The 144,179-nt window shown below is 29.3% G+C and overlaps 4 protein-coding genes across 7 annotated transcripts; 2 read left to right on the top strand and 2 right to left on the bottom strand.

The window, feature by feature from the left end:
* Window positions 1–8,287: 8,287 nt before the first annotated feature.
* On the bottom strand, window positions 8,288–39,009 carry LOC129960526 (rab-like protein 2A). The gene is made up of 9 exons (XM_056074016.1): window positions 38,919–39,009; window positions 38,668–38,814; window positions 36,580–36,609; window positions 34,247–34,326; window positions 31,434–31,513; window positions 29,953–30,064; window positions 17,909–18,006; window positions 16,908–16,991; window positions 8,288–14,353 (listed from the first exon to the last, which is right to left on the bottom strand). Exons 2-9 carry the CDS (start codon window positions 38,799–38,801, stop codon window positions 14,246–14,248), a joined length of 726 nt encoding a protein of 241 aa, XP_055929991.1. The 5' UTR covers window positions 38,802–38,814; window positions 38,919–39,009; the 3' UTR covers window positions 8,288–14,245.
* A 13,484-nt stretch (window positions 39,010–52,493) lies between these two features.
* LOC129960802 (uncharacterized) lies at window positions 52,494–70,043 on the top strand. The gene is made up of 6 exons (XM_056074454.1): window positions 52,494–52,811; window positions 57,606–57,752; window positions 59,349–59,621; window positions 62,114–62,236; window positions 66,737–67,024; window positions 69,708–70,043. Exons 1-6 carry the CDS (start codon window positions 52,667–52,669, stop codon window positions 69,827–69,829), a joined length of 1,098 nt encoding a protein of 365 aa, XP_055930429.1. The 5' UTR covers window positions 52,494–52,666; the 3' UTR covers window positions 69,830–70,043.
* Window positions 70,044–74,985: 4,942 nt separating this feature from the next.
* On the bottom strand, window positions 74,986–121,732 carry LOC129960784 (uncharacterized). 4 transcript variants are annotated; one of them, XM_056074426.1, is made up of 8 exons: window positions 108,074–108,178; window positions 99,334–99,415; window positions 93,502–93,624; window positions 87,126–87,281; window positions 84,979–85,254; window positions 82,031–82,150; window positions 75,978–76,334; window positions 74,986–75,274 (listed from the first exon to the last, which is right to left on the bottom strand). In XM_056074426.1, the coding sequence occupies exons 3-8, from the start codon at window positions 93,620–93,622 to the stop codon at window positions 75,177–75,179; spliced, it is 1,128 nt and encodes a 375-aa protein (XP_055930401.1). In that variant the 5' UTR covers window positions 93,623–93,624; window positions 99,334–99,415; window positions 108,074–108,178; the 3' UTR covers window positions 74,986–75,176. The 4 variants fall into 4 exon arrangements, with proteins under 4 accessions (XP_055930401.1, XP_055930399.1, XP_055930402.1 ...); XM_056074424.1 differs by lacking the exon at window positions 108,074–108,178 and adding an exon at window positions 101,067–101,128; XM_056074427.1 differs by lacking the exons at window positions 99,334–99,415; window positions 108,074–108,178 and adding an exon at window positions 121,527–121,732.
* A 2,074-nt stretch (window positions 121,733–123,806) lies between these two features.
* Window positions 123,807–133,592, top strand: LOC129960786 (uncharacterized). Its single transcript, XM_056074428.1, has 8 exons — window positions 123,807–123,912; window positions 124,881–124,966; window positions 127,498–127,647; window positions 129,016–129,279; window positions 130,637–130,762; window positions 130,839–131,168; window positions 132,242–132,374; window positions 133,393–133,592. Exons 2-7 carry the CDS (start codon window positions 124,888–124,890, stop codon window positions 132,355–132,357), a joined length of 1,065 nt encoding a protein of 354 aa, XP_055930403.1. The 5' UTR covers window positions 123,807–123,912; window positions 124,881–124,887; the 3' UTR covers window positions 132,358–132,374; window positions 133,393–133,592.
* The last annotated feature ends 10,587 nt before the right edge of the window (window positions 133,593–144,179 follow it).

The raw sequence follows: 144,179 nt of genomic DNA, 5'->3' as shown, positions 1-144,179 counted from the left end.
GAGAAAAAATGTCTAAATATTTTAAATCATGAGTTTCCACTCGCTTCTAATAGAGGCATCTATGAAAGTTGCGAGTTAATATAACTGACTATAAAACATTTAATATTAGCGAAGGAATTAGGGGATCTCAATTACTCATAAAGAGGAAAAAAGAATAGAACAAAAATATTTGTTTTTAAATGCAAATAATAAAAACATCTAATCGATCACAAAATGCTGATTTTGTTTGCCCATAGAACAGCTGTTAACGGACAAACTCAAATTCCTCTTATCTTTTTTAATTTTATTCTTTCAAAGAAATGGCCCAATTTCTAACGATTGATAAGATTTCTTTGCCCAATCCACGGCGAAGGCTGCTCAGCGTACAGAATAGGAAGGCAAAAGACAAGAAACAGAGAGCGTGAATTTATATTGTGTTTGAAAAGAATTTGCTGAAGCAGCATTTTGATTCCGCGTGGAGAACATAGCCCACGCAACTCAGAAATTTCAGTGAAGTTATTAGGAAATTATTTTTATAGAAAGTAGATTAATTAGAAATTTATATTGTACGCAAGAGTAACGGTTCGTGTATTTCCCTGCATAATGATGATTTCTGGATAAATTAAATTGTCTGTACTGTTTATTAACGTCGAATGGTTAAAGAATTTACAAAAAATGAAGAAAGTTTTAAATAAAAATATTTTATTAACAGATTTTTAATTAAGTTCAATTACGAGTTTTATTTAGAAATAAATATTCTCAATTATTTTTACTGAGTTCTTTACTCCCGCTCATGAGATTTACTGCAACAATAACAGTTGAACATTAAAAAATATTTATGATGTGTAAAGGTAAATACAAACGAATTAATAAAGAAGATTTTATTTACTAACTGTAATAACTACTTGAACTGAAATCTATGCTTCTGGTTTTATTTCCATTAAAAACAACGTCACGAAGATGCACACGGATGAGCTGACAATTATTTTTGACGGATTGTCCTAAATTTTATAAATATCCCCAATTTTGGTTATAAAGACCTCATACCGAATTTTATCCCCCTAGTTCTTAAATTTCAGTGGGAGCAGTACAAAAAATACTAGAGCTTCCTATAGGGGCGTAATGGCTTTAAATTCTATTAATAGCGAGGGAGAGAGAGGGAACGATGGATTTTTTTTCCCCTTGTACAGAAAGCAGTGATCCAGAGAAGGTTGGGAACCTCGGTTCTAATGGTTCGCTTTATGCATTATATTCATATAGAGACACGTAACGACAGACAGACACGATTTCAGATGTTTTTTGATAGAGAAAAAAAATATACGAGTTCTAAAGGATTTTGGGAATTACAATAATTTATCTTCGTATTTTGAAAGAAATAAAATGATTCATTTTTTGCCATTATATCTATCTATAGCTGATCTGTGGTGCTACTAAATCTCAATCTACTTGCAAAAGCTCTTTAAGAAATATTATTCAAAATTTCCTATATATTTTTTCGAGCGAATATCGCAAAATGCGACGCTAGAACCGTCATATTAGATAAGTTGAAAAAAATTTTGCCCCTATAGGCTGTTCGAATTTTAAGCCGATGCTTCTTCCTCGCGACTTGAAATAGGAACATTCAAAATAATAGGTTTGAAAAAATATTGAATGACTTTCAACTTGTAAAGTTACAACTTGTTATGAAGAATTTTCAATATTTTCAATTCAATAATCTAAACTCTAAAAAAAGTAATTTTAAATTAAAAAAAATTACTCAAATTCATCTACAATATTTTTAAATTTTTTTTTTGTTTGTCATTAATTAATGTTTATCATCTCTTCATTTTTTTTTCAAATTTCTTTATCAAGGCAAATTTTATCACATGAAAAAATTGTCTTAGAGGAAAAACTGTTGAAATCCATGTTGACAAACGACAACACTACTTTTCATAGTTGAAAAAAAAGCCGCATTAGGAAAAAAAAAAAAAGCAGTGTAAGTGCTCATGCGCCAACAGAAGAAAACTGGGGCAAAGAGAAACCTTAGTATTCAAGTGGGGAAAATTCCCAAATTAGCCCACTCCCCCCCCCAGCTCTACTCTTAAATATACTTGTTTTTTCTCCCTCCCCCCATGCACTTAATTCGAAACGTCGAAAAGAAACTGTGTTAAATTGTTAATGGGTTTCAATATTACGATTAAATGTAATAAATGAGAGAATAAAATTCATTCACTAAAAAAAAAGGGGGGGATAGTGCAATTTGCAGTTCCTATGACACGAAATATTCACTTATACAAGGCGCACCTGTTATCTTTATCCGGCTTTTATTTCCAATGCTGTCGGTTCGTCGTAGGCATGTACTTCCAGTTAAAGATATTTCAAATGAGGTATACATTCATGCTACGGTATTTTTGACAACAATCAATTTACAAAAAAAAATCAGTTTGTAAAAATAATTGGAAAATTTTGGAAAAAATTAATTTTAGTTAAAAAAAATCAATTTTCAAAAATTACGAAATCTAATTTTATGCGCTTCCCCTGTTCCTTATACTTGTATTTAGTAGAAGTTGACTTGTAGCCTAACGAATATAACACAAAATATTTGACTACTGTAGGGCAAAAATTGACATATTTCATATGAAAATTTAAGCTGACTCAAGATTATGAGAATTTCGATGTTTGTTTGAATTATGTAGATTGAATATGTCACCCTGTAAATGAAAAATACTTTGAAAGAACTGCATGAAGGGTTACGGAATAAAAACAACCAGCGGGGATATAAAGGGCATACAAAATAGCACTACAACCATGTATTCACAACTGTATGCATCGCAGCCACACAAACTGAATCGACTCAAATTTCTAGATGGAATATCTGTCAAATTTTGTCCCACTGAAGTCAAACTTTTCATGTTACATACATCAGAATAAATGTAAGCTTTACTAAATATAAGAAAGATAAATATAAACTTTTAATAAATATAAGAAAGTAAGGATATTTTCTTACGTAGAAAAAGTAAAATGTTCGTAATTTTCAAAAAATGATTTTTTTTTTACTGCCAAAAGTGTTATAATAATATGGATTTATACCTCATTTGAAAGGTTTTTGTTGCTAGAATTATACATGTCTACAACTAAAGGTTATGAAGATGAAAGGCAGGTAAAAATAATACGCTGCGCCATCCTTAAAAACCAGATTTAATGCTATTTCTATCCCGTGTTCCAGTTGACGAAATCATCCAATGCAGTCAACAAATGTATTGTCATAACGTATTGTTGGATTCTAAAATTCTATTAATTTACGACAATCATTACGCGACTCTCCAAAATGCCATCAACATTCTAATGAAATAAAAGCATTCATTTGTTTGATAAGAGATTCCGTAGAATATTGTCATCTGTCTGTAGTCGAATTCCTGCTTGCTGACGCTATATGTGCATATTTGATATAACCTTGACTGTAAAATGGTAATGAAAGCTAATTTCGTTCATTTATTCAGAAAGTATCTATGAATTCTAATGCTACTTCCTCAAAAACATTATTCTGAAGATGAAAACACCCGACTAAAGTATTTTTATTTTTTAATATTATTAATACTCCAATCCAGTGTTTACATCCTATGATCGGAGAGATTTATTCTGCCTGAAACTTACAAAGTGCAAAAGCACTAATGTCACTAACTGTAATGCGAGCTTGGGTATTATTTCTGCTGACTGAAAAGCAGATTTGAATTGGTAAAGCACTTACAATTTGTATTGGTTAACCCTATATATCTCACTCTTTTATACATGTGCATTATTTACCATTATTAAAACGATGATTAGTTAACGAAATCGATCTTGTAGCAACTTAAGTCTGAATCACAAAAAGGTGAAGATCAGACAAAGTAACTAAATTGTACAAGTACACTGCAAGTGCAAAAGATAAAACTAACCGACAGAGTCGAAATCACAGAAAGGTCAGGAGATTGGATCTAAACGAGAACATCTTCAAATTTTCCTGTCTTAAGAAAAATATATTCTCGAAGGAGCCTCTCCTGTGCAATGATTTGTTCTAATCCTGTCAACAAGGATTCAAAAGTCAAGTATGTAGGGAGAGATCTCTTGTACTCGTTTTTGCAAAATACCTGGTTTTTGAGACACAGCTGTCAATGAAAACACGAAGAAATTTTTATTAATAATATACTGAGTTTAACATCCTAATTGTTTAAATCAACTATTATCTTCCTGAATAAACTGAAAATTTAAAATACAATAACTTAATAAAAAATGCATTTTAATAAGATTTCTACAGGGAAGTAATCTTTTCTCTTAAAATTTAAATATGGAAAATACAGGTCATAAATAATATTCTTTTCCCGTTAAGCTTAGAGCAAAATTATGAAATATGCGATTCAATCAATCAGCAGTTCTCATCACCATATCTTCCACTGAAATTTACACCCTGCCTTTTCTCGAATAATAATGACTAGAATCCACTTAAAATATAATCTGAAGAATTACTCTTTTACAATTTAAGAAAATGTGCTTCTAGACAATAAAATTGATTTCTAAACGATTATGATTGCATTCCTTTCAAAATGTAAATAGACTATAATTACAGAAAAAATAAAAAGCTTTTATCTCCACAAAACTACAATAACCCTAAATCAAAATAAAAAGGGTTTGTTCAAATGAGTAAAGCTTAAAAATAATTATGGTGCCCAAGTAATATTAAAAAGTTTCGTTAGTAAAAATCGTGAACATACCTGAAAGCTTGTTCTTCCCTCAGCAAACTCATTTTCAGACTCCCCCGCCACCAAATAATAAAGGCAGAGATTCAAGAAACGTGCAATCCAACTTTCAGAAAATGCAAGGCTAATTACGCATTTGCTCACAAAATGTCGCTGTAATACTTGATGAATGCAAAATTTACTGTGGAAATGCTACAACTTGCATGAATATGGTGGACTGCAGTCACATGTGCTATTTCGATTACGATTTAGATTATTATTCGATATCTCTGTGCAGTAATAGAACAAGTGACTGGGCCATTTGCATCAGTTTCTTCAACGGAATACAGACCAAGAGTGAAAAAGGCTGTGAATCCGCAACAAACAGTAATCTTTGGTGAATGCAGAAATAAATGCATCTTCTGAAAAGCATGTAGATTTTCAGAAGATGCATTTTTATTTTTATGGTTTTGTCATCACCTCATAGAATATTGTACGGTCAAACATCCTCAAGTTCCATGCATGCTATAGTTAGAAAATTTTGGCAACTAAGTAATGAAATAATTTACATTCATTTCGAAACTCATACTGCTATTTCGTACATTACTATATAATACGAATTATTAAGTTATCAGATATGGAACATGTAAACAATTTATCGGCTTCTGTATTGCGTCACTGTTTGGAGTTAATTATTTCACTTGACTTCTAAATATACAGCTGTATAAGCGGAATCTTATTTGACTTTGCCAATCCGATAATCTCAACTATTATGTAAATGCACTATTTCGAGTAATTTATATACACACTTGGTCTTCCTACGAGGAATCAATGGTATGTTTAAGATGTCGTGGGTTTTAGTCCATAGGTGGGACCGGACCGGACCAGATCAGGTCAGGCTGTATCGGAACGGAAATGACAATATAATCTCATTCTAAATAGATAAATCACTATTATCACTGATTAATCACATAATAAGATGCTTGAGTAATTAGTGATAATAGTGAATGTTAGCTATTGAAGTGTAGTAAGTAAATGTATTAAGTGTAGTAAATGTATATACATATTTTTAAACTGTGTTCGTCTTCGATCCCCACATTTTCTATTCAAATCTAATCTTTAAACAGTCGTTTCTACTCAATAACCCACAATAAGGTAATGGATCTAGATTCAACCCATAATTTCACAACAGATTTAAATAGAAAAGGAAAGACCAGGCGGATTTTCTCACTGCCGCCATATCGGTGTAACTGATGTTAAAAGAAGAAATGTTTACAAACGAAGGATTTTTCTCCCGCCAGCCTATGGTATTTGCAGGTACCTAGATATTATCCAAGCATTACTGCTTTTCACTGGAAGATCATCTACTGCAGTTATAACTATTTAAGCTTCGTGTTTAAAAGGTTTCCATCTTCGTCCTGGCAAAATATGTAAAGTTCCGTAAATTTCGACACATTCATAATGCTCACAAGGCTTCTCCATACATCCTGTATCGTTCGAAATTTTCTGTTGCAGTAGTATTATTGTCGTTCTGATAGTAAAGCTTTACTGTTAAGTGCTGTATAGAAACACATCATAAACGCAGATGCGAGTGTACTTACTGATGGTTACTGTTCGGTTTATAAAACGGAACTGTGACATCAGTATGTAAAAATTTGCATAATGACGTCAACTTTTATATTTTGAATAATCTCAGGTTCAGGCAAATTTCATTATTCTGAGTGTAAGTAGATTAAACACTTTCAATTACATGATTCAATGATGCCAAAATAAAATTGTAAATTGTAATAGAAGTTTGTGAGAGGTGAAACTGTAACAAATAAATCAAATAATTTGGTTAATTTTTTTAAGAAACTGTTCTGTGTAATAATCAATGTTTCAATTTGTAAGTAGCCAGAACATAATTTTTTAATATTTGCAACTTTTCCTACAGACGATCGATCAAGTTATGCACTAGAAATGGGAAAATGATGTTAAATGAATTGGATGTGCTCATAATGAAAAACATTATTAGGAACATATTGGAGATTTAGAGAAACCATGTGACATAATGTGTAATTTGAGTTGAATGGTATCAACCACAAGAGAATCTAACAAAGAGAGGCACTTATCGACTAACGGCATTCCCAGTCGGGCGCTTATGATATTACTAATCGAAACCTTTATTATCTTACCTATACTATACCACCCACCTCCCAAAGACAGTACACATTCCTTGCAAAGTGCAAGAAAATGTCCTTCTCTGGATCCCAAGCAGTTGAACTGATGCACCGAAGACCACAGTCCACCATCAATCTAGTGGTTGACCAGACATAAGCAGCAGCAACTACCTGTGCTGCTAATATATACAGCCACTTCCTGTGCTGATAAGGGTCTGAAGAAAGCAAAACCACAGAAAATTTAGGGAAGGGCAAGTTGGATCAGGAAAATCAGCTTTATATTTTAATCTTATACCCAAGAAGCTATTTAAAGCTTTGAGAACTCAATGTTTGGGTTTATTTTTTTTTTCTCGCTATTACAACAGCTAACTACAGAATTTATTTTTTAAAGTCAAGCGATAATATCGAATGCACTACAAATAATTGCATAGTAAATTTTGCAAAAAAAAATCATAATAAAGTGAATATGATTTCAATTTTATTAAATAAAAAATTAAACATCAATCGTGCCAAACAGAAGATTTGGATTGACATGTATACACGTCGAACTCACTTAACTGAATAATTTTTTTGGAGGATGGAATATAACTTTTAGATTTCTATTACAATTAATTACTTTAATTTTTGAATAGTGCAATATTGAGAAATTGTATTTCTATCTCATATTTTCTTGGGTCATGCAACATTAACTTTTTATGTTTTCATGCAAAAAATTGGCAACTTGACAATATAGAATATTTTAACATCAATATTTCATTAATTACATGATATGCTTATGAACAAGTTCTTTTGTATAATTTAAAAATCGTTTTTTATACGATAAACATGATTATATGTTATAAATTTAATATCATTTTAGGTTATCTCTTTACATTTTAGGGAGTTTCTATTTTTAACTCCTTGAAGTTAGATTTGCATATATTTTACTTGAGATTTAACTTAAATAACTGAAAAGTTATATATAAACAAAGATTATTTAATTTGAATCATGCAAAAAGTTCATTCTTAGCATTTCATGTATTAATGTATATGAAACACTACAAACATATTACAGTTTTAAAATATCCGTTGTCATTAAACTGTAAAAGATTTTTGTATTAAAATGTAAAAGTTCTTATTAATTTGTAATTCCTTTAATGCAATAAAGCAAGATATAAAAATACATACTACTCTTCATTTTATAGTGTAAGAAATGAATACTAAAGCAGTCATATTCTGACTATATCATGTGTTTTCAATACAATTAAAGTTACAATACAAAAAAAAAAAAAAAAAAAAAAAAACCCATATAATATTATTAATTTTATCTCTAAAGTAGAAAAAGACATGAAAAAATAATCACACACAAATGTCTGCAAATATTTATTGCAATAAAAATTTTTAATATGTTCAATGCAAATTCTTACAATTACACAGAGATAAAAAAGTAGAATCACTATAAAATTGACTAGGAAATATGTTAAGCAGTAAAATGACACAGTAACTTCTTAGATTCATAAAAATAATTTTAAGCTTCAGAACATACATATATATATATATATTAATAAAATAACATGTTTAACATTTTGCCTGTTTTTAAGTAAAAAATAGCAAAGATAAAAAAAAAAAACAGTTGCCAATGAAGTTTTAATGATTTTAGGGTATTCTGAAGCTGATTATTTTAAACCTGGCATTGCTTTTAACAAATTGAAAGTAGTTTTAAAAATAATGGATATTCTCAAGATTTACAAATGGTGTCTGGAGCTAATAATGTATTTTATTTCACTGATTTGTTTAAATATTTAATAATGCAGTAGAAAATGTCTAAGTTACATATTTCAGAGAAAATTAATCCAAACTCTAATCATGATACAGAGCCTCTAAAATGTACTAATATTCCTAAGGGTTTTTTTTTTTTTTTTTTCATATGGAAATAGAATATGAACTAGAAGATGAGGTGTTTTTTTTACAGAGTTCGATGAAAAACTCGAAATCTATCATTACATCATGGCAATCTCTGTCCTTACCTGCCAGTAACTCATTATGTAAAACTTCAAGAAGGATATAAAAAATGTTAAAATGGTTCCTCTGAAGCTCTGTTATTAGAAACATCAGAAGTTTATTTGTGTTGATCAAGTTCCTAATGGGACAACAAAGCGGTTTCATGAAGAACTCCTAGTCTTCATTTGCTCGTGGGATAGTAGGCATATAGAGATCTCCAGGAAAAAGCAAAATGATCTTTAACTGTTTGAGAGCTAAATATGTTTTTTTAAATATATATATATATATATTATCAAAAATGTGGAATTGAGTGTGCTGTATAAAAAGAATCAATACTATTAATTCAATTACTATTTACTACTACCACATTGAACTTAATGTAACATCATATACTTTTTTGCATACAATTACTATTTTAGTGGGCCACTACTATTGATCTAATTAGATTTAATGTAATTTATTTACTTCTCTTATTAATAGTGTTTTGAATTTTATTCTTTAATTTACATTTGACACAAATTTCATGCGATTTTTGTATTGTCATATTTTCCGATTTATATATTGAAAACTCTTTAGGATTAAGCTGATTTTTTGCATTGATTTAATTTGCAATTGGCTTACATTTTAGACAATTTCAAAACGATTTTAGTTTTAATTTAAAATAGAATCAATCTTACAAAAATGCCAGATTCAGAATCAACATCGAAAAATTACTCTAAAATCATTGGAATATCATTAACAACAAAATCGGAGTTGAGCAGTGTAATATATCTGGATATAAATCAAAATCTAAAATAATAATAATAAAAATTAAGATTTCAAAATATAAAATATTAGATTTCAACTATATGGACGGATTTACCTAAAAAAATATCACTTTTAACTACAAAACTAACAACATTGAAGAAATTGAAACCTAATTAATTTAATAACCCTGAAGATAAGAAATTAGCCCATACTCAAGTTACTAGCTAAAAATATAAATTAATAACACATTTGTAAATAATTCATAGGATACTTGATCGCTATACATTCAGGTAATAAGGAGTGAAAAATGTAAAACCGCACTAAAAATTTATTTCACACTTTTTCATAGTGCAGAAAAACAAAAAGCATTGAATATAATAATTCAGAAGACTCACATTGAAGGAATAACATTTTCAACACAGTTAAGTCAATTAGTATCAACAGAATTATACATAGAAACATGAATATAACACGCAAATAAGTAGCGAAATTTGATAAAACAGATTTTTATCACACAAGAAATATTAAGTACACAAATAATGAGTTACACTCAAAGCACACTAAAATACAATTTGCCCAACTGGAAAGTAAAAAAATATTTTTGTAAAATAAAATTATAAATTTGAATATATATCTTGTTTTTTTAATAGAAAAATAACAGTATTTCTGTTGCTAATTATAAATATGACTTAAAATTTAAAAAATAATAGGGTTCCCAATTTCATGAAAAAGAAAAGTAAAGGGCTTTTCAGGGACCGATCTAAATTTTTTATAAGAATTTTAGAAAATTTATGGACAGTAAATTATCTACTTTACACATGAAAATTTAAATGAAATATTGTCACTAATAATATAAAAATAAGCATTTTTTCCCATATTATTTCTATATGTTGAATTAAAAAGCTCTTGCAGTTAATAAGCCAAAATTTTTAGTTCAGAGTGGGTTTCAAGATTGCAATCCAAGCGCCTTTATCGTTAGTCCCTGCACGATTACTATTAGGTGTTAATTTCTCTCAAATTACCATAGGATCTCAATGCACAAACACATTCAGAACTTAAGCTGAAACCAAATTCTTTAAAAAAATAATAATTCCACAAGGAACTCTAATCTTACCCTTAACTAGCACTGGGTCGACTCAAAAAGAAAATGCGATATGGATACAAATCAGCAAACCTTTATTTACATGTAAATAAATGAACTGGAAACAATGTGCAATTTAAATATTTTAAATTTACATATGATGTTGCTCAGTTAAAGCCTTAATTCCTAAAACTATTTAATTTTGCTCTACATTGAAATTTTCTATTTTTCTCTGCTGTTTCAACTAGTTTATACACCCGTTCACATGATTTGATATATTTAGAGTCGGCATGTTTCTGCATATAATTCAACTTCTTTTGTGCTACGCAAATGCTTTGTCACATATCATATTCTCACTTCCTTTGAAATCAAATGTTTTGCAGCAAATTTTTCTTTATTTAACTTCCTAACCTCAATATTTTTATTTAAAGAAAATCCACTTTCACCTACCGTTTAAATTTGGTGTAGTATCAAAGAATCTTCATTACTTTCAACAATTTCTGTTAACATTTTGGCTATCTTATCAATTCAATTATTGGATACTTCAGATTCCTCATATCTATTCAACTGCACGCCACATAAAAAAAAAAAAAAAATGTTAAATTTTATTAAAATAGAATCACAATCCTCTTATATTCACCTGCAATTAACAAGAACAGAAAGTATGGTTTTCATTTTGTTAAAATAGGAAAGAACTTGTTTGGCAATTTTCCTTGAATTTAGACTAACATTCCGGAAAGTACGTTATCGAAAGGAATTTATAACTCTATGAATAAAGGTATATATAAACAAAATCCCGATATCCTCTGTTTCAAATATCTTAGTTGTTTTATCGAATATTTTTTCTTCTGATTAATAAGACTATTCAGCATTCTTCCCTCACTGCACTAATTTTGCTCGTATCGAACACGAATCAGTGTGAATGGTATTCGATGATATTAAGCCATCGAAAACATTTTTCATGGGACAGAAAATTTTGAACTAGTTAATTACCATCTTTTTCAAATCAAGTACCAAAAACGGCAAAAGTGGATAGTCTCTCAATGCTAAAATGAATACTAAAAACAGTTGAATAATTTTGGTTAGTGGTAAGATAAATATCAGTTTGACAGGTAGGATAAGATCTTTACTGAATCTGTGCAAAAAACTTAGATGAATTAGTGTTGGTGATCGTAATTTTCTACAATCTTAAAATATAATTTCAATTCGCTCAATTCCGTTATTTCGTTTAGCAGCAACTGCATTCTTTAGACACCTAGTTCTGTAAAAAATTTTCGAAAGTACTTCCATTCTCTGAAAAATTTAGGCAATCCTCTCTTTCTACGGCGAATCTTTAAGTAAATTTAAATAAAGCATCCTTAACATTCGGAACAATACAAAGCGAAATTAAGCAAAAGCTTTTACTGGTCCAGAGAAGTTTTTGGCAACCTTGCTGTCAGGGAATAAATATTTAATGGAACAAATTTTCTAACAAGAGCTATACGAAAAATATATTTTCAAATAATCGAAAACTATTTCTAATAAGCATTCAGAGATACAATGACTAGTGAAATGGCAATAAATTTCTGCTGAGCCTATTGAAGATTCTTTCTCATTTGTGGTTATGATCCTACTCGTCTTCCCCTTCTATTAACCTTTTTTAAGGCTGTGGGAAGTATGCTTCCCACCAAATTTATCAATCGTTGTATGAAATTATGTAGGTTGGCATAAGTTCTGACAAATTTTTTTAGAAAGACAGAAACTTAGATGCTTTGGTTCTTTATCTCACACAAAATGATGTGTCTTGGTTTATCACTTAATTATTAACTAACCAAATTAATTAATTAAATTAAACTTATCTAATAAGCTAAACGAATCCTTTTTCTTATTCTAATTTCAAGCCTAAAAATATTTTAACATAATATGACTAGAAAAAAATGGCCCTTTAAAGGGTTAAAGTATGAAAGAAAAAAAAAAGACTGATGATTGACAATCAAAAGATGTATCATATCCACACCCCTTCCCTGTCGGTGAAATTCTCAAGGCAGGTCATGTCACAAACTGTTTTTTGTTGTTGTTGTTGTTCTCCCTCAAGAAATAAGAGAAACATTTCAACGAGACTTAAAAAAAAAGAAAGATTTTTTTCTGAAAATAGACTTCAAAGAGTTTTTAAAGACCATGGGGACTCTGAATAACTGCTTCATATAAGTATAAACAAAATGTCAATATATTAGAATATAGACAGATAACAACAGAAAACTTAAAAACAATCCTATATACATATAGACGATATATATGATTTTGTGCATGAAAAAAATTACTTGAATAACATGATATGACTAGCTTATACATTTATATATGAAATAAATAGAAATAATTTATGATTAATTGTACACTTTTACTATAAAGTTATTTCAGGAATAATAAATAGAAAATTATTTCTAACTCAACAAACATCCAAGATATTTGATATTCTTCACAAAGAAATTCCCCACCTCCCACTCCTTTACAAAATGACCTTTATAGGAAAACAAGACAAGTAAAAAAAATTGCAACTTTCTTGTACCGAATAGCATCTCTACATTTTTTTAAAAACATCTCTCAATGATATTCATGCTGAAATTTCTTTTTGTTAAAGATAATATATATTCAAACGTAACATGCAGAAAAATTGAATATCTAAACGAATATAAAATTTAAAAATCTATCAAAGGAAAGAAAAATGATTTTCCGCGATTCCTAACATATCCTGTATATATAATATATATTTTGTTAAAATGGCGAATAAATTAAAAAAGTAATAGGAAATTTTCCATATGCTAAATATAATTTCAGTTCAAAAGATGCACATATATCAATAAATATTATAAACAGCATTCCAATATACAGTTTCCATAAATTCAAAAAAAAAAAAAAAATCTTCCCATTTCAGCTTAATTCATTCGATCCTTAAAATATTAATGGCATACTACAATTAGCTACATGTTTCAGATAATTGCAAACAGTATGATAAACATCGAACACATGTTTAAATATCGGCAAAACTAAAAATTGTAAATAACAATAAACTACCGTGCTGTAGAAGAGCACAAACCATTAAAAAAATAGATGATAAAAATTGAAACTGTACACTGAAACGAACTGGTAAATTTTCTTTTAAATATATTTGAAATGGTGCATATGCCAAAATATATACAGCTTTAGGAATTATGTTATGCATGTTCAAAAACATCAGCACAATATAATACAAATATTAAATGCTAAAACAATACAGTAGATGTAATTTAGAAGCAGAAAGATTGCTGCAAAAGCATTTTTTTCATGAAAAATAAGTTATAAAATTTTAAAAAATGATCTCAGTTATTAATTACTAATCAGCAAAAATTACATGAACAGGTGATGAGAATACAAAGCAAATATTCTAAATATTTCATTAACACTCAGAAATCACACAATTGTAACTTAATATCCTGGGATGATTATCAAACTAGATAGTACTTTTAATTATATATGTTACCACACAATAGTCAATAAGTTAACAGAAAACGATTCTACGACAAAAATCACAGTTTATCTATCACAATTTGTGATGGAAAGGCACAAGTTTTTAAAAGACTGAACCACAAAATTTAATTGCTGTTGTCAGAAACTGTCACACTAGAAAATTCTACGGAATCGGAACAAGAATCGAAATAGTTACTTGTTGAATCAAAACATTCATCTCCAGTATCAAGAGCCTAAAATAAAAAGTAAACATTAAATTCATATACACACAGAACACATAAAATCAGCCCCTACACTAAAAAAATGATCGAAATGTATTGATTTCTTGCCCTGAACATTTCATAAATAAATAAAAACATATAAAACATGCACATTCATTATATATATATATATGTGTGTGTGTGTGTGTAATGATATTTTAAACTCTTAATTTCAATTTAATTAATTTCCAAGCTTTTAACTTAATTTAGCCCATAGTAAGTTCTTTCTCTTATTTCGTGATCCAATTCCACTGTCTCTACTTAATTCGAGAGAAGCTTTGTTAAATTGCTGAATCAGCTAAAAGTCTACTTTCCCACACTCCGCGTGAAGAGGCAAAATAACGCTGATGAGGCAAATTCTCTTTTAAAATCTCCCTGTGTTTCCCCAACCTTCTCCGCGCGTGTAACGAAAATCCCTATCGAAATCTCGTAATATATTAGCACTGTAAAGAAATATTTTCCCTATCATAATCATAGGTTGTATAGGAAACAAAAGCAGAAGAGGCCAAAAAATCTCCCTTCAGTCATTTTACTATGAGATTTTAATAGAGATTTTTTCAAAACATGTAGATTTAGAATATGGAATCCTAGGTATCTTTGAAAGAATGTTGTAAGCATTAAAGATTTTTATTCCTTTGCTCGGAGAGTGAGAAAATGCTGAGATTAGCCACTTGGTAGAAGGCGTGTAGAATTAATTAAATAAAAAAATGGGAATATCTGGAAATTAGAGAACATTTTAGAATGTAGTTAATACAGGCTACTAAATTAAGATAAAAATTTGAAAATTAATAAGAATTAAAATTAGTATAAGAAATATCATTACATATTACAATATATATAATGATACTCAAAATCGTAATCTGCAGAAATGGTATAGAATTACGAAATAAATCAGTAGTCACCAATTCAATTAAATAATTCTAAATGCTAACTACTTTTATTGAGAATAATTGTTCAATAGCAATTGTTCAAACAGCCTTATCACAGACAACTGTTGCCAACACTGTAAAATTATAACTGAAATAACATAACCAGAATAAAAAAGAGAATTCTGATTAAAAATAGAATATCAAAATTATTAGTCTTAACTACAAGTAGCAGCTTTAAAGTATTTACTACTAACATTACATATTAACAAGAATTAAAGCAACGAGATATATACAATCTAGTTTAGAAATGAAAATTGTACTTTTTCATGAAATTTTAACACATACTTTTATAATGCACTTTATTCAGCATTTTTTATGTAATTACCCTCATGATCTTATACTACCTAGTGAGAAAATTTTCACTTCAGATTCCATAGAATAAAGATAGTTTTTAATTTAAAAAAAATGGAAATGCCATTTTTCCCCCTTTTACCTTTTCCGTTTTGAAATTTCTTTGCTGAAGAAATGTTTTAATGATCTGAATATAGTGTTTCAACAAATGGGTATGATATTGGGGAGCAAAATGGGCGAGATAATAACTTCCTTCTCAATTATTTTATTTTAAAAGAAACTGGCAATTTTCAATCAAGTTTCTTTCACCCTATCTAACAATTGATTAATAAGTTATTACATGATCATATTAAAGCAATTCAAATTGGATTATGCATTGTATATTCTGTCAAACAGAAGTATAATTTTTAGGGTGTTGACCTGGCTTAGAATTTGTAATGAAAATTCAATGTCGAGAGAGCTATTATCCTTCACATCCGAGACTGTCATACAGTAGCCATTTTTCATCTCCAGTCAATGCAATACTTCTTGATTACATCATCGCTGTAACAAATTGCAGGTGATAGAGCAATTTGCTTTGTTTGATTCAAACAAAGAGTGTGGAACCTAAATATTATCTCTGTTAACTTTACTTGTCTGCACAGTTTTTAAACAAAAAAGCTAAAAGATCTCTCTTGTCAACTTAGCATGACATTCCAGTTTAGAAACTAATGATAGAACATAGGCTTTAAAATTCATTTGTTCCCGCTGTATTAGAAACTTATAAATTTCCAAAGTGACTGGCAAAGTTATTAGGTTGAGACAACACCTCCTAAATAAAGGCCAAGGCACTGATTTGTCATATCATAAATCTGTAGTTTTCAGAGGTCCCCCCCCCAAAAAAAAACATTTGGTCTCTCTCTCTCTCTCTCTCTCTCTCTCACACACACACACACATAAAGGGCAGGATCTCTATCACCTAAAACAATGTTCACTAAGAAACAGATTTCTATTATTGAGAATATCGAAAATTCATATTTTAAATGAAATTCTATTAAAATATATAAGTTATTTTCAAAAGTAACTCCATTTTTATTTTAATTATTTCTCAGAAAACAATACTGCTTAAAAATTGAAAATTTTCGTTATTCATTTCATGTTATCAATATATTAAAATTCATTTAATCATTATGATCCTGGAAAAACCTACAAAAGAGAATTACACTGAAATGTATTTTAAATTTCCACAACAAAATTTGCAAATCAAAAAGATTTAGTACATTAAAATTTTCAGTCGTAAATGTTAAGTTCGAAAGAAATCAACCTACTTCAAGTTCTTGCATAACTTTATCAAAGAAATCTGTAGGATTCTTTTTGTATAAAACTGCATTCCTTATGGCGTCATTGAAGAGCTAAAAAATCACAATTACATTTATTATGCCTTTTGTGAATTCATAGTAAAGGTAAAGTCACATTTTTTTCAATTTCCATATTTTAAAAGGGCACATTTTTTATACACATTTTAAAATCTTCAAATCGTTTTTTAAAAATGTTTCATTAAACAGGTATTACAGAAATAATCAAATCCTTATAACTACAAGATGCAGCAAATATCTTGTGGTCTAACACAGCATGAAGTAAATAAACATTACACAAAAAATAAGCAATATAAATTGGAACTTTTCTTCATCTTAAAAAATCATAGCAGAATAATTCCATAAAAATTTATTAATAAAAATTACTAAATTTGATGCTTTAAATCTATAGAAAACTATATTTCTTGTAAAATCCGTATGAAGCATTAAACATACATGTGATTGTTGTTTCATACATATGCTTAAAGAACATCTCTTCCTCTTTTACTGATCCATTTTATTATAATGAGCTCAATTTTAATCAAAATCTGCTATCTAATAATGTTTTATATAAAGATGTGAAGACAAAATCTAAGATAAAAAAAAATATTATACTGAGAAAGAAATATGAGATGCTTGCTTTCAAATCGTGCACAATCAAATTTAAGTGAACTATTACTCATGCTGATCCAGTCCTAATAAAAATGTATAACTGATTAATTACATTAGTTTTCCTACTCAACAATTTCCTTCATTTTCTGTCACTTTAATGTCGAAAAAAATTACAAGTAATAAAAGATAAGACGCAAAATATTTTTGATTGAAAAAGAACGAAAAGTATTCGACAGTTTAAATTTATAAATTTCTAAACTATCATGAATGCATGATATAATATTGTTGATTACAAATGAGAAAATATTGAAAATCATAAATACCACAAAAGGAAGAAATTTTCTATAATGAAAGTAACTTACTTTGACAACGTTAGTCCCATCTGATGCAGAGACAAAATATAAAGGCATTTTTAATTTTTGGGGCAGATGAAATGACTTTTTCGTTACAGTTGGATTAGCTGCAATAAACACAGAATACTGAGTTATACGGAGGTGACAATGAAACAGATCAAAATGACATAACACTAAGCACTTATTTTAAAGCAAAAGCTGGTCATCATCACCGCCAACACAGTGTATTAGGCAAGTGAGGCGTGTCCACGCCTATTATAATCGAATATAGTGTGTTGGCACAGATGTTACCGACGGTCCGCCCAATGACATTTTTCAGTTCCATCAAAGTGACAGGGCAGTCTCGGCACACACGTAACCCAGCATCCCCACAACCAAAAATCTGCCGATGAGGAAGAATACTTAAAATTGCGCCCTCGATTATTCATTCGGTATTCAGTGAAAATATCCAATGGGAATTTGATGACTTCACAAGCAAAGTGGGGTGTGGCACAATCCTACATGAAGGTAATGAAATGTAATGCATGCCTTTCCAGCAATGCGCACACAAAAGAATAGCAAAACGTTCTGCAATGAATGTAAATATTTTTCTACCGGAAAAAGGACAAGTTCTTCAAAGGGCTCAGATTGAAAGACGATTTGAAACCACATCAAACAGACACATGAGGCGAATGTAGCGGTTTAATCAGATACTCACGAGATTTTGGCAGTGTTCAAATACGACTGCTTTGCTCACTGACGTTACCTTGCAGTGAAAAGTGGGCTCCGTCTGTTCACATGACGTTCAGCAACCATTGTTGGTCAAGTTCCATTTATGCCAGAGCTCATGTAGCAAAGCTTAGTAATTTTTCTGTATTTATCGGTAATAACTGGTGAAGTGCCTGCAATCAGTAAAGATGCAGATCTAAATTCCCGTGAAGGAAACTTCGAATCTACAATTCCCGAATCCGTAATTCTCGAAGCTGCACAAGCACTTCCACTCACCATTAATGTTTCAGTTGCTAGTTTTTCCACGACAATTTTTACAACATGGGAGCGGTCGATGCTCAAGGATGATCCTCAAAACTCCACGTTTCCTCAAAATGTCATACAAAATTCAGTATCCCATTCAACGGTAAAGATACGGGAAAACCGTTGATTTCGTATTACTGATATAAATTCTTATAAAAGTTTGATTATTTTCTTACACCCAGAATGCAATAAAAACCGATTATATACGATGGAAGACTCCATTTTCGGTTTGTGTTCAAACTTCGGTAAAAATTGCTCCTCCTCAAAGCGCCTTGTTTTCCCAAGAGGCAAAAGAACACGCAGATAAAATAAATACCAGATTTGTATGCGCAGACTAGTATTCAGAGACTAGGAATTGAAACTCTTTCATTAGCGACTGAAAAATCAATAAAAGTGATGCTGCTGAAATAAGACATGCAGATGATTTTTAAACTGCTATTGAACGTGGTGTATCAATCGGTAGCGATAACGATGGACATATTTGTTTCTGAATGGTAGAGTGAGTGCCATTTCAAACGCTCCTTAGATTCTAGTAGACTTAATTAATCTGAATTCTGAAGTTCTAATTCTGAAGTGATTCTAAAAGTTAAAATCAGGTTAAAGACATTTATGGCACACACTCTGTGCCGAAATGCGAGTGTATTGGGCACATTCAAAAATGTGGCGACTCATTTGCGAAATCTAAAATACTTGGCGTGAAGGGAAAGCTTACGGACAACTTCATAAATAAGTTGCACAGAACTATTATAACATAGTAATATGAGCAAATGTTGGCAATTTACTACAGTTGCAAAGTGTAGTAATTCCTGCATTTGCTCATAATGTTCAAAATTTCAACATAAGGAAAGTGCCTAAAAGGAAAGAACAGCTGGTGCCAATACCAGTGAACACTTTCTGAGGGTAAGCACTTCAAGGACTCTGGAGATGGCCTTCCAAAAAACATTGTATACTTTATTAAGCCAACATATGAAATTACGCGATAAGAAATTGCTCAAAAAATTCCTTCATTGGAAAAAACAAAAGGCTAATAAAAATTTCAATAATGTATTGAGGACAATGTTATCCATAGAACTTTTGTTAAATTATACAGTTTACATTTAGGGAGATCAACAACTGTGGTATTATTTAATGATAGTTTGTCTGGCATAATAAAAATATTTAATAAGATAGGTCTCCATATATTGAAATATTTAGTTTCGATAAACAGTGTATTGCTACTGTAAAGAGGCATTGACCGGGGGTGAAAAAATCAAGCAGCAAGATAAAAACGAGAGAACAGGAAAGTCTATGTTTCAAAAGTACATGGAACTCAACATTATTTTCTTAAAATAAAAATCAATACTTTAAATGCCTTTTCGAAGAACACACTTTTTTCTAAGTCTTCACAGGCAAAATACAATTTCTCAAACATTTAGGAAGACATTTCTTATGAAATTTGTACATATATTATCTCAAGTACAATAAAGGCAATAAATTAAAGATATAAATCTAACACGTACAATTTCTGATTCTTGGTAGTTTATTGTTATTGATATCTATGCATTTTTGCACATTTTTCTTAATGAAAACTTTTCATGAACCATATTTCTTTATTTTATTATTTTTTGCAAATGTAACTTTTTTATAGATTATAATTCACTTCTTTTAACACTTTTCGCAGCATACTATGCAAAATAAATAAATATATGAATTAGAATTTCATACAGAGGGGTTCGCTCCAATTTTCATCAAATTTTAATTAATTTACTCATTTTAAGAATTCAAATTGCCATATAATTTCCCGATTATTATTACTCATTATTTTGATTCATATTCATTAAGAAAATATACTGCAAATTTTAATTGTAAAGCTTTTTAAAAAATGCGTTTCGACATCTATGTACATACCTTAACCACCAACAACAAATTTGGTAATTATAGCATGCAGCTAGGACCGAATGACGAATCTATTTCCAGACAGGTGTTTTACAGCTAGCTTGAATTGCATAGTGTATCAGTATGGCGTATGAGCATCTTCTTTCAGTTACTTTAGGAATCATAATATTATATATGCAAGGGAGAGGGGTGAAGGGAAAGAAGGAATCTTAAGTTTCTCCGATTACATTAGCGCAAAACGAAATTTTTCTGAGCTATTACTAGGAATTTTCGAAGTTTGCCCGAATTTAGGACACACTCTGTAGTATGCCAAAAGCAGCAATATAGAAATGTGCAGCGCAAATGAAAATTTTCAAAATGCATTGAAATTTGAAAAAATTGTATACTAATGAATGTGATCTTACACTAGCTGGAGAAAAACACAAAAGCTTTCAAAGCATTTCAAATATCCGGACAATAACCAACAGCAATATTTTCTGTTCAAAAGAAACTTCAATAATTAATTGAACATGCTTTAAGGACTACTGAACATGGTGCTATGGATGCAAAAACTAATTCTTCGACAACAAGCGAATTCGACATACATTTGTTAAGAATGCTTCTGTGTAAATAGGTTATAGCGATAATGGAGCATGTTTTTTTTTTGTTGTTGTTGTTTTATTTTATTTGCACAATAGCCTTTAAAGAGAAATAACGTCCGATTCTACTGGAAAAAGAAAATAATGGCATATGATGAGTGGATCAAATTTTCATGATCATTAAGAATTAATTCTCGAGTTATCTTCCGAGTCACATCACAATGAAATCTTTAGTATTTTGATGAAATAGGCGAAATTGATGGGAATATATGTTGGAGGAATTTTGGATGTTCGTTACTTGGATTTATTTCAGATGATGCGAGTTACACTTGTCTTACACTCCCCCACAGTAATTTCTTTATTATTATTCATACAATTTTTTTTTAAATTTCAATACACACACAATCTTTAAATTGTTTTAAAAATACGACTCATAAATTCATTAATATATTTTTTATTAAATAATTACTAGTCTGCTTTTACGATAATATTTTTACTTATAGTTTTTTTTTTATTTATAAATGTTTTTATATAAAAAACTTTAATATTTTAATTTTAAATTCGAACTCCACAATATGCCCAACTGCTAAGAGAGCAGCGAGAAACGGTATTAGATATTTAAAAGCATAAATGTTTTATTTGGATGGTGATGAATATTTCCACGAGTAATGAGAATGAAAATGGCTCTACTTTTATTTGACCAGTTGTTTTCTAATTGATATAAAAATGTTTGCTAAAAAATGGAAGATCCCTTCTAAAATTTTCAATATATTGTAGTATTTTTAATAAATGCGTTTATACTCCATTATACTAGCTAATTTTATTTCACATACTTCAGAGTTGCAATAATTTAGTCTCTTTGATTTCTGAAATTGTATATTATACTCTAGCCTTTAAAGATGCAATAATCTAGTTTTATATTTAAATTAAATCTGCTCCTAATATTTTTAAATAAAACAAATATCTCATCTATATTTTGAATTAGTTCATCATCATAGAGTTTTGAACGTGAATTTATGAGAAACTATTTAATTTTGAGTGTGAAAAGGTATTAACATGTGTGTGAAAGATGGAAGGAACTGGCATTTTCTGAATCAGGAATAAAGAAGCTAAAATTTTAAAAATAATTCCATTATTTGAAGCAATGCAACATGACAACTAACTGAAAGGCAGAAAGTCCTTATTTAAAATGCTATTGCAATATTCTGCCGGAAAAATCATTATTTTTAACTTTAGAAAATTAAAATTTTTTACTATAAAAAATAAAAATTAAATAAGGTAAACTGAAAATTACTTTTTGATGAATTACAATATATCAGTATGTTAAGACAGATGACTCATTATCTCAATAAATAAATAATAAAATAATATATCAATAAATATCGTTTTATCTTAGACGATATATAAAAATGCTGATGTTCGATTATCACCTGAAAGGATAGTAGCCACTTGATAGGGATATGCAAAAGTAAAATTTTAATGATTTTTTTTTTTCCTTTTTTATTTCAGTTTAAAATGAAAAAAAAAAGCTGTATAATTTTGTATCCCCCTGTTTGTGTTAAAAGAGCTCTTAAGCCAACTGAACAACCTTAAAAGAGAAATACTAAGAATTCAACATTAAAGTGATGAAAAATTTGATATCTTTTCTAAACCTCATATTGTGGAAAAGGTATACTCATATTAACAAATGTCATAGTAATTTTGGTGCAACTGCAAATTATACCCTGTCGAAATCTCACATGTAATGTCAGTTTTGGGATGCACTTTCCGATTACTTTTTTTTATTGTTTTTATTTAATATCTAACTAATTAGTTTTCTAGAAGCAAATATAAAAGCAAACTAAACTGATAAAACATTCAGTTGGGCATCACTTTCAAGAGCAGTACTGTCAGTATCTCATACGTAAAAAAAAAAAATAATAATAATAATAATAAACTAAAAATAACAAAAAATTGTTAACACGATCTAAATGCATTAATACAAAGTTTGTTACAGCTTTTGAATCAATCACAAAACTGTAAAAGAAAGAGAGAGAGAGAGAAAAGGTATCTACTGATCTGCCCACAAATCTGGAAGCACAAAAAACTACAAACAATGTTAAAAAAATGTAATCAAGTTGAGTAAGTTCAAGTAAACGGCTAAGTAAAATAAAAGTAGAGAATTAAATTACTTCGGAAAATGGTCTACATCATAAATTAATGTAGCATTATTTTAATTTATTTATTAAAAATGGAATAAAATAATAAATAAATCCTACAAATGTTATAAATTAATCCAGAGTCGTTTGAATTTTAAACTAATATAAGCGCTTATAAGCGCAGATATTCATCTTAACATCATGCCATGCCAATGAAGTAGTGCCATTTGGCAATACTAATGAAATTAATTTTCAATGAGGCACTTTCAATTTGGAAATGAAATTAACTTTTAATGAGAACAGGTCAGAAATAGCACGACAGTTTATATATATCCATATCAAATTTCCGTTGCTCCATCGCTAATCGGAATGGGTACTCAATGTGCATAAAAAGGGAAAGAGTACATAGTGGGAGCTTTCAGTGTACTTCAAAAAGACAATCACTGAGGAGGTTGGAACGAAACTGGCGTGGAATGCTATGAATGCCTAGGCTAAAAATGGAATGGCTTGAAGTGATTGTGAATAATCAGCTTTTTCACAGCTAAAAAAATTGTGAAATCATGGAAAGGAGTTGACAATATGATGTAAACAAAATTAAAGACTAATCAAGAAGTAAAAGAAGAAATAAAAATCGGGGATCACTTTTATATTATTGCATGATATACACAGTCTGAGAATACAATATACCAGTTTTAAACCATTAGACCAATATTATAAATAAAATTTCCCAGATTAACTTCATAAGAATGAATGATTGCTCGATGGGGTGAATGCCATGGGAAAGGTTGAGTGATTTGATTTAGTTATATTAACATCCTGTTTTATAGCAATACCATGAATATTTTACGATAGACCTTGTCATTTTGAACTACGCTCAAATGATGAGGATGATCGGCGAGCTGGAATCCCCATTCCAAAAATCAGCGCCACACCAGTGGGAGGACACATGGCCCCAATGGATTTAACGTTCTGATACGTTTATATGGTAGTTTCTCGGTGAAATCGGGCTTGAACTTGGAACCTCAAAGCCCTGAAGTCAAGAACTTATCATCAGACTATTTAGCGGCCCAAAAGGTCAAATATGCGAGACATCTAAAGTACACATTTCTTAAATTATTAATAAAAATTTTCCTACAAATCAAATAACGATTTTAAAGAATTGCATTTATTTCGAGGCAAATCAATAAAAAGTTTAAATTGAAAATTAAATTACACAGGGGAAATTTGAGCTCTCGAGTACTCCATAAAAACCATAACTGATGTGTACTACGTTTTAGTGAAAATATTTAACTACACAATTGGAAATGCACTTCATAGGTATTTCAGAGTTTTACAAAATTGTTTAGTGCATAAAACAATTTTAAATGCGAGAAGTCAAATACAGGAGACATTTGAAAATGGAACAAAGCCCAAACAGTTCATGTGAATGCATATTAATGAGAGGCATGTGAATTTTTCTTCTTCTAGGAACGCAAATAATCCTTGCTATCCTTTTCGAAATTATGAATTGATTGATCTAAGTAAAATTTAATAACCAATGATAATTTTTTACTTAATTTTGGTATATTCTGTTAGTAATGAACTTCTCCATTATAAATTTTGAAATTTCAAAAATTTACATTTCAAAACGTAACTTAATTTTTTTAGATAACTTTCAACCATTTGAATAATTCAATTTACTTTCCCACTCTTTCAACCACTGCACAGTTATGCGAAAAAAAGAATAAAAATCTGATAATGGAAAATTATTTTTGTATAGGCCCAAATAGAAGTATTCTCTAAGTTTATTCCATTTACAATCTTATTTTGGTTTTCAAACACATTTTGCAAACCTGTAAATGATTAATGGTAAATATGCAGAAATCTAGTTTATTGTATATTTCAGGAAAAATTCAAGTTATTTAGATGTACATGATTTCGAAAACTATGCTCGCTACGTAATTCGGAAGCATATGATAAATGTATTCGCAGTGAAGTTCCCGTAATCCTCAAAATTTATACGTCTTCATAGTATATGAAGTTCTCAGGTAGAATACATCTGCCAAACGTAATAGCATGTTTTTTTTTTTAATTCTGATTAACAGTCCATCAAATCCATTAGAATATAAAACAATTATTAAAGCCCAAATTACATTTATGGCAAGTTTTGACAATCATTCATTGCAATTTTAAAAATAAAGAAAGGAAAAGAGAAGCAGAAGAATAACACTATCCTGTTCCTCGATTTTCCTTTGTAATGAAATGAGACAACAAAAATGCCACTGAACAGTATTATGAAAATCAATAATCGCTAGTTAAAATTAAAACTTCAATATTACCTTTATCTTTCGGTTTCTAGATTCTGGGTCTACATTAACAATTAATTCTAATTTATTTAATGAATAAATTTACTAGCTCGCAGTCGGAGTTTATCACTTTTTTTTTTTTTATTGATACTATGAATATGTTGAATAGCACATCAAATTTAGCATCTCCCTATTAATTTATATCTTCTATATAAATAAAAATGAAAATGTTCGTTCGCTCAAAATCGGTTATCTCCGAAAGTTCATCGCCGATTGCTTTGAAATTTCGACACAAAGTTGTATTTGAATACAGCTGGGTTTTTATATATTTATTACATAGATGTCACGTCAGTAACAGAAAAAACGTGTTATTTTTTTTATTGTTTGTGATAATGGAGCCCAACAGATGGCGCCATCTGTTGGAAACAGAGGCAACAAACGTTGCATTAACTATTTTAGATTCCATTTCAATATTCCCGATTGTATTATTAAATTGAATTTTATAAATTTCAATTTATTTTCATTTTATTTAATTTTTTCTATGACATTTCGTTGGAACTGAGCTGTGTATTTTATCAAAGCTTCCTTCATTTCAATCGGGTTGAAATACCCAACGCCGATAAGGATTTGCATGAAGTTGAGATGAAAATTATAATACATGTGCCTTGCAGTACACTGAATCCAACTTCACCATGCCTCAATTATGATACATGTGCCTTGCAGTACACTGAATTCAATTTCACCATGCATGATAGACGAGAAATGCTCTATCTCTCAATCATTAGTATGCAACATAGTTACAGGAAACCATGAATATCCTTCACACACAAGATCAGTAGAAGATGGCGGTAAATTAGCAATCACAGAAATGCGCAACGGTTGTATCGATGAAGATAATCAGTGAGTTGTTTCATATTAGCCGTTTCTACGACGCAAAATAATTAAAGCAAGTTGGTGGATAATCTAGCATATTCATAGAAACTTCGATAGGCAGATTGTACACTGGGCATCCCAAATAAGATAAATGGTGCTTTTTTTTTTTTTTTTTTTTTCTTTTTCGCATGGCGTTAATAAATGTGCCCAGTCAAACATCTTCCGGGTAATTGAGAATTGTCAACGGCGTTACAATGCCAGTTTCCGCAATTCCTGTCTACCTCTGAATTTACGGGAAAATCACTGAACGTACGCATTAATGACAAGTGCAACACTTCACATCCAAATCAAATTCAGGTATTGTTTTTAACCATAATAACCGCTTGCTTACCCTCATGTCCTAGAAAGTTATGGGAGAAATATAAATAAAACATGACTAAAGATACTTTCGTCGAATAAGCAAAGAAAAAATTAAGTATGAATACGGATTTCACAGTAGAAATCTACAAAGAAGCCGTCATAATGATTGAAGATTTGTGTTTTGAAATCACGGACAAAGTTCTCAATCAAATGGGAAGCTTATTACCGAATAGATCTGCTACAGTTTCGTTCAACGTAAAAATACGTCGTGAACAAAATTACAACACGGGTGATCTTCTATCGCATGTGCAATCAAATATTCCTAAGCAAAGGCTCGAGCAAAAAATACATTTAGGATAAAATAATACATATCGCAATAATGGCGTTGGGGAAATCTTAAATGCGCCACGAGAAACTAATAAAACATTCCTAATTAGATAGGTTCTGGCAGCAATATCATTCCAACACGACATAGCATTAGCTCTTGAAACCGAAAATTCTGTGATATTGCAACTAGAATATCAGAAGAACTGCTAGTTGGAAGAACTACTCATTCCGTTTTAAAATTGCAATTGAACATGCAATTCATTGAAACTGCTACAGGCAACATTTCCAAAGCATCTGACATGGGAAAAGTATTGCATATATTCAAACTTATTGTTTGGGATAATGCATTACGGCGCATAAAAATTCAGAGCTCTTCATCGATCCTTGCAAGATTTGCGTGGAAACATCAGAGCTTTTTGGAACGCATTAACATCACTCGCAGGAGACTTCAGATAAACTTTGCCCGTAATTCCTTGATTGACACTAATGGATGAAATAAATACTTGTCTAAAAAAATTCCACTTTCTGATGACGCATAAAGACATTGTAATTAACTACAAATATGCGTGTCCAGCTTTAAAATGATTGATTATCTGAGATATTCTCATATAAATTGTCAGAAATTGGTAACGGAATTGTGCCGGTTGATCTCACCTAAGGGCGAATTTCTTTGTCTCATAACTTCTATATTTTAGTGACATCAAAAGAATTGGTTGAAAAAGTATTTCCCAACATTTAAATTAATTACAAGAATCACGACTGGCTGAGTGAACAATATATTTTTGAGGGGAAAAAAAGACATTTATGCGCTCAGCATTCAAATCGAGGCCGTCATATAAAAGTCCATCAACATTATTGTGAAAACAGATAAAGCGATTAATTATCCAACAGAATTTAATTCACTCCATCTGTCAGGGATACCATCGCATGTACTGCAATTGAAAACTGGCGTGGCAATTATCATGCAGCAAAATATAAACCAACCAAAGTTTTGCAACGGCCGTAGATTGCAGTAAAAAAATTAATGAACGATGTCACAGAGGCAATCTTGACAGGACCTTTCAATAGCGAAATTGTCCTCATTCGCATTTCTGCGATTCCAACAAATACGCCATTTCAATTTCAGAAATTGCAATTCCCAAATCAAATGGCGTTTGCAATCACCATCAGCAAAACTCTGGACTAAACTTCAGAATTTTGCAGTTCAGATCTAGGCATGAATTCTTCTCACGTGGACAATTATATGTTTAGTATTCTAGAGTCGGCAAACCAGTCAATCTCTCTATGTGCTCTGACAACTAAAAAAATATAGTATACCCACAAGCATTGAAAAGTCAATCAAATTTGAAATTAAAAAATTTTTTTATATGTTTAAAATTAACTTTTACAGTTACTTCTCTCATCTCCATAATGTTACTTACATTTAAACAGTTTCTGAAGCTTTTAAATTCACATTATAGGAATTAAGATAAATTTCAAGTTCCGTTTTTAAAATTTGAAACTAATTATGACTTCCTCGAATCAAAGCTGAAATTCCTTTGCTAACATTCGTAATTACACAGGCTCTATGCATATTTATTTGAAAGGCTAATTTCCAAAACTTTTAAAGCCTTTAATTATTTGAAACATCTCTGCTAAAAAAATAAAATCAGTCACATTGTTGGACATATTCGACATTTTAGATCAATTTAATCTAATAAGTAAAAATTACAATGACTAACTTCATAGCAAAAGTGTTTCTGGGCTTCTCTTTTGTTTCTGGAACTCATACTTCAATTTGATTTTTTTTAAACTTTTCATCATTTATCTGATTTTGGATCCTAATGAAATCATGGTGAAATGAAGTTATATTTTTAAATGTTTCTCTCTCGGATCATGATAACACATGAAGATATTCTTTCATGTTTTAATGCAACTTGAAAAAATGGTCGAATGTTCTGAACACCATTTCCAGTGTTTTCATTTTCGTAACACAAAAATATATTATTTGTCACATCTTCAACTGCACACATTTCAGATATAAACTTGCACCACAATTAGTACGAAAATAGTTCCAAATCTCAAATATTCCACTCATACATTTAACTGATGTGGCTGTTATGGAACACTTTGGCTAGCATCACCATGCATAAAAAAAAAATAAAAAATAAAATAAATTAAATTAGTTGAAACACCGAATCAGTTTGTTGGAAGTTCAAAGAAAATAATGTACTGCTAAATACCAGCGAAGCCATAAAGGTATTAAATATTCAAATGAATAAGAAACTGATAATTGGAAAAACAGTATATAAATATGAACAGTGCACTAATAAGCAATGTATGCAAAGAGATTTCACTGTATTTTGAAAGAAACTGTGCATTCAAGTCTCATAACTATGTACAAAATTATTATGATATCCGCATATGCTTTACAGATTAATATCAAAAATTCTTAAATTTATTGCAGCAACAATTTAAGCTAAAATAATCTTACAATTTTTTTCCAAAGATCTCATTACCGGTCTCATAATAAAATGAAACTATTAATTTCTAAATAGCAATAATTTAGATTAAAGTGAATTACAAATTAATTTTAAATAACAATGCAAAAAATTAATTGTACAAACCATCAATTTTATTTGCAGCACAAAGGCATGGTATCTCTGGTCGGTATTCTCTTAATTCAGTGTACCATCTTGTAAGACTCTTGTAAGTAGGTTTTCTAGTGCTATCAAAAACCTGAAAATATATTGATAAAAGAATAATGTCTGTATGTGTAGGGAAGTATATTTATACAAAAATTATAAAACGTCGAATGAAATTTTATTTTTTACCAATTTATTTATAATTAAACTGGAAAAATAGTTTATTATATTCGCATCAATAAATTGGTAAAAATATTTTCTAATGGAATATTTTAAACAAAAGTCAGGAATATGAAAATACTAATTAAAATATTGTTAGATAAAAGCTATAATTGAATTCTAATTCATACGTATACAAATTACCATTAGACACAATGAAAGATTCAGCAAATTACAATGCAAAATTCAGTAAACAAAGTAATTATACAATAGAAATAAATTTAAGAAAGTTTTTAAAAGCACATATTTAATTACATTAATCAATTAATAAGCACTGGAAATAAAAGAATATGGTTCTGTCCTCAATTACGCACAAGTACAAAAATTTTAAAACTAGCATACCAGAAATTAAGAAAAAAAAATCCAATAAAAATCTGATCTATAAGCATAAAGCAAATTATAAAAAATGAATTAAAACAGTCTGTTAGTTAACATTTAAAGTATTTTTTAACATTAATATTATAGTAAACTTTAATACTACAATTCTCTCAAAACATATTTACATTAAAAAACACTGTTATATTACATTCTGTTCAGAGCCAACAGTTTATTTCTCCAAATTCACATTTTTTTCACAGAAACAAATTTAACCCATCCTATACAGTAAAACATATTTAAAATTAAATTACAAATTCTGCATAACTCTTATAGCTTTATTTCTTTTCTATGGAATACATCGCTATCTAAAAAAATGTAACATATGCAGATAATATTTAAAATTAATCATTTAAATAACTGTAGTCAGCATTTAAAACATTGTATACTTTTACAATACTATTTATTAACAGTGAAGTGCTGCTATGAAATTAGTTCAGAGCAAATAAATAAAAACATGTGAAAATTATAGCCAAATAAATAGCATAAGCTAGATATTTTAAATTGTAAGGGAAAAAAAGACACCATGAAATATGCTCAAGAAACATGTATTCTTTCAAAACTTGAAATGAGAATACGATTAAACTTATTTTTCAAAATTCTCATATCAATCATAGGAAATTTTAGTTTCAAAAATAATTAGAAATATTTAAACAGAAACAACATGAAGGGCAAAGAAATTTTGTTGTATTTAAAAATTGCAGCAATTTCTCTTCATTTGCTTTTCCTAATGAACATAATATTTTATTTCCTGTTAAATTTCAGAAAGAATTAAAATTTGGAAATTATTTATTATTGTATCCAAACAATTTTGCTCACATTCAGAAAAATTATTTATTTGCATAATATGTTAGGATAAAATGAGTTACCATAATACAAGCATGAGCATCATGGTAGTAAGAAGGATGCAAGTTGTTAAACTTCTCCTGTCCAGCTGTATCCCAGATATCTAAAAACAGAAAAATTTGCAAAGAAATAATAAATTTAATATGAATATAATAAACAAAATACCAAAGGAATTCATTAAAAATTAATCATAAAATTAATTAGGGTTGGCATCTTTAAGTTTACAAAAGATACAGAAGGACTAGACAGGTCCCAATATTGTTTGATTTTCGGAAAAAAAAATCAGCAGAGAAAACAAATAATAAAATCAGAATAACTGACTCTATAACAGAAACAATTCATTCTTTTTATGGAGTGATATATACAAAATTGCTTATTACTTATAAATACATGCAAATTTGCAAGGAAATCAATAAAAATGAAATAGAATAATTTTTCACTGGGTAATAGTTTCTAAAGTTTTTAAAATTTCTTAATGATAAAATGATGATTCTAAATGATCACTAATTACAAATATAATGTAGAGTCCTCAATTCAAATCACCTTTTCATCAAAGAACTTTAATAAAGATTCTAAATAAAGTACCAGTTAGCAGGTCATGAAAAGAGTGGGAGGAGTAATGTACACCAGGAAACAAATTTTTAAATTGCTTTAAGAAGATATTTCATATACATCAAGAAATGAAAAACTCGAATTTAGCGTTATTAAGAGTGTATTCAAAATCAACAAAATATTTCAACATTATATATAAAGATTTATTCAGACCAGTTTAATTATTCAAATTGTGTTCCACACTAATATGCAATTGTTTTTTAGAAACTTCTATTAGAACCTGTTTTTTAAAAAATAAATTGTAAATTTATTCATAAATTTACAATGAATGAATAAATTTATATAGCCATTAGGTTATTCTTTCAAGTATTCATTCATTTCAATGATGACTTTCTTTCATAAATTTCAAGGAAGAAATACATCTGAAAATTCAACAACTTAATAAAATGTGAGCATCAAATCAATTAGCATAAGTTAGAATTAAAATAATTAAATTCAAATATTGAAACTCTCAACAATAAAAAAATACCCTGGATTCAAATTAATTATTACCAATTTGACCTATTAAAAATAATTCATACTAAAAAAACGATCAACTGGAATTTTTTTTTTTAAGTTAGCTTCTAAAGATTCTTTTTTTTTTTTACATTTTTTTTTTTACAGATTATTTATCAGACATACATGTACATAAATAATGACCACCCTCATACGATTTAATGGGTCAATAAGATCAAAGGGAAAATATTAAAAGCAATAGCAAAATTATGCTATTGATGCTTCTTTTCTCTTTTAGCTTGAATTTTTATTCATGTTTACTATTTCATTGTTTCTTAATTTCTATTTATCGGTTTAGATATTCTTTGGATCTGGACAGGAGGTGACCATGACAGCATGTAGTCAGTGAACCCAATGTAGCAGAAAGTTAAAGTGGATTGTGCAAATAACTTTAAGTTTTCTTAAAACCTCTAGTTATCTTTAAAGGTGAAGTTACTGTTTGTAAAGACTAATTAAATGAAGTTTAATAAAATGTCCAAGCACCCCAAGATATTGGATTATATTATTATAAATATGTACAACATTGTGAATATTGAGTAATAATGAAATGCTATGTGCCACAAGGGCTCTTCAGCATTTGTTCTATCACCAAGTACCATGATTCTTATTTGTATTATAATGATATTTATATTCAATACAATAGATTTAAAGAAAATATCAGTTAAGAATAAGGATTTGTGCTTTCTATAAATTAATAAATTTTCTCAGTAAATAAAATTAAAGGATATCACAAAAGATGAAAAGTATAATGCTATGAAGTCAATGGACCAAATTTCACTGACTAATCAGAATCATGTGGAAGATTATATCATGTAAATGATATGTTGATAATTTTGAAAATATCTACCAAATAATATAAAGTATGTTATAAAAAATCTGAATAAATAGATACTATATAGTGCTAGTGAATGTATCAACTAAATATAATTTCCCTCAAAATAAAGAAAAAGAATGAAGCAGAGGAATTAATGTTTTAAAATATTTCAAAAAAGCAATAATCTGCCATTTAAAAAAGTTATAAAAATACAAGCATAATATTATACTTCTAAATGTAACTTCTTGTAAGTCGAGAAAATCTCTATCATGTCAAAACTAATTAAACTCGAGAGCTAGAATCTGAAATTCTCAAATTTAATCATTTTCATATATTACATTGAAATGACAAAGTTCACAATTATGAATTTTATAGCACTAATTTTCTGATATAAAAATATTGATTCAAAAATTAAAATTTGTGAGTTGGAAGCTACAAACTTTACGTAAAAGTAAAAACTTCTCTACATCTGTTCAACAAAACAATTTAAAATGGAGTTTGTTTAATAGTTTTCAGCACCTAAACAGAACATATTAATGACTAATCTTTATTATTAAACTGGACTTTGGTGAAGAAACACAGATTTTAACATATAGCTCTCCTTCCATTAAGAGCACAAAAATTAACAGAGCTGCTGAAGAAAGCAACATAAATATAAATCATCAACAGAAATACGATTTTTTTAGAATAGTAAACACATGAAATAAATTGATAATAAATGAACAGAAAACTTCTACATTTTTCTGGAATGCACAAGCACTTAATATAATCAAGGTTCTATATTTTTAGTAAAAAAATCAATTAGTTTAATCGGCCAAAGATATAGCAGATATATGCAAAAGTTTTAAATATCAACGATTTTTTAAAAAAAATTTATTATATTTATTTGAAAATTACATAAAAATTTACACTTACCTACTAGCACATTTTCATCATCAACTTTAGTTTTATGACGAAACATCGTAAGAGCATATGTTGAAAGTGAATGTGGTTTGCTACAAAGTTAAGAAAACTTCAACATGCAATATTTCATTACTGCTTCAATTTAGAGGCAAATGCATAAGAACACACTTCATTACAGGATCCAACAGTAAAGCATTAACTGAATAAATTGGCACATTTTATTAATGAAAAGTGTTAATATTTTTATGTTATGTTAAATTACATACAAAATAGTAACTATACACAAACAATAATGGTGCTCAATGAATGACCTGAATGTTTAGGTGGTTAATCATTGTCTTTAATACAATTACTATACAGTAAATATTTCTAATTTTCTTATGCATGACAAAAGAATAAAATTACAAATTTACTTTTTCATCAATCGTTAATATATCAATATTAACTAAAGAGCATAAAATTTATGGCAATAATATTCAACAAAATAGCATTTAAATAAAAAGGATTATGAATGTATGAGTGAATTAAGGAAATAGTACAAAAAAATCTACTTTAAAAGAATATCCTTCAGAGAATAATTTTAAAAATTTAGTTAAAAAGTTTTTTTGATCAATAAATCTCTAGCTGCAACAACAAAGGAATTTTAACATTTGACACGTTACTCTTCAATTTTTCACTAGTACTCAGAAATTGTCATTAGTACTGAATTAAGTTTATAAATGGTCAGTTAAAATTTTAAGAATAGTTATAAGGCATATCAAATTTATAAATACTAAAAAAAAAAAAAGAAGAAAGAAAGAAGTATTTAAGGATATATAGTTTTTTTTTTTTTTTTTTTTTGTTGTTACTAGAAATTCTGTTTCAAGAATTTCTGGCAACCATTCTTTTTGAAGTATTCCTTGCAATACTTCAAAGACAATAAAATTTTCTATTCAAGACTTTCATATTTCAAGACAGTTTCAAATGGCAAAATATGGCCACTAACAAAGTCCCTGAATTTATTTTTCTAGGAACAAATCCAAAGGACTCTATTCCACTGAACTAAAAGCAGTACTAAATTATAAAATAACCACTATATAACTGCAGCTTTGGGAAAAAATTTCTTATCTTGAATCATGACAAAAATACTTGAAGTCATTAGAAATGTACAAATCTATCTTCTTTTCAATAGCAAAAGTAATTTACAGTCTTCCTAAACCATTACCTGTCTCTCAATTTCTAAACAGGTGTTTTGTATTTGATCAATAAAGTAGCTTTACTTAGCTTTGTTCCATTTTTGTAACTCCAAGATGAAGTATTGCAGACATTTAAATCCACTATTCAAATTAAATTCTTTACTTAAGGATTTTTCAGCTGATACTAGTTACACACCCTTTTCTTTTATCTCTGAATGACAAGGCTAAGCCATCCTCTAATATTTCTTTCCCCATATGCATCTTTAACATTAGATAAATATTAAAGATTTTCCCCATTTCATCACAAAACAGGTTCTATGTAAGGGCCAAAGTCTTAATTTGCCCTTAAGGAAACCAAGTTAATTAATCAATTATTGGCATTTAATATAGAATTTAAAAAAATATCTCAGTAGGAAATATCAGGAGATTAGTCATTCATCAATTACTTGAATGACTAAACAAATTTAGGTATAAATACTTTAAATTTGTAAGAGTGGCCTTAAAGTTTTATACAAAATGAAAAAGTTTTTTAATTAATTGTTTCAAATTCATAAAATTCCAAGCCCCATTTTGTTCATTTTTTATTAGAATTTTTGTGATAACACTAAAACACAATTTCTATTATTTGGTTATAAAATTATAAGAAAGTGCAACATTTTAAACTAGTCTTTAAAGCTTTTACATACAACATACAAAAATTATATGGTCTGTATCTCTGTGTGTGTACATTAATTAACAGAAGAATACTATAATAATGAAAACATAAGTAATAGATGATTAAAAAAAAAACTTTTATACTTTTAAATACAGCAAATTTAGCCTAATCAGGATGCAGAATTTAAAAAGAAAATACTTTAAAAACAATAAGTTAATTAAATAATTTCAGAGGATACAAAATGTAAGAATAAAATGAAGGTTACTCAAAAAGTTTTTAAAAACTAACAAAATATTGAATAAAATTTTCTTCCTTTTATTCTTGCTGCAACAAAGGAAGACATTCACCATAATTCATTACAATAGAGTACTAATACTATCACAAATAATAACTGTGCAATTATGATCAGCATTAAATTTTTAAAAAATAAGAAATCAATACTCTATAATGTTATTGCTTGATAGGAATTCCCATAAAAACTTCAAATATGCATGAGAAATTATGTTAAAGGATACTATCCATCCAAGAGAAATCTTTCTACCAACCTAAGGAGAAAATACAAAATACTAGTAAAAATAGTAAAAAATGCTTTCATTTATGAGTAAAAAGCATACGTTGGATATTTTTAAGCAATATTGAAGAAAAAAAGTCACTGTTGTCCATTTAGTCTCGTATTAATGTAACTTTTCATGCCAGAGGATTGGCAGCTCAGAAATAAGCAGGCTTACGTAGTTTTTTTTTAATAGAATGCTGTTAAAATACAATAAAACTGTACTTCCAAATAACTTAAAGTTTTAAATTGTGATAATTTTCAGTTATATTTTAAAAAATTATAATTTAAAAAAATTATTAGCATATAATTTTTTCGTTGAGCGACTTCAAAGAAAAGAACCCAAATATGTGATAAAATGCAGTTCTGGTGGGATAATAAGAAAGCAGCCTCCAAAAGTAAATAAAGCACAATAATAAAAAAATAAAAAAAAACTGGTTCAGATTCATTTTTTTAAAAAAATTAGCACTTATAGCAGATTTAATTTGCTGATGCACATAATAGTATATATAAAAACAGTGGATTTTGTAAGTTTCAATGATGAATAAACCTTCTCATCTGTAACATAAGCAAAACAATTGCATGATGAGTCATAGCTGTCATATGCTCCAAAGGGTTAAAAAGTGTATTTAACCTTGAATTTGAGACAACAGTTGGCTGACAATTAAATACAAGCAGCAGAAATTTTTGAAGAGATGTCACTGATTCTATCACTAGATGATGTATAAATGAGTTAATTTTGATGCTTCTTCAGCAAATCATTATGCAGTCCCAAACATGGGAATATGTACCCCCTACAAGTTGATTGAATGTTAATTCATCACTTAAAAAAAATCTCTCATTGAATTTTCAGTGAAAAATAATCAAATAAAATTAAAAGAAAGCATTTAAAATAATACTGGGAAAGAAGGGACAGCAACTTTGATGGTAGAAAATGATACTAGGTAAAATAATTGATGGAACAAATGATTTTGCTACCTGTTTTTTGATTATTAATTTAAAACAAAAAATATATGCAAATAAATAAAAAATGTATAAACTATTCAATAAAATATTACTTTCCATAGTTAATAATGTTAATTTGAGATGGCATGTAAACAATTAAATCAGTGATATACATAAAAATATATGGAAAAAAAATGCAGGATTATGAATGTTTGAAGATATGAAATGTCTTATTGGCTTGATGAGCAGCATTTTATATTATTTCTGTTAACTATGAACAAATGAAAAAATAGGAAACTAAATGAAATTTAATTAAATGGATAAATTAAATTCTATACATAAAAGAACTGCAATAAAATACTATGGCATTTTCAGAATAGAGCAGAATATCTGATATTATTTATCTTTTTCTTAGAAAAATTTTAAAAATTGTATTTGTATACAATTTACTAATTTTTAATAAGCCTTTTGAAAAACACTGGCTTCAGGCATAGCAGCAAACATATCCAATCCTTAGTTTTTCAATAATTAAATAAATATATAGCTGTAAATTAAAAGTTTAAAACGTGATTAAAAGAAAATAATGTTTTAATATTCCTTGGCTGGTTAACATCCATGTAAATGATTACTTGGAAAAAGAAATGCAGCAAATATGCTTGTTCACTCAAATTTTCACTCAGTTTTACATATGCAAGGCAAAAATTCATTATGAGTCGTAACCATGTGCTAACATTATTAATGAAACGTAGTTAAAATAACATATCAATGTCTTCAACACACATTGGAATTTTTCAAGTTCAGTTAAAAAAAAAAAAAAGAAAAAGGGGAGGGGAAAAAAAGGGATATCCTTTTTTTTAAATTTATATATAGAATATATACATGTCAACTTACATATGTTTCTTTCAGATACTACTTTTGGCATATTAGACGTATATAGAAAGGCCTGGATTTAGATACTGAAAAATTACTTTAATGTTATCTTACAAATACTAGAATAATACGCTAATATAGGCTTATTATCTAAAGCACGATATGTTAACAACGAAACATTATAACATCATAATTTGTGTTTTCTGCCATGTAAAGTTTTTGCGAAAAAGACACATACTTCGATTTTCCAACCGCACTGTCACCAAGACATATAATTTTTATTCTAAGGCTTCCATCTTCATCAACAGAATTATAATCAACTTCACTCAGCGAATTAGATTTCTTGTCATTCATATCTTTTTCATCGGCCATGATATAAACAATTCTGAAAAAACAATATTAAAACAATTAGGAATATTAAGATCAACAGAAAATAAAATACTTCTAAATTAAAAATTAATAGTTAGTAATTTTTTTTCCCAGCCATACATGAACAGTTATTTGTTTTCATCCACTAGAAAATATAGCTCGTATCCGTAACAAACAATCACAACACCTGAATGCTATTGTAAGATTCGTTTTCACTGCAAAGTTTTACAGTTATGATTACGATTATGCCAAAGTAGTAGTAGCAGTATCATAATAGGGCAGTATCAGTATTGGACGCATTTGCAACTGATTAACCTCTGAGTTTATTTGTTAAATTTCAGAGTAAAGAAAATATAGATGTGCACTGTATGTAATATCTATAAACAACACTGTCCTTTAAGTTTGAAGAACCTGAAACAACTATAGTGTAGGGTCCCTAGTAGATGAGAAACACTGAATAAATAATGAAAATCTCTAATTTTGAATGCAAGACTGGAGTATATAAAACCTTTGTTCTCACTTAAATAAAAATATTTATTTCATAACATATTAATATGAATAATAAAAAACAGAATTAATTTAATTCTTTTCTATGAGAAAACTTCGGAACGATATCCCGCAACCTTCAACATTTCGCGAATAGGCCTGCCGGGAGACCAAAGTTCAGGAATCTACGGACTGAAAATGTGTTGTTGCTACTTATAGAATATGCCATAGACAAGCCCGCTGACGAAGCCCGCTATTAAGCCAAATTTGTGGTGTAGCTTCTGAGGGAAAGGCCCTGAGCACCCGAGGGCAGAAGTCTTAATTTTAGCTCATATGAAGATGACGCTCATACACTCGTTTGCACAGCACCGTTTTATAGCGTGGCTCTTTCACACACCTCACAGATAAAACACAGGTAAAGAGCAGCCATGCCCGAACCAGGACTCGAACCCGGGACTCCCAGATCAGGGGGGAAGACACGCTACCCCTAGGACAGGGCGCCGGTGGACTGAAAATATACTGAAGTCCAATGTTTTAATTTTATTCTTATGAACTATGCGGAAATCAGTTTTCAATAAATACAGCTAATTGATAAGGAAAACTCTGATGATATGTTTCAACATTAAGTTTGAAAATATAGTTTCGCAATCTAAGTCTTCATGAACAAATCTTAATATATTTTTTACCTAAGCATGATTCCAGTAGCACAGAAATATTTTATAATAATTGCATGATATTATATAACATTATAGAAACAAAAGAGTACCGAATACTGTTTCAAATCCTTGTATACCGTGTAAGAATGTTTCCGACATTCTAAATTTTCAAATATATTACAAAAGTAAAGCTTAACATAAATACAGTTTTAATTAAAATTATCACTTTACATTAGTTATTATTATAAAAAATCCCACTAGGAAAATCATTCTTCAACCCCATTAGCACCAAAATATTATAAAATATTTTTGAAAAAATTAACTCTTTCCAAACGAACAGTCGAATAACTGAAATGTCTTTAAGTTACGGAACTCGATTCCAGACGTTTTTTCACGCAAAATACAGGAGTCGCCCAAATCCGCTTCCACGGTGCTTTCCCCCACGAGGCGAGAACAAGGGTAGATTCTTATCTCTTAGTTTTGGAAATTGGGATCTATTTTTGGGTCTGGGATTTTGCCTGCGGAGAAGTACATTCCGATTTTTCTGGAAGAGTGAAATACAGTCATTTTACACTTAAAGAATTCGGAAGTTGACTTTGGCTTTGTTTATATTGTGAGAATTTTCTATGATAGAAAGCTTTACGCCTTGAGAAGCCGTGAATTATTTTCATTGCAACATTCTTCTATTGTCCCTGCAATAATTACTTCTTTGTCGGAAAAAGTCATAAAATAGAAGAGAACATGCTTATATATACAAACATATAATAGCATTCAGCTTATTCGATTCATTTAGTTCAAACGGCTCTTTACATCCACTTTTAGCTTTAATTTTGTGCTTTCATCACTTGTGAAACTGCATTCAATTTTAATTTGATATCCTTTTCAAGACTGTGTTTTTCTTAACTATATTATCAAATATCTAAAAATGCATTGTCCACGTCCTCGTAAAATCATGGTTGCTAAATCGACACTTTTAATCGAATTATTAAGATCTTCGGCTAACCGGAAACAAAGCTTTATTTTCTTAGCATAATAATATAGCAATTAATAATATAATAATTAACATATAAATTAACTGTTGAAAATTTAAGAAAAAAATAAAAACAAAATATTATGTATCTAAAATTCATGATATTTGTAAGTAATTTTTTTTAACTTTAAACTAATCTCATAAAATGCTGAAATGAATGCGATATGAAAATATTCTTTCGATTATTCTTTTGAAATTGGATTAATGAAAAAGGATGAAATACTGAATTTCTCTAATAAAATAGGCAATTAATATATTTATAGAATAGAAATCTCAAACTATTATTAACTTAGACAATACAAGATGCATGCTTTGTTTATAAATACCTATTTAACACTAAAAAATTTTTAAATGATTTCTTAAATGTGGAAAAAAAATGAAATTAAAAAATATATATCTGAAACTTCAATTTTTTGAAAGAAAATGGACTGTTTTCGACTCTCAAAAAGCAAGTGAAGTTGATATTGACATATATAATTAGATTTTTATGTACTTATCGAATTTTTTTATTCATAGATTTATATTTATAGAATTTTTTCCATCAAACTTAAAAACTATAGCTCACATTCGTTATAAATTTTATTTTTCGAAGCGTGCTCAAACTTCTGAGAACTCAACATTTTAAATCCATCTGAGGGTATTTGTCTAGTTATTGTGACTGTTAGCTTCTGTTTTTATTGATTCAAATATATTAATTCCATAACTGAGAGTAATATCAGTTTTCCTGAAATCTATTCTTTTTATTATGTTTCGGTGCTTGAGAAACAGCCCTAATTAACATCATATTTAAATTTTAGAGAATTTTTTTTTCACGCTTGTGCTTTCTCTTCTTAATTTATAAACTTCGTGTTCTTCTTAATATATGGATAGCGAAAAAGTTCACCTGAATATCTTTTTATAAGCTAATTAAACAAATTTTACAGTTCACTTTGACTTCTCTTTTAAATTTTCCATGGTGATGAAGTCTTCTCACAATAATTCTAATAGCTTTAGGAGAAACAAATAGGTTAGCATTTTGGGCCATGGCCATTCAATCGTGTTGATTTTTCGACATGTAAAATGAAAATTATTCTCCGATTGACCATATCTAAAATCACAAATTCGACTAGATTTCAAGGTAGCTCAGTTTCCCGATGCAAGTCTTTTTCCTTGATTTTGAAGATGGCAATCAGGAGAAATTTCTTTGTTAAGTGGAAAAAGGAGGGGGATACAAGAGGACTTTCAGCCGCTTTTTAAGAGTTTTAGGCACTTAAGAAATAGAGTCTCCCGTAAGGAAGAGACAGCAAAATCTTGGTCGAGTAGATCCGTTTTCCATAAGCCGAGGGTTAAACAGTATTGTGAATGCTGAGGAATATCGATTACTGTATCACCAATATTTTGCAATATGTAATAATAATCAAAACAAAGGCACTGAAATTTTCAAAAGCATTGATATAGCATTCAAAAGAATTGACTTAGAAGCAATTATTTGTGAACCTAAATTCTATAATTTTACCTGAAAGTAAATCCTAGTTAGAAGTTAAATTGCCTTCTCTTTGACTTCAAATTACATTCTTAATTCGGTTTTTTTTAAAAAAAAAGGTTATTGCTTTAAAAGACTAGTACGAAATTTGAATCAAACACATATTTACAATAATCGAGACTCGCATTTCATATTCTAATTGGCCTAGAGGATAAGACATCGTATTGAAAAATGATTTAAATATGCGATAAAATATTTAATATATTTGAATTCTCAACACACAATTAGAATTAATTTCGTTATATTCATAGTACTGGGAACTAATTAACTAAATATGGGGAAAATAATGGGTTCCGCTATTGTACAATTTAGGAACCCATTATTGATCAATGTGACAAAAATGTTATATTTTACACAATTTTAAAATTGTAAAACAATATTTTTTGTACAATGTTTTTTTACAATATTATAAAGCAATATTTTACAATATTGCAATTTTGTTCAATATAATGAGTTACTTGAATAGAGGCTGAATTATTATACAATAAATAAAAAATAAAATGCAACAAATTTTAGTAAAGACTATAAATTTTATAAATACAATGCGCAATGTATTAAAAATTTTATATTTATCAATGGAGATCAATATAATTCATATTGATTGATGTCGATAAACGCTGGAATTATAATGTTGTTTTCATTGTATTGTCTCATGCCGTCTCTCAACTTTTAAGAATACGTTTATTTTTAGAAAAAGATTTTCAATTTGATTTCAAAAAATTGCTTCTGTTTCCTTAAAAATTCAAGAATATTTAGTTTCTTCAATAATTTTTAAAAACTTGATTTGATTTTACAGTAAAAAAATGTAAATATTAAAAGCATTTCGTAACATTAAAAGTGGAATAAAAAGTTAACTCAAATCTTAGATAATTTCTGTTTAAATTGCTATTTAATACAAGAATTATCAATACCTCTGAAAATTTTTTTGTTTAGACAAAACATACAATGAGTAACCCGTGTTTTACAGATAATTATTTCACCTTTTTTTATAAATGAATTTATTTGTTCTTAAATCACTTAAAAAGCATCTATTGGCTTTAAAAAATAAGCCTCTTACTTTTAAAAACAATTACTCGTGAATTCACTTCTTTAATTTATTCCGATAACCAATTCTAGTAGTGGTTGCGAATGAAAACCTCTGAATCATTTATATGAAGTTTCATTACTAATTAAAAAGTACAAAGAATTAATTTAATTATGACTATTCATTAGATTCAGTAATTGTACGCAGGTTCACAAGGAATAGAGCTCCTTTTATGGTATTTAGTTACCATTATCTACCATTCCTTATTTGAAGTTTTATTAGACCAGTGGATAAGGCACTCATAAGTTGACCAAAAGGTGTGTCATTTAAAATTCAGGATATGTTGCAAATCGCAGGATGAAACATTTAATAAGAGCTGGGCGTAGAAATATCGACAGATGGTCTACTTGAGTAGCAAATCTTTTTTTTTTTTTTTTTTTTGTACTTAATAGATAGATTTTAGATTTTCAATATTATATATTATAGAGTGCTAAATAAATTTATTTAAAAGTAATCGCCTAAGAGAGTAGCTGGTTTGCCAGAAGTATTGGCTGTATTTGATTTCAGATAATTTTTTTATGACACCATGATTCCACCAAATTTTCTGACATTAAAATTGTGTTATTGTAATTATTTTAGTTAAATTCTATTTATCACGCACATGAATCTTTCTAATTGAAATAGTCTTATAACATAATAGCACTATTAAAAATGTAAATATTCGGTTAATCTCTCTTCGAAATTTCGCGATATTGTAATTTTTTTTATCTATCTTGTAAACCGTATAGACACACATATTAAACAGAATTCATCTTCCTTAGCTTTTAACAATGAAAGAAAATCACGTGATTAAGTATTTAACGAAACAATGAAAATAGTTTGAACTTCAGGGCAACAATGTAATTTATTGTTGGAAATTAAGAAAAAAATAATTTTTTAAAATTTATCAAAATTCAGCTAAAATTTGCAAGAGTATTAAATTGATATCATTATGAAGTTAATTTTTTAATTTTTGAAATGGTGTAAAATTTACTTTTGTACAATAATATTTTCAGAAGTCATCATAAAAAATGCCAAAATTCAGCACAGGTCTTAATTAATTAACATTCTAAATAGAATTTAAAAACACGCTCTGAGGTACTCATTCCCACCCTTCATATTACATATGCATCAAATTAGAAGGCTCCGGGTCAAACGGTCTGGCATGTAGAGCGCCAACAAGGACACACATATATCTTTATTATTAGCATAGATTAAAAATTAAACTATTTAAGTATTGGAGAAAATATTATATATATAAGAAATTTTAAGATATTCTTCCATATTATGTGGTATTCTAGGAAACATTAACTGCTAATAAATTTATATATGCATATTTTTTGTAAAATCAAAATTTATTTGATTGGAATAATCTAGATAAAATTATATGAATATATTTATATTTAAAAAATAACCGATTACATTATTTTAGGTGGTTCAGAACAATAACAACAGTATGTTTCATGAAATCATTTGTAGAAAAGTTAGTCATATGATATTTTGATGTTTTTAAATGAAGTAATACCCAAATCATGTTTGTTTATATTTCACCTATAATATAATATTTATAGGCGCAGTACTGGGAATAATCATATAAAAAAAGACAAGAAAATACAAAACAGCATACTTTACAAATACTTTAGAAAAATACAAAGCAATATATTAACAACAAAATACCGTAATGCAATGGTATTATTTCATGCTATTTTTATTTAATATGGCACGCTATAATTTTGAGTATGTTTATTGCACATTAAAATTTTTTTTCCAAAAATAAAATCTTACTATGCTTAATAAGAGGAGAAATTTACGTTAGATTCCCATCGACAAAACGTTGCATTCTAAAATCAATAATGAGCACGGCAGTTCTACAATATCTATAATTAAAACAGAAAAATCATTCATTCAAAATAGCAATAAACAGTTTTTTTCGAATCTGACTAGAAAGAAAATGCTAGTTTATACTTAAGTGTGCATCAGAACAAATCTAAAGTTTCCAATCTAAAATAGTTCTTGCAAGGAAAAAAAAAAAATATTTAAGAAGGAATCGATTGGGAGGAAGTGAAGGAATCATGTGTGAGAGTTAAAATAATATTGCAAGCATGCTGTTAAAAACAGTTGCTTCGGCAAGAGAAGCTTTTTTTTTAACACAGAAAACAAATAAAATATATATATATCAATAGTAAAGGTGGAAATAAATGTAAAGCAGAAATGAGTTGTGAAGACAGTATTCTTTCACTTAATGTTCGATACTGTTTGCAGAAAATTCTTTAGTTTCTTTTGCAGTCAATAGAATTTCATCCCCTGATGAGCGGTTAATGTGTTGATAGCCGTATTTCACTTTTTGCTTTACATTTTATTTCCATTTTTATTATTGATTTACAATTTATTTTCCAATCATTCCTTGATTCGTAGCGTTTTGTGCATTCATTGAGCCTGTGTATATACGTATCTTCTTCCCTCTTTTTACAGCTTAAAGGCAATTTTTATTTCCTTTGGTTTACTTTCGGCTCTCACTTTTTATTTTTGTTGTTAGATTTTTCTGTTATTTATACAGCAAAATTGAACTAAAGATATTTATAAATCTTTAATAGTTTAGCATTCTACTATGGGAATCTCAACCTTTTTATAGTTCTGAAAGACAACACAGCATGTAATCAAAGGCTGTCGATATAGTAGCTTCGTTCAGTGGTGGCGGGTTGGTCGGCTGTACACAAGCATTTAAACAAGTTTTTGTCAGAATACGTTAATGGCAAAATGGTCTTCTCCTCAGTGAGCTCAGTTTACACCCATGAAACAATTATTAAATGACATGCGGCAACCGAAATTTCGACAGTTCTGCACGTCTTCGAATATCTGCTTGTAACAGTTGGAACTCGAATTGTTCACTACTCTACGATCACGATGTAAGGAAACGTCTTAAGTTGGTGAAAAGATCGTTAGGCCTGCACGAATTCTAATTTTGCAATTTGAATTTATTTGTGTTCTTGGGAAAATGATTTATTTTGTTTTTTCATGTTTAATTTCTTGTTTCATATGAAGCTGAGCAAGTTATCCTAATTATTTTTAAAAACTGTCGCTATCAAGTTGGAAAATGAGTTGCTGAAATTCTTTAGATATAGAATGTTTAGAAGACATTAATCTTGGAACTAAATTTAAATTCAGTTTAAAAATGAATCCTGTCTTCGTAATTATTATAAAAGCGGAAAGCTCCCTCAACAACTTGCTTTGAGAGTTAGTCAGAAATCATTTCACAGAATCATTTTTGGTTTTATGAAATGTGAATTCGAATGCTTGATTACCACGCTCGAACCTCTTCGTCTTACAAAAAGAAATTAAAGAGAAAGCAAATAGATTTGAGGCCATTTCAGACATATCGTATATAAGAAAGAGAAAAGTTATTTTTTTAATGAAAGGTCCCATTTGTGCAAAGCAATTATTTCTGACACAATTTCGATCTTCCCTGTAAACACAGAATGTTTTTGGGAGAGTATCATTTCCCGTTTCCTTTTATATGAGCAAAAGAATTGCTTGTTTCTCATAACCTAGGAATATCTGAAATGAGAGAAGAAAGGCATTTTCCTTTCCAATCACAATTTTGGGAATTACATTCTGGAAATCCACATTCTGTTATTTGTTGATCTACCACGTCAGTGCGGAAAAGATTTTAGTTCTTTGCATCCAACAAGGGTTTGTGATAAAAATCCAGTTTGCACATCTTGTGATCTTTCTTATCCTAGCACTTGTAGAAATTCTGAAAAATATAATAACTGTATTGATCAACATAAGTCAGTACCTTATTCCTGCACCTTCTTTATTCGTCCACGAACAAGTTTAAATTTGAAAAGAAGAGAGCCTGTGACAACTGCTGAAGCCAGAAGGAGATTCCAAGAATTATCTGCAGCAGCAAAATATTCTCAAGCTGTTAAAATTAACTCAATCACAATTGAGAGCAATGAAAATTTAAATGATAAATTCGAACATCTCAGAGTTAAACTTTAGAAATCAAATAAAGAAAACAAATAAATTTATGGAAGTCTTTCATGAAGTGATTGAATCTATTCTCTGTAAATTTAGCGATAGTCTTGATTAAAAACTTCTAAATAATTATCTCCTTCGAGATAAAAAAAAAAAAATATCCCTCTTTCAAAACTGGTGACCATGAAACTTCAATTGCATTAGATCCTGTAATATTAAAAACACCTTCTAATGCAATTAAGCAGTATTTGTTAAAAAATTATTGTAAATGATCTTTCCTTTTTAGTTACTTATAATCTGTTTGTAAAACCTAGTTAAGAAACAATTTGAATTAAAATGGATGCAATTATTTTTGCATCCATTTACATTGGGGAAGTATGAGTTTTGTACTGTGGAATTGTAGAAGTATTTTTTTAAAAAATGGCTAAATAATCCCTTCTTTTCTCAAACAAATTTTTGGATTTTTCAAGAGACCTTTCTCATCAAAAACAAAGATTTTCAGTTTTCGTATTAAAAAAAATTGAGTACTCGCAAGAAAGACAGAGCTAGAGAGAGTCTCTTAATTGGAATCCCCAATCAATTTTCAGCACAATTTATCTCCATAAACCTTTCACAAACAGTGAACTTTGGCCGTGCTGAGAACCATGCATTGACGCTGCCATTTAGCTGAACCAGACAGCAATTAAAAATCCCAATAAACAACAGGCAGATGCTTCTATCTTCCCAAGATAAACGATACGCCACAGAGCATTCATTCCTCCTTAAGTCTCCTTAAATTCATTTTCATTAATGGAATATATCTAATCTTTTTTTTTAATAATTATTTAAGGAAAATTTTTACTTTAGTTTAATTAGTAATAAAAGGAATTTAGTGTGTTAATTTAAAAGTATTGTAAATTACCGTTTAAAACAGTATTTAAACTGTTAAATGTTCAAGTTTTGTGCAGTACTCTAACTTTTGCTTATGTGTGAAATTCTTTGATATAAGAATTGTATGCAATTGAATGAAGATATCAGTCGTTGATCAGTGTATATATTTGTATTTTAAAGTGTTTTAAAATTGTGGTTGGATTGTTTGTTCATTGGTTATTTTTAGAAGCTGCTCTACTAGACTGTACAGTTAATTTTTTTTAAAAATTGTAACTTAAATGGAGGGATACAAACGCATGAATGCAGCAAGTTATTGCAAAGCAATAAAATGGATCGCTTTTGAGTTTTAAACTGTGAATTTCATATGAGATGTTAATGATTACTTTAAAGGTTGATCTGTTCACTTGATATACAAATATATAATTTGGTGTAACTTAAATGAAGGGATACGAACAGTGAAAGTTATTTCAGAGAAGTAGAAAGAGTTGCATTTGTTTATGTTTTAAACTTGTGTTGCCTTTCGTTCTTTATATAGATATCTATCAAATAAATATGTTTATTGTTAATTTTGCTTATCGGCTGATCCATTATTAGGCTGAATAATAGAGTTAAGAAGAAAGGAAGTCCATATAACAACGCTAATGTTTCCTTAGCTTTGATTTAAACTTTAGAACCTGGTTTCGGTTAAAATCTGAGGTATTAATTAACAAAACTCTAATTCACCAGAACGCTAGAGGATACCGAATCTCTTAATTCACTGATTTCTCTTCAAGTAGGCGTTAAAATAGTCTAAAATCTTTTAAAATGGGGATATTTAAAGCTTCATAACTCAGTCAATTTTTGTCACAGAATAGTGGAACATTCTTTGTTTAAAATATGAATATGCCAAAAAGATTTTTCAAAATACGTCTAAATAAACTGGGAGATTGTAGAAAAATTTTAATCTTATAATTTATCGGCTGAAATAGTACAAAAGATACTTCTTTACGTCATCTAACGCATTTTTCTAATTGGAACTATTTGCCCATCTCTAAAAGTTTAGAAATTGACTACTAGGCCATGATTAGAGCACATGCCCTATGTATCCTATGTATATGTAAGTTGTTAAATGAGAAGATGAATCCTCAATTGAAACACACCTTTAAGGGTTTTCGTAACAGTTTTCATCTTTGAGATAAATTTTTAAGTTATCTGTTGAACCATGATCAAGAACTTGCGGAGCACTAATTAGAAGATGAAGAGGCAATGAGAATGTGTTACAGCATTTTATGCACCAGAGACATCACTGTTCTAAAAAAAAAAAAAGCTGACCTGGCATTTCTTCGAGTCTTAATTTTTATGTAATACTGGAGATCAAAGTTAGGCAGCTAAAGTAGTGTAATAAGACCATGAGAAGTGTAGAAAAGCCCAAAGCCGAATCGATCCAAAACTTAAATTGTCTTTGAATTTAAAATAAAATGATTAGAAAATGAATTATTTTTTATTAACTCGGAAAAATTTAATGTTTCTCGCACACATAAGTGCGATAAAAATATGAAATGGTATCTAAAAAACATTATTTTACTATGTCGCAATTCTTTTCAATATCCTTTTTCTAAGGAGGAATACGCCCAAAAGAACGGATGTTTTATCGAAGCAAACATACACATAATGAAAACGGGAAGTTCCGGATTGTGATATAATTAATGAGTTGATATAGCGTTTATTGGGAAAGATCATGACAGTGGCGTAACAATATCCTTGCAGGATAGCACTGAGAGAAATTTTTAGTGTGTTTATGTTACTCTTTAAACCCAAATATAACCAAGGGGCGAAAAAATAATATCATATCCTTGAGGAAATTTCCATTTGATGAGTCCTTGCAGTCGATTGGAAAAGACGAAAATTTTAAACTATATCCTTGTCGCCAATTACTAACAATATACCACTGGATCGCAATAAATTCCAACAAAGTGGACAGTTCTTAGTCAAAACTACTTAAGAAAATTAGAATCTATTATTCTTCGAAACAGTCCTCAGAAAGCAATATTTATCAATATTTACCTCTTCCAAATGATTCATAGGATGGCAGGATCTATGCTGTTGCTGTCTCAACAAATATAGAAAACTCATACATTTACATATTTTTTTTTAAATGAAGACAGAGCAACTGGTGAAAACACATGGTGGAGCATTGAATCTCTCTATCGCAATTTCTTTTAAAATTTTGAAGCACATACAGTTTCAGAATTTTTTTTTCGAAATTTGGGGAAAGCATAATGAAAAAGCAGATATGTAGACATATTCTTGCATAACAGAATAATTTTAAAATGATACATTCTTGGAAAACAACGGGAGAGCCCTGAAAGTGGAAGATGAAAACACTAACATGATGCGAAAGAAATAATATAACCGTCCGCAAGATCAAAATTAAAATAAATTTTTGAAGTAAAATATTTAGAGGAGATTTATTTCAGCAAATTAAGTGGTTTCTTCAGGTAATATCAAGTTTTTAACTAAGGACGTCACAAAGAACCGAGATTCATCCACCAAGAAATTTGAACTTTTGTTTCATATAACGATCAAAAATGAATAATTTTTGAGAAATTTTTTTCTAATAAAATTTAATTTTTTCATGGTAACAAAGGCATAATAATCCTACCAACTTTTGCAATATTATTTGAAAATGATAAGGAGAAGTTCAATTGAAACTTATGTTTTACAGCTGTCTTCACCGTAAGACAGAAGTTATCATCTTTGAAAAGTGATTTTTAATTAACTTTGAAGGAGGACCAGGAACCACGCGAGTACTCTCAGTACTAATACAGAAGGCAAAACGAGAGTATTGACAATGCAATCTACCTTTTCATGCATTCGAAATGGGAATGTTTTTCAAAAGAGAGCTGATTTGGCACTTATTTTGAGACTTGGTTTTCATGTGTTACTGAAAATCAATGTTGGAAGTTGAATTTTAAAGTAATTAGCTTCCAAGAGACGTGGAAAAGCCAAAGGTTCGTGCTACTCACATGTTAAAATAAAATGGTTTATATTTAAATTCAACGAGAATTAATTATTGGTCAGAAAAAGAATTAATCTTAGAACCAGAAAAATCTAATTTATGCCACACAAAAGATTACATTTACAATCTATTAATTCATTTAGAGATGAAACTGAGAATTTTAATAACTTTATAACAGATATTCGAATTCATGGACTTTATTTTAATATTTAAGATACTGGATTAGAAAAAATTAACAGAATATCGTTTCTTTTTTTTATATATGCTTTTGCAATTCTTGTTTCCTATTGGTTGCAAGTTTCCGGGTTTTCTTCATTCCTTAATAGTAATAAGTATTCAACTTTAATAGCGTGGCTTTAAAGAGTAGAATTCTACGCTATAGGTGGCTTTTACAACGTTCTGGAAAAACCAAAAGAATACTTCTCTTAGGAAATTTTAAAACATAGCCTACTACTCAAAGTTTATTTGATGGCACCATTTTGTAATTGAAGAAAACCTTGTAAATGATATTTTAAATTCGGAACAAATGATTACCAAGAAATGAAACAATTTTTAACCAAAAAATTGTTTTCACTTTTCAAAAAAAAAAAAAAATGCTGAAAATAGGCGAAGACCCTTTGTGTGGGTAAAAGCTGCGTTATATTTTAAGAATTTTTTTTTACTAGGAAAAATCAGAAATCTCGTTTATTTTAGTGCAGAAAATAATAATTAGTTTTTTAAAAATTCTGTCTCAAATAGGTACAGTTTTTGCTAAAAATAGCTTTTATCAGATTTGAAAATGTATGTATATAAAAACAGAGAAATGCATACGTTTAAGCAAATAGATAAAGCCAGATTAGGTAGATAAAGCTACGAGTAAACTTGAAGTAAGTTTTAAGACAATATTGACACCATAGCAGCAAACTTCCTCATTTACTTTACACATTTTTGCTTCCTTTGGGGTCAAGAGACTTTCAAACACCTCAATAATGGAGCTATATTTTTCCCGAATGAGGCAAATGGGTGAAAAATATATCACATGGAAGTTGCATGTAAAGGTATATATAGTAGCAAGCATGTTATTATTCTTTATTCCGAATCTGAGGTAACATTGTTGCTTTCAGTTTTTAACTTATAGCAATGTGCAATATTTTTTTGAAAAATATGAAAGTCCCATGCTATTTCTAATACTAATAAATTTTGAATTTAAAGAAGATCAAAGGAGTTATTTGCATTGCTGTCACTGAAGAAGAAGTTAGCATCAAGAATACTTTCAATCAAAAACCATGAAAGTTCTACATTTCTTCAAATTCTGCTTATTAATTAATCTGTTGAGTGCAATTTTTTGCAGTAATGATTCGGAAGATATCAAGCAAAGGAATACAACATTTAGTAATTCAGAAAGAAATAATACGGAAAGGAAATCACGATGTAAGTATAATTTTATATGTTCAGTTTAGTTCTTTGATCGAGAAAATTGTATAATATTTTAATTTTTTTTCTGTACTTTATTTTCAATAAAACTTTTATTCAGGCTCAAACGAATCAACTACAATCAAGACGGAATAAAGTTAAATGTATTTCATAGTGTTAATATGCATGCATTTACATTGATCTAAAAATACTAGATGAGAAAGTTATCTGGTCAAAAGTTTTGCCCCAGTTTTTCTTAGATCCATATTAACTATTCAATTACAATTTTCTGAATCTAATCAAGCACCGAAAATCTCATAAAATTACTTTTTTGTTGACAAAATCAGAAACACACATTTAGTTTATTATTGTTTACAGAGGAGGATTTTAATAACTTTCCCACCCCCGTAATGACGTAAATCTCCTTGAACAATATCTAGGATACAAAGAACCGAAGCAAGGGTTCTTGACCCTCCTATGCAAAGAAAAATTCCTACGCCCCTCACAAATACGTTTTTTACATATTATAAATGTTTTTTTCTGTGAATAAAATGTTATTAAAATCATTTAACTACATTATTTTTTCTGGAACGAAGTGTTTTTCAAAAGTTGTTGAAACATTTAACACTTTCCATCGCATTTTTTTTTTTTTTTTTCAAAATGAATACCGTTTTGAATATTTATTAAGGAATCTTTCGTGCCATTTCCATTATTAGTTTCAGTGCCCATATTAGTGCATATGATCTTAAATATTTTATAATTCATATTTATTTCAAAACGGATTTTATTTCCAATAATTAACTAATTTAATTATGAACAATAATGAGTTTTACTATGAACAGAGGAATATTAAGTGAGCATTTTATATTCCTTTGGAACTTCAAATTGGAATTATCAGCTTTTTTCGTCCCAAAAGATTGAATGATATATTCTATTAATAATACAGTCAAATAAGAGAAATAATAAAATTACCACAAAAAAAGTTTTAAAAAAGAGGTAATGAAGATGTTTTTGAGGTAATTTAAGAGATTTCTTTAGAACTGTACTATGTACAGTTTCATTCATTTCTATTTCATGTACAAAGTGAATCATTGACTAGCGAGAGTGATCTCTCTGAAAGTCTCTAATAAAGGTCTCATCTCTCTTCCTCCGGTTAAAATTGTATACCTTGGGTAAGACCGCTAATGCCTTACATGGCATTGACGAATAACAGTTGCGAAATACAGATATATGGCGAGAATCCAGTAATTTTATTGAATTTGCCGTGCGAATATATATTTTGGACGCCTTTTTTTCCCCCCTGAGCGATTAGAATCAAAATTTGACCCTGAACTGCTCTTGTAGTCACAAGATCACATAATAAATTGCATTAACTAGAGTCATTGTTGCATTTACAAGTTATTGCGCTTACACACGTGCGAAAGTAGATCGATAGACGGTGAACTCTTTGGCAGATTAGTTTCAAAGTTTGATAAGACTTTACATTTCAAATGCTAAAATTGAATACCAACTTTTTATTTATCTAATTTTTTATGCTTTTAAGGTATCGAGTTCACTTGTACTCAAACGTCAGACAAACGTGGAGATTACTCAGAATCTCAAGTTCGAATTATTTGACGATTACAATATTTTCCATTTGAATATCCCAAAAAAGCTGTGTTTTTTTTTTTTAAATGGGACGTTAATATAACCTAACCTAACCTAACCTAAACCTTTGAATATGCTATATACGAGAAAGTAAAAAAAAAGTTTTCTTTTTATTGCATTACGTAATATTGATTGTCTATAATTATGAATTTCATTTATATAAGATTGATATATGTAATTTTTAATACGTTTTTTCTCAGTTTAAAATTTTTAGTTTTATTTCCTTTATTCTAGAAACTAGCTTAAATATATAAAATAAGAAAAGGATGGGTTTAATAAAACAGATTTCAAATATGTTATTTTTTTCCTATTTGCAGTGTTTCAAGAAATTTGTTAGTAAAAATGTGGACTAGAAGCAAATGAAAAAGTCAGCAATTTGCGAAAAATAGACAATTTTGCTGCTAATCCAGGAGTACTAAGATTTACATGATAGATATACATTTTTTTTATAATTTACATTTTTGTGCTTTGCTTTCTACTTTACAATTTTTTTAAAAATTGAAACCCTACGATTTTGATGAAAAATTAGACATTTAGGCCCATTCCTGAAGGACTAAATATTTTTCAATTTAGCCTAAAACATTTTTTGGTAAATATATGACCATAGTTAAAACTTTTTATCAATTTCAAATTTTATATTAAAAAAACTTTTTCATGATACACCCTAATGTGTATTTACCCTGAAATATCCAACGGTTAACTCGTTCACGTACCAATCTGAAGTATGAACTAGCTGGAATGGTCGCACATGCTCACTAATAAATGTGCTTGTGTATTATTAGCCATATAGCATTGTCAAACAATAGTTACGAAAGAGCATATTAGAGTGGGATCTTTGTCGATTAATCAGTAGGATGCGGTTAATACACAAGTACCAGAAAAATTAATGTGTATTTTGGGTGCCTTTTTTTCAACCTATTAAAACCAAAATTTGTCACAGAACTAAAATTGCAGTCAAAAATTACATACCGAATTTCATATATTTAAACCACTATGTCTTTGAATGATCGCGTTTATATATTTGTGAGAATACAGATCGACAGACTGTCAACCTCTTGGCTGATTTGGCTCTAAATGTGATACATATCTACACTTTACATGTTAAATTTGTGTAATAAATTTTATCCATCTAATTCTCTTTGTTTTGTAATTATCATGTTAACATATATTCAGAGAGTCGGACAGACACACTTACTCTGAACGGATTTCGTTCAAACGTCGATGGAAATCTATAAATTTAGAGTACACATATACCAAATTTCATCCATCTAGTACTAAGCCTTTTTGAAGTTTCATGTTCACAGACAATCGGCCAGCGATAATTCCAAAGATGTGTTTTTCGGATTCAGAGTGATCTGAAAAAGTGGAGATTCGTCAAAATCTCAATTTCGAATTTTTTGAAGATTACAATATTTTCTCTTCGTATATGAGAAAGTACAATGTAATCAATGAATTTTCTTTTTAATATCTCGGCAAATTTTACGGTAGAAGAATGAAACTTTGAACATTTATAGATGAGTTTAATAGGAATAATTTATTTACTGACACTTTTCTATATAAAGGTTGTAAATAATTTTCGTTACTTTTTATTATCTACAGAAGCCAAGGGTTTTTATGTAATTTTCTATTTCATTTAACGAAACTTTGCAGTTGAAAGTATATGCTGAATTGCAATTTTTAAGGAAATAAACTCTTGCTCCACTTTTTTAGGAACCTTGTATATAAATAATATGACAAATTTAAGAAAAAATCTAATATTAAACTAATAAAACAATTACTATAAATTTATTCACGAGGTATGAATGAAATAAATTCTTTCAGCAGAAATCAAATTATATGAAAATCTTGTTAAATTACTTCAACGGTCATACATTTCATAGAAACTTTAAAACAACATAATATCTGTTTTGCAGCTACTGTGTAAATCGATTCATGGATAAAATTCTTGATTTGCTTTGCAAAAATCTGTATTTCAAACAGAAATTAACAATCTCATTTTCATACTTTCCTTTAGTGTTATGTTCTACACTGATAACTAACTTCCTTTATAGTTTGGCGTATATGCTTAGACTTACGATTTCATTAAAATGTGATTTTTTTTTAATTCGCTTGTGGGAATTATTTTTTTTATAACTACTACTAGTATTTAAAAAAAACTGATCGGCAAATAATTCAATATCAGATAATTATATACAAGGTTTTAGAAAACAGTTGAAACGCGTTTTAAGTTATTCAGTTACTGGAAGTAAGCTGGTATTATAAATTGTAAAAGTGACAAATATATGGCAAGAAATTAGTTTACACTGACGAGATAGCCATTCTATAAATTTTCAAAATATTACACTCTTTATATTTTTATACGAGTCCCTTATATAAAATTGATCAATTTGAAAAAATTTCCTTTCTCTGCAACCAAATCATAATAAAAAATTGCAAATCTATATCGTTAAGCTTAATTAAAAATTGCTAAAAATGTATATTAAAATTAGGAATAAACGTACTAGATACAGAATGTAAATTTAAAAACTTCATTGTAGATTTGCATATTATCTTTATTTTCACTATTTAAATGTTAAGAGAAGGTGATAGAAGTAATTCTTTGAAATTCTTTATAATTCAATCAGTTTTAAAGATACAAAGATTTTTTTTAAAAAAAATAATTACCTTGTTGAAGAAAAAGATTTTTAATTGATCAATTTTTTGCTGGGGGATAGAATTAAAATTTAAAAACCTTTTCTTGTAAATAAATTACAGGTTATTCTTTTTGACAGAAACTATTTTCTTACCTTACTTTCATGTAAAACAGCATTTAAACCGTTCTGGAACATTCTGCAAAGTATATGCATTAGTCTTTAGATGCATGCTTTTGTTTAACAAAATACATTTAGATTAGACGTTGCAGAATTTGGAGAAAATAATAAAAAATACCTTATTTCAACTTTAAAATTTAATTACTTTATACTATGAACGTAAAAAATAGTGGATAAATCTTAATTCCAAGTTAAAGTATTTATTTTGAAAAGAAATGGACGGACAAAAAAAGCGGATGTTTAATGGGTCAAGAAAATCCTGGCAAGGACTTTTGATCATACCATTTATTTGAGCTTTAATTATCTATAACTGGAGAGCAATGCGAGAATATGATACCTTGATATTTCCTTTTAGTGGCTCTTTTTCAATGGATGTCTGATGCAGATCATTGTGAAGCTTCATCGGGTCTGATCGGTTCTTGTTTATCTGCCCAAGAATGCATAAAGCGTGGTGGTCGAGGTGTTGAAACATGTGCTTGGGGACTTGGAGTTTGCTGTGTTTGTAAGTACACTAAGATTATTTAAGTAGAAATAAAAAAAATAATCTCGGTAAACTTGAAAGGAAAAGTAGATTCCTTTTCATCTAAATTACTATTTTCTAATTCCTTTCAATCCTTACACAAAAGCTAACTGGAATGGTCTTCCCGAAACATTCTGGTATACATTCCAATGAATTATCTCCCCCCTCTCCTTGCATAAAATTGGGGATTTTGGCTAAAGGCATGTGTACTTTGAATGGCGTTCATTAACGCCATGCAAGTATTTATAAATTACAGATCTGGTGATAATTACAAAGTACAAACATTTTTTAAAGATCTACCAATTTTACTGAATCTATTTTGATAATAAGTGTTTTGGACTTCTTTTAGAAGACCGATTCACACCAAAATTTAACTACAATTGTAGCACAAGACAATGTAACGACTTTATTAATTTAAGTCATTGTGTTTAGGAATTATCGTATTTTCATGCATGAGAAAGAACGGACTGACAGATGGTCAACCGCTTGACAATTTGATAAATCTGGTGAAAATATCGTATATAAAATTTCATCTATCTCAAAGTTTTTTTTTTAGTTATCTTTGTTACAGACAAACAGATTGACTGATAGACAACCATAATGCCAAAAATATGATTTTCGGACCCAGAGAGGTCCAAAACGAAGAGTTTCATCAAAATCTGGTGGTTGAATTTTTCACAAATAATTAATAATAACAAGCAAAAATAAACACAAATAAAGAAATATAGTTATGGCGAGAGGAAAATAAAAAAAAACCTTAGTGCTTAGATAAGTTTTTACTCATACATTTTTTAAAAAAAATTAAGTTAGATAAAAAAAAATTTCATCACGAAATGAATATAACTGAAAAATAAAAAAATAAAAAAAAATGTTTTAAGAAATTCTAAGGTGGTGCAAAATGCATTTTTGGTAAAATTCTTCCAAAATATATTAAATCTTCTATTACATATGCGTTTGTTTAGTTTCTCATGAAATTTAGACTATTTTAAGCGAGTTTTCAAGCTCAATGAACTGTTTTATTATAAAATGAATAAAATGTAACCAAACAAAAAAAATTTAATTTTTCTCTTAAAACTATTTCTTTCACGAGCTTAAAATAACATTTTATTAACATTTAAAACTTTGCTTAAATCGTATAAAGCTAATAAGCATTCTACGATTACTTTTTAAGGGCTTCGAGACTTTCCAATGCATTCTAGTATAAAATATTATACTTTTATGCAGACATGTAAACTACGTCAGAAATAAACAGACAATTATAGAAACGAATGCATCCATCATACATTATTATTATAGATGTATAACTATCATTTTCAGAAATTAGAATAAAGCATTCAGTAATGGGGTTTATCATAAAAATTGTAAATGGTGGTTCGATTATTTTCAAGATCATGATTCCGGAGTATGAACTATTGATCTAATAAAGAAAATGTTCAGGATATAAATTTCAGCTTTGTAGTAAATAACTATTTGATTTTCTTAGTAATCATGCTTATTTATCCTAAAAAACGAGTTAAATTAAAAAGTTACTCTTTGTTATAAATTTTCTGATAAAATATAGAAATGATTTTTTTGCAGATATTTCATCATGCGATTCAACCTCAAGTGCAAATCTGACATACTTTACTAGCCCAAGATATCCAAATGTATGGTCCAGCAACACTGGAGTCTGTACATTTACATTAAGACCAAAATTATTTTCCAAGATTTGTCAAGTAAGACTAGATTTCGAGGAATTCTTCATAACTGGGCCTACTGCTGGCATGTGCTCAACTGATGTATTATCAGTTAGTGGACAAGATCTTAATAATGTTGTTCCAGTGATCTGCGGTCTCAATACTGGCCAGCATAGTAAGTAATTAAAATAAAAAGTTATATTTCGATTTTTTTTACAGTTTATGTGAAAATCCTTTAAAGCGTACAAAAGCTTAGAATATTAGTCCTTGGTAATTAATCAATCAGGACAAAAATAACTAATTCAAATAGTCATATTTTTAAAAATGACTCCTTGAATTTCTGAAAATGTAGGCTATTTTCTTAATTTCTTTATAAAATATTAAAATTTAGGAAACGTCAATTAAAATTTTTATCAGTGGCTTTATTACTAAATGCCAATGGTTTTCGGCATAGATTTCAGGAAGTTATGTCTTTCAAGTCATGAGATTTCTGTATTTGTAAAACTAACATTCTACTGCATTCAAAGAATTTACAAATAATCGTAATTAGGAAAATATATTTGCCATATTTTATCAGGAATATAAAGAAACTAGACGTTTCCATAATTTTTTGGCAAATGAACCAAGTGAAAGATTTCAATTGTAAATCTTAGAGACATTTCACGTCTTGAAACAACATAATATTCTTTCTAAGAAAATGAGTTGAACGCCAAAGCAAAGTAATTTTATTTCAAATAATTACACTAGAAATATTAACTTTCCTTTCTTTTTTTTGTACATAATAACATTCGTATTAGCTTTTTAAAACCTCTGTTTCTTCTTCTTGTAAACATTCTGCATTTTCGAAATGATTAAAATGTTTTAAGATGATTATGCTATCTGTTTAAAAATTGAATGAAAAAAGTCAAATAATACAGTAATATCAGTCCTAATTAATACAGTATAAAAATATTTTTTTCTACTGTATTAATTTTTTTCTACTGCTTGAGTGTTATGGAAGAAATTTTGTTTTGGAAAATGTATGGAAATCCTTTTGGTGGAAATATAATACAGTACGGATCTAGACCATTTTCGTATAGGACCGCACGGTTGATAGCGTGATATGCCCCAGTTATCTTTTCAATTACTTGAAAAGGGTAAGAAACTGGCAGACCGTGAAAGACATTATTAGTTCCATTACAAAAATGAAACGATATCACCATAGTAAATTACAGTACCGAGGAATAGCTAATCGAAAACAGGACAGGCGTTGTGACTGATTTTCTAAAGGGGCACTAATTTACGAGAAACTTCATTTTTAGACTCTGAAATACAAATCAATGGGTTCTCCCCTTTTAGTTACATTGTAGGATAATGAATTCGTGCACTTTTATATAGTCTATTTTAGAAGTCCATCACTGCGGTGCCAGTTATGATAAAAAATTTTATATTTTAAAATGATACTTTTATCCCTTGGGCTGGGGTTTCTTATGAATTGCTTAAGCTTTGTTTCACGACATTTGATATTAGTAAGATCAAGTTATTGATGAATGAAATGCTAAAAGAGATTTAGATTTGAGATATTGAGAAATCTGATTTTAAGATGTTTAGGCGAGAAATAGCAAATCAATTTAAAATTAAGTGAACATACACATGAAGAATTATTGACTTATTAAAGGCAAGGCGGATTACGCATGCGTCAGGGACCCCGAAATGGATATATCTTCAATTTAATACCATGAAGAATTTAAAGCATATTATTTATCAACGAAGATTAATAACAAGAAATGAAATAATAGATTAATTATAAAATGCATTTATTACCAATAAATACATTATTACCACAATTCAAAGTAGGACGGAAGAATCTTGTGTAGGAACTTCATAACTGAAAAGTTGAAATTAAAGTCTCATATTTTTAAAATCTCACGCTTCCAGAATTCCCTACAACCTCAGTGTCAGGGGTCCCCAAGAAGTTTAATCCGCTCCTGGATACATAAGAATTTTGAAGTGCTAGTATTTTACCAACTGAAGTTCTTTTTCAGAAAACATATGATGAATAAATTCTTATAATAATGCATGAAAAGTAAAACAAAAGCCAAATTGCGATAGAAGAAAATCAGAAATATCAAAAACACACAAAAATGCTTTTTGAAGACTAATTAGTAAGTAACATCTGATAGTGATGATTTCTGAATAAAGCATTCCTATTTCATAGTATTTCAATTGCAAAGTCAACTGGAAAAATAAATTCTTATTAATACTTGGAAATAATGGGACACAAAATATTGAAAACGTTATAAATCAATATATATCAATACTGCAGTGTTTATGTAAGAAGTCATATAGAAACATTGACTTTTAGAACGTTTAGTCTTACGCAGCATTAAATTAAATGATTATCATATATAGAGATAATTAAATGCTTATCATATATAGAGATTTTATTTAAAATATCCGGATTAGAACATTTATTAATTTATTTTTTAAAAAAATGCTGAGTATGCTCTTTGACCAATTTCTTTTCGTAAAAATGCAAAAAAAAAAAACAAAAAAAAAAAAAAACAGTATGCAAAAAAAAGTCATAAAAAGTAATTTAGTATTAATAACGTTGATACTACATTTAATTTACATGTATAAAAATTGCAATTTTCACTTAAGAATTTTCTCCGTTTTTATTTATTTTAGTGTTTCTGCAAGTTGGCAGCAGTACAGGACCATTCCGTATTACAATTACTACATCTGGTGAAAGTGAGGAGAGAAAATGGAAAATTCGCGTCACTCAAATACCATGCGGTAGTGAAGCAATGGGTAAGCAGAAACCGTTTGGACAAATTATATTCCATAGAACTAGCTTGATAAAAGAAATAAAAATAGATGATTAACTACATTTAGTGAAGCAATGGGTAAGCAGAAACCATTTGGACAAATTATACTCCATAAAACCAAACATCAATCAAATCCACTTGTACCCTTTGTACCACTTGTATCCTCACCCTTTGGGCAAACTGGCTTGGTAAAAGAAATAAAAATAAAACATTAACTACATTTAGTGAAGCAATGGGCAAGCAGAAACCATTTGGATAAATAATGCTCGATAGAACCAAACATCAATTCCACCAACTCACGTGGAACCTTTGGGCAAACTGGCTTGATAAAAGAAATAAAAATCGAATATTAACTACACTGGCAGTTTTGTGACGAACAGAATTTATAAAACTACTGCCATTTCACAGTGATGAAATGTCGGCCAAAAATATGGAACTCACTTTTTTTTTTTTCATTCAAGATAATGCTGCATTACTCGAGAGCTCTTGAATTGTCTTAGCGGTCTCTTTCCTTGATAAAACTCATACAAATTCCCGTCCCCATTTCGACTCATACCAGTCAATAATCATTCATTACGTAAAAGCTATCTTCTCTTTGAAGAAGACTGACCCCTTTTTTGATCAATTCAGTCTCTACGTTCTTTATAACCTTTTGAATACTTCCACTGATATGCGAAAATAGTATGCCTCCTTTGGAGCAAATGGCGAATAAGACACTTTTATGAAGACCTTTGGCTATTGTAATCTAAGACATTGGATATTTGGCTGCCTTATGTAACTTCCGTGAATTATTCTCTGCGGACTGGTAGTAACCCCTTTCTTTTCACAAGACAGCATAGCATTCAGCTAATGGTGTTATTTTTCATATAAGAAAAATAATACCACAGAAATCTTTCTTACCTCTGTCCGTGTTCTTTGTGAGGCTTGATATTAAGGTGTGTCATGAATAATTTTTTTTTTTTTTGAAACTCAAAAGTCGACAAAAAGTTGTGAATATGGTCACAAATTTACCAAGTTTTTAACAATTTGATTTTTTTTTGTTTGTCAAAAACATCGATTTTTATTTAAAAAATAAAAATAGAAATAAAAACAAGTTTTTGCTTTCAAGTACAAAAATGTGAAGTTTAAAATATTAAGTGAAAAAAAATACTTATGCATCATATAAAATTTAGGTATGCCGGATTTGCAGTAAAATTTTCAAATTTTTATAAAATAAGTGTCTGTTGGCGGTTTCATTTGTTTCTACACTACTTTTTTATTAAGAAATTTCTTGTAGGAAGAAATTCTGGAAGGCTTCTTATAGACGAATTTCTAGAAGGAAATTCGTCTATATGAAGCAAACATTCCGCTGCTTGTATTTGGGGCTTTACGTCATTTTTGAGCAATGAAATTGAGCAATTAGAGGTTCCAGTATTTCTTATGGTACCATCAAACCAAGAGCTTTAATGCTTTTCTCATCAATTCAGTTTTCATTGATACATTTTTGCTTTGATTATACTATGCATTTCTAGAGTTATGTGTTTAAAATATATTGAATTTTCTTCTTAACCAAAAATTTGTGTTCTTCATAGCTATTCCGACAGATTTACCATTTACAAAACTTACTTTCTCATATTTTCGACAATCAAAATATAGATAATTTGTGTTGTGCGAGTTGGAATAATATTTTGACGGTAATGACGGAATAATATTTGACGAAACAAGCTACGACTCATCATTGACTTATTTTCTAGCGTTGCAACCTATAAATCCTGCAAAAGAGCACTTGTTAAATGAACTCCTGCTACACTGGAAATGGCTCTGCTTTTGCATGTTCAGGAAAAAGAGGGTAGATTTTCTGACATCTATCTCTAAGGTAGAGGGGAAAGAGCATGACTTTGACTTGACTGCAAATAGTCGTCACCCCACAAAATAAAACTATTGCTATTTCAAAAAGCTGGATGGCAAATATAGACAATAAATAGTAAGAATTGGTATTAACACAGAGGATGCGCTGAAAATTTAAAAATATGCATAAGTAATAAGAAAAATTAAGGTTTTCGTGCAGGTTCCGGGAAACCTAAATTTTACCTGATTGATATATATTTTCTTATTGTCAATTAAGATCTTTAACTTTATACTTAAACTTTCCATTTTTATATGTGATCTTCATTATTCACGATTGTAATATTTTATTCTGTAAAATTCGTATATGTATTTATATTATTTAATAAGGTTTTATGCAATAATTTTAATAATTTAATAAAGTTAAATGTTAAGTTTTATTTCGCTTTATTTCTCTTACTCAAAAAATAGGCCCAATTTCATAAAATAAAATAAAAAAATGCGAGAAAAGTTGAGGAGAACAAAAGAAACTGCCAACAATAAACACTTATTTGGTGAAAAATCGATCATTTTACTGAAAATCCTGGACACTTAAATTTTGCATTATACAGATGTAATTTCTTTCATTTTTGATTAACATTCTAAATTTTACATTTTTGTGCTTGAAAGCAAAATCTCATTTTCTATTTATTTACTTTTAAATTAAAAATGTTTCATTTTGACAAAAAAAAAAAAAAAAAAAAGAAAAAAAAATCAAATTTAGGCCTATTTCGGGGGATCAATATGTTTTTCAGTTTGATTAAAACTTTTTATGATAGATTGGAATTATAATGACAACTTTTCATCGAATTGAAATTTTGTTGTAGAATAGAGTGTATCATGAAAAAAATTAAAAGAAGCTTTTCGTAAAACACCCTATTCTATATTTACGGGAAGTGATGTTGTTAGCAAAACCAAATTCTTCTGCTACTCTCTATTCGGTTTAGTCGTATTCATAAAATAGTCGGCTTTCTGGCACTTGTGTATTAACCGTATGTAAGCGATTTATCGCCAAAGATCATACGTTATTAGAGCCATTTCTAACCATTGCTCGCCAATGGCATGAGTTTAATGATATACAAGTACTTGTTTCCATTATTATATTACAAAGCACACAACTTTCATACGCAGAACTTTGAAAATAGAAATTTGAATACTCGTGGCATTTACGGTCGTGTCCAAAATTCCAATTTGATACACGAGAGGGGAGAATAATAGCACTTTTGTTAGAGAGGATGCGAGAAAGTTTAGGGAAGACTACTTCCACTGGTTTTCGAATGAATAATAAAATATTATATCTCCTGAGGGATAATAAGTTGAGATATTTATAAATTATGCTCTATCTAAAACCAGTCATTAAGTAGAATAAATCCAATGCTGTATCTAAAACCAGTCATTAAGTCATACAGTAGAATAAATCCAAAACCGCTTGCATACAAGTTGAAAATATTTCATTACTGTTAATCAGACAGTATTTCATGATTGTTCTAAACAGCATATATCTAAGCCGAAGAGTGACAGGATATGTATGAAAGTGAAATTAAGTAATCGCAAGGATGTCAAATTTTATATTTTGCTGCAAAAATCATTTCAAAGAGAGATATCAAAATTCTATTAATTTTAATCTTAATTTGCAAAATCATGCAATAAGAATCAATCCAATACAATGGTTTCTTAAAATTGTTTAAAATTATTTGCAATTGTTTAAAATAATTGCTTATAAAAATTTAAAATAATTAATAATTTTTTAATTGTTGTAAGTCGTTAAATTATTTGAAAAGTATTTTGAAAAGAAATTTAAAAATTACTTGAGAAGTCCAGAAATTTCACATCTGACTTTAATGAACAAAAATATAGTAATATTCTTGAAACTTATTATTATTGAATTTCACTTTTCACTAATTAACCTTCTTTGCATGATGGAAATTTCCAATATAATATTTGGTGAAAATAAAAATTGTACCCAACACAGGTATACTGTAAATTGGTTGTTGTTGGCAAATTTTTTCACGACTATTGCGTAATAAGGAACGTAGCAGTAAAAAAAAAAAAAAAAAAATCAAATGTTTCAATCATTATATCGGGTTTGAACTTGTTATTCCACTATTTGTTATGGTAGGAAGAAACGTGCGATTTCTTGAAATTTTTTACAGCTAATTTGTATCTAAATAAGAATAATAATTGTTTTTTTAATTATCACTAGGAATAAAATTGATACAAAGATATATTATTATTTTTTTTTTTTGTACTGAGCTTAACATGTAAATTTGCATGATGATGGATATTTCCCTCATACTGTTTTTTTTTAATTATTTTATATTATTTATTTATACTAGGGTTTTTTTAAACACATTTTTCCTTTAATCTAGGGAATGAATTATATCTCCCATATTTATTTCACACAAGAAAGAAAAAACTATGCAAATAAAGGTTACAATGCATTTTTGACATGTGGAGTAATTGTATGATCAGTTGGATCTGCTCTACAGAGGTCAACAGTTAAAAAAACTTTTTAAAAACTAAGACAACTTAATACCAATTCGTAGTAAATTTTCATATGACTAATCAAAAATAAATTCATACATTTATAATCAGTATTATCATTCATTTTCTGTTCAAGCCCCAGCCCATTGCCTTCAGTACTACACAGGAGCTATTGGCCACTTCCAGTCTTTTAATTATGGAAATTTGAAGTCAGTCGAAGAAAACTCATATTTTTTGAATATGAACTACGCCATCTGCATTCGAAAGGAAGCTTCGATGTGCGGAGCGACTTTCATTCCGAACGGAGATTTCAATGTCAATATCTGGAATTCTTCCGTTACCTGTAGCAGCGATTATCTGAGCTTTGGTACTTTTAGAAAGTGTGGCCGAGTCCCCAAGGATGAATTCGCACCAGTTAAAATAGGTAAAAAACCTTTATAGTTTGCTTTCGTATTTTTCAATCACACAACGAATCGTAGAATATAATGCAAGAAAATTGCTTAAGATGTCCATCTTAATAGTTCCGTAGGAGAATTTAAATTTTATTTATTTAATTCTAGACTTATTATTTTTATTTTAATGAAACATCATAGCAAAATATAAAAGCAGCGACATATCATCAGAACTTAGAAAATAGGTACTAATGTCCTTTGTCAAACTCTACGGTTTTTAGTACCATGTTTCGATATCGTCCGCAAATACGTCCTTTTGAATTCATTGCATTAAATAATACGATTTGTCTTGCAATTTCAAACGGAGATCAATAATGTAATTGTACTAATTATATTTATTTACAAATAAATAGCTAAACTGAAACTAACTGTTTATTTGAACATAAAGTTCCTTTTTCCTTTCATTAGAAAATCTCATTTTAATGCGGACTGGTAGAAGCTGCAAAGTACAGTACACTCCCGAATATCCGACCAAATGTGGCGAAAGGTTAGGCTAAATAACAAAAAAAGCTGGATAGGCCGGAATTCTATGAACTCATTTTAGAATCCTATAAGAGATATCTAAGACGGAAATCTTTGTCCTCCTTTTAGATCAAGGCTGATCTGTAGCATTTAGAATCCTATAAATAATGTCATAAATATTTTTCTTTTAATATCTAGACCCAGTTTTGATTTTAAATGATGTCAAAAATAATTATTTCTCTTATTTTGCAAACACTTTTTATTACATACTGAGAAATATGTAGCTCTTTAGAAGAGTACTTCTATATTGAAATGTTCCATTTTATAACGAAGGCTTGCTTTGAATAAGAAATAAAATTATTTTGAAATCAAATTGCTAATTATTTTGTATAACATCTAAAATAAAAAAATGATTTAGTTTTATTTTACGCAGGCTTTCTCAAAACAATTGTCGTTTCACTCATATACATTGCGACTAGACAATGGTCGGTAGGGAGTTCATTTCGATTTGTAACCATAACCTCACATCAAACGTATTTCATTCCTTACTTTAATATCAGCAACTGAGCAAATAAAATGTGTTGATCGTTATACACAATGATTTTCTAGTTATGAATATGACTATCTGAAAACAAACTCTTCGTTCCATACAATTTCTTTCTTTTCCATTCATTGAAGAATGAATAAGACCGAAATTTACATGAGTTGCTGATGCTCAGATAATTGCGCAGTTTTTCTTTAAAAGCTTTCTCTAAGATGATAATGTTTCTAACTTGTTGACAAGAAAAATACATCCGTGTATCATGAAGTTTGACAGAGAATGAGCAGAAATGTAATCAGATTGACAGCGATTGCGAAAAATTGTCTCAAACTTATCGTTGAAATAAATCTGGTTGAACCATCTTCTTTTTCATACTTATATATATTTTTAAAAATCTAAATTGCTTCGTATGCCCGCTCTATCACTATCGGGCCATTAGATAATATTTCTGGAAAATATGAGTGCCACCAACTGCATGTGGGCAGCCTCTGTTCTATCCCCGGAATAGTTTCCAAGCTTAATTAGAGCTAAGTTATTAGACCAACGAGACGTTTCTAAACTCTTTGGTAAGGCAATGGCGACTGGATATTAAATTTCAGTAATGCAAAATTTTTTTTTCAAAACTGTTCAAATAACTTCCGATATTTCTACTTTTGTCTAAGGGGAGCAGTTTCAGGTTTAATAAATGTCGCGCCTTCATGGAAATTGCATTGTTTAGGAATTCTAGGCTTTTGCAACTGTTCTGAATCACTCGATCAAGTCTCGAATTCAATGATTTGTAATCTAGTAGACATTTTCACATTATGTATTTCAAATGAAAGAACAGTGGAGTTTACTTTTATGCTCTTTATGTAAGGCAAATTGATTGGTTCTGTACCCATGTAAAGAAAATCACGGAATTATTAATTAACAACCTTATAGAGCTGAGTCCAGTATTATATACAGTATATATATTGAACTATCATATTTAAAATACATTGTTCTCGTGAAAGCATATGATGTAAATTTGAAAATGTAAAAACTCTTTTCATTATAATTTAATGAGAATTTTTTTTTTTTAATATTTTAAAGTGAAAGAAGTGTTATTTGGTGATTCAGACGACTGAGAACTATGTTCATAATCAGCTGGTATTTTACTACAAATGACGAAAACAAATATCTCACAAAACATATGAAATATATCTCGGTAAACAAATATTACAATTATTTTGAAATTATTTTTAGAATTAAAACAAATAAATTTATTTGGAAATAGTAATATAAATTTATTTATACAAAGATAATTTATTTGGAATTTAGAAAAATGAGCTGCCTGTTTATTAACCTAAATCTGCTGGATAAATAAGTTATTACCGAACTAAAATTATTTCACTATGCATTATACATTAAAATCCACGGGCCTCATTTATTAAATATGGAATTGCTTTGAAAAATTAAGCTCATCGGTTATATCTATCATTTACAGAAGTTAGTGACATACAGAGTGAACTATATACATAGCTCTTCTTGTTATATAACTATTGTGTGATAGATGAATTTTTCTTTAAAATGATTATTAGATTTCAATTCTTTTAAGATCTTTTGCAGATTAAAAAGTATATATTCAACCCTAAGCAATATATTTTTAACTCGTACATCTATTCTTGTTTCAGCTGATCCGGGACCAATGATTGTAAGTTTTGTAAGTGACAACAAGCACACTTCTGGACTTTCAACTACTGATTCTGGATTCAGTTTCAAATACACACAGTTCGCTTGCTCTTCTGGAATGTAGAAAGAGAATCAAATAACCTCTCTCATTTTTAAACTGGAAATCTGCTTTTAAGAAACATGGAATTAAATGAAAAATTTCAGAAATGTTTCAAAATTTATTTAATATAATTTTGCACGACAAAGAGATACCAGAGGGTTACAATTAAATTTCAAGATTTGAAAGAATTTTCACCAGCCTTTAATAAGACGACTTCATCAGGACATTTGCAAACGCAACCCAGATCATAACAAAAGTATTTTGTATCTTTTAGATTTGAAATTTGTGATTCAAAAGTGCTGAATAATTTTAATAAAATCTATAGGTGCTTTTGCACTATATATTTCTAACAACAAAATAGTCTGTCATATTAGTTACTAATTTAGTCATGTCAATGATTTGCTTTATTTATTCTTATTTACAATATGCTATTTATTTTAAATCGAATTACTTATCGGAATTACAGTAAAGATAAATGAATTATTTTGATTGTATAAGCACTAAAATGAGAAAAAAAAATTAGTATTTAAAGAAGCAACTTGAATAAAAAAGTTTTAATTACTGAATCATATTATTGAGCTTGAGGATGAGAAAGTAAAAGGTGACGAGGTGGTGACCGAAGGTACTGTATCAATTGCTCATAATAGGTTTTTTTTCCTCAGCTCCCATATTATTACCGGCAAACATTCAATTTTATTGAATATCCGCACTTTATTTCTTTCTTCAAATAGTAAAAAACTGACACTGTGTTAGATTTTAGTTTAAATATCATTTAATTGGAAGCATTACATTAAATGACCCATCTTCATCGATGAAATAAATCTAGCTTATATTAAAATTTTAACCAAAAGTAGTTGAAATGGAATGTTTCAGATAGTCACATGTATTGTATCACATGTCACTGATTTAAATAGTGCCTATTTGCAAACATTTCTTGAATTCTATGAAGTCAATTCAAAGCATCTACATTTTCTCTGCTTTGGATAATAGAGATGCATGCACGGAAGTAAAAATTGCTTTCGTTTCAATACATAAATTTAAATGATGTTCTAGCATTTTTTGATACATTTCGACGTATCTTTCATTTGAAATAAATTCGCAGCATATAGGTCTAAATGAATTAATTTATCTTTAAACCATTACTGAATATAATATACGAGAAAGTTTAGAAAAACAAATTGTTTTTTAAATAGAAGCAAAGTAATTTTTTCATGCCAGTGCTACTGAAATCCATTTAGTGCATTCAAGTAAATTTTATTTCTATCAGAAAAAACAAAACAACTATTTTTCGTCATTTTTTTGCATCTTTTTGTTCTTCTTTTGCCGCTCCCTAACGTAAAATTTTATTAAGATGGGTAACTTCTTGCATTTTTCTTCCATATTTTATATATTCATCTCACGAAAGTACTCAAGATGATGTTCTGTTTCATGCATTTAATTCTAATATTTTTTTTCTGCTACCAAATTTTCATTCACTGTCAAAATTCATTCTATCTGCAGCATTCCAACATTCAAAACAGAGGATATTCAATTGATTCTGTTCTCTTCAACATTCAAAATGAAACTAATTACCGAAGTTACGTTAGAGTATAATTTAAAACGTAAACAAACGTTGTTTTTTAAAATATTCGATATCCAGATGATAAAATAAACTAAAGAAATACCATGCTAAGATTTTGTCCCAGTCTAAATATAAATAAAAATAACTTCTCTCGAAGCTGGAAGGCAAAGGTAGATTCCTTTTTATCTAAGATTCTGTTTTCAAACCCCTTTCAATCCTTATATAAAAACCAATGTGAATGGTTTTCCCGAAACATTCTCGCATTCCCTCCAATTTATCTCCCCAGCATAAAATTGTGAGCCTTAGATAAGGTCACGCACGCAGCATACCTTAAATGGCGTTCACTAATGCCATGCAAAGCAGTTACAAGCGCGGATTCCTTTAAAATTTTATTTCATTTCATTGCAAATAATGTAATTTCTGAAAAAGAAAAAAAATTGTACAGCTTTAAACACAATTTTTTTAAAATTATGCTACTTATTTAAAAAAATCTAATTTAAGCAAAAAAAAAAAAAAATTACCTTGAATGACAGCTTGCAACATTCGTGACGGAATATCATATCCCCATCCAATATCTTTCCGCGATTTTCCTTTCATTAACTGATGGAGATTTATTTTGTTTCCAGATTTGTTAAAAAAAATAATAGCAAAAACTTTGAAATCTATAAGCAAATGCCAAACGATTATATAGAGCGGTAAGAAATAAAAATTTATTGTCTGCATTTCTAGTGTATTAGAATAAATTGAATATCGTTTGCAATTTATCATCTGCATTTTAAATATATTTGAAGAAAGTATCGCTTGCAATTATTCTTCTTTCAATTAAATGCAGAAAATAAAGTTTTATTATAAAAATTAAGAATTTATCAATTGATGTTTCAATTATATTAGAGGAAAAAATCATCTGTTTTTCTTAATTAATATTAGAATTATTTGTTGCTCATTTAAATATTTCAGTTATAACTATTAATTAGATTAAAGGAAAGTTATCATCAATTTTTAAAATACATACATACATACATATTATAAACATATATGCAGTTGCTCAAACAATTGAGAGTACACCTTACTTTTACATGATAAATCCCTTTCAATATAAATTACACATTACCGGGAAGTGCAAACATGTTTTTATTTTTACACATAACAAATGGTTTAATGTAGAGTAAAAATAAAGAAAAATCAACGAAAAACTTCTAAATTGAAAAGTTTCAGAAGCATTTTAAATAAACATACGTAGAATTTTGCCTCAAAAACTTGAGAATACACCAAAAACATTTTTTCTTTAGCGTCACTATTAAGTTAAGTGTCTTTTGGCTCTTATAATGGCCTCTAAATGCCATGGTACCGATTCAACCAATTTTTGATGGTATCTGATGATATTTTACCCCCTTCTTCTTCCACCACTTGTTTTAAATGGGTTTTATTTCTAATTTTGTGTTTTTGAACCACTTTTTCGAGTACGGCCCAAGAATATTCAATGACATTGATGTCGGGGTACTGTGGTGGTGTGTGTAATTGCTGTTTACAATGAAAAAGGCACCATATTTTGACGTTACGTGCATTTTGTTTGGGGTCGTTGTCCTGCTGGAAAATGGAATTTCCATCTAAACCCAAATTTTTAACACTTTCTTTTATATTGCTGCTACCATATGGTTCATTGAACTTTTTGCAGAAACCTTTCAATTCACAGGCAGAAGTATAAGTGCTGAAACTGTGCAATATATGCTTTTATATTAGACAAGCTGGATATAAAAGTAGCATTGTTAGAGAGAAACCGTTCAACAGTTTGTAAATTCAGAAAAGGCATCTGAAGTTTTCAAAAACTCATCTATTGAAAACCAATAACCTTTGGAAGAAAGCTATATTTAGTAACGAATATCTTCAGAGACCACCAAAAATTGGTGAAATCGGTAAAACGACCTTTAGAGACCATTATAAAAACCAAAGGACATGCAACTAAATATTTATACTTTCTTTGTATGCTAGATATTTACAAAAATTTCAATGGTGTATTCTCAATTTTTCGAGGCAAAAATCTGCGTATGTTTATTTAAAATGCTTCTGAAACTTTTCAATTTAGAAATTTTTCTTTGATTGTTCTTTAATTTTACTTTAAATCAAACCATTTGTTATGTGTAAAAGTAAAAATATGTTTGCACTCCTCGGTAATGAGTTATTTATATTGCAAGTTGGATTTATCAAGTAAAAATAAGTTGTACTCTCAATTGTTTGAGCCACCGCATATTCTTCTGTATTTGTGCATTAGTTACATGTCATTGACAAACGTTAAGCTCAACTGCATGTCAATGGCAAACATAATCAATAGAAAAACATGATAACTTTGCCGTTTTTTTTGTTCGATTAATCGTTATTAATCGGTTAATAAAAGTACTAGAGTTAAAGCCATAACGGTCGTCTATTATTATTACAATATTTTTTAATACAGTAAATTCTCAGTAATGCGGTAGACATATAACCAAAGGAGCATCGAAATAAGAAAAGTTGAGGAATCACAACGTTCATTTAAAATACATATATATAAAGAACTAAAAAACACGCAGCCTCTGGAATTTTTAAGCTGATCATTTTTATATAATATTGTCATTCAATCTTTATCTTCTTTATTTTTATTTAATTAATTTTAATCAAGCATTTAATCTGTATTCCATGCGCTTTTAAAAAATTTCAAACCATGGCAATGAAAGAAAAATGAAAGGCTTATTTCATTTTCTTTTCAAAACTGGCAATATAAAATGTTGATGTTATAAACAGTCAAAATTAGAGCTTAAAAATCCATATTTTAGCTCCTAACTAATCAGCAGTTGCAGCTATCAAAAAACTTCAAACACAAAAGTTGTTGTTCGTCTTATTGAGGTGCTAATTTGGTTTACTTTTCTATCTTTAATATTAAGAAAGTTATATCAAAAGTAAAATTTCAACCTTCCCCACCCTTTCCACCCTCCTTTGGGCTAGATGGCCCAAATACCAACTCGTCCGAGATTTCTACTTTCCTAACAACATATTCTAAACTGGTTAAAATCCAAACAAAATTACTTTAGTTAACTAGTTTACAAGTTAACATGGAAAAAGCTTTACTTACTTACTTACTTACTTACTGACACACACACACACACACACACACACACACACACACACACACACACACACACACACACACACACACACACACACACACACACACACACACACACACACACACACACACACACACACACACACACACACACACACACACACACACACACACACACACACACACACACACACACACACACACACACACACACACACACACACACACACACACACACACACACACACACACACATATATATACTTAAAAGCGGGTACAGAAAAAAAGAAGCGGGATAATTTTTTACCGAGCAATAATACGTTTAGTCAGATACTAAGCAAACAGATTTTACTCTCGTAGGAAGTAACTTCGACTGAATATCTAATTAAATATTTTCACAGATTGCTTCATTTTTTCTTTTCCCAGTCTTTTTTTCAAACAGTACACGTAGGATTTAAAAAAAAGCAAACAAAAATATTTTTTTCCCCTTTATTTAAGGAAAAGCTGAAACATAATTGAAACGTCAGTGACAAGATACAATTTATTCTTTGGTTGAAATTCTAATGGAATAGTGCTAATGGAATACTAGTCCCAAACATGATTGAAACCAAAAAACCACACTTTACAGAAAAATGAGCATTTCCAAAAGCTGAATTCAGACTGCACCTGGTGAAAATCTGAACACACGGATTTTTATTTCCAAACTCCTTTCATTAATTGCAGGGGTTCTGGGTATACTGCAAATTAAATCCAGCTGCATTATTTTCCGAGTTAGTCCGGAATCTTGCAATAAAAGGACCTACTGAAGTATCTGAAATAAGATTTAAATATATTAAACGTTAATATAGTGATTTAAAAATAATTAAAAATTACACATTTCTTAAAACTAGTGTTTATTTCTTTATTTAGAAATTACATTTTAAGTTCCTTTCGACACTTTTAAGTTCATTTTTCCAAATTTCTCAATCTTTTAAATAATACATCACATAAAATAAGTTAATTTTAAATAAGATACAACGAAATTGGTTTTCAATCTCATTGAAGACTAGAAAATGGGGGTTCCTATCCTTGCGTAAAAACATAAAAGTAAGTTAAAAAAAGTATTTATGTTAACTCACAAAAAAGGGAGAAATTCGATCCAAAATATTTCAAACATTATAATCCTGATATAAAACAATATATTAAACTTCATCAGTTTTGACCCATTTTAGATCATAAGTCCTATTTCATCGTATATACTTTTGATTTTCCATGTGAAATTGTTTAAATTTTTTAAATATTTGTATGATTCTTAGATTTTCTCAGAGTTTAAGAAACTATGCTTCTTGGCGAATTTTTAAATTTCACTGAAAACAGGTTTCTATATCTACGAAAATTAATATGTTCAATTTTGTAAAGTGGAAATAATATTTTTTTTTGTAATTTTATTATAAATCGGAGACATCTTAATATTAATTTCGGTCTTTATTGATTCGCTGAGGTTGTAAATGAAAATCAAACTTAATCTCAGTCACCTGTCACAGGAGCATTATTTGTGGGATTTCTGCCAGTTGATGGGTTGAGTCTGGCGCCGCAATATCGATCTCCTTCCAGACGCAGATAGTCGTGAGGGCATTCAGCAATTCCTAGACCGGCTTCGCCACTCCCCACTGTTGGGGAGTTATTTGGGTTCAAATTCAGCAGAACGAAACTGTCGATGCTATCAGCTACGTAAGTCTGGCTGCAACGACCTATTTCCTTGCGAAAGCAGATAGCATAATTGAGATTGTTCAAGTATCCGCCATTGGGAGCAGATGCTTCGTCTTGGACAAAGTTAAAACTAGAGAAACGACCTTGGATTCCAGTGTAATACTGAAGGCAGTTCGGTGGGGCTGCAAGAAATGCATTTTAGAAATAAAATATCACAAAAGAATCCATGATTACCAAAATAACAAGCATGTTTTTAAAATAATTATTTTGATAATTAAATAATGAAATGACATTTCTTTTCGTGTATTTTTCTTAAAACTATTTTAGATTTCCATTTCATTGTTCAATAAAAGTCTGCAATATAAACCGTATTTATTACCTTATAATTATGTAAGAAGTATTCAACTTTTCTATCGATTCTGACAAATCTGCGATGTAACCCCCAACTCTAAGTGCATTACAACAAATAATAAAGCCCTTTGTCCCCTTTTTCTCCAAAATATATCAATAAAACATGAAACGCTATAAAATGAAATATTTCTTAGTAACAGGCACCGGGACGTTAATATGTGCACTTTTCAGTTGACAATATTTAGAAATTTATCATTTATCGATATGAGTTATCGAATCATTGTTTGCTTACTCGTCTAATGAAGCAAATATCTACTCATCTAATTGTAGAATTAATAAATTATAACCATTGCTATCTTCATTTCATTTTTATTTTCATTTTCATTTTGTATATTACTTTTTGAAAAAAAAAATATGGCTGAGGGTTTTTTCTAAAATAATTTGTGAAATCTAATGCTATTAAATTGAATAGATGCATTTTTTTTTTCGATTTCAGATTAAAAAATAAAATTCAAATTCAAATTTTCATAGTTTAAGTTCTTTTTAAGTTTTTACATCAATATACACTGTGTTTTTCGTTTCTCAAGTAAATAAAATAGGACCAAAGTTTGGATTGTATAGCCTAAAAATTCATTCATTCTTCACGCTTTTCTTAAGAGGAAGTTTTAATTGTGATTTGAAATTTTAGGGTGAATAAAAGAATTGATTCTCCAGCAATGGCTGTTGAACTCTTCTTTTTCTTGTCGGTAAACACGAAACTGTTTCTTCTAGCAACATTAGTTTTTAAAATTGTTTTTGCTACTTAATATACGAAATATCAACTGTAGATTGAGCATAACGATTATTTACAGAGATAAATTAATATTTGTGAAATTATTAAATTAACTTGGAATTTAAACTTCTTCTTAATGTTTTGTTAAATAAGATTAGCTGTTAAGTGAGTAAATAAAAAGAATGTTGTATTGTTGAGTCATGAGAAGAATGATTTGCGAAAATGCATGAAGAGGGCGGGCCATTTATAATCTCCAGCTGTATTTCGGCTCCAGAATTAATTTGAGTTGAGTTGAGTTGAGTTGAGTTGCGTTTTATGGCGCAAGAGCCAGGATTAATTTGAATATTGTGCCAAAAGATAAGTGAGTTTCATTCATTTACCACTTTTTACAAACAAATTAACAACAAACAAACAAACAAACTTTTTAAAATATTATTTTTGCTGTACATATCATCACATACATCACATTAATGTTAAGAGCAGTGACCTTATTATCTCTTCACAACTAACATTGACTATATATGAGATTCATTAATTACATCGTATAACTAGCACCTGCTGGATTCGGCATCCCGTCAAAGTATGTTACATAGGCTTGTTATAACTGCGGTAAGAATAAGCAAATGGGATACCCCCATCTTTCGTTGCTAGATCCTGTAGAAGAACGCTGCAGGAGTACAAAACAGGAAGAAACGAACGTGAGAAAGCATTTTAACTTTCGTAGTTTCAGAAAGGAATCGGCTGGAACAGCGTTTTAGTTTGGCACGAGTTAAAAAAAAAGCATTGTAGAGAGGAAAAAAACAAGCAACGCAGAAGGTAAAATAAAGCCGGACGTCGAGTTATTAGGAAATTAATTTTAGAACACAGATAATTTGAAGTTATGTATATACACACTTGTTAAATTTGTTATCAAAAATAACGGGGCATGTAACAATGAAAAAAAAAATTCAAAAAAAAAAAAACGAATTAATACTTTATTACTCATTTTTCTGTTTACAACCAAACATGGAACAATAAATATTAATTTAAAACAGCAGAAACGGGCTCTTAATAAAGTTATTTGAAAATCATAAATGCTTAAAAATATGAATTGTTGTGTAGAAAAAATTCATAGCTACCTAGTTAGGCATGTTTGTATGAACAGTAGAAATACTAAAAATAACATAACATAATTATATAATCAAACGTAGAAATAACATTAAAAATTTGCACATAATTCAGGGAAAATAATTGATGACAAGACTAAATTTAAATACAGGGTGGTTTATAATTAAATAGGCCCTACTCAGACTTGAATAGAGACTGTTCTGGCTGACATATTTTGGTAAATACATTATTTGAAACATGGAGAAAGAAATATGCAATAAAAATTAATAACTCAAATTTTGGCCACCAGGTGAAAATGTGGTGTATAAAGGTATAAGTTAGGTGTATTTTTATGAGTAAGACAAGTAGGAAGCAACAAGCAAGAGAAGGCATCTTTTGAATGAAGATTTTGATATAATAAAAATTATTCCATTTCCTAAACAATAAAATAATTATGGGCTATATTAGGTTAATGTTTTACTTTTATTATAAATATAATTGAAGTATGTCGTACGATCAGTAAATTGATTTTCTTTATATAGTGTAGAAGTTTAACTTTTTAGAATGCTTTAATCTTAAATCGTATTGTTTAATCAAACATTAAAAATCAACTCCTGCTATTGCACATTTTGGGCACTGAACTTATTATTTTTAAGCTATAACAAGTTGTTTTAAATATTTTGCTGTTTAATTTACCTTGAGAAATTCTCTTAGAGATGCTTTTTAATGATATTTTTAAAGAAAGTTTGGCTTATATACTTAACAACATATCCTTGCTAGCGGTTTTGGCAAATAATGTATTGAGTTCCTTTTAATATTTTTGATAAATATAATGTTTACTGACATCGTAATAAAAATTATTATATTTTCCTCCCTTTCACATGTAAATGTACCTAAGGCATGCATGCACACAAAATAATATAAAAACATTACCTTATTATAAATGAATCGAAAGTATCGGAAACGTTCTAAAAATATCGCAAAAGTATTTTCAGAAGTGAGGCTAGTTTATATATCTCTTCTTTCACTTATCAAAATTTTTATGTTCAACCATATAACTATTCCACTAATTATTCCATATATTAAAATAAAGTTTCACATCAGAATTTAGAGAGAGCAGCATCAGAATTTCACCTTAGTGTGAAAGAAAATAGGATACCCTGTGACTACATTTTTATATACATGAACAAATGAGTAAATGTTAATTTATTATTCTATCATAAAAGAGCCTAATCAATGTTTTAATGCTTGAATAATGTTTTTACAGGTAATCAATCTAATTTGGAGTATTTGGTAAAATTTGATTATAGAAAAACTAATCAGATAATACCCGGTTTAATCCAAAATAAATCAAATTGGGAGAAAAACTGGGGGAAATGGAACAAAACATTAAAGCATATCCTGCTGAGATGCCTCAAAAATGCAATTAACCTAGTGGCCTAAGGATCGGCTTGGATAAGATTCGAGAATAAACTGTGCCTCCTCCTTATTTTATGAGGTCGCTACTGATTCTTCAAAGTTATATAATGGAATTGTACAAGGGAGTGTATTTTTACAACACGGGTTGGGTCATTTTAACATGATTCGAATGCAGCCACTTATCTGTCGAATAAATATACCTGCCTTCCCTTAACTTCTAGATTACGAACTAGAGATGGGCTTCTTATACTGTCACTACTATAAAAATGTTGATTGCCTGAAAAATTTTACATGACCAGCTTCCTTTCATATTTTTCAAAATGATTTCCTCGGTTATTAAAAAAAATCTTCTCCTTTATAAAATGGTATTTAATTAATTTCAAATAAATTTATCTTAAGTTCTCATTAATTATTGTTCATTTTCGCATACATTTTCTACCATTATAGAGTTCGAAAATGGTGAAAGTTTAATCATTAGGAACATGCTATCTCAGCTTTCTCATTAGGGATCAATCAAAAATGATAGGCAAACAAGAAAAGTATGTTTTTTTTTGTTTTTGTTTTTGTTTTCAATACAGAAATGTTCCATACCGATTCATCTTCTTAAAGAATTGGATATACACACGTAAATGGGTTGTTATCTTGCTAATCATTGATAAGATTTTCATAGTATAAATTAAGAGAGTTGCAGTAGAAATTCTGCAGTATTCTTAAATTTCTTCAGAATTCTGCATATTAGCAGAATTCTGAAGAAATTTAAATTATTGTTTGTAGTACACTTTAGATGCAATATATAGTAATATTAAAAATTTTATTTTCTTGCAAAGGGGTCTTCTCTATCCATAATGCCCATGAACACTCAAATCAAAACTGATCACTAAAATTAATTTGAAACAAATATTGATCCCCTAGCATAAAAAATATAATGCAAAATAAAAAGTAATACTAAAAGAAAATATTAGCAATGATCTCTAATTGTAGTAGGAATATTATTAATTAGAATTAATATAAAATAATAAAAATTGCAAACCTCAGTTTATTAATCTTTGTTACAATCCAGCATAAAAAAAAGTAAATAAAATGTAAATTTAAGGTTCTGTACCTAATTTTTATTCCTGTTTAACTTTATTCGCACACTGATAAATAAATTCAATTTAAACTTTACAAATTAATTTGTATCAATAACTAGACGCCAAAACAGAAGCTGGGACTTCGTATCTGATAAGGATGCAGACAAAAAGGACGGGGCTATTTTTTAATTCTGCCCAGCATTACAGACAGCGGTGGACAATTATATTATGGATCAATGCATCTCATTCTAGATGTTGGGACGTTTTGTGCGGATTTTTTTTCTTATGAAATGTTAATAACGCGGTTCTTTTAAGTTACTTTTTCTAAAGAATGATACCTTCAGCAATATCGATACGATCGGAAAGAATTATCAAATAATTTTTATGACATTTTCTTCTATAGCGTCTAAAAGTAGATACCTAGGGAGAGAGAAAAAAAAATCTTTACTTTATCTTGTTAACAAACTTCTGGATTCCTAGCAGCTCAATAAAGGAAAATACATGTAGAAATAAACCGATGCAGAATTTACTCGCATGGGCCTCATTTTTTTGTAACTTAATAGATTAAAATTTTGGAAATGATTTTATTAGAAAATAAGTAGAAGGTTTATTTTTTAAAATTTTATTTATTTATTTTCTATTTAGAAATAAAAAATGTTTGTTTTGATTAAATACACAAAAATCAATCGATTTTCACATAAATATGAGTAAAAATCAGAACACTCCTCTTTTCTACGGATGACTTTCAAACAATACACAGATTACTTCTGTAGCTAAATTGTGTAGAGTTGATTCTATTTTTATATCAGTTCATCTTCATTAACTATTTTATCCAATTAATTTTGACGAAAGAAAATATAGACATATAAAAACAGTCGCCCTTTTTTTGTCTAAGGAAGGTACAATTATTCAGAAAATTGCTTCACGTAGGGTATAATATCTGTGTTTTAACTGTATTTATAATTGATTCATTATAATTAAAATAAAAAGTATAGTTATAATGAATCATTCGAATAAAATAGAACTGATCGTGCCTCAAATCAATTATACGCATAAATACTGAAAACATTAAAACAACCCTTAGAAATTCAGGTGTGGATTTGTTTTTACAATAACTGGAGTCATTATCACAATGAAACTGAATCAAAATAATGTTTTTTTCCAAGAAAAAGTCAGTTACCTCTAGATGGGTTTCCACATTCAATGTAAGAAGTTCGAATGTTCCACGTTCTTCGCCCTAAGCCTTTTGTAGATACTTTGAGAAGAATAGGGGAAATGGTGTTGTCTACATCTAAATACACTGAAAAAGAAAAGCATTAGCTATATTACTTTTTAGAATTGAAGAACTGGCTTTGTAAATTACGAGTCCGAAATATGATCCCACAAAAGGGTTGATAAAACAATGAAAGTGTCTTTTTTTATCCCAGATTCGTCAACATTTGTAAGCAAAATTTACGGGAAAAAATTATTCGGATTTAGAAAATTTGATGAAAAATTAAATGCAATAAAAACGATTTTCAATTAATTTCTATTTACTCATAAATTATCCTTCATTTTTCTTATTTATTTTCAAATTTTGAACGCACAAAAATTAATCCCCACCATTAAATTAATTGTAAATTAAATTAATTTTTACTATTAAATCTATTTTTTAAATTTAATTAAAACTATTATTAAAATTTACTATTATTATTACGTTCCGGGCATCTCTGAAATTGCATTTTTGTATTGTTACAACAAATACTGAGGGTTCTAAAATAAAAAAAATAAAAAGTACCCTGAAAAGAATCTCGAAAGCTTTCAAATCTCGACTTCTCTGCGTGAGTCAAATTAGCACTGAAATGAGAGTTAATGGGTTTGCTAAAAAAAGGCTATTTCCCAGGAATAAATTACTTCTTCCTTCATTACTTGCATTATTACCTTCCCTAAGAGGCCGATAACAAGTATTTACGACAATGAGCTTTATGTCTCGGGGTTGTCAGATTGATTTTCGCTTATGCGTGTAGTTTCAAGTGACGTCATTACTGACTCTTTTCTCTGCTCTTTTTTAGAAAATAACAAGAAGAAACAACAAAAAGTCTGTCGTGTAACAGGGTTATTATTCAGGTTAAAGACGTGGTAAAAAACAAAAGAAAAAAAAATCTTTCTTGCTCAGAAAAAGGAACTTGAGACTGAGGGAAAAAGAAGTTCCCGATAATAAGTTTTTCTTCTGCAAAGGTTAACACACTTTGGATAGAAAAAAAAAAGATAGTTCTAAAAAGTAAATCGAGTTTAGATTAATGAGGATTTTATTACATATGTCGCTGATTAAACTTATATTATGAAATATAATAGGAATGCTACATTTCAAGCGTACCTACACACAAGCTATGATTGCGAAAATCGATTTCACATTCTCTTATTCAATCATTATTTTCACTCGAAAGCATCTAATTTTCAGATTTTATGCATTACATAGAGTTTTAATAAAAACGTAACGGAAAGTACATAGTTTCGAAATGATTCCTCAAAGAAATAATCTTTTTCTTTAATTCATGGCCCCCAAAAGTAAACTAATTTCAATCACTTCTTCATTCAAAATAAATATACCTATTTTTAATTCAGTTTTTCTTTAATTTTTAATTTATTTTGTTATGTAAACTCAGGGAATCTTTGCTAATGTAACGTCATTGAAGCATTTTTTTTTTAATATTTAGTTCAAGGAATTATAAAATCTATCGCAATAATTAACATATTAATCAATCATATATGAGACAACGAAAATTTCTGTAAGTCAGAATACAAGTCATTTCCACAAATTTGTATCAGTTTTGACACCATACAGATCTCAAGAATTCCATTGAATCATATTTATAAAAACTCCAGTATGTATTCATCGAATCTTTACTCAGCGATCTTGTAAAAACAGCTACAGACAATTTCGTCTCCTATCCTTTAATGTTTATGTACAATAAGAATTGTTTTTATAGGGGTTTTTTTGGAACTGACACCGATGCTAGAATTATCTATTAACATACGGGGAATAGATCAAAAATATGATTAATGAACTTTTATTTTATCTCCGAATTTTATCACAGAAAACGAGTAGCGAGTTTTCAAAATCTGTATGAAAATACCTCCAAAATATTTTATTCAATTTTTTCTCGTTAAGAGAGGTTTATGCACTCATTCCTTCATATGCTGTAGAAATAAACCTCAACAAGTCAATATTCATATTTAATTCACTGTCTGAAGAATAAACACCATATGAAACAGCTGAGAGGAGGGGTTGTACTCTTTGCTACATCCCTCACATCAAGGGCACGTTAGTAACTAAGATGCCACAAAAATAATTGTTTTTCATGTAGGCAACGTACTTCGGCGTTTTTATTATTCCAAAATGAGAGCATGCTACGTCATTGCAAAACGTGATTTGCATATTTTCCTCAAAATAATATAATAGTATGCAAAATAATACATACTTTAATATTTATGAATAAATGTTCTATGCACAATAAAAAGAGGGTGAATTAATCGAACTCTAGAGGAACAAATAGAGAAAGAAATGAAGCAAAACACATACGTATATTCGTCTTTTTCATAATGCCTAAATACTTTATCAACAGATATTTCCCAAACAAATTGTACAGATATTCTAATAAAATTTCAAAACAATTCAACTTTAAACTTAATAGAAGAGTAAAATTCATTTAGCAGATATTTTACATTTTAATTTAATTTTTTTTATCTTTATGCTTTTGTTTGCATTTTTATGCTTCAATATTGTTTGTACAGCTAAATTATATCATGATAGATAAGGTACTGTTGAAACTTTTTTTTAAAAAAAATTAAATTATTCATTTGAAACATGATCAGTGAAGTAAAAAGGAATTAGATGGCATCTCAAAGCATGAAGAAATAATCTTTCATAAGTATACTGAGAAATTATTGGGGAAAAGCTTTAAGGAAGCGAATTCCAATTATAAAGAGAAATTGCACTGTAATTCTTCTTCTAACTGTAAAGTTGTTCGATGGTACTTGATTATGTCATATTTAGTTAAGATCAGAGTTGAAAGTATAAAATCAGAGTTTCATCAAAACCTTAGCAATCAATAAAACAAATAGATAAACACATCAGTTTTTTCTTACTGTGTTGTCCTGCGTTGTGCCCACATATCGTTGGAACTGGAGCATTTATGTTGACTCCTTGAACGCTGAATCGGTCATCTAAGCAGTCACCGTCTGTCGGATTGGCTATTGTAAAATCCAGAAAATCCAGCCTCACTTGGCAAATTGAAACTTTATTCGGTCGCAATAGTGTCAAAGTGCATGAAACTTCCGATGATTCTGATATTGGATTAGGGTATCCAGGATTAGTGAAATGAGTTACATTTTGATTAGTTGTTGCTCCACATGTTCTTTGAACTGCGAAGAAAATCATATTCGCTATAATATGGAAACAGTTTATTGCTGAGTTTTTTTAAAGTTTATATATATATATATACATATATATATATATATATATATATATTGAATGGATGGGCAAAATGTATATTTAGAATAAAGAGTTCGTTATCTTTACATTTGTTACCAACTACATTTGTTTCATTGAGATGCATTATTGTTAACCAGCACATCTGCATCTTATTATTTTAAAAATAACGTCTTTTACAAAAGTAAGAAATGATCTGTTTTTTAATATGTGTTTGAAAAAAAATTGAATTCAAGCAAAATTACAAAAGAATACGGTTTATGAGAAAAAATTAGTTGCATTAATTTAAACCGATGCAAAATATTTAAATCACTAATACCTTTTGTAAAAAAACGGGCCGTAAGTAAATCATGTCTCATTTTCACATTAAGTCTTACATAAAATTGTATATATTTCTGGATAATGTTTACTGCCTTTTAATTTTGGATAAGAAATTCTTTTTGATTATGTTCAGAAAAAATCGCTTCCCTAATTCTTCAAATTTGAGGCCATGTGCTTATCAAAATAAGTATTGTTACATGATATTTCAATATCTCTGACAATGTGCTTCACAGACTTTGAAACCAATTACAACAAGAAAATTCAATTACAAGGGAACTTGTCCCATATTTTCCATGTATAGCATCATTTTTCTGAAAATAATTACATCTGGTTTTCAATCAGAAGGAAGAATACTACTTTGCACCACCAAATTTTTGGTTATTTTTCAGCAACACATAAGACAAATATTTTCTTCTACAACGCAAAAATGTTTTGATAGAGAAATTTATGAATACATGAGGACCATATGTATGTGTTCCTCTCATCTGACTGCAAAGATGTGTCCAATTGTCCTGGGCCAAAGATCACGTCACTTGGATCCATTTGCTGTGAAAGAAGTGGAAGTCAAAAATTCACCAAGAATAGGAAATGAATTCAAATTCACTTTAGAAACAGATCTGGCCGTACTCTGATCTAGTGAAAACAGGGAAACAAGTGCAATCAGTCTCCTGTTGGGGGAGGGGACATGAAGGATGCGAAAATATCGAGTGGTTTGGAATTTGTTGAAACCTGACATCTATGTTTTCCATAAAAACATTCTGAATGAATTTTGGAGAGGAGATTTTGATCAGTATGCAATTACGTATGCAGCTGTTATTAATGACTTTACGCTAATAGATGTTACTGATCACTCTCATTGTGCCATCTCTGTTAATAAAAATCTAGAGAAGCGGAATACAGAGAGTATGGAATGGCCAATTTGCTCTTTAGATGGTGATCTTATCGAGCACTCTTAAAATGATCTAATGAGGGAGTTGGACTCTTATAGTTCACATCTAAGGAATGTACATGAGTTTGAAAAAGATTTGATCGAAATATGGCTTACCTTCCCATTTCAGATGACAGACAACTTCATTCTAAGCATTAAAAAGCGATGACAAGAGTGCACTTTAGTTAAAGGACATCATATCCTATACAAAATATCATTTTTCAGCCTTTTGTTCAATTAACTTCTCATTTTCTTGTTTTCTGTTTCAGGGGACTATTGCGGAACGATGTAGTTGTGAATTTGTAACTTAACCTTTATTTACAGAAATTTAAATTTTCTTCAGAAATCGGTTAGTAAACAATTTATTTTAATTTTATGCATTAAATTAATTCACTTGAAAGTTCAGTAAATATTTTCTTAATTCTCAGAAGGGAGAGTATATATCATAAGCATAACGGTCAAAACAAAGTTTAAAAAATCAAGCAATTGCGAGACATTCAATATGAGATAGAGACTATTTGTTCTGCAGTTCTATATATTGAGGAAAACTCTTACAAATGCAGCAAACTCCAAATCCTGATGCACAAGTTCCTATCTGCGTGCCTTGCATCCGCAGACAATCACTAAGGGAGTAGCAAACACCTGTCAGCTGACCATTAGGAGAGGAGCAGGGTATGTTTAAGAAGCGAACAAGAGTGAATACAGGGCGTTCTGAAATGAAAAGAAAAATAAAGACTCGCATTCTCAAAAATCATTTCTACCAAAATTCCAGAAATAAATTGCTTGGTAACAAAATAAAAATATATCAAAGCAATATTAAAACTTATGTTATAAAATACAGAAGAATAAAATTTATAAGAAGATTTATAGAATTAACTCATTCCTTATAGAGATTAAGCACATACATACAAATTTTATATAGAAATTTATTTTATTCTTTCATTAATGAAGGCTGCGACAAAATATTCACACTGTCTGCTTTAATTATTTAATCGGTTTGCTTCTTGAATCATTTCTGAAATTTTTGTAAACAGAAATTTGACATTTTACTTGCAAAATTCTTGAAAATTGGCAATATTAAGCGTAGAGCAAAATGTTAATGAAGTCATCTTAAATAACTTAACCAGTGTTGTTTTATTTTCCTTACACTGGTGACATCTATTTCCGTTCATTGTCGGTCTTCTCTGATCTATCGTTACAAATGTTTATATTCTGCCTACAGTTTTTTCTGGCACACCAGTGTGCATGTTAACTCAGGAAAGAGGAATTAGTAAAAAAGTTAACTTGCTAGAATTTGCTTGAAAATGAAACGTAAAATAAGACAGTAAAATACAAAATTGCTTTAGAAGTCACACAATCAAATGAAGTAACTTTTGAAAAGAACGATGTCCTTCACAGAGACTGAGAAATTGACGAACTTTATTAAATACAGTAAGCTTATTGTTTTCATATACAAGAAACGCTGAAATTATGATGACGAATTCTTCTTCAAGCTCAAAAGGAATCTCAATAGACAAGACACTTGAGATGCCTATACAGCAAGAAAATTTGATCACAGATTCGGTGGATTGTGCATTAGAGAGACCCCCCCCCCGAAAAAAAAAAGTGAACATTCTTTTTCATATCGATATACCTCGGAAAATCTGCAATTTGGTGAGAAATAAAACGAGGGAAAAAATGAATAAAATTGATTAATATCTTTTAGATCTTCATGAGACGTAAAATTCGTAAAAATCAACTGTATGCATTTAATTTTTAAAATTTCGCCTTGTCTGTTAATTATAAAATTAACTATTCAGAACTAAGCATCTTAAAAGTGGTAAAATTTATTTTGCATATATTTTATTTAATCAGTCTATACTTTCAAAGTAAACAAAAATCGAGTGAAACTACTTCAATATGCAATTTTTACTCCCTAATCAACATCATAGCCACCAAAAATCTTTTTGTCAATCAATTGAAATAGTTCGATGTATAAACACTGAAAAAAGGTATTGAGGTTTAAATAAATGGTTTTTTATTTATTTTCTTTGTTTTATGGCAATGAAATTGTAAAACTAAACTCTAAAACTAGAGTATCGTTTTCAACAAAGAAAGAATGGCAAGAGTACAAAACCACAAAAGATTAAGAGATCTTATCAAAAATATTTCAGCTATCAAAACATTTTTTAATGTTTTACATATTTTTTTGCATGACTACACTTTTTTCCCATCAAATGATATTTGAGAGTGATTTATCGGAGAAACCAGGCATTACGAGCGTCTTTTCTCGAATCAGATTCGCACACTTTTCGATATGTTTTTGATCAGTTTCTTGGACTTTTGAGACCCTGGTTTTAAAAATGTATTGAAGCTCTCCCTCCCCAAAAAAGATTTAGGTTTTGATGAGCATAATTTCTCAGCGCAAAAACGTGTTATGAATGTATGTTTCTATCATCCAGTTAGAGAAAATTACATATTAAACTTAATTTACACACACTCACTAAACCCACTCATTTTTATCTTAAAAATAAAAATGAGTAGGTTCAGCATAATTCTAAATATTTCAAATAATTGAAATATTTCGAAACTGCCTGAAACTTCTGATTTCTTTTTAATTTGCGATTAACTTATTCGCCTTTAAAATCTGTCTAACTCTCAGCTCTCTGAAAAGTTCTCCCGCTAGAGTGGTGCGGACGTTTGGACAGGGGAGGGGGGTGCCAGTTCAGGTGCCATCCTCGTCATCTGACAGCGGCTCAAAATTAGGAGGTCCATCCCCAAATAGTCCTAGTATAGCTTTACAACTGGACTTTAATATAATTGAACTGAACTCTATGAAAGGTTTTCAATCACCTAGTGTCATGATTAGCAGTGCATTATTTCCGCTCACAGTTTAGTAGTTGTTAAGTGTTCAGAAAAGTAGCAAGTTATTTCAATGATTTTAAGCACTTTAGATTTTATGTTGTATTTCTTGGTGTTGATATGTAACAACTGTGGCATGGGTGATTAAAAAAATTTTTTTTTTAATTCTAGAGCCATCCGATGATTAATTTGTCATTGTTAATAACTGAATCAAAAAGAAATTGCTAGAGTCGCAGATAGCCAATTCTTCATTATATTTTACCGACTTAATGCCATATAAATTATTAAGAAGTTACTTTGACCCTGCTGTAAATAAAATGTCAGGAAAAAAAAAGTTAAAATAATAAGGATGTTTAATAGCTGAAGTTTGTTTGTTTTTTCTGAAAGATATTTTACTTCTTGATGCTTTCTGCATTCTTGCCGTTCGTTACTAAAAAATGACACTCTAATTTATGAACTTAGAATATGTTATCATGTATACAGAAAAATAAAATAAAATCGATATTTTTTAAAACAATAAATAAGTTTTTGCTATGTATATACACTGAACTATTATAATTCATTTACAGGCTGATGCATAGAGATTATTTAGGAATTAAAAAATGCCTACTAAAGAAGTTTCGCGTATTTTTCATTAGTTTGGTGTAAATAGGTGACAGGAATGGATTCCGAGGTAGAATGACATAAAAAATAATTTTTAATTTTTTAGGCCCACTGTATTGTTTATCTGCCTTTGAGTATGCGGAAGGGGCTTATTGAGGATAAATTTCACTAAACTCTTCGATCCAGAAATTTGAATGTCTGACAGTTCTTTGCTTTTCACCAAAAACCTGTTGGTACCTTAAAGAATTGGAACTATAGCTGCTTTAGGACATCTTTATTGTCAATTATTACAAGACTTTTTGAAAGAAAATTTGCTAAGTCGTTCTGGCATAATACAAAGCTGTAAGCAATCTTCGGTAATTGTTACAGTGATGAAAAATCGTCGCTATTTTTTATATGGGCTTATATGGGTTAAATTTTCTTATATGCATATGCTGTGGATCGAAAATGCACTGCTAAATGTGCGATGCATTCATCCATAAAGAAAGCAGTTCCTGAAAACCCAGCTGTTCCGCTCGTTGATCCTGAAATATCCGGTAGCTTTTTCATGGCGAGGAAAATCAGTTGATATCATTGTTTTGATTAGTTGAAGATGATGTTGGATAATTCTATCATAATACACCTATAACATAGCAATTTTGGAATATGACATATATCTATTGTACTTGGTCAAATTACTCTCTATTTATCATGCGTTACGTTGCTTTAAATCTGATACTCTTGGAAACATCTGTATTTGTCTCGGGAAATATTCTAATTTCAGGCGACTGGCGATGAGAGAGCAAATGTTCAAAGGTTGGGGAACCGGTTATTAAAGAAACGTCCCCTTTATTAATATTGTCAGTTTTTAGGATTGCCATTTGAAGTTCCGTACGTAAACATTGACTGTTCTAAAATTGATTCAACGTCCAAGAAACTGAAGTGGCGAATTGTTTTTAAAAATTGGAACTCATAATGCTGTACCTTCATTCTGACAAAAATTTATATATGGCATCTTCTCCTTTCTCATATTAAATTTACACAATAACTAATAAATACCCATTTCGGTTCGTTTAAGCTCGTACGATGAAGAATATTCTTTTGTTATTTACGTAATGATAAGTTGTTGAGCGAAACAACATAAAGGATGACTAAATTCATGTTACTCAAATTTCACCACTTTATCAAAAGCGTTAGAGCTCCACTCTGCTAGACATTAAAATTTCACACAATGAAGCCACTGTCGCCATTTTTTGCTTGTTAGAGGATGTTCTTGAATTTTTGACTAGCATATGATAATTTTCAAGGTTTGTAACGTAATATCTCACTCACAGAGAATATATTTGATTATTCATTGCTATACTTGATAACCTTAGACAATATACTTTTTATAATCACACTCTATTTATATTTTATTCGTGTTAAACCTACCAAAAAAATCAGTCTTTTAACGTTTCAACTTGGGGCAAGATTTCCGGGATAGGTTGACTGCCTCTTTAACCGTCTCAAGAATTTCATATTGCTTTCTATTTGGTGTTTTACCTCCATTCATGATTTATTTTGAGCGAATTTCTTGATTAACACAATGCTCAAACTGTTTCAAACTATAATATAAGTTTCACAGACCTACAGATAATATTTTAACATTTTCACTCTTGGAAGATTTGCTAAGTAAACGCATAAGACACAACAAGGACATTTAAAACAACAAAAGCAAGGGTGTCTGGATTAAAAAATAAAGAGTAGTTACTAAGAAACTGAAATTTGATTCTTGATATGAATTGAAATATTTTAAAGAAAGTATAGAGCATAATGTGAAATCTATTATGCCACCATTAGGAAACTAGGATGAACTGTTGCAAAGACCATACATGGTGGAACTAGAGTTGCTCAAACTGTGGAATGGAACGTTTGTTTTATTTTTTATAATAAAATCACCGGTTTTGAATTATAATAATTTATTATGAGCTAGAATTTTAAACACAATAACCCCTTCGTAATATATTATTTCAGAGAACATATACAACGATGTTTAATTAATTAGTGTACTGTCTTATATCTTCTAAAATTAAAAATTTATTCCATTTTTATTAGGATTGTCATTTTTCTCTCTGGTCAAAATCATCTTGCTCTAGTACCGGTTTAAGATGATATTTTTGCACTAGCTCTTTAAAACAGTAAAATAATATTGACTATATTAAAATCAAAACTTTATCCTCTGTGCAGTACAAGAAAAGGCCATTTTAATAATATTGGCAAAGAAAACCTATTTTCCTCAAAAACTGGATTTATTAAAAATGGTCAACTGTTTACATCGTCATCTTGCCCCGATCTCCCCTATCACTTCTTAAAATTTATTTTTTAAGTCACATAGCTTAAAAGAACAAAACGCTCAAATTTTCCTTTTGGTTAGCTCATTATGTTTTTATTAAATTCCCTAATTAGGATTATGGCATCAAATCAATATTATCGGCTTGGCAATTCTGAAAACAGTTGGGTTTGACTTTGTGGATTATCTTTAAGACAAAAACGTCGAAAATATATGAAAGATTACAACCCCGACAATACCAAACAAAAATTAAATGATCATGAGAAATATAAAATGATTAAGAGTCAATATTTATTTCTAGTTGTGGAAGAATATAAAATAATCAAAACCTATAATTCAGATCATAATACAACAGAAAAGTTTAAATTACACTCTCTATTTGCTACACTGGATATAACAGGAAGATATTGTTAGAATTTTAAATATGTTAGAACATGGCAAAAATAAGTTTTCGTAATATAATATATGTTGGCAAGAAGGGAAAAGAATAAGTACCCCTAAATACGGTAAATAAAAAGTCACTTCAATTACAAATATTTTCCAAGAAATAATGTTTCATATTTATCAAAATGATCAACCATGCATTGCAACAATGAGGAGTACTCATCATGCAGAATGGATCGTGGTCGTAGAAAATAAATGACATGTTATGTACTTCCATATAAACAATGATTTTTGCATGTCGAAGTCCGAATTGAAAAAAAGTAAGACAGGAAGCATTTAGGGGACAAAGAATGGGTCCACTATTCTGAATCTATTGAGCTTAACTTGCACCCTCTTAGGGCAAATCATTTGGGTTTTGACTTCACATTGAGTGAAGCAATTTGTTTCTTTTGCTCTTCAATATCGTTATTTTACTCCTTAAAATTGCAACCATTTTTACTGTTATACTTTGTATACAAGAGAATTGATTTCAATAACCGAATTTTTCTTGTGTTAGAATTTTCTCAGAACATCGAGTTTAAATATTACGACCGAAATTTCGAAAAATTTTAAAATCAGCGTTACCTGATATAGAATATTCCACATTAACTGAAACAACCAATCAGATTTTTTAAAAATATAATGTAAAGAAATTATTCAGACTAATGATAATTAATAAGCATTACTTCTTTTCGCTAATAATTCATCTTGACTATTTATAGAATGAAAAGAATAAAATAAGTTTAATATGCTTACTTAATACTGGTGCTTTTATAGTTGTTTTGCCCAAAAGGGCAGTCTGAACGGCTGCACTTAATGTCGGAAACACTTGAGACACAACACAAACAGAAATTAAAGATTTTAAGACAAACGTCATCTCTAAAACAAAGGAATAAAATATATTAGTAAGTAAATAATTTTTTTTTATGTATGAGAGTAGTGCATAATTTGATTAACGAACAATTAAAAATTTCATCCTATTTTATGCTGAGCATTCGTAGTAGAAATAAAATATAAATACTAAAGTAAAGTATTTATTCTATCTATTATGATATAAATCGGATATATTCGGTAACAAGAAAAAAATACAGGTAGAAAAAAAATAAAAATCTGCAATCGAATAACATTGAAGTAGCATAGAAACTGATTCTTTTGGTTTCACAAATGTCGTATCTCAAAGCGCATTTCGGTTAATATAACTTTCTCAAGTTCCCAATTAGAATATTGAAAAGATTTCGATATTTTTTTCTATTTTATGGTGTCGATTATTGGGAAATTATTTGATTATTAAAATATAATAGTACTATAAAATGAGTCTTGAATTTTTTTTTACTGTTCCTTTTCTTTGAATTTATTATTACATTTTATTTGCGATAAAATTATTTTTCATATATACATTTTGATTGTATTTTAAGTATGGATTATGGTAAAGAGTATATACGGATGATTGTAAAAAAAAATGCAATAATATAGTTCCCAATTGTAATTATGTAATTATCAATTATGAGCAACTTTCAGTCTTATGTGTTCTGTGCTCCAATTTTTTTTGTGTGTAGTTTCGACTGCAATGGAATCCATTATAAGGCGGATTTTTGAAGACGTATTCTCCTTCTTCCAGAAAAGTTCGTAACGTTCATACAGGAATTTGAACTTTTATTCACTGAGAATTATTTTTTCTTATTGCTTGCCGTGTAAGGAATTCGGTATAAAAAGTAAGTGGAGTTCTTCCCCCCCCCCCTCTCTTTTTTACTTTTTTTCGGCTAGAGTCCATTAGATAAAGAAATGCCAGTTTTTTTTTTTTTTTTTTTTTTTTGCTGCAGTCTATTCTTGCTTGTACGACATGATGAAGGGCACCGCCATTACCTAATGCTGACACATTACAAACGGCGCTGATAAATGAATATTTGAATATAAAAAAAGCTAACAGAACTTTTTTTTTTTTGTAAAATTCACTGGTTGTCTTTGTATTAGGACTCCGAAAAATACGTTAAATCATATCTATTTAATCGTTTCGATAGGGCCACAGCCCTGCAATGAAATGACGCTATAATGAGCCCTTCATAAAGCTAGAATTATAAGAAGATACTTGGTATCTGGTAAATTAATATTTGCATGAGAAGCTCTGATTCAGAAATATCAGTGATTTAATCATTTTAGAGATCTGATGTCAGCGTTTCCTACGATCCACCGTTGTTTAATGTCTATAACTTCTTATTCCAATGTATCTGAGAAGAAGAATACGTGTTTTAAGATGATTGGACAGTTCAGTGGCAATAATCTCTCAGCAACCAGCTGTCTAGAACACTAATGCCACAAATGCTGTCTATAAGACATTTTATTTTCATAGTCAGTAATAAAGAAATAAATTTCAAACTGCGTTGTCGTAAAAATGAGGAATTCGTTATATCTTTAAAATTTATTTTAAAAAGTGGAAAAATACGTTTAATTCACTTTCCTCATTTAACCGGATCTGCGATTAGCGTACTTGGTTAGTCGCTAACTGGTTGTCATCAATTAAAATAAACTACTAATATATATTAAAAAAAGGAGGGCATGAGATTTTAGGAAGTTGACAGGGCCTGTGCATATTCAATTATTTCACAGTACTTAGATTACACTGAATTACTTCACAGTACTATTTGAGTTACTTCAAAAAAGATTGTGACATTATTTTAATTTATAGATTGGTATCTGTAAAGTATTTTTTAAGTATGTTATGATCTTTCCTTAATATGATGGTTATGTATAGTGCAAGAATCTTCCTTCCTCGGTTTAAATGGCACTGAAATTTAATGTACAGTTTATATGTGAAGCAAAGCCTCGTGATGATGGATTGTAGAGTGTTAATTTGGATTTATTCTTATAAATATTATGATTACCTATGTTACTATATAACCGAAGACGACAAAAATGGGATTATTTTATTTTATTTCCATGTGTCTGAGCATTTTATTCCTGTTTGCAATTGCTTCTGAGTTATTTCAGCTTAAAGAACATGGAAGAGTACACTGAAATTAAATATTTATTGAGTTCTTTGATTTTTCTGATATTTGAGAGAAGTGAAATCAACTAAATAACAGCAATATGATTAGCAATTTAAGCTTTCAATTTAAATTCAGCTAGTGTCTAATGTGACAGATAATTCAGAATCTTGGTATACATTTCTAAGGTACATCGACACGACGAATTAATTTAAAAGCTAACACTTACAATGCTGATTTGAGTGAAGTGCTGAAAAAATGCACTAATGTAATTGATTTTTTAAAATTCCTACTTGAGATATTGAGATATAATTGTATCTGTAAAATGAAAAGATTGAAGAATATTATGATAAATCTACAATCATGTCAGAATTGACATGATTATAGATTGCAGATTGTTGTACTATGGATAGTAGCAAGATGATGACGTATTGAGTTTTTAATCATTAAAACTGCTCCACCGCCCCTATGGGTAAGCCTATCTCCTCTATAGGTGGTATAATTGCCCTGCGTAAGGTGGCATCGTCCGACGAGAGATTTTTGAGAATAGCAAAGTCGAGAGTACAAGAGGAAAGGTGTTGGTGAGGAAAAGTATTGGTTCCAGTGGTGTAAATAGTACAAGATTATTATTAATTATGAAGTCATAAAAAATGAGTGAATTTACTGTTGGTACGGCCAACGCTCCATGCAGCATGTTTTGTATTAAAGTTGCCCATAAAGATAGCTTACTAGGGAGGTATTTAGTATTCTCTCAAATTCATTGAGGTCAATTCTACCATCAAGAGATCTGTTGATACTTACAGTGGTGATGGAGGAGTTGTGAGAAAAATCAATGGCTATTGCAGTATTTTTAAATGTTGCACTATAGACAGGAGTGTGATAATATCTTATTGAGTTCTTAATCATTAAAGTTGCTCCACCGCCCCCATGGATAACCCTATCATTTCTATAGGACATTTTAAGTTTTTCACATGGGTTCAGACGCGATTCTTGCAGAGCCATAATATCCTGTCTCCACTCTTCGACGAAGTATTTAAATTCACGAAGTTTGTTGTCTTTGAGTAGGAGCTCACCCAACTGCATTCCAGCAAATCGCAGTTAGATTGTTGACTTTATTAGTATTGAATCTGCTAGTTGGTGAAGGGAACTTGAAGCATAGAGTTCCCTTCACCAACCAGCCAGTTCTTCAACCAACCACTTGGTTGAAAAATGAGCTCATCATTTGGATAATTTGTTGAAGACTTGGACGATATGAGGACTTTGGAGGCTTACTTGGGATTATCTTTGAATAGGAGCTTTGATATTAAATCTTGTTGAAGGCAATGGTACTTTCATGACATGTTGAATTGGAGGATTCTTGATTCTTATAAGTGCTGCTGGGTTATTCCAAGCATTTGCTAGAGGATGTTGAAAGGTGTTTCTCAAGTCTGTGGAGCAGGATTATTTAGATTTCTGTTTAGAGAGATTTGGGGGCAACCAGAGAAGTTGGCAGTATGGGGTCCTAAGTCAAAAATATCAACAAAGCTGGTACGAACACAACACGCAGAGAGTAGGGTGAGTTTGAATATCAACAACAGACCGATAGGACAGAAAACGCTACGTCACGTTCACCATAAGCTACCGAAATCATAGACATATTTTACAGATTTTTAAAAAGAAATATGGGAAATTACATCCCATTTTTTTATTGGCCAGTTTTGTAAATATTGAAGATTTTGAAAAAAATATTATTTTAATATAAGAATGATTAAAGTACCTTCAAATCCTTATCCTTGTTTTCTAGTTTTATGAATTTTTAATGTGTATTTTATGATTCTAGTAAATATTAAACTTTAATCAAGTTGTTATTTTTTAGACCTTTGAAAAGGAGAGAGAGCAATGTACTCTCAAATTTTTCAATATATAGTGAAACTTCACTAAATGGAAATTTTTTGAGTGAGTATTCATCGTTAATTTGAATTTTGTCATTTGAATTTCTGTGAAAATAATAATAAAATATTGTATACAATTCGGATTAGAATTCATGACTAAAAAGAGTAAAAACCTTTTTAATTTTTCATTTGTTTTTGTCAGTTAAATACATCTGTGCCTTCTATCGTAAATAATATTTCCTTTAAAGTTTTGCTCTCAATTCTTTCATTGACTTTATTCCTGATCAAGGAATTTATATAAAAAAGCAATAAAAAGTTTCTCAGTTTTCTAAAAAAATTACATATGACGTTATTCATGATTGTACTCGACGTTAATTGTACAACTATTTGAATTTATTTTGAAGTTTTATTATATAGTTGTTGTCATCTAAGTGTTGTACATTCTTAGCATATTAAAGTTATGTATTTATTGAAATTATTATTTTTAAAATTATTAAAAACTTTTAATTACAATTAATGTTTTATTAAAAAAAATAATTTATCTTTTATTTATTAATTATATATTATTTATTAAATCTTCTAAATATTCAAAATAAATATGTCCTGTCATTTTCTTTCACATTCCTGTCATTTACAAATAAAGCTGTCTTCATTTTTATTATCACTTTCCTTGATTCGAATTTTTAAATAATAGAATTTTTAATGGGATTCCGTCAGATAAGTTTTAAAATTAACCAAATTCCACTGTTCTTCATCTTCCAAAGAATCCAGTCATATTGTCTGGCATGAACGTCCAAAATCCTTCTATATAGTTAAAAATAGAAAATTGCTTTCTACTAACAAGATGAATCTATGCTCTTGCTAATGAACGTTCTGATTTACAGAGCAACTCACAATGATTAAGATAATTTCAAGGCAACGTTTGTTGAATGAAAAAAGTAAAACACCATAGCTAAGTAGTGCTTCGAATTCAGACTCCACATGTAGGAGAAAAAGCAAAACCCTCTATGAAAGACATTTTACCATTAGGTAGTACCTCGAATATGGCAGAAAACTAAAGATCAGGCACTCAATGAAAAGAATTTCGAAACGTCATGTTTGTTTGTTTTTTAACAGAGATTGTATTCTTTTAAAGCAATTGATTAAATACTATCATTAAATAGAAAATATAAAAAGATGGCATGTGATGAGATCCCACATTGAGAGAATACCTGAGGTGACATCAGATGAAGATTAAGGTAAAGGACTGTCATTAAACTGTGGAGTAATTGCCACAGAAGAAGTACAATAGGTTTAATGGTACAATCGTCTTGAGTGGCGATCTGTAGGGAAGTTAAAAAGCATGTTAAGAATAAAATATTTTTTTATGGAATGAAAAATATTTTACCTTTGGATGGAAATGAGAGGACAGTTAGAAGGAAAATGATAGATCCACGACATAAGTATTGAATGAAATGGGCTATACAATCAATTAGAGTAAAACTCGAGATACAATGCAGTTTCGAATTGACATGAAAAATGTGCTTGTGGTGTCATTTTGATGACTTACCTATATGTTCTTCATATAGTCAATTGAAAATACATCGATCGGTAGATAATGTGGCTTGACCAAAGAAGGAAATAATCAAAAGTTGATTGTTTCGAAGCCTGGGAATTTTATTCGGTTATGGCTATGATAAGAGCAACTAATAAGTAACTATGGAGCTGATAACTAACTAAGAAAATTGAAAACTGACCGTATCAAAGTCGATCCTTATTTCCATACAAAACTGCTACGCACCAACCATCTCAATCAGAGAAAAGAAAACATTTTCTGACCTGTAAATGTGATAAAATCACAGAAAATGTGAATATTTCTATCTAAACGACAATAAATATGACTAAAAATCATGAAAAAAATTGATTGATAATTTCTAAGAGAGAATATGAAAGCTAAAATGATAAATATCCTCGGTTTATTTGTGCGTTTTTTTTATTAAATGTTTTTCTTTTACTATAAACGCATTCATTCTGCTTGAAGATATTTTTACCTATGTGTACCTATGTATGATTCTAGTAAACATACTATCTAACTCCGGGGTTTCTGGTATATTAGATGACAATCTTCTCAAAATTGCTGTTTTAAATAAGCCTTTTGAGATTGTACAAGTCTCATGTATATTTTCCTAAGAATTCAGATACAACGATATATAGTTAACCGTTCAAAAATATTGACGAGATAGTTTTTCTAAAGAAATAAAAAGAAAGCACATTATCTTTCGTCCTAATAATAATCCAAATTATTTGCATGAGAAAAATGAGAAAATTTACCAACTCTGCATCATTTATCAGAAAATTTTACTCCTTTTATGTATATATTATATATTTGTGTAAAAGTAAAGGTTAAGCAAAATACCTTCTATCAAAAAGCATCCTTAATCTTCTATTCTCAATAGAAAATACTAAAGGCAAAATACCATCTATTGAGAGGCAAAACAAATATTTGCCAATAATTTTCATTTATAATCCAATCAAAAATTTGAGAGCAATGCTCCATAAACTCATATTTGTAAAAAATAATCAAAAATAAAATTTCTAGCACACCATTAATCCCTTAATTATTTCTTATTTTCAACAAGTAAATGAATATAATAATTAATTCTTATAACACCTATACATATGCGCTATAAAGCACAGGAGAATACATATGCGCTATAAAGCAGTTTTGGGTGCAACGAGTAAAAAAGCAATTAAAAGCGAATCTATCGCTTTCGATTAACGGTAAATTACCTGCCTCTAAATCTCATTGAGAAAATCTTTGAATGTGAAAATTGGGAAATCTATACAGTATTTAAGCTTATTCGTTAAAATCAATTCGTAATGGAACTTATTATCTTAAACATTAACTCATTTTCCGAATTTGCAATTAAGGTAATAAATTCCATTCGACTTATAAAACTTATCCTATCAACTTATGAAAAACATATCAAAAACTTTTACTTAGAGATTACTTGCAATCCGTTGCTATGCGTTGCGTTTCTCTTCTAATTTTTGCTTTTTATTAATCTCTTACACTAATATACGAATTTTTGTATCAACTGTTATGCAGAATTCATCCCTTTTATTCAAATTTTTCTAATATTCATTTCAGTATGTAACCTTTTGGACACACATTTTTCTTTTTGGGCATTTGGACCACAATTTTTTGAACATTTAAAAGCAGTAGATTTTATGCAAAAATTCATTTATTTCGCATTAATCATGCTATTGAGATAACTTAAAATATTTAGTATTACAAAAAAAAAAAAAAATTGAAGCATAAATTCAAAACATGCATTATTTTCTGATACGTCATTTGTACCTAAAGGGTTAGTTACTTCTAAGGTTTGGTGTTAATTTCCTTGTCAATGAATTAAGAATACTAAAAGTTGTTTGCAATCTGAGTGAAATTCTGAACGAAAAAGGCGAAATATTTAAAAAGTTCTTTTACCTGCTTAAGTTGACGCTCTGACCATTTGGAAGTCTTCAAGTGAAATCCTGGATATGCTTCTCTTATTTCTCGTTTTCATTTGAATCAACAGCGGAAAAGGGTTTATTTTTCTTTGGAGGTATCCTATCTGATCATCGGTCCGTATAAATTGTTCGCGCGTTGTTTCACGGGTGACATCTTTTAAAAAGGTGAACGTATTTTTCTCTATAAATACATTTAAATATTGACGCGCCATCCTAAAAGTAGGACGATTTATTTTCTACCTTTTGAAATGGGATCAAAGCCGATTTTTTCATTGCCATTATGCGGTCTCATGTACTGCAAACGTTCAATTCGCCCGAAGAAATCTGAAATTCCTTCAGAACGTTTGTTTATGTTCCTTGTTTATACAATGTTACAAAAGTGGATGTCCTATTCGTTTCATTTTGCTGCCTATTGAAGCATTCTTGCAACTTATAGAATAAAATTGTATAAAAAACAAATAAAAGGACTCAACGTCCAAATATGAATATTGTTTATTTTATAATATCTCCAAAAGTCCCCCATTTTCCACAATCACTGTCTTTTATTTCTTCGAAAAGCATTTAGAAAAAAAATTTGGAAAAGAAATATTGAAATAAATGAATGAATATAGATAACAGAATATAAAATGTCATCTTCAAATATCAGAGATTGGAAACAAAAAGCATCTAAAGCATTTTGATAGAAATGTAAAAGACTCTTTGTACAAATATGAACTTGAAGAATGACATTGTTTAAAAGAATTTCTATTAAAAGGATATGTAAAAGAAGTTGGAATTAAATTTTTTAAAGAAAAAAAAAACAACTTCGTCACATATAATTCTAGATTTAAAATGTAAATACTAGAAGAATTACTTATAAAAACTAAAACTCATATAAAAATATATTCCAATACAAGTATAGCAACTGCAGATTAAAATTACGTCATATATAATTCTAGATTTAAAACGTAAATACTGGAAGAGTTACTTATAAAAGCTAAAACTCGCAAAAACCTACTCCAATACAAGAACAGCAACAGCAGATTAAAATTCTTTCATATATAATTCTAGATTTAAAATACAAATACTAGAAGAGTTATTAATAAAAACTGAAATTCATATAAAAATATACCCCAATACAAGCACGGTAACAGCAGATTAACCTAAATGATAAGCGTGATTACTTGAGATTTTGGAGTAATAGTTTAATTTCATTTCTTGAAAATGTGTAGTTTTATTGCATTGAAAACATTATATAGACTATGCTTTTGTATAAATAGATCCTATTCAACCATAACATAAGACATAACTCTTATCTCATTAAGTATGAATTGACACGCTATTTAATTAAAGTTATCCATGTATTTTAATTACTGCTTCCTATGACTTCTTTTAAGAGGCTGAGAAAGCGACTTTATGACAAAGTGATTCAAATAATATGTATAAAAAGTGCTCCCAAATGTTTCCTTTTTTTTTAACAACAAAAAAAGAAATTATTTATCAGAAACATTGAGGATGAAATTAAGAAAATAATTATAACAAGAAGTTCTCATTGAAAAATCCTGTCCCATTTTGTAGACATATGCAATGTAAATAATATGGTAAAATATTCCACATCAATTCAATGATGAATGAGAAGTCTTACTTTGCATACTTTAGATTAGTCGTGGAGATAATCCTATTCCTTAAAAATCCATAGTATGTAAACAAATGATTAAAAAAATGCATTTTGTACTGATCACCTGAATTCCTCCATAAAAACATACTAAATTAGCGAAAATTTCTTCATTTCTAATCTTTGGCAAACAGAAGCTGAAAACAGAAACGATTTTAAATGGAACCAGGGACTTTTCTAACAGGCACCGATTCAAATGTAATCTTTTGTTGCAGGAGCTTAGAGCATACAGTCACTCAAAAAATATTCGATCATCAAAATAACACTGTTTCAAATGAAAAACATTATGTATTGCAAAACAAATCTTGTCTTTAAATCCTACAAAGTATATATATATATATATATATATATATATATATATATATATATATATATATATATATATATATATATATTATGAAATAGTTTATTTGAATTTAAAAATCAAAGTATAATTATCGCTATAATACCTTCACAATATATTTTTAAACCAAAAATGCATTCGAATATTTACCAAATAATTAATAAAAACCCTTGCTTTTTATTCCTTTTTTTAGTCTACTTAGCATTGAATTGACAAACTACTTGCATATATTGGAATCAATACTTTTCCATGATTCAATTACGTTTTCTTTCAGGTTATTTTTGCTCTGCATATTACTTTCATGGAAATATCGTTTTATATTACTCCGTAAATGTTCTATATGATTAAGTACGAGACTTTAAGCTGACATTTTAATGACCAAAGAGTAATGATAGAGAGTCAATAGACTACAAATATAAGACGTATGCTTCGGATCGTAGTTTTGGTAGAGTTTAAAATTGAACAAAATTCTCATTTTTTTGTAGCACGATGTCATTTATGATAGTGTCTTACACTGAATAGGAAATCTGAGTACCTTAGTCTTTTTTCGTTTCGAGGGAGATTCAATAGGCTGGTATCAAAGGCGATGACACATTGTGGAATCTATTATTAGAAAATAAAGTCGTAATCTGCTAAGTGCCACAGTAATTTTGCTTTTTTTCTTAATTTGTCTAGAGTCCGACGATTTTCTTTTATTCCAACGCTATTTATAGCTTTTTACAATGGAGATTACATTCCAATAAAAATAAGTAGATACTATTATTTGCCATTTTCGAAAATGTGTCACTGTAACCGTAACTGACAGAGTTTAACCATTGTTTTTATATGATTTTTGAATGCATACCTCAAAATACCTTAAGCCAAAATTTTATTCTGTTTCTGTGAACGGCATGAGAGTTAGAAGCTCACATATAGGGACAGTTTATTTTTATCACCCTGTAAATCAAGAGGAATCTGCCATAAATTGATATTTTTGAAGTTGAATTTTCAAGTAGTTGAACTCTGCAAAGGTGAAAAATATGCTAAATATTCCTGCTTATTTATAAATTAAGTATATAGTTTAAATTGTTGTAAAGTATTAGGTATTATAAAAAATTGTAAGGCTTATCACTTTATTGATATTTTTGGCTTAAAAATTAGAATGGCTATATTATGTAACTTGATATACAATTTAAGGTTAAAATCATTTAGATATCTTCATGCTTTGCTTATCCTGAAGATGCGTCAATTACTAATGTGAAACGAGGTTATATTTTGTTTCAGTGGCGACTTTTATTTATACTAGGCAGGTTATCCAAATTTTTTTGGAGATGCTGCCATTCCTGTTTAAAGCAAACTAGTAAACTATCACTGATCTGGTCGTTATGATTTGGCTAGAATTCAACATTTGAATTCATTCCTTCTCCATAATCTTCTCCATAGAATAGCAGCCATCATTGCAGTAAAAGGTGGCTCCAGATCATTTTAGCGATTGACATATCTGCAGAATAAGTATAGCATAAAGATGTCCGAAGTTTTTAAATTAGATTGTATTGTTAATATATTGTAAAAATAATTTAGAAGCTAAATTCCAAATAATAAGGATTAACATATTAAAACATAATGAATTTACTTATGACATGTAACTTACTACAGTTATTCTAAGCAGTTAATTTATAAATACGAAGGAGTATGTAGTTTATTTTTAACTTTTTATAATATTCAGTGTTATCACTCGAAGACTCAACTTTAAAAATATCAGTTTGTGTAAAATCTCATGATATAACTTCCCTTATAGAGTAGCTGAAATTCAATTCATTGCAATAGTGATATGTTTCTGAATCTTAATGAAATTGCGCAATTAATATTTATTTATTAAAAATGCTTATATTTCTTTGAAATTCACTTTACATGAAATTTCAATGAAATACTTTAATAATATTTCGTCACATAATTTGCCAGTTTCGTATAATTATATTGAAAACTCTACATATCTAATATATAAAAATGGATTTTTGTTTGTTTGTATTTTATGCGCTAACGTGCTGCTCATCCGATTACAATAAAACTTTGCCAATTTATTGCTTACACTTGTATGAAGGTTACAGGCATAGTACAATTATTAGTTTCTGAGAAATAGCAGAAACCCAAATTATTTTTTTTCTTCATCATTTTCTGGTCGATGCCCTAAATGGCTTCATGTTCGAACCTTCACAGTAAAATCTGAGTTCAAATATATTTTATACATGATGGAAATTCAAAGACAGTTCTTTCAATCTTTTTGGAGCAATTCGGGAAAAATGAGTAAATCTGAAAATGTCCGTATAATTTTGATCACAATAACGGTGTGATTATGAAAATGGAAAGTAACTGGATGCAAAATCGAAGATGGAACTAACAGAGTAAAATAAGTACACTGTTTTGGCTATTCGAAATCTATATCGCATTTTAACTTTCATTTCATAGTCCTATTGAATTCAAAAATAAAGAAGAAAATAAATAAGCACTTTTCTTTTCTATTGAAGCATGCAAAATATAAAAATAAACTGTATAATCTTGGTCTTTATAATTTTCCAATGAGAGTTTAGAAATAAATATATACCAAAATATATAAAAACTGTTTTAAAGTAGATCAGCGAATGGAAAATTCTAAAACAAATAATATATTTATATGAATAAATATCCATATACGCACCAATAAAGAAGTTTCCGAGAAATTTCTGAAGAATCTTGATTGTAATCCCGGCTCAGCTTAGTTTCTCAAGTTGTCTAATTCTGTTGAGAGTGTTATATATGAAGAATAAAAAAGTTTTGAAAGAAAGTGAGTTTTCATGCTTTTTAAATCCTTTCATGTAATTCTTTAAAAGTTTTCAAGCAACGTGATATGTACCATTTGTCTATGTGCCAAATATAAAAATGTGAATAAAACCAGTGAATGCAAATTTCGCATGGATGAAAGCATGTAAACATAACTTTTTCTTAGGCTTTTTTTTTTCCTGTTATGAAAATGGTTTGCCTTAACATCAATTTACGCCTCCTGGTCTCTAAAGCTTTTTGAAAACGCTATCTGATTTCCATGAATTGCCTACTATAATATTTTTTATCAACTTTTCCCCCTTTTTATTTGAATGTTCCGGAAATATGCTTTAATATGCTATTCTTCAGACAATAGGCTTTCATGCTAATTCTTCAGAAGGTTCAAATTTGAAATAGACAGTTACTGAAGTTCTAAGTGTTACAACAAAGCGGAAATATCGATTCACTTTTACCAAGGATATCAAAATGGAAAGTGCGCTTTTAACCATTAACTGTTTCATTTTCTTTACTATCTAATAAGATGACACCTTCTATTTTGGGAATATTTTCTTATTTTGATTCAAACGGAAACTCACTGAATACTTGACTTATGTATGCATTCGAAGTAATTTTAATTGTTAAAGCATTATGCAATCTCTATCCCTAATTTTGTATCAATACCTACTTTGTGCAGAAAAGGGCAAATTTCTAAGTAAAAAGAAAATTTTGATTTGATTATCAAACTGGGAGATGAGAAGAATAACTCTGAAAAAATATCAAAAGAAAATTGTCTAAACAACTGTCAGACTAGAAATTTTCCACATAGTTTGGATTTATATGTTAACTATTATTTTATTACAAAAGATGGATTACTATAAATTGACATATGAAATATTTATAATATTTCTCAAAAATGGAGTTAAGCAATGGCCATTCAGTATTTCATATTATCTTCAAAGAAACTGAAATAAACAAAATGATTTCATTTATTTTTTACTAGTGGCTGTAATTGTAATTTAGTTTAAAATAAAATATTTATTTTTTTATAAAAAAGTCAGTTCTGTAAATTTATTTTAAAACTAAACAATTAATTTTTTTAATTATTTCTCTGATTAGTTTTTCTTTATTTCGCTGATATATCTGCACACGGAGTTCATATTTTATTTATATCCTTGTGTATGAAGTTGATATTCACTTTTTTCTTTGATTTATTGATAAAACGCTACGCTACGATTTTCGATAAAATATTTTATGTAACTTGGTCCCTTAATAGCTTCTTTGACAAAATATTTTTAAGCTTCAAATTTTCATAGTCATATAACTCATACAATTAAAGAAGTCTACACCGTTCTGCCTATTACATTATGTATCTCTCTAATTTTCCATCAGTTTTTAACTCCATTGGCGGTGTAGACTGAGGCTCCATCTTGTTGAAACATCCACTGTTCTCCTCCTAATTCGGAGCCATAAGGAAGAAGCTCAAAATGCAGAACATTAATGCAGTCTGTATGTTTCTGCCCTCCGTTGAGAAAGATCAAACTTGTTCTTCCTCCATAACCAACTGCTATCCAGACCATCAAACCTCCTCTTCCTATTTGTCTAGTTGAATAATATTATTCTGCATTCTTCAGACAATGCCAGTAGTATTGATAACCGTCTGCACCATCTAAGTTCAACTTTTTTTCATCTGAAAATATCACAGAAGTTCATTCTGTGATCCATGACATGTGTTACTTAGACCAAGACAAATGATTATTAATATGTGTTTGTTTACACTTTGGATGATGCCTCCGTTTTTTGAAAACGAAACTTTTGGACCTTTGGATGTAGTTGCATAATACTGTTTGCTTGGACATGAATAAGTTCTGCTTGATTTCGAGCTTTTGCGACACTTCCACTGCTCTTTTTAAGCTCATGAGCAAGTTTTCTTTCATCGCGAGCGTTAACTTTTTAGGTCTACCAGTCTTCTTCCTTATTCAGTTTCTGTATACGAGCGTATATATCCGAACGATATACGATACTCTATATATCCGCAGTATACGAGTGTTCTCTCTAATACCCTTACCTCCATTTATATATATAACAATTTGAACCTTTTGAAAATCATTTAAGGGCATTAACCTCTAGGCATTCCGAAATTAGCGCATCGGTGAAATTTTTAACAAAACACGTTTTCCCAAGAAAAAGCAGATTAAAAAAAGAATATACTTACATTTCTACTCGTGCACATTCCACCAAATAAAAAATGTAGTAGGTGTCCTTCTACTTCTTTTACAGACCGTAAATCATATATTCTCGTCTTTCTAACTATAAATAGAGGTAGTTATTTCATTTTTACATGAAAATAAAGAAAGCGTTGTTAAATAAAACCTACATAAGTATCTATTAGCCAGGATAAAAATATAAAAGAAAATTTACAGAAAACGACTGTCCTACTTTTTTTACGGATTATATTATATTACACACACATACACACACACACACACACATATATATACCACGTTAGTTTCCCTTTAAGTTACTATTTACATAAAGGATTTTAACTACGCAAGGCATTAGCGATAAAATACCAGCGAAACGATTAGTGAAGTGAAGAATATTGTTAGCATTTGAGTACTGCCGACTACTCATATGTGCTGAAAACTGTAATTCTGGACATGGTTTTGTCCCAGATTCCATGGGAAAATGCTAAACAAAATATATGCCGTTTACGTTTCCAGTATGCACGGTGGTCTATATGCAGTACCGCTTTGTTAACTATATATTTCAAGCTGCTAATCATTCTAAAGTCATTTTGGTGCTAAAGATTTCTTCTATTAAAATTGGATATGTTCACAGTGTCTATGCAAATGTAAAAATTTAATTCAGGGAGCAATCTAGATTACCAAATATTTTCTTTTACAGGTCTGAGAAAGAAACTCAATCAAAATAAGAAAAAAATTCTGTCATGAGGTTGTCATTTCAACAATTACAGTAAAGGACTCGCTTTCATTTTCACTGAACATCTGTAATCATTATTAGTAATGGACTTCAACAGATAAAACCCCGTTTCCCTCGGGGATGGAACATCCTTTGCGTGTTCTTTGATTTCCTAATCACATTTTAGTTGAAAGCTCTTTAGGTGTCATGTGAGAATATTTATTAATCTACGGTTTTGTTATTACAAGCTGAAAAAAAGTCGCGTTAAAGATTGAAATACCCAAAGCTTCTAGATTGCATTAACATGGGGCAGTTTTCTGCTTTTTGGATGAATAAAATATTTATGACCTGGTGCTATTCAACACTCTTCTTACCGCTGAAAGAGGAAGGAACATTCCTGGAAGATTTTAATGTAATTGTATAAGAAAGAGACGGTGTATTTTACATAATTGTTTAAAAACAAGCTCTTCCTCCTTTAGGGAACGGAACAAATAAGGCAAGTTTTAATTCATATATCAATATTGAGTTGGATAATAACTGACGCCAATAATTCATGAAATTTCTTCCTTAGAATTAAATAAATTTATCAAACTCCAAAAATGAAACGAAACAAGACAAATTCTGGATTCCAAATATTTCAAATTTAACACCACATACATAATTTTAATATACAAACTGCAGCATAATAATGTCATTGTTTTCATGTGAATTCAAAGTAAAATTTTCATCTTTTTTTAAAAAAATTATCTGTTTTTTAGAATTAGTTGATATATTAAATACTGCTCACGTTAAAACTACTATTTTTAACTAATGAAATTTTTTCCTTACAAGTCATAAAGCCTTCGTTAAAACCTATTTAATATTTAAATATTCGTAAGGAAATGACTTATAGTACGTAAAGCATAGCAAACATTTATTGCAAAAAATAAAATTACCTTATATCAAATCAGCTGTTCAAAGTTATATATTATGACCATCGTATGCGTACCATCGTATCGTATTAGTACTCGACGGATTCTTAACTATAACTGTTTTTTACTATTTTGCTTTTAAATTAGAAAATTTATGACGTCAAAGAATTTAAAAATCTTGTAAATCTTGAAAAATTACCATCTGTTTCGATTTATTTTTAAAAATTATAGAAATCTAGAATCGTGAAAAATTATAAGAGGCCACCCAGCCTTCCTCCTCTCTGGGAAAAATTTATTAATAACACTTATAACGTTATTTGGTCGAATTTAATTTACTGAAGGAATAAAATAACACTTCTCTTGAAATTTTAATATCTATGCAGGGTGTTCCAAAAAGATTGAATTGTGGTTTAACTGTTTAATTATTAGAGATAAGAGGGCAATATAAGTTGCAAAGTAGTTCAAAATAAGATACAAAATAAAAACACGTTAATAAAAAAAATCCTTTAATTTTCAAAAAGTTATACTTTTTAATTTTTTATGCGACCCTTCCAGACATATTCGTCAATTAGAAAGTTTTTCTTTCCCATTCAACAAGATCACTAGAAAAAAGCTCATAACTGTATCATTAAAACCAATGAATATGATACAGTAAAAAAAAAATGACTTATGCCATTTTTCGCATCACTTAAAAAGCTGTTTCTTCGGTTAAAATAGGAACCGTATACAAATTGATATTGGAAATTTTCAGATCAGAATTGCAGTAGTGGATGCTAAAAAAATCCCAGTTGCCCTTAAATAAAGTTTTAATATACAGAGATAAACAGTGGCGTGCATATGTAGTAGCGGGACGCATGCAGCCCTCAATTTCAGTTTATGTGGCTTCACAATTTTCACGTATAATTAAAAAATAATGCATACAAATAGATAGGCCTTTTATAAAATGCATTTTAAAAAGATCATGCGATTACTTTTTATTTTCTTGTACTATAAAAATGTAAACGGACAATAATGCGCAGCATACATTTAGAACTTAAAATGTTTCGAGCTTAGCATCTTGTGTGAAAAGCAATTAGAAACTTTCCAGTCAAACAATTTTATCTGAAGTCGATGTAAAATAATAAATTAAATACAGATCTCATAAGACAAATGAAAATCTGCAAATCTCGTTAACATTATTGTGTAAGTTTTATTTTCTCACAATTATACCATATCGTATTACTAATATTTACATTTATTAAAGATTTCACTGCTAATTAAAATTGAAATTAATAAAATTGTCAGTAAATTCATATAATACTAAAATATTAACATCGTTTAAAAATTTATAATTGCGTTTTTCAGTATTTATTATACATTATCATAATCACAATTTATTATAATATTTTGGCATGACTTCAAATACAGCAGCGTGCTTTCTCAAGTTCACTTCTATACTAAATTTTGAATTTTAAAAAATTTTTAGTGAGAGTAACACTGACATAATGGGGTAAATTTTTTTAAAATATCAGAAATATAACTGGGAAAACGCAATTCGCAAAGCATTCTCAAAATGTTTCCCGGTTTCCTAAACAGGCAAAAAGTGTTTTATTATGTAAATATTATCATACATATATTTTTATTTTATGTTATAATTTTTTTTTATTTTGGTAATATGGCCCCTATGCAGCGAGTTCAATTTTCTATTAAGTATAACTCACTTATATAATTGAAACTGTAGTTATACTCATAATTATATTAATAATTGCTGGTTTTTTTGAAATTCTGCTGTTGCATAAAGAATTTAAGTTTTTTTTAACTGACTAGATTTGTCTAGAGGGGTTGCATAAGAATCCGGGGAGTTAAACCGGGATTTAATCTTTTGGGAACACCCTATATATTAAAGTGATGTAAATATTACAGTATTTGACGAAGAATTAAAGCAATTCTTATTATTTAGAAAACACTTTAAAGAAAAATTCAGTAATTTAATCCGAGTGTGTAAAGCCGCGAAAGCGATATCATCAACATTTCCTCAAGTAAAAAGTTAAAATTCTTTTTGGCAGTGCTATTACCAAACTCGTCAGAAGTCACAAAAACTTTTGTAGGTATTCAATATCAAAAGAAATATTAAATGACATGGCACTTATTAATCAAGAGAGTAATTATTAAAAAAAATATCGCTAAGATGCCATAAATAACACTATGTGATTATGTTGCTATTGAAAAAAAAAGTCAGAGAAATTATCAAATTTTAAAATGCTATAACTGACAAATCGAAATCCATACAAAGTCCATACTTGTAATACTTTCAGATGGTCCCCAAGTGCTTCAACGTCACTCTCAACAAGCTTAAAAAGTCCCTGACAGTGGAATTGTAAGTTGTTAATTGACTAGTCAATGTTTTCCCTTCATGTGGTCATTATTCCCTTATCATCAAATGGAAATAATCAAGGACCCAAAGGATGATAGTAAGAAGATGTCATTATCGTTAAGCAAGGCTGGCGACTTTTAAACTGCACCCGTTATCAAGTCCGCGAAACATGCTTGAAGCAACATGTTTGTTAGATCAAAGTAGTTTTCATACTGCCCTATTTGATGTTTTAATTAATGAAAGATTGATCAACATTACCTCAAATGTCACTGAATTTACCAAAAATCAACTTGCGGAGTTCCAACCTCGAGATGATTCTAAAGGACTCTTAGAACACACAATCACATTCCTTGATGGCATTCCAAAAAGATGAAAGGCTTTAAAACTCCCGGAGGATTGCCACGTGCTCGTGAGATAGGAAAGGTAATTAATTCACTCAAAATATATTTATTCAGAAATCAGCTTAAATTGTCCAAACAAGAGGAAATAGAATTCATGATATTTGCTAGTTTGTTATGAAAGATTATATCAACATCTGGTTTCAAGTAGTATCTGCTTGTTTTACTCCAAAAAAAGATTTGCAGCTCTTGAAAAACTAAAAGAATATGAATGTATCGATTATAAAGTGTTCATGAGGAGCAATGAATTAGTTCCTTGGACATTGCGGTACTCGTGAGAGGGTCTTGTTGCTCTTACGCTTTTTGACATCCATTCCCACAAGAAACAAAAATGAAATGATTAATGCTTTAAAAACGGAAGATGATAAATTCATGAAATGGTCACGAGTTGGCTTAAATAGTCTTGAAAAAGGATGTATGAATTTGTGTCAACTAGAGTTATGAGAATTTTATTTCAATCTTGAATATACTATCAAATTTTCTGTAAGAAGGAGTGAAAAAATAGAATGAAGACGAATTCTACAAAAAATGCAAAGCTATAGTTGGTTTATTAAGAATGGTAAATGATGTATCAGAACTTGAAGTGTTTTCAAGAATTTTCGCATGGGAGAAAAGCACAAATACTAAAATATCGAAAATTATGTGTATATCTGTTTTTGAAATATTCACAAAGAAAAGTGCAAAAATAACGCCTTGTCACAATTGAATTTCAAATTTGAAAAGTAGAATTTTTTATTTGAATGAAGAATAGTTATGTTGTTGAAATACGAAATACATTGGATTATCAAAGTAACAATTCACACATAATGCATAATTATGAATTTTTAAACAAAATTCAAACATTAGATATATAATTTTAATATTTTATATCTCCAAATAAAGGAGTGAACACTGCATTTTGTATAGATGAAAATCAAATGCAGTTACAGATTTTGCTCTACAATTTGAATTTTTTTTTTTACTGCGATTTAAAAAGAAATGCTAATTTTTATTTATTTTATTGCTTCATCTCCAAATATGATGTTATATTATTTGAAATTAAGAGATGTAACCCAAGTAGAGTTAAAAATTAAATATATCTCAAGAACTACAGGAAAAATTGGATATACATATAGAAAAAGAAATTTCAAATAGAATTATTAAAATAATTTCAGCTTTCTTGATGGGTAAACACCGTGATATTTATTAAGTACATCAGTTAATTAGTTTTTCATTCTATATAAGCCTGTACCCTTGAGTTATTTTAATCCAGACTAGTTTTATGAATATGCGATGGTAAATACTCGAGTTATAAAAGTATCCTTTTTGTTGCTGTTTACATCTGTACCATTTTACTGCCTTTATATGTTCCTGCGTTCTTACGTTTGAATTCTACAACTGTTCTGGCTTCTTTAGAAGACAGAAAATAAGAATTATAGGTTTTACTAATCAAAAAGAAAACGCAAGGGATTGTAAAATATAGAAATACAATTCAAGGGCATATTTTTAAACCATTAAATAATTCAAAACATATCGTCACTAGGATACAGTCGTTTGTTGGTAATATATGGATTTACACAGAATTATGGATTTCTTCTTAAGAGGAAATTTCGTTGAAAATATAATCTGAACAAACTTTCGCAGCAGTATTTCAGATGCACGTTGGTAGCAATATTTACAATTCATGAACTCGATATCTTATTTTGAATAAATGAAAATTATTGAGTTATGAAGAATCAAGTCTTTGCAAATATAGCAAATGAGAATAGAGCACTAATTAAAATATTTGCTCTTTTTGCTGAATATGAATTTAAAGAAATACTTTTTAAAATTAAAAAATTACTTTCCAGTTAATCAAAGATAGCGAAGTCAGAATGCCGTATTCTATTTAATAAAACAATGAAAAACTGAATGAACTTCAGCATTTGGAATTATAATAAAAATTATTTGATGTTGTTTTCGGGCTGGAGATGGGAATTGAGAATAGTTCGGTGAATACCATTATAAAGATAATATTCTGACGGTGTATTAAACTTAACTTATTGATTAGAAAAGATATTTTCTAACTCAACTATTAGACAAGTTTGTATCCTTCTAATGGAATACTCTTATTAAAAATATATTTAAAGTGTTTTTTGGCTTAAAAAACTCTTTCTCAAGATCTTATTAATGCAGATTTTAAAAATAAATGTTTGAATAGTTAGTTGGGCAGTTTATTATGGACAATTTTACCGTCAGGGGTTTTTGGACGACTGCCTAGGTTTGCCATAATAATGAGGAGCTTATCCTTCAAAAGAAACTGTCATTTGTTCATATGACCTTCAACCTTCAGGTATGAAAGAAACTGAAAATTCAGAATTCGTTTATTTCTTTTGTCTATTTTCGTGTTTTTTAAAATGTTTTGAATAGGACTGAATGAATGCGCCTGACATTCATTGTGAATCTATCTGTGAATTTCATCTAACCAGTGGTGTAATGAGGGTGGGATAAGTAAGGAAAATGACTTGGGACGAAATTCAGGTCTCAACCAGTTGCATTTAGGAAAAAAGTAACTTCTATCCTCTAGGTTCTTTGAATTTTAATAGCTCTATTCAAGTGCGGGAATAACACAGAACACATTATTTCTATTTTCAAGAAGCATAGAAAATCAAGAAATATTTCCAGGTATTTGAAGGAACGTATTAAGCTCAGAAGGGGTTCTTAGATTTTGCCGATTTCTCCTAATTTTTTTTTCTTAATTTTGTTGATCCCCTTTTTCCTTTCTAAACAAAATATATGTATTATTTTTAATTTACTATTTATACAGGGTGTCTTAAGAAAATGAAACAAGTGTTTATTTAATTTTTGTAATTAGATACCTACTTTCAGTTGCAAAGTTTCATCAAATAAGGTTTCGTCAATAAGGTTTATGTAGAGAAAATTAATAAAAAGATACCAAATTAAATTTTTATATAACCCCATAGGAAAAAAAAGTGTCGTTGAAAGAAGTGCTTTTCTTACACTCGTCTATAAAGACACAAAGTTTTGTACTTCTATCTGTAAAAATTTTTGAAGTATTAAAAGGCAAATTTATTGACTCTTATAATTTTTATTGACCATTTATCCATATCTCTGACCAGCGTTAAAGCACGACTTTCACTGTAATTTTCAGGGTTAATACACCTACATATCACAAAGATTATTAAAAGGACAGAATCAAAAATTTACAATGCAATCTTCGAAATTTATACAAAGTTGCATTCTTTTAACAATATGTATATATATGCGATCCAATTTCTCATTTGTGACATAAAGACAGACTTTTTAATTTGTCGGCAAAGATTTACAGAAGTGTACTGCCATAAGCAGTTCATCCATCAGAGTAAGCTTAATACCAAACAAATTTCATTGAGCATATCGGTAATCATTCAGTATACTGTTATACAAAATGGGAGTAATCAATGAGCTTCTAAAAATGCCGCGTCACACTTTTATAGAAAATTGGCACAGATGATGAAATTCTTGCACGAAGAATGGATTTTACCGTTACAAAACTGATCGTTTTGAAGATTAATGTTTCTTTTTTCTTTAAAGCTACATTCATATATCCAAATTACATTTTTGAGAAAAGAAAAATGTGATTCTACCTAAAGACTGGCGCAAATTTAAAATTTTAGACAAATATTTGCTTATAACAGGTTTTCTGTATTGAATAAATTTGCATTTCTGAAATAAATATTTCCATCTAAATTCTAAAAATTATTCCTACTAAGCTTAAAAATAAGCATATCTCTATGCATTTTGTAGATAGAAACGCAAATCTTTGGGTTCGCATAGAAGAATACAAGAGAAATATTTTATTAATTGACATTTCGGCCCTATGGGAGACATTAAAAATTCTATTTTTTAAAACTTCTTATTATCAATTTCCATAGCACAGAAGTGAAAATGCTTTCATACAATTTTCCTCCTAATTGAATTAAATTTTATAATTTGAAGTATATGCTTAAAGCCAATATTTAGGGAGATAAAAGCTTGTTCCACTTCTTTAGGACACCCTGTATAAGCAGTTTTTAAGAAATAAATATAATGACAAATTTAAATTTTAAAAAACATTTAATTGCTTTTTATTTTTAAGATAATCGGTTTCAGTATTTTATTTTAAAAAATTAAACTTTTAAACAAACAAAGTAATTTTAAACAATTTGGTAAATCAAATAACAAAACATTTTTAAAGCATTTTAAATACACAAAGTTTGCTAATTACTCATCTGCATTCAAATATGAAGAGAATTCCTAAAAGTAATTTTCTGAAATTCAAACGGTACTTGATTTTAACATAAAATCATTTGAGTACTTCGCTTTTGGAAATTCCTAAAATTAATTTTCTGAAATTCAAATGGTACTTGATTTTAACATAAAATCATTTGAGTACTTCGCTTTTGGAAATTCCTAAAATTAATTTTCTGAAATTCAAACGGTACTTGATTTTAACATAAAATCATTTGAGTACTTCGCTTTTGGAAATTCCTAAAAGTAATTTTCTGAAATTCAAACGGTACTTGATTTTAACATAAAATCATTTGAGTACTTCGCTTTTGGAAATTCCTAAAATTAATTTTCTGAAATTCAAATGGTACTTGATTTTAACATAAAATCATTCGAGTACGTAGCTTTTCCAAATCACATTAATCCATAAATATTCAAATAAAATGAACTGAAATTTTTATTCCATTACATTTACATTACTTACGTGATGCTTATTAAAAGAACAGCATTTACTTAAGAGATTTTAATAACTTCTAAAGGGCTGCAGTGCCTAGGTGTTATGCTTCGAAACTCGATTCCACCAGAGATCCGTCGTGTATTCAGACATGTTGCACGTCAAATCTGACTCGTAGGCGAAACACCCCAGCACTGGAGAGGTTCGAAAGCTTCGAGAACGGATGCCTGCCCAAGTGCCGTCCCTACCATCCCACCGGAGATTAAAATTACGAACTACTTCCTAAAACAGCCCTGAAGTTGCTTTCAAACGTGATATTGATATAACACCACAATTTCTAAAACTATAGATATATTTTATAATGAAGCTTATAAGAGTCGTGGTTATTTTTCTTACATTAAATGTTGCAGTTTCTGTAATATAATATTAGTATATATAAATATTGTTTTTTCTGTACTGTTATTATGAGTGCTTGATAATTTATATTATTTTTCATGTGATATATTGTAGTATTTAGATGCAATTTATCATTTTCTAGATATACTTAGTTGTACATTTCATGAAATAATTTCGTTCAGTTTACAAAATAGAAGTATCTACAACAGTTAATTTGTTATTTAGTTGTATGATATAATTTGCTTAAAGGCATACTTTATAATTAGCTAAATAATGTATAACTACTGCAACTTACATTAAATTCATGCTTTATTAATGGTTAATAATCTTAATTAAGTCTCATCTTTAAAGAGTCTAATTCTGTCTGGTACTTTTATAAAACTTAAATGCAATGAAAATAATTCAGCCCAATACTGCAAACATTTTCCTTTTTTTTATAAATAAATGTTTAGTCCAAATAATTTGCATTTTTCAGTAATTTTCAAATTATTCTTTGCTTGTTTGTAGCAATTAAAACTTTCAACACAAAATAATTAAATGATTTCAATAATAAATTAAAGATGATTATCATTATCAAATTGATATAAGTAATTTGATGGAAGAACTCGCGGAATGCCGTAGCCGTCTTGTTTGTAACATATAATATTAGTTCAAAAATGTTTTATATATTATTATTTGGGCTCTAGGTATAAACTCGTTGTGTACCAACAAATATAGCACAGGGCATACAAACGTACGTCAATACTCAATTGATAGTGGATGGAAGTTTCAAATGGAAAAAATATAGATACAAATGCAAATCAAAAGGGGAAAAAACTAGAATATAAAATTAATAAGTAAGAAGTAATAATAGCAAGAATAAGAAAAGAAAAAAAGCAAGAACTAAAAAAAATACATACAAACAGAAAAAAATTGCTCTCACACAAACAGAAACATTCAGTAATTTAAATGGGTAGATAGATCCAGTAATTTAATGAGAAACGTTTAGAAACATCAAAATAAGGTATTCAAAACTACAAAAGCATAAAGCATAAATTTATATTATATATATTATATATACACACACACAATACACTCCCGAGCATCTGGCTGGTGACTTTCCGGCTTCCGTACTATCCGGCCTAGTTTTCTTTTAGCGTAATTAAATAAGGAAGGCAAGGCGTTGCAGAAGCAGTCATCTATTAATGGCTTTTCAAAAAACTAAAAACCGTTAGTTTTGATTCTTATCTTAGGGTTACCTTTTCATATGAGTGTAACGATTTATCAGTGAAGTATAAAATCAGTTTGAGTCAATTTTCTTAAGAACCAAGTCTACGATTTACTTTAACGTTTTGTTTATTTTTTCTGCCTTTAAGTTAGGCATTACAGAATTTGTGTTAAAATGTGGACAGTTTATATCCTTTAGCTTACTTTTTCTCCAATAAATTCTTGAAATGAGCAGTGCAGTATATAAACTACTAGTACAAAGTCTTCTATTTTAACTCGACATGTTACCGGCAACTGCTTCTATGATTAACCGGGCAGCAGCCTCGTTCACATTCTACATGGCTTAAGATAAATGGAGGGCTTAGTACTCAATAAGATGGAAGAAAATACGTATTACGTAATACGTTTGGTATAAAAATTTTGTCTTCTGGTATTGGTGGATAAAGAAATGAGTTCGTAGAACTCCGGCCTATCCGACTTTCTTGTTATCCGATCTGTTGTTCCGCAGCATTAGGCCGGATACTTAGTAGTGTAATATATATATATATATATATATATATATATATATACACAAAAGTATTAAAATCATGTTAATAGGAAAATCAAATATATATATATATAAAGCAAACGCATAGAAGCGGAGTCTAAATAATACTGAAACAAATACTATTAATGTATATACATAACTGATGTAAAGGAGGATTTACTATAAACAAAGACAGAAAAGGGAGGGGGTCATGTGATATTGCTCTTTAGAAGATAATTATACTTCTTTCAGAAATTCAAGTGGCAAGTACTTAGCATCCTGGAATACTACACTGCAGCATATATTATTATTCGGCTAAATCACAATTTTTATATTAGCTATCTGTATCATAACATTTTTACTGAGAAATATACATATACAGTTTATAAAAAGTAGAAAGGAAAGGGCACACATTTGACATAAGTACAAACCTTACGGCTCTGAAGAATTTGATATCGACACTTTGAACACCATTTCATACAGGTACGCTTCTGATTTAATGCGTTGAAATCTGACGGCAATCAACTGGCCATGTCGAGTTGATAACCGAATCGTTCGTCCCCGTTTTGTGAAAATTAGTAAAAAATGTACATTAATCCTGGTGAGATGTAATCAACATCATGAACTCATTTATTTGTAATTACCAACAACTTTTTCCCCTTTGTTAACTAAACTCAGTAAAATCTGATAAAAATTCACATTTTCTCACACCCTGTTAAAAGTAGTACCATATAGACACCTTTACCTAAAATTATGCTTAACATGCATCCACAGTAAAATTAAATGATCAGTTAACTAGCATCAAATGCAAGAAGTTATATTATCTGATTCAAATATATCATCTGTTTGCGGAAATCTCAATTATTTTTGTATTAACCTAATGATCATTAAATGATATTCGTAAAGTTCAAATGGAAGCCACAGAGTAAAATGGTTGTAGAGCCCATTTCAAACACTTTTAAAAACAAAACAATTTCAAATAATTTTATAAATATAATGTCATAAATGATGGTGTGAGAGTTCCATTTACTTTTAACTAACGTTACTTAAAGTAAAAATATGTCGAATTATTTAAAATACTTTATTTTCTTGCTTTAGAAACTCGTCTTTAGTTTTGCTTCCAGTTTCTAATTACAGCTTGTCTTCATCCATAGATTTCACAGTGAATAATCCGTCCTTTCTATTCTAATAGCTTTAAATTTCTGGAACTGCCCTCAAACGTCTGCTTCCTTCTTAAGACCATGCTTAAGTAAAAGAGAAATTTAATTTCTCTTCGAAAGGAAGAAATTTAATTTTGGTAATTTACTTCATTTTAGCTTTAACTGGTCTCAAGAAATCTGAAAGCAAATAGCAAGAAAATCAATTCTTTTTACATCGCATTATTTTTTAACTAAGAAGTTTTTAAGAAATTGGATTAAAGTAGGTGACAACGTTTAAAAGCCGAATTTTGGCAAAAATATCGAATATTTTCTACTTAATATTTTTACTCTTTAAATAGTTTTCTTTAAAAAACCGCTTATATTTCTCACTGCGCTCATTCTTTGGGCAGTTACATTGGTTTTCATATATTTGAAAAAATTGCATTTTAATGTTATTTAGTATTTTTAATGATAATAAATAATTCTGAAGATTTTATATATAGTAAAAGATAAAAAAATTAAAGTATTGAATTTCCTTTAAAATTTTAAAAATAGTAAATTTTGTAAGGTTCTAAATATGGTAAAATCTTACGAATAAGCCCTTAAATTAAAGCCAATGCATATTTTTTGCTCAAATTTGATATAATAATTTCTTAATATACTTAGTAGTTCGTAAACTACAGAATAAGCATTCTGTTTATTAAAAAATATTTTACAATCGTTTTAACGTTTAATAAAGTGAGAAAAATGAAAATGTTATTTTATTTACCCATTGAATCCCAGGATTTATAAATTGTATATAACTACAGCTTATTTTCTTAGTTCAGCAGCTAATATATTTTTGTAAGTTTTCTTCACGATTTTGAGTAGATCAGTTGATATATTTCTTAAACTAAAAGGGGTTTCGATGTATATTTCTTTTTTAGCATATACATCTGCCAATTTTCAAAACACTAGACTTTTAACAAATATATTTTTGATCCTTTTTGTTTTTTCAATTTACTTTATGCAAACATTCAAAAATGTAAATATTTTTATGACTTTTTCAAAAAAAAAAAATCACCCCGAACGTAGTCACATATCCTAAATGCAATAGTGATTCGCTTGAATCAAAATATTCGGAAATAATTTTTTACTTAATATGAAATCTGTTTCCAATTTCCTTCAGAAATGAACTGCTTCCTTTCAAAACACTTCCGTCTCTCTCTTTTGACCTCTTTTGGGATGAAGCAGAATCTCCCTCTTTCTCCCAAATATCGTGTGGATATGAACAATGACCGTTCGCTTCTCGTAGAAAGGTGAAGGTCTCTGTTTCTTCCGGGATCTAACCGGTCGAGTCACTTTTTTTAGCGGTCAGACGAAGTTTGAGCGTGACCTGTATCTCTAGCTCCCGGCGCACCGCCAATTCTAATGACGCATTTAATAGGATCGTGCTTAGGAATACAAATGCGAGTGATCAATATCCTACAAGTTCAAACCAATTGGACTGTTCCCCTTTCAATCGAATTTCTTTCAGAGAGTAAAAGAACGATTTCTTTCATAACTTGCTCTCTTGGGACCCATTACTTTTTTTTACATATAATATTAATTTGAAAGAACACAATTACACTTTTATAAAGAAATTATTTTGAAATTCCTTTCAAAGTAACATGACTATGAGAATTTTCTTTATTTAAAATCATAATATGAAACTCAATTACAGTTAATACACATTTCGTGCACCTGATAACTAGAAAGTGCCAAATAATATTATTTTTAAACTACCATTTTGCAATTTTTTATAAATATGCTTAAGAAATATACTTTCAAAAAATTAATGTAAGGTGAAATTATGTAAGTTAATAGCATTAATTATTTCATAAAAATTTTGCCACTAATTCGTCAATCACTACTGTCTTTAAAAAAACTGCTTACTTCAATCTGAAAGCGTAATATTCGAATAATTTTTGATTATTTATCATTAAATTATTCAAAATTAAGTTTCAAAAATACAAATTTTGCAAACATTACAAGTATGCACTAGAATCTGTCTAACACTGTTATTTTGCTAAAGATTATATATATATATATATATATATATATATATATATATATATATATATTCAAGCTTATCTAGCAAAAACTGATCGAGAATTAGATGGCTTAAACTAAGGAGAAAATGTTTATAAAAATACTTTAAAATCTGAATAAATAATATTGGTACTAAATTTCAGAAATTATATTGAATTTAAAAACAAGTTAAGTTTGGTAAAATATTTGAAATCAATCTTTCGGACTTATTAAACTCAAAAAAAAAAGATTAAGTAATATCAATATAATTTCATTGTCCTTTTGGATTCCTCCAATTTATTTCAAATTTCAAAACTGATATGGATATGTTTTTTGTAATATCCCCATTTAGATGTTTGTATCTGGAATACTTAAAATTCTAAGACTATTATTTTCATTTTTTATTAGAATTGATAACTTATTCATTGACATTTTTAATATGTTTCTAACACTTGAATTAACACAGATGAAAAGGATAATAAATGAATTTCATGGTATGAAATTTTGAAAAAAAACTTAATTGAGACTTAACCCTTCTTAGCATAATTTTTGTGTGTGTGTGTGTGTGTGTGATATAAATCAGAGTGATATTATTCATGCTCTAGATTAAAGGGAAAAGGTTTTAAAAAATCCTAGTATAAATATATAATAATTTAAAAACTGTATGATAGAAATATCCATCATCATGCAAATTTACATGTTAAGCTCAGTCCAAAATCTTCAGTGTCCCTCTCTTCTAAATTCCCCACCCATTATCGCTTTTATTAGTAAAAAAAAATCTCAGATTAGTTATAAAAAATATTCAAGAAATCGCACGTTTCTTCCAACCACAACAAACAGAGAAATGACAAGTTCAAAGCCTCAATAATGATTGTGACATTTGATTTTTCTTTTTTTGACAGCTGCGTTCCTCATAACGCAATAGTCGTGAAAAAAGTTGCCAGCAGCAACCAATTTACAGTACCTCTGTTTTGAGTACAATTCTTTATTCACTAAATGTTATGTTGGAAATTTCCATCACCATGCAAAGAAGAGTTAAAGAAAGATGACGGTGGAATTAAAAGTTAATGGAAAAGAAAACGAATATCACTTGCAATATGCTCATTTCATTCAATAGCAAATACATACGTTATCTCAGAATTATTGAATCTCTTCCCAAACAAAGTTTTTGATCCCTATGAGCTTGGAAAAAAATATTTGCATAAATTTCATGAACAAAGCAATTTTCATGACCATGAAAATATGGTTGTAGATATTATCAGCCCAACCAAATGATTATTTGCCATTCCAAATCCCCAAACACCTGGTCAGGTCACATGACTGAGTCCAAGGGGAGGGATCAGATTCTCATCCTATATAAGAAAGCTGTTGAGTTTCGACGAGCTCTGATTCGTTTTCTGAAAAAACCAGTCACCATCCAAGTTCAAGGATCCGCTAGCGTATTGACCTTATTTTTGGACTAGCAAGCATCTGGTAAGTGGAATGGTTGTTTTTTCATGTTCCGTCGTTTGACATTTCAGTTGAATTTGTTCACTTAGGTTAGAAATAGTGTTTTTTACTAAGAAAATACTGAAAGTTCTTATGATAAAATAGTGATAAATGTTACCTATTTGTTTATTTTCTATCACTCTTTGTAAAAAATTCGGGCATTTAAATACTATAATTTATTTAATGCTATTTTAAATGCTATAATATGCCTTTATTTGCTTATAAGATTGATCTGAATGAACAATCAACAGGCTTATGTCCAATCTTTCAAATAAAATTCCTTTATGTAAATTCCTTTTGTAGGCAAGCTTAATTTCCTTCTATAGTTTGTATCCATTTCAAAATCATTTATTTTACAAATAAGATAGTTATAGAAGGAAAAGCTTGTTCAAATAATCAAAATTACATGAAATGAACATTGCATATAATAAGGATGTCAGAACGGATTGAGGCTGAAATTGTTTCTTACGCATCGAATGAAATGATGCAGAAATATGAATAGGATTTCGTACAAAATCAAATGCTCCCGAACTTAAAATTTTAAAACAAAAATACCTTTATTATGATGTTCTAATAAAATTTTGTTTTGTGATGAAACAATCTTATAAAAGCATCATTTGTTTGTTCTCAAATTTGTCATGTAGAAAATAAATGTTTGCAAGGGAATGTGATGAAGAAAATACAAAAAAGAAAGAAAAACATAGGAATACATTTATGAAATGCAACAGCAATCATTTTCAAATCAGATTTTAAGTAATAATAATAACTTAAATAATGCTTTGGATTTCTTTAAATTTTTATTAAATGAAAAAATAATTATTGTTTTTAAAAAACACTTTTCGTGGGAAAAATATTTTCAGCTCTTTAATTTTGATAGTTAATAGACAGAATTTCACATTTTCGCTACAGTGCGATAGCACTAAAAAGTAATGAAAACATGTATTTTCTTTTAGAAAAGGAATGGGATTTTATCTGCGAGTCTTAGTGGCTGTTGTTTTGATTGGATGTCACTGTCATGCGCAGCGGCCGCCTGGCATCGGTAAGTAAACTGGAGTTCCTTGCCCTTATTTTTCAATTACTGTTGTTATTTATTTTGGATAGCTTAAACATCACTCATTTCAAAAGGTTCTATTCAAGATTTTATATTATATTATATATATATATATATATATATATATATATATATATATATATATTTAATACTTTCAAGATAAAAATTTCTTCCATTCATTCTTCCAGCAGATTTCATTTTATATATGTTTAAAATATAAACATATTTTAACAGATGCCTGACCGAGAAGAAGAAATTTCGAAATTTACATGAAATAATTTGATTTATTTCAGTACGGAGGCATAATTAAAGTACAAGGATGATCAAAAGACGTCTTTCCACATAGTGACACAAAAGCAGAAGAGACCGAAATTTTTCCCTTCCGTGGTTTTATTATGATATTTTGATAGGGATTTCTTTGACATGTGTAGTCTGAGGAAATGGAAATTTAGGTACCTTTAAAAGAAGGCTGCAAGCATTAAAGACTCTTCTCCTTTAGCGTGAGAGAATGCTGAAGTGAGCAGTTTTATAGAGCGCGTGTCGAATTAAATAAATAAAAAGCGGGAATTAGATCAGGAGATAAAAGAATATTTTAAAATGAAGTTAATATGAGCTAAATTAAGAATAAAATTAGGCACTTAATTAAGTTTTAAATTAGATTTTAAAATATATACATTATATTTCTATTTCAAAATGAATCTTCTTAGTTTCGACTTCATTTGAAATCTTAGGTCTTTAATAAAAATGAAAAATTTGGACTTTTTTTACATCATTTGATGTAGAAAATAATTTATCCAAAATCTATTCGAAATCTAAAAACGTCTGTAGATTTGACAACCTTTGATTTTTCATAGTATATAAAATATGAAGAAATTTCTAATTTTATGCAATTAGTTAAATTATTAAGAGGTTGTTTCCTTCAATAATGAAATTTTGAAAAAGAGAAAAAAAATTAATGATTTCCCAGAGAAACCGGGGAGTAAATACAAAACCAAAATGAGAACAATGAAACAAAGCCTGAAAAACATCCATTTTTCCAGGAGTGGGAGTTGTTAATGGATATTTGGGCGCTTTCCCAAACGTCGCACGTGATTGTGCTATATCAGAACACATATTAGATGCTAGGTCAATGACCTTTTAATAAGCAGACGTGCTCAACGTTAGAATTATTCTGTTCTTCTGACATTATAAGTCTAAAAGTGTGTGTATTGATTTGCGTGGGAGCGTCGCAGAGGAAACCAGCGTTCTAAGCAGACTGAATCTCTTTTTGCAAAATTCGAAAATTCGTTTATGTATAAGTAATATTTTTTCCAGTAATAATGGGAAAACATTTCTCTCTAAGGAAAGGAAGATGACTTTTAGAGCAGTATCATTCTGAAAAACGTTTCTCAGCTAATGCTTTACATATATTTAGGAAACGATGTAGGAAAAATCTAGAAGTATTTTGAAAAGTGAGGTCTAACACATTGCAGTGAGATAATAGAAGTGAAATAACTATTATTCCCTGTGAAATATATGAGGAATAATTACCTCTTCGTGTTAATTTCTAAATGTACAAATTTATTTTTATGGACATTAAAGAAAGCTTCCATAATGTTTACATTATTGTCATATTTTTTTAAAACCTTTTCAAATGCTTATATTTAAATCACATTTGTAAAAAGACAATTTTGTAATCAATTTTTCATGATATACTGGAGCTTTGTATATTTTCGTATTCTTGGTGGCAATGCATCATTTCATTTCTTAAAACTTTTTAATTGATAATCAATAAATATAGATAAATTTTGGTTCCATACCGGTGTTGCCACCGGGAAATGACTTTGAGAAAAAAACCGATTCCTAGTTTGCCTAATATTTATAATAATGAATTATAATTTTAGGTCTAAAATGTAGAACATAGTAAAAATAAATGTGAAATTATCCAAGATTATTTCTGAAATTATTCTTTTTCATTTGGACGTTTTGTAACATTCTAATTTATTCTTAAACACTGAAAAAACGTCAAGATTTTTGATTTTTCTCAGTTTACCAAACACCTACGGAATCAAAACATTAATCAAACATGTGACACCCCTTTATATCTCTTACCGTCAAGTTTTGCAAATTGTTCTCTGAAATATTCTAAAAACTATGATATTTCTCACCCTTAAAATGTTTTAGAATTGATAAACTTGAACTAAATACAGCATAATGAAATTAATTTGAAGTATTTTTTAACTCAAATGACATTTTCTTGCATATGTCAGTTAGAGTTTCAGGTTTTCACCATTATTTTCCCCCCTTGTTTTTCAAAAAGAGTTTTACAATAGTACGAGTAATTTAATTTTCAATTTGATGATTTCTACTATAATACAACTCAGATCATGATGTCACAATAAGAGATTAATTACTGTTTACGATTTCCTCCTTGCCTATAAGTGTTTTTGTTTTGCTTTGATTGTCTCGACTTTTTAATAGCTTTGACCTGTTCTTATAACGAAAACAACTCGTCATTTTTCATTCTTATCTTTTTTTAGGAAGCATTTTTGACCTTGTCCGACCCACTAACTCAGCCTGCACAGGTGATTCAGGAGATAAGGGTAGTTGTCTTACCAGTCGAGACTGTGCTGAAAGAGGAGGTCATAGCATTGGAGTGTGCGCTAACGGACTTGCTCAATGTTGTTATTGTGAGTGCTGCCATCTACATGAATTTTATATAAATAATAATCATCATGCTGAAAATGCGATTTAGAACTTAGTGTTCCTGTAATTATAGGTTTCATTTGATTTAATTCCAAAGATTTATTTAATAGATAGATTTTATTTTATTTAAAAAAATTCACAATAATGTTTACCACGCATAGATATGATCACAATATTTTAAAGAATAATGGTTGGAAAGTAGCATAGTACAGTTCAATATTGTTAATTTCCCTTAAGTATATGCTTAATATCATTAATGTTCACGGTAAAGTAACTGATTATTTCGACTGTTTATTAAATTTTTGCCATGCCTCTCAACTTAAATCCTAAATGTAGATTCGTCTCAGGCAAGCCATTTGACTATAAAATACGGTTTCTGATTATATGAAAGTTAATTTAAATATCTAAAATGAAAATGGTTGTCATATTTAACTTTTTCGTTTGCTCTTGATTCAGCTTTCGTTTACAATATAATAAATTTTTCCTTAAGAAATAGTTAAGATCATCTAAATAATAATATCATAAACTAATATTAACAATATCCTAAACAAATACTTTAAAATACAAAAAAAAACCTTTAAACAAATACAAATACAAAAAAAGTTACATCCACTCCTTCCGAAAGCACACAGCGTTTATTGAATGTCCTGAACGCAGCCAGAGCAATGAGACGAGAACTACGGTTGAGTCTTAATGGCTATCAATGATCTCGGAACAATACCTCCCGTAGGAGGCACGTCCCATCATATACAGGAAGTAATTGCGCTCTATACCGTTACTATTCCCATCGGAATACCGAGAACCAACCACTATACCAGAAGCTTCTCATTCTCATATCTAGGGATGTTTCCCCGTGGGAGGAGGTGCCTTACAAGTATAAAGGAGAATAAATTATTTCATTTCTAAATTATATGACTAGTTAAAAAGAAGCATTATTTATGAAATTCTTTAAACACAACTGATAATTCAGTATCTACTTGCCGAAATAAAAAAAAATCATAAAATTTCAACTTTATGACATAAATCATTTTTTTTATCAAATATGAAATATATTGTCCTAAATTACAAATAAAGTTAACTGAAGAAAACATAGTAAAACTGAATACTAAAAAGCTTTTAGATGTAGGAAAAATAGAATTGACTTATTTATAGAGGTTCATAAATTGTAGAATAAGTAAATCTATGCAGAAATTTAAGTACTATTATGGTTCAACTTCTTTACTTTTTCATTAGTTTTTCAAGAATTTTAAATTTCAAAATCCAAAAAAATAAGAAAAATTTATATTATTTATAATTTATGCGTGGAATTTTGTACTTGACAAGGAAAGTATTCTTATCTGCTTTCTTTTCAGTCAAATTCACTTGCGGTGGTGTTACAAGCAGGAATGAGACTGTCTTCGTGAATCCAAGTTACCCCCAGGGAGAAAATGGTACCGACACATGTCAGGTAACTGTCGAAAAACAGCCGAACGTGTGTCAACTCAGACTCGATTTCGAAGAGTTTAGCCTTGCCCAGCCCGACATCTTGGGTCTTTGCACTAAGGATTCATTCATGGTCAGAACCACTGTAGGAGAAAGACTGCCAATTCTTTGTGGAGAAAATCGTGGGCAACACCGTAAGTTAACAGAGTAGATTCCTTTTTCATATCATTCTGCCATTTTTATTCTTAAAAATTGTAAATTAGACATTTTTATCAGTATGCAAAAAGAAAAGAATCAGAAATTGTGTGATGCTGATGGGTAGAAGAATCAGAAATTGTGTAATGCTGATGGGTAGAAGAATCAGAAATTGTGTAATGCTGATGGGTAGAAGAATCAGAAATTGTGCAACGCTGATGGGTAGAAGAAACAGATAATTTTGATAAATCAAGAGTTTCTTCTTCACATACCATTTCAATCACTTTTTAAGTACATAATCATTCTTCGCAATTCACTTTTTTTTTTCCCGTTTTTCATAATTTATCCGAGTCTTGATTGAAACATTTCCTTGCAGAATGATTGGATTATTATTACTTAGAGTTTGTCCACGCAAATAAACAGTTTTAAATCTTTAGTACTTCAAATTTAGAAATTTTAGTAAATCAAAGCGCAGTAAAACTTTACAAATAATTTATGAAATAATATTATGATCAATATTTAGGATAATGATCTCCATCACTCTTCAGTATTAAAATTTAATCGTATTTAAAACTTGATTAAAATTATTCAGTAGAAGATCCTTGTCATTAAATAATTAGAGAAAAACTACAAACTTCGAGTGGTTGAAATGCAGTACATGAGACAAGTTTGTATTCTCAGCAGGAAAAGTAACAATAAGAAAGCTATATCGCTTGTATTACTAATTTAAAAGCTATACTATTACAATTCCTCCCACGATATATCATATTAATAATTCCACTTCCGACTATATTATTATTATCTATAAATGTTGGCAATTATAAATATTTATAATTTATAATTGTTGAGATTTACTTAAACTAGGAAAGAAAAATGTAGATGAGAAATAGGTAAAATAAGAATGTGATTTTAGATATTTATATAAAATAGCAGATGTATGCTGAAACAGGTGAAAGAAAACGTAAAAAGGAAGTGGGAAAATAATAGTTTTTTTTTTTTTTTGAATCATTATTACTTATGAAATGAATAATATTTTCTCATACTAGTGAAAGAAATTGTAATCTAGATATGTCAAAATGACAGACTTGGGGAATTGTCAAATGTTATGTAAATACCCTGATTTAAATGAAATCCTCATACTAAGCCATTCAAAAACCGAATTCATCAGTAAAAGATATTTGTTCTTCATCATTTAAGGATCTAGTATAAATTCTAATGAGTAGATCCTCTTAAATCCAATTTTGTTCCCAAAGTCGTCGTTCAGTTATAAATATTGTTTGCATAGCAATTTTATTCCCAATTACTATTTCATTGAATTTGAACAAGGAACTGATAACAGTGTATTTCTATTCCCAGTGTATATTGACATGGGACGTGGTTCAGGAAATCCCGTCGTCTTGAGTGTCGTAAGTAATGGTGACAGAATGACTCGCAAATGGAAAATTAAGATTTCTATGGTTGAATGCAACAGCATGGATATGGGTAAATAAATGTCTTATCTATCTTTCTGTCATAATTGTATTCTTGAAGTCAAAACTGATCCTGTCTTTTGGAACAGCTCCTCCTGGATGTTTGCAGTATTATCGTAGTCCCAGCGAGACGGTGCGAAGTTTCAATTTCGGAAGTCCAATCGAAAGCCGAGTTCGCTATTTGAGCAATCTCCGGTATACCGTTTGCTTAAGAGTGGAGGAAAATTTCTGCTCCATCAAATGGGAAACTGAAAAGGCCGACTCTTTCAGCTGGGGTCTTCCATCCGACGCCGGAGCCTCCGGCAGCGCCTGCAATGATGACGATTTCGTCACAATTGACCAAGGTTCTCTGGACGGATACGGCGCGGGAGAAGATAGATTCTGTGGAACAAGTTTGTTGGACAGAAATACTGTGATATGTAAGAAACAATTTTTTTTCTTAAATTTAATGAAATCAATGAATGTCTTCTAAATATGTAATTAAATGTTGCTCTGAATGGTACATTTTCAGCTCATTTAATATCATATTCTGTGTTTATTTGCCATAAAACATTTTTAAATAGAAAATGCGTTATTCTGACTATTGGAATACAAAGAAATGATGATGTTTGAAACATTTCCATTTAATTACTGTGAGATATTAAATGCATTCGAAAAGAAATTTTTAAGCCTAAAAATAAACTGAGGTCTTTTAAGCATAAAGGCTTTTTTTTTAATATAATGATTTTATATATTTATTCATTAATAAAAATAAATTAATGTCACTTAAGTAAAACTAATTTAGTACAAAATAAATTTAAAAAGTGGAAACGCCAATTCAAATTAAGGTATTTTAATAACGAGAAAAGACACAATGATGCAAGTGTAAATTGAAATGGATAAAAAAAAAATTAGGTAGAGGTTAAGAATTATTATAAAAAATCCAAAATTATATCAGTTCTAATGAAAGACCTAAATTATATTGGCCGTAATAAATATGACAGAAAAAATAGCAAATTCTTTCAATCAACAAAATTATTCATAGAATAAGAATAGCAATGGCATGATGCGGCATTAATACAGAATTTGAAATGACGTAGTTGACTTGTTGTTAAGCATGAATTGACCCCATTTTCTTTCAGATTATTTAAATTTAAAATCAAGTATATTTCAAAACAATCATCTAGAATCTGTACAAATAGAATTGAACGTTGCAACGCTTTCTAACTTTTTCCAAGAATGCTTTTCATACATTTGTCGTTCAAGTTTACTTTTAAAAAAATCAGAGAAATTTTGTTTGCAATTGAATGTATGTATAAATTTGCATGCATTTAAATGTTTCTGTTCTATGGGTTATCCATATTTATAAAAAAAAATACAAAAGCAGCTGAAAGGATAAAATACTAAGCGTTTAATTACATCAAGAGCGATTCTGCTCGGTATGATGCATCATTAGCTATATAAGTCAGCTTAAAAGTTTGACCTTAATTAACATAGAATATTTTTTTTTCAGCTCGCAGCAAACCGTTTTTATTAAAAGTTCGCAGTAACAGCAACGCCAGAGAAAATGCCGAAGCTTCTCAAAGTGGTTTCTCATTACGATACATACAGCTGCCTTGCATGATATGAGCTGGACTCATACAATAGTAAGTTATAACTTCATTTTTGTATTCACTAAATTAAAATAGATATGAGAAGTAGTATGCTCCTATAAGCAAAAATTTGTCGTTTTTGATTGGATGAATCCTGTTTGATAATCTAACGAGGTTTCCTAACAAAATCTTAAATTTTCTTTCACCTTGAGTGCTGATTCCGTGGTGAAAGAAAATTTAAGATAATGTTATAAAAGAGCACTTTTTAATCAACAATGAGTAAAGAGAATACAGAAAGTTAGAAAAAACAGTCATGTAAAACCCTATACTTATTTCACTATTCAATAATATTTTTTTCATTCGGACCTAAATTTTTCTTGTTCATTTGAGCTTTATTAGATTAGACTTTGACATACATAATATATAATAATTTTAAAGTAATTGAAATTGCCAATTAGATGCATGAAGCTTCTATGAATATTATTATTAACTGTCAGAGATTTCTGAAATGCTGGACAGAATTTATTAAACAAGTTTTAATAATCTGACTGGAGTCATCATAACAAATAAAAGATCAAACGATTCTACTCTCGAAGCAGTTGTTTTTAGCCTACAAAATTGTATTTCATATTTTGAATTCATCAATAGACGCTAAAAATGACAGAATTTGCTAGTTTTCATTATAGGCACCAAAAGCGAGTAATTTTCATGTTTTGAAATGAACCCGTAAACAAATTCGGAAATTCAAACAATACCTAATATATGAAAGTACGTTGAAAGCATTGAACTTTCAAAGTTAAATGAGAATTCCTTTGAGGCTTTTGCTGACTTTATATCGCTATTTTTTATTTATTTATTTATTTTTTGAAATTGGATGTATTTTCTTTTACTTAAATAAAAAGAATGTATTAAGAAAAGCCACGCTGCTGCTCATCACTTTTATTCGAGAACTGTAGAATTTAATAAAATTAAATGCTTTTATAACATAAAATGAATTCCTTAGTTAGCATGGATTGCAGTAAATTACTGCTAAATTTTCCTTATTGTAAGACTTCTTTTTTCTCTTTCTTAGAAAGCTGTGTATACAAAAGAGAAAAAGGAAATACTTCTTCATGCACATGAAAATAGAAAAAAAAATTGTGTTCTTGTAGAATGTCATTTCTGTAAATGTGTTATTTATTTATTTATCTCATTTCTATGAGCTCTTGCATCCTCCATGCCGCTGTATTCGAGACAATATAAATTATTGAATAAAATTATTTTATTCCAAAATTTTTGTTGAATTATTCTGAATCTATTATATTATTGTCAAGTCTGAGTCAATTTATTTAGTCAGTATCTGAGCAGATTATATTGTTTTTATCAGTTGTATTCGTCTCACCATTGAAATACAAATAAACGCTATAGCATTTAAATCATATATTCTAATTATTATGAAAGTTCAATTATAGGGGTGTTTCTTGAATCACAAAATAATTCAGATATTAACTAAATCTTGAGAAATTCCTCGCTATGTTGAAAAGATTTTCATACTTACGGGACGTTTTTCTCTCTACTTAAGAAACAGTCCAATTACAAAAGCCTTAATAATTCCCCTTTTGATGGTAATCGATCATTTTATTCAATTATCTCTTTGAAACTAATATGTATGTTGTCTGCTCATAATTTTATTCTGCTTTACGTTTGAATCACCCCATATTTCATAGCTATATATACTATTAATTAGAATGACAATATTAGGAAATCGAAAGGGATCAAACATCTCATCTTCCAATGACTTGGAAAAGATGAAAATGCTTTGTCTGAAAACAAGCATAATTAATTATTTCGAATAAAAGTTATTGTTATTTTTAACTATTTAATAAATATTATGGAGAATTTTCAAAATTCTGTCTGTTTGAAAGTCGAACTCATACACAGAAAGTCTGGTGGCGAATAACTGAAATATAAATAAATTCCGCATTGAAGACACTAAGTTATGTTCAAACAAGGCTTGGTCAGACAGAAAATTTCGTAGTTTGAATTTTTGATCATGGGAAAAACGTGGACAACATCTTTAAGTAAACGAACGCTAATTTTTCATCATTTTAAGTTAAATAAATCACTTCGCGAAATCGTGAAAATGGTTAATAGGACTCCTTCCACAGTTCAAAGTGTTATTAGCAGTTATAACCATGGCCAAAGGTCGCAGAACATATAGAAGGAGAACAAATGGAAAAATTTAAATTCTCAAGATGATAGAGTTGGGTTATTCGAAAAGTAAAATAAAATCCCGTAGAAATTCCCAAATTAGTTCTCGAAGCAAACACATTTTTAAATAAAAGTGCTCATTTAGAAACCAAGAGAGTCACTTTAAGTCAAAAAAAAAAATCGCGTTAGAGTTGCGAGAACGAGCCTTATATATGTACACAAAATTAAATAAAAAGATTATGGTTTGCAAAGGAGTACAAAGAGAGAGAGAGAGAGAGAGAGAGAGGGAGGTCTTTATCATTTGGAAAAATCTTTATCATTTCGAAGATGAGTTTAATTCAATTTATTTCTATCGAATAGAAAGATGAAAATGTGGCGAAATCAATGAAGAACTAATCTAGGAAATACGAGAAAAACACCAAAACTGGAATGGGAAGCGTAATGGTATGGAAGTGCATGGGTGCGGCAGGTGTTGGCTGATCGGTGTGTATAGAATTTTTAATGGATTAGTTTGCTTCTATCAATATGTAAAAAGATAATTTAAAACCTAGTACGCAACAAATTTGAATACCAACTACTTTTCCTTTCTATCAGGATAGTGGTCAAAATATTCCTCACTCAATACCCATTTGTAGCTATTGCACAATTGCCCTAAAGTCATTAAAACCATTCCGCAATTACCATAATTGAACGTCATAGAAAATTTATGAACTGTAATAAAACATCATACTTCTAAAAAATATTACTTAAAAATGGCATTGTCAGAAGAATGGAACAAAATCAGTAAAAATTATTGGGAAATTCTCCTTCAATTCATGCCAACAATATTGGAACATGTTATTAAAAATAAAAGACATCCAACAAAAATGAAGACTAAAATAAACGCATCATGTTTCTATGTTTTATAAAACTGGGAGTCCTGTATTGTGTATGAGCTTTATTTGGACCCTTTTTTTCAATGAATTAAAATAAGTAATCCGGTGTTTGGATATCGTGTAAATCTAAGAATTATTTTTGTACTTGTTATCTGAGTAAATAAATGGTCAATTGTTTTCTTTATCACATTTTAATATCTCAAATTGAACGAAAGACATACTATACGAGTTTTACTTTAACTCACTATATTAGTCGTTGCCTTCTCTGGGTATTGCTGTGAACTATCAAAAATAATTAATTGTAAGCTAATTCTGTATGAGTGTCACATTAAAAACTGTCAAGTAAGGCTGATCTTCAGTCAGTTGGGCCAACTGTTCACAAATGAACCTCACACATAAGAAGCCTCATGCCTATATGCTATCTACTCTCAGCTCAATAAATGTACTGGAAGGATGCAGGCAGACAGCACTTAGAAGCGCTAAGTAATAAGCAATTTTAAATTACATTTAACACAAAAGTGAAAAAGTGGAAGGTTATTAATAAGGGATGAAGGAATTTGACCTCAACAGAGAAAAGAAAAAACAATTTGAAAGATTCTGCTATTGTTGTTGTTTATAAGGGCACTTGCCATGGACAAGCTCGCTGACGAAGTCAGCGATTTAAGTCGAGAGGGATCGTCTCTTGTTTTTAGTAGCGCCAACTAAAGCCAAGAGTACGATTTTGCTACTCACGCATCACATTCGCTTGCACATCCCCTTTTTATAGGGGGACACATTCACAAATCTCACAGATAGAATAGATGAGGAACAACCATGCCCGAACCGGGACGCGAACCCAGGATGCCCAGATCACGGGGAAGATGCGCTAGCCCTAAGCCAGGACGCCGGCGAAAAATTCTGTATCCTTGATCGTCGTCAGAAAGAAAGGGAGAAAAAAAAAAAGGAAAGTCGACTAATTTCTACAGGATGTCTAAGAGAGCAATTAACAGACTCCATTCCTGTTGATTGCATCTACCAAGAATAGTGACAAATAGTCAAGAAAAAGCAGTATTTCTGTTTTCAATCAGCAGGACTCGTCTAATTACATGAATTCTTTAAAAGTTAATTGTTAAAATGCAAAAAGATCACACTTTGAGATTAATTTTACAAATTTTCGCTGCAATAGAAAAATATATTTTCTAAAACTACTAGAATTCATTTCACAAAAGCATAGTAAAAATAGAGAGGCAGAGGAAAGATTCTTTTCAAATGCAAGTAGGGAAAATTTATCGGGACACATTGACAATGAAATTAAAAGAAATTACACCTTTTTTTTCCATCAGATAAGTGGAAAAAAACGTATAATGAAGGGAAATCCATTTCCTGCAAATTTTGTTTACTTTGACTTTATTATGTTACTGTTATCACTAAATTTTAAGATTAATAAACACATCGAAAAATTTGATTATTGCTGAAACGCTAAAATATATTAAACTAATGACATAAATATGCCCATTATTCTTTGCACGTAATTCCTAAGTAAAGCATTTTCGTAACGATTTTAGAACACATCCTCAATGTTAAAAAAACCGTTTAAATAATTTCTAATAGTCTTTAGAGAACGTTGAAATTTTTTTTTTAGCAGAAGTGACTTTCTTTTCTTTAGAATTAATTCTTGCCAAACGTATTTCAAAATAACACCCAAAAGAATTTTTTTAAGTTGCTTTTCCTAGAAAAATTAGTTCGCTTTTTGCTGATAGTTTGCTTTTTGTTTTCTAATAATTACATTTAAAATATCAGAAAATTAAACAATTACAAAATTTAAAATTCAAAGCAAAAAATATTTCCCTCGCATATTTAATAACAATATATGTTGTAAAATATATGTTTGTAAATACATTTCTTTCAAATAGGATTACATCCGCTGCTTGGTATATTTTTTCCTTGTATATTGTTGTTAAAGGTGGTTTAGAAAGTTACTATGATTATCATGAGGATTTATTCTACGAAAGGATATCATCTTTTCTAATCATTAATTTCCTTTTGTTATAAGATCGATAATATTTTTTTTTATTCGCTTCAATAATATATTGCGAATACATAATAAAAAATGACGTGTAATCTTTTTGAAATTAAGATAAAATTATTAATCTATTATACCTCTTTAAAATTTAAATAGATTGGGGTGATAAAGCTTTCACATTTTTTTCAGTAATGAATTTATCTAATAAACCACCGTTTTTTCGAAAAGTTACTTCTCGCAATTGCCTTTCTATTTAATATGATACCTAACCCTTTCCCATAGAATGATGTGTCTCACACGCACACCGAATTACTGAATTTTTAGTTTTACATCTACAATATAGTAAAAGTAGTAAATAACCCAAAATTCAAAAATCTTTTAGAAATGCTTCAATATTTCAAATTCCTCTTATATTATTATAGGAATTAAAATAAATATCGCAAATAGGATGCGTCATCTATTTAGGAAATTAAGTAAATTCATAGGCAGATGGAATAACATGGCTATTGCACAAAAGCAAATTAAAACCGACTGAAATGAGATTAGAGACTGGTGTGGCTCGGAGCAACCTGCAGAGATAAATACTTCATTTTGATCGCTAATCTTTGATACGATATTTCAAAACATAGCACGTATTTAAAATTAAAGTACAGTTGTTCACACTATCACAATTCCAATATATTTTACTTGCATCGGTTCGATCAAATTATCGAAGTTTACAATAAATATGAAAGGACTAAAGAGTTAGAAAAAAAGGTTGATACTTTAATAATAAACTGCTCTAACCGTTAATTAAATAAGAAACTACGAAGTTCTGGCTTTTCTTGCTTTTTAATTGCATGAATAAGGAACTTCGAAATGACACTATGGATGTTACTGAAAGAGTTTTCTCCTTTATAAGTACGTACAGAGAAAAAATTTTTTGATAAAGCCTTGGTTTACTTCCTCGAGTCTATAGTTATAAGTTAATATTCAAGACAAGGAGTAGTGGGATTACACAGAAAAAGAAAATTAATTATGAATCCATGGAAGAACATATGCCAAATAAAAAATTAACCTCTAGAGTGATTTTTTTTAATCAAGTGCTGGAGATAAAGCTGTATTTGAACAATAGAAAAAGTAACAGAATATATTTGAATTTTGTGGAGAATCTGCATTCACGAGGGTCGTACTAGAGCAGAAAAATTAAAAAAATATCGTCGACTCGATTTCAAGAATTTATATTAGGTGCTTGCATGTATTTTAATCAGCGACCACTATTGTTAAACATGCAAAATATCTATATAAATGACAATGGATTTGGGTTTCACCAATTTTCTATTACTTTACTGTTATCATTTTGAAAAATTTTTTGTTTAGTGTTATTGAGTTATTCAGTGTATAAAGACCTCAATCACAAAACGCTCAAAATTGCAATTTCGACATTCATTGCTTTATTTGTTTGATTTCAAGACATCTGTTGCAGAAGCCCATCAAACAGTTTTAGAAACTTTTTGGGATGCTGCTGCGTCATATTCCAGTTGTCGGTTTTGGTTTCAAAGATTTCAGAGGGGTGATTTCGATGTCAGAACAACCTGGAGGATCAAAAAAAAAATTCGAAGACAAACAATAGCAAGACTTACTGGACGAAAATGTTAAAAAGTTGAAGAAAATGATGAAAAATATTTTGATTGATATATATATTGTACCAATTTTTCTAAGTAAATTACATTTAAAGTGAAAAAATGATCAAAATACATGCAAGCACGTAATAATTTGTGAAAAACAAATGAAGACACTAAAACCCTTTTCCTATTAGAGATTGAAATTACATGATAATACTCAAATTCATTACTTTCAACAAGAGCCTGAATTCATTTATTGACCTTTAAATTGTTGTAACGACACAAGTGCTAGAGCAATGTTGAAAAGGGATTTTTCGAAACCGAATTTGGACAAAATTGAGATTATCAAGTTATCAAGGACATTACAAATTACGCCCATTGCATCTAAATTTAACCAGGTTTAAACAAAAAGTTTTTTAAAAAGCTTTGCAGAGAAAAAATGTCAAAAAAAAATAAATTTCTCCAAATAAAAGACAATGATTCGAATCATGTTCAGTTTATGAATATTGAATGATTTTTAGAAGTCCGAATCGGCAAATGAAATAAGTATTCTCAGACACAAAAAATCATTCCTCGTTTTCCATGTGTAAAAGTGTAATGAGAATTACTTAATCGCGCAATAAGCGTAACATTTGGGAGTACTCTAAATAATTCAAAATTACACAAAAAGAGGTCGATAGTGTGATGAACCTGCGGGCTAGTCGAAGAGTTTTTTTTTTTTTTTTTGCTTAGAAATTTCGCGTTTTGCACTGAACTGTTTTATTTCACAAGTCAATACTTGCTGCTCAGCACAAACATTTTTGTATATGCATTCTCCATTATACCTACGGGGTATTCAAACATATTATTTACTAAAATTTCAGATTTAAATGAAAATTGAAAGTATGGTTTATAAAAAATACCTCTTACTCTAAAACTGATTTATCTCATATAACAAATATCGAAATGTTATAAATATTCAACTTGCCTAAAATAATTTTATTTTTCTAAAGTGACTTTTTTATGTTTCGTAAATTTCTGTGATTATGTTTTCCACTGAAACATAATCTTTGAAGAAAATTTGCAATTAGAAATTAAGATTCAATGCGATTAAGTGCGTCTTTGATAATTTACAATTTGGCTAAAAATTTCTGCTTGAATTTTCATTGTTAAAAAGATACAATGTAACTCTTAACTACCTAACAATACAAGAATCTAAAGCTTTCTTTATAATTAAACTACCAAAAATAAGGAAAATTATTCCAAAAATAAGGAAAATTATTATGGATACAACCAGTATTAGATATAAAGTAGCAACTGATTTGAAAAAAAAGACAATAAGTTTAATATTCAAGAGATCTCGAGAATTTGATAATATTTAGGAAATATTCTATATTTTTTTATTAATTTTTCTGTTGCAACTCTGCTCTAATCATTTTAACCTCATTTTTTTTAGATTAACTGCTGGTAAATAATTCAAAGTGAAATATATATATATATATATATAAGTGGAGCCCTTTGTATCGGAAAACTCGGTATAGAGAAGAAATTAAGGCAAGACTCTTATAAATTTATTTCATCACGAGAGGGTAAACGACACGAGTGATTCCACAGAGGAACAATACAAAATAATTCTTTTTAATCTTTAATTATTCAGCTAACTTTGGCTAAAATAGACATGTCGATTTTAAAGCTGCAATTATTTTTCCTCTATAGCTTCAGATCTCCCCCGTCCGTTATCTGCGTGCTATATTTATTGCCGGAGCGGAGTAGATATTGGTTGAAAGCTCAGTGCCTCGTATGGTGAAAAGTGAATTATATCTCATTTGGCCAAAAGAAGAGCTTATAAAAGAGACTTTTTTTTGTATTGTGAAAAATCAGAGCCTAACTAGAAATCTGGATTACTCGAGTCTACTATTATCTGTTCACCCACAGTCTCCTTCAGATGAGTAGTAGCAGTATCTCAACAACAGTTTTGTTTCATTTCTTTATCCTGAAGCACATGAATACGTGGCAGTCGTGATGCAGACTTTGTAACTAAAGATGAATTTGTTCATAATGAATTTCATCAGCTGGAATCGAATTATTTGACAGTTGAATTAAAGAAGTCTTCAGTTATACTATCATCAAGATTTTTTTAAAAAACCAACTTGAAAAAAGGATGAAAACATATATTCGAACCGAAGAAATTCAGTTTCTTTAATGTTTAAGTAATGACAAAGAATTTGTAAATTTCCTTAACATCTAAAGTTCAGTGGAAGAATGGAGAATTACAAAGTATAATGCAAATGAACTGTGGCTGCTCATTGATATCGTAATACGGAGCTTAAATATCTTTACAAGCAATTTCTATTGGTCAGTCTCAATAGGCCATCTGGAGACATAAAGAGAATGAGTGATTTAAAGTAATATCAGAGACATAATTGATTCATACGCCCTGACCTCAAAAAGATAAGCTACTTTCTTCGTCAGCTGTATGGATATACAAATATCTCTGTCATCTGTGCATGTGAGATAATACAGCATGTTAGAAGTTTTGAGTGGATATTAATTAGCTTCTAGGATCTGTCCTCATGTCTGATGGTTTATACATTCTACGTGAGTTATGAATAGAAAATGCATAATATTTTCACTTCTGCACATGAAATTAGATCTAAGGAACAGGTTTGTTAAAGGATAACGATTTGTGCATTTGATGGCTCACAGATTCGGCAAAACATCAAAAATCATAACTCTATAGACACAATGTCAGATCTGGAAAAGAGTTAATGGTAACTTTTAGGCCATTGTCAAAGTCTTGCTTCGAAATAGATGAAAAATGATTTGCATTGGAGTTGTCCAAAAATTTCTGGTCTGCTACAAAATCCTTGAATGCTATATCAACTACATATAAGTACATTTTCGACTTGGCCATCTTTATATGTTCCCAGGAACTTCCGCCGTTAGTCATATTCAAGGAAAGCGATTTCAACAAAATTCGAAGTTCATGAAAGAATGGAATAAGAATAAGCGGGTTGACTGATTATTGCTGAACATTTGGTGGGAATATAAACTAATTAAACAATCAAGAAAAACTAAAAGCCCAAATTTTATCTTAGTTTCTTAGATTTGCACACTATTTCACAGCTCTTAATAATAAAGCCTTTGCGCGAACTAAAAACTTGTAAACGAAATATATTTAGCTAATTCACTCTTGCTGTTTAACATTCTAAGCATATATGTTTTTCGAGGGGTAAAGAAGGTAAATCGTTGACTCTATGACAGAAGGTGCATCGTAATTAATCTCTATGACAGAAAAACTGGTCATGTTGAGATCCGCAATGGCAAAACTAGTAAAAAACTATCAGATATAAGTCAACCAAAATAGTGTTCTCCAGTGTTGTCAATTATGTTTTATTTTCATTATGATTATGTGGAACTAATAAAAGAAATAATCTTTAATAAATATTTTTATTAAACAAAAAACTATTTCTAATAGAGTCTTCTAAATATAAAATCAAAACGTCGATAACATTGGAATATTTATATTCCATTGAAAAAATGACCAAAATAATTACTACTAATTTTAGAATTTATCTTGCTATGCTAATACGAATCTAGATATAAAGTTACAAGCATTGGAAGAACCGCAACCTCTAAGTATTATTATTTATATATAATATTATAGTTTTTTAATCGAATATATAATGATAATTCAAAGAATTGAAAGTTTTATTCATACAAGTAGGTAACAAAATAATACCAACACCTGAGTAAAAAAGAAAGGTCTTTATTAATAGGAGGTTGGACCACCTGTTAACTAAATTACAAATTATATTCAATGTGGTTATAGACATAGAAGTAGTTAAAGAATCGGAAACCATTCCTAATGTGGAGCGATCTCTAATTCAGGTTATTTTGGAATGGGTCTCGCAATTGTGAGCTATAATCAAATGACGGGGATTGTGTATTCCCTTCAAGCTCCAATGCCACATTTTTTTTTTTTTTTTACATAAAATATGAAAAGTATACGATTAATATTATATATACTTATTAAATAAATTTCGTAAAAACTTAATCTTGGAGCAAAGATATAATTTTCCCATTTTGAAATTTTAAAAAATGCAATTCTGCGTTTTCTGATAGGAATGTTGCTCTTAACCTCCATTATTATATTTCCACCGATACTAAAACGTCTTACGGCAAGAACAATTTTGCTTCGTATGGCTGAATATTTTCAGTAAGAATTTCAAGGTTTGTAAAATATTTGGAATACATATTTCACCACATAAGAGGATCATCTTTTCCAATATCTGGCAATTATTGATATTTTTTTACAAATTTACTTTTTAGGTTAAGATTTTCGTTTCATGTTTCCATTTATATTTTTCCTGTGCCTTTTCGGGGATTTAAACTTTAATCATCTGAATCCACACATCCACTGAATACATAATGTTAGTTCTTCAACAACTTGTCTCACTCCTTTGACGAGTTCTTTTCTGGAATCGTTAAAAAAAATTTATTTAAAAATGAGGATATAATAAATTGGAACTTAAAAAATTTCTTATTTCTCCAACAATGAATCAAAACTTTTGTCGTTAACTTTTTTCGCCAATTGTCCATCATCCGATTGAACTTTTAATTGTTTTCTGAGGCATTTATGCAACGGTTTGATGTATGACACACTTCAGAATTATTCGCCACTTGCTACCATAGTAATTTCCTACAGGTTTGTAGTTACATTTACGAAATCTTCTAGGGAAGAAATATCGAAATCTTATGACATCAAATTCTTTTCCGAAGAGTGGTTTTCTACCAACTTACGAATCGTCCACCGATTGCTTAAGAATCTTACACAATTCAATTATTGCCGATTATTTCGTAGAGAAACTATTAGGGAGAGATTTTTAGTTCTGTTGTAAATCGTGATATAAATTGTGCTTTAAAATTCAACTACGATAAACATTATATTACTATTTTTTCAACTGGATTACAACTTTTTTGAGCTGAGGCATTTCCAAAGCTCATCTTACGCAAATGCTCTTATTGTGACCAAAAAAATCGCATGTTTAATTTGAGGAATGTTAATAGCGTTTTTTATATTCAAATCATTATCTGTTGTGCATGCTACAATTTGCTGTAGTACATCTTTTTCCGAATTCAAAAAATATCTTCTTACCACTTCAATTGTTTTATTCTGTATAATTATCCTGGCATAAAAAAACCGTCC

The sequence above is a fragment of the Argiope bruennichi genome, chromosome X2 (genome assembly GCF_947563725.1).
Source record: "Argiope bruennichi chromosome X2, qqArgBrue1.1, whole genome shotgun sequence".
NCBI classification, from domain to species: domain Eukaryota; kingdom Metazoa; phylum Arthropoda; class Arachnida; order Araneae; family Araneidae; genus Argiope; species Argiope bruennichi.
This window is presented reverse-complemented; position numbering and strand designations above follow the sequence as displayed.

Excerpts from the sequence above, each read along its gene's own strand:
- LOC129960526 (XM_056074016.1), bottom strand. The coding sequence starts at position 38,801 with ATGGCCGATGAAAAAGATATGAATGACAAGAAATCTAATTCGCTGAGT. Across the intron at positions 34,327-36,579 it reads AGATTTCTCTTGGATGGATA|CAAACCACATTCACTTTCAA; the intron begins GTATCCTTTAAC and ends TTAACTTTGTAG. Across the intron at positions 16,992-17,908 it reads ATGGGACTAACGTTGTCAAA|CTCTTCAATGACGCCATAAG; the intron begins GTAAGTTACTTT and ends GTGATTTTTTAG.
- LOC129960802 (XM_056074454.1), top strand. The coding sequence starts at position 52,667 with ATGAAAGTTCTACATTTCTTCAAATTCTGCTTATTAATTAATCTGTTG. Across the intron at positions 57,753-59,348 it reads ACTTGGAGTTTGCTGTGTTT|ATATTTCATCATGCGATTCA; the intron begins GTAAGTACACTA and ends ATTTTTTTGCAG. Across the intron at positions 62,237-66,736 it reads ATGCGGTAGTGAAGCAATGG|CCCCAGCCCATTGCCTTCAG; the intron begins GTAAGCAGAAAC and ends TTTCTGTTCAAG.
- LOC129960784 (XM_056074427.1), bottom strand. The coding sequence starts at position 93,622 with ATGACGTTTGTCTTAAAATCTTTAATTTCTGTTTGTGTTGTGTCTCAA. Across the intron at positions 87,282-93,501 it reads TATAAAAGCACCAGTATTAA|AACGCCCTGTATTCACTCTT; the intron begins GTAAGCATATTA and ends TTTTCATTTCAG. Across the intron at positions 85,255-87,125 it reads ATTTGGAGTTTGCTGCATTT|TTCAAAGAACATGTGGAGCA; the intron begins GTAAGAGTTTTC and ends TTTTCTTCGCAG.
- LOC129960786 (XM_056074428.1), top strand. The coding sequence starts at position 124,888 with ATGGGATTTTATCTGCGAGTCTTAGTGGCTGTTGTTTTGATTGGATGT. Across the intron at positions 129,280-130,636 it reads AGAAAATCGTGGGCAACACC|TGTATATTGACATGGGACGT; the intron begins GTAAGTTAACAG and ends TTCTATTCCCAG. Across the intron at positions 130,763-130,838 it reads ATGCAACAGCATGGATATGG|CTCCTCCTGGATGTTTGCAG; the intron begins GTAAATAAATGT and ends CTTTTGGAACAG.